Source organism: Delphinus delphis, chromosome 13, assembly GCF_949987515.2.
Source record: "Delphinus delphis chromosome 13, mDelDel1.2, whole genome shotgun sequence".
In the NCBI taxonomy this organism is placed as follows: Eukaryota; Metazoa; Chordata; class Mammalia; order Artiodactyla; family Delphinidae; genus Delphinus; species Delphinus delphis.
In genome coordinates this window covers 77,024,699-77,168,877 of record NC_082695.1, presented here as the reverse complement: position 1 = coordinate 77,168,877, position 144,179 = coordinate 77,024,699, and the positions used below count along the sequence as shown (strand labels likewise).

The window sequence follows — 144,179 nt, the reverse complement described above, 5'->3', positions numbered from 1 at the left end:
TGCACCCCCTGGGAAGAAGAAAACACGATGGTCCAAAACGCAGGAAAGAAGCGTGAGACCCGGCCCATCTGTCTCGCCTTGTACTCTGTGAAGGAAAGTAGTAAGTGTTGTATTTGTTTGTTTTGTTTTGAGTGTGGGGTTTTTTGTTTGTTTGTTTTTAGTGAAACTGTCAATTCTGAGAGTAGCTGTGAGGGAAGCAGAATCTGCTGCTCCAGATGGAAATGCTGGAGCCCGCGCCTGGCAGCCGGGCTGGGGGGTGCATAACACGAGGGAAAAGGACTTGGGGATTGGTGGCAGGGGGAGTGGGGAAGAGGCAGGATGGGCAGAGAGGGCAGGCTGGTGCTGGAAAGCGCTAATGCACATAGAAATCTGGGCGGACCTGGGTGTTCTGGCAAAAGCACTGGGTGAGACCCACGTTTAACTTGCAGTCAAAAGGGGACTGAAGCTGGGACCCCCAAGAGGGAGGGAGTCTTGTCCAGTGATGCAGAGCAATCAGCCTAGACTTGAAATTGGAAGCTGGAAGGTTAGCAGGATGGAGAGTGGCCCCAGACTCCTAAGTCTTAGCTGATGAGAGGTAGAAATTAACATGGGAAAAGGATTCTCTGCGTTTTGCAATTGTGTTAGTTTTCTGTTTTTGAACTTTGACGTCATTTTTTAGCACTATTATAAAACCTTATTAATTACACCTGCACTTATTGGGATTCTGCAAACTATTACTTCAGATATGAAAGGTAGACTTACGTATTCAGACCCCCGACCCCTTCAGTGTGCAACTATAAGAGAAGAGAAAATAAAAGCACAATTTTGCAGATATCTATTAAATTCAAAATATTTACAATTTTTCCGTATTTAAATGCATTTTGGTTGCAAATATTGAAATGGAGATAAAAGTTATAGATGAAAAAAGTTAAAATATGAAAGACTAGAAACTTTCCATCCAGACAAAAACTTGCCTGAGTAACCTTTAAAGAATTAAAATGTAATTATTTACGACCAAATTTTCTGAGGTGAGTGGAGAGAAAGACTTCTAGTGTAGATACTGGGGTAAACCACCTTGGTTTGCTTCATAGTAAAATATGTCTAAAACAAAAGCTGAGTGGGTTATAAGCTTCAGTCGCTAAACCTGTTTAATGCTTTATTTAGCAGGATGTAGATGTAATGTTACTACATAACTTTTAATGAAGAAAAAAATCTTTATTCTCAAAATGCCCAGATTTTAGTTATTATGGATTATGCTAAATACACACAAAGGATTTTTCAGCTGTTTCCAAAGCCAAAGGCAAAATATACTGGAATAATTTAAATCCTGTAATAAACAAAGGATATAAGATATAATAACTCTAAAGTAGCAGGGAAAATTAACTCATTTTAAAATCTGTCTTTAGCAGGTGTAATGAAGAAGATAAATTTCAACAATTAGGAACTAATGAAGACTTTGTAAAAATTGCTATTTACAAAGAATAAGTGAGAAAATGCTTGGGAAACATGACATATATTAAGCAGTAGGTTTGAATGACGAATGCCCTGGGCTATTAAGGAAATTAGTCAAGAAACTTAATTGACTTACAATGATTTTTCAAAACTCATAGTTGGTTGAATACTGGCAACATGGTACCCATTATCTGAAAAAGATTAGAAAGAATGAGCTCAGAAATTCTCAGGTGGTAATTTTTCCACTAATCATATTATTAGTAAAACCGTAAGATTAGAATTCAGTGCATAACAAAAAGATCAGGGCACTAGAATCATAATAACCATGAGCATATTTTTAAAATTAACCACACAAAACTAAACAACCTGTATTATTTTCCACTCAATATCACTGAAATGCAGAGGGAAGGAAAATAAAACTTACATTGACTACTGAGTATGTATTTTTTAATAATTTTGGAATGTGAGAAATCTAACATCCGCTTGCCACATTACTTTTAATTGACTTGTTTAGAAAGTGAGCTCTGGAAATTGAAACTTGTCCTTGGCAAGGGAAGACCCATAGTTATCTTCACACAGAAAAAGTCTCTAAGTGAAGGGTCACAGTAGTTGACCAGAGGGCTAATTTTCCATTAGTCTGTACCCTATGCTAATGAAGTCAATACTGAACATTGTGACATTTGGTTAAGTCTGAATAGTGAAAGTTTAGGATTTAAACTTTCATTGCACAGGGAATTTGTGGTTAGCGTTGGTATGGGAAGGAAAAGTGTATCTAAAACCTCAAAGCTGGGGGCGGGGGGGGAAATAGCTTTAAATGGGAAAATTGGAGACAAGTTGTTGAGAGGAAACAAAGTCTTTAATGAAGATAAATGGGTGGATAAAAGCAAGTAATCAGTGGAAGAAGGATGTTCCCCAGCTGGTGGCAGTCCCAATGAATTATTCACTAGAACCATGGCCAGCGCCTGCTGGGAGCTGTCCTCTCCTTGCTCTTGCAGCTACTGGCAAAACAATGGCTGTGTCCGAACTGAACTTCGTGTACTCTGGGCCTAGCCTGGAGGGGAGTCAGACTGCGGCAGGTTTGGGGGAATTCATAGAGTTGAGATAGATAGTGAACTGTGTCCACATTAGACACAGATGGCACGGAGAGGTAAATTCAGTGCCACCTTCCATGATATTAAATCACATTCTTCTAAGGTTGTTTTCTGTTTTAAAACTGATAGTAACTTTCTTCCCACCTTCAAACAATTAAAAGATTTCTCTACAAAAAAAATCTAACATGATGTTAACTTAGTCTCTAATCTTGGACAAATTTCTTAGTTTCATTGTCTTTGTTTTCTGTTTTTCAGCTGTAAAATAGAAATGATTTTTTGTTTTTGCAGTACGCGGGCCTCTCACTGCTGTGGCCTGTCCCGTTGCGGAGCACAGGCTCCGGATGCGCAGGCTCAGCGGCCATAGCTCACGGGCCCAGGCGTCCGCGGCATGTGGGATCTTCCCGGACCGGGGCACGAACCCGCGTACCCTGCATCGGCAGGCGGACTCTCAACCACTGCGCCACCAGGGAAGCCCCTAGAAATGATTTTTTAAAAGACCCTCTTAACAAGGTGAGCATGAAGCTTAATGAAGTGAGATGTCACATGGGAAAACTATTCACAAATTTTCAGGGGTTATATGCATTAGTTATTATTTTTGCCATTCTGGTTAGATTATATTTGTCCTTGGCAGAGGAGCTGACTTCGAGAGAAGAGATAAGAGTTTGCAATAGAATCACTACTGATTAGTTGGGATGGAAATCAGAAGGTCTTCTGCAGTCTGGATTGCGTTTTATATTGTCTCTGCAACTTATTTAGTACATCAGCATATTTTGCAACTTCCCCTCACCACCACCTCAGTCCCCTCAGTAACATCTTTTGCTTGAATAAGCAGTAAAGAACAAGGAGAACTAGGGAAAATTAACTATTATTGTAGCCCTATGACTAATGAAAATTCGTACATGGCACTTTTGGGGAAAATGCGCTTATTAACATGCCTGTCGGGGTAGGTTAATGTTGCTATTTTAACTTTGCTTGGGAAAAACTGACGTCAAATAACTTACCCAAGGTTATCCAGCCATCTGTGGCAGTGAGAATTACGCAAGCAGAGCTCCTCCCAGCAATGGCCCCAAGCTACCTGCTGAAGGAAGTCCAGGGTCCCTGCAGCATCCTCTAGCCACACCCCAGATTCTAAACACAGGATCCATGTCTGTGTCGTGAGGCTCCTTAGCAAGATAAGTAAAAATGTATGTATTGGGTTTCCCTGGTGGCGCAGCGGTTGAGAGTCCGTCTGCCGATGCAGGGGACACGGGTTCGTGCCCCGGTCCGGGAAGATCCCACATGCTGCGGAGCGGCTGGGCCCGTGAGCCATGGCCGCTGAGCCTGCGCGTCCGGAGCCTGTGCTCCGCAACGGGAGGGGCCACAACAGTGAGAGGCCCGCGTACCGGAAAAAAAAAATAAGTATGTATTAACTAGTAAGTCTTTGTACTATTCCCAACACCTTCCACATGCATTCACACATTCAGTTAATCATTCTTTCTGAGGATTTGTGAACCCAGTAAAAACTTCAGGACCCCAAAAAGAAAGTTTTAATGGTGATGTGACAATTGGAGGGATTGCCATGCAAGTTCATTAGCCACCAAATCACACTGTCACTGATTTCTTCATTGACTGGGTAGTGTGGTGTTGCTGTAGCACAAATCTTAACAGAGGACTGTGTTATTAGACCCTGAGGATTCTCTTTACGACATAAAAGGGAGTATTTCATTGCGTAGTTAATGGTTGGCTACTGGAAAACTCTGAGCAGGGGTGAGACTCGATTAGATTTTCCTGACTGGTTTTGGCAACAGTCTGGCAGAATAGAGGACAAACCGGAACTAGGAAATAGCCCTTTTCCGAGAGTGATGACAGGAACTTGAACTAGATCTTTAGCCATGGGTACAGGGAGATGAAGGCAGACTGAGAGACATCATAGGACAAACAGGAAGACAGGAGTGGCTGGAGGTAGGAGGCAAGAAAAGGGAAGCTTAGGATGACTTCTAGGTTTCTGGTTTGGAGACGGAGTGGACGATGGTACTGTTCAGTGAGACTGGAATCACAGGAGGCAAAGTAGCTGGGGGCTGTGTAGGGAGCAGGGGATACAGAATGGGAAATGTCTTTCCTTTGAGAGATGTTGAGTTTGAAATGCCTGCAGGCATCTGGACAATTTCCAAGAAGCAGTTTGCTATACAGTGTTAGACCTCAAGGAGAAATCCATACTAACATAAAGATTTGACAGTCATGGTATAGCGGACACTCATGCACCTTGGCTGGCCTTGATTCATCACTCAGCCAGTGTTTGATCCTGAAAGAAGGTTATAACCGTAGAAATGAAAAACTGGAGATGGTCGTTTACTTTCTCTTTGCCTTTGTTTTTAATGTTGTTGTTCTTTAAGCCATGAAAGTATCTGATGAGCTTAGCTAGTCCTAGGGAAAATATGCAGTCAAATATCAAGGTGTGTCTAATAAATTCTGATAGACTTTTATAAATCCATTATAATAGGGAGTACAACTCAAAAATGTTTCCCTGTCTTTCTTTTGTTTCTCATGGTTTCCCTGAATATTTTTGACATTCATCCTTGGCCTCATGGGAGTCATTAAGATAAAGTGCTTTGTAAGGTGCAAAACATCAAAACAAAAGTAAAGGATTAAAACAGTCATAATGATGAAGATGGTTAGACTTTATACATGTAAAGCACTTAACACAATGTCTTTACACCATAATTATTCGATCAATATTATTTTACTTACCCACTTCAATGGACCCAGATGCTTACAACATCTTCAGCACAAGAAAACTAGAACGGTACTAATAATCAAATCACTGGTTGTAAGAAGTCAATTCTAAATGTTCCAATTTACTTTGTATTGATTGGCCCTTGGCAACATTTTCAGAGTTTCCTTCAGGTCCTGTTATTTCTGTTCAGTGCACCAAGATGATGGATGCAATAACTGAGGCTTTTTATTTTTAATTAGAGAAGATTTATTTGTTCAGAAGTATGTCTACTGAAATAAACCCAAAGTCGACCACTGTTAATTTTCGAAAAGTAAAATTAAAAAGCAAAAATTTTATTTGAATTCTAATATACCTATCCCAATTTATCCCGAAAGGATTTCTTTAAAATGAACAGGTTATTTGCCTAGAATAAATGAAATCATGGTTGAGGCAACTACATACAGACTAGTAGCGACACCAAGTGGTAGCATATTGGAAATGGTTTTAGTCTGTTTTATAAACGACTAAATAAATTTCTTTAAAAGAGAAATTACAACCCGGGAAAATGGTTATTGTGATCAGCATAATCTGTAATCTGCCTCTAAATGTTTTTAAGTATAATTACAACCAGTGCTTCTGTAATAAAAGTTTTATTTCCAGACCAGAGTCAGAGTCAAATAAGAAATTCCGTACGGACAACCATGATTTGTATATAAATGAGCATAAGTAAATTTTGCTTATCTTTTTGGAAAGAAAGAGGAGTCAGGTGTTGTGCAGAGCGACCGTCAGCCTTCTACAGGGGTAGCTGCTGCCCCCTAATGGTGGGAGGTATTGATAGGAAGGTTCAACCAAGGTTCAAATCCGTCTTTTCTGCTTGTTGGGTATATATCTGTAGACCATTATTTTAAATCTCTCATTAGTAAGTTTTTCCCCCATCTCTAACGTGGGGACAGCTACACTCATTGGTATGAGGGGAGGTTAGTTATAGAAGGATTCGGACCTGACAGTGAGTCTGTTATCAGTTTCAGATAGCTGGGTTCCTCTTGTCTCACCTTTACCTGGGAACAATCTGAGAAGTTCTCTGGGTTGCAAGGTATATGTTGGGCAGATCCAGTGGGCAGATATGGGATGGCAAGAAGCAGGGAAGAAGCATCCAATTTGGGGAAGATATGAACCAACATGGAATATAAATCAAACTACCAAGTTCACTACAGCTGAAGTATTATATGCAAGCAAAAAAAACATGGGAAACAATGAGAATAAGGACTTAGTGAGGGGGCAGATCATAACAGGCGTGTCACTTGAACAAGTTTGGATTTTATCATGAAGGCATTGAAAAATGGAGACTGGTATAAATATATTTACTTTTTCAGAAGTATGACCCTAATAACAGATTAAAGATTAGATTCAGGAGGAAGTGGATAAGACTGGAGCAGAAGAACTAGTGAAGGGTTGTCAGGATGGCAGAAGCATGTGGAGTTAAGAAACAGGCAGGGTTTTTAATGAATCAGATCTTAATTAATTGGGGTACCAGAGACGTAGTAATGAAGAATGACACCTAGGTTTCTCTTGTTTTCCTATAGATGATATTCTATAAATGTAGAAGGGAGAGCACAAACAGCTCTCTAATCACTGCTTCTGGTGGTGAAAGTCTTAGGGCTTAGAACGAGGTTCAGAACAGGCCATGGAAAAGAAGGAATTTCAAAGTCAAGGACTCTTGAGTAGAGGTCTAGTGATTCCCATTCTTCTCCTTCCATGTCCATAATTCAGGACTGTCACCAAGATTCGTGTTACTGGATACTTAATCCAAAAATATTTAATCAGCTTATGTAACGTGTGAGGCAATGTTCTGGGTGATGGACAAGCCATACAAACTCTCTGGGTCTTAGACTCCTTAAAATAAGGGTGGCATTTAGATTATTCCTAAAATCCCTCCCTATTCAAATACTGAATCTCTGTGACTTTCCAGTAAACCCCTTCTTATTCACTTATCACCTTTAGCAATAATAAAACTTATTTATCCCTTCCATTCATCACTGTTAATATTTCTCTCTGATGTCTACCTGAAGGTAAGGAGATCATCCTCACTTCAGCCTCCCTTGAAAACAGAAGTCTTAGAGATTCTGAGTTTTCTAGAACAAATCTGATTTCAGATCAGAAAAAATCTAATGTCAAACCAGAACAAACCTGATTTCAACCAGAAAAAAAAAAAAAACTGTTTTCCAACGTGTTGTCTCTGAAAACAGAAGTCTCAGAGATTCTGGGTTTTCTAGAACAAATCTGATTTCAGATCAGAACAAATCTAATTTCAAACCAGAACAAACCTGATTTCAACCAGAAAAAAAAATCTGATTTCCAACCTGTTGTCTCTGAAAACACATTTGCATTGTGCCTTGATTTAGGATTTATGGGGAAACCGGTCTCAGTAGAGACAACTAGAAAGCTTTGTTTAAGTACCTTCTGTAAAGCTTTGTGACCCATTGGATACACAAGGCCTCTCCCAGCTGAAGGACTTTCTGGCCAGCTTCAGTCACCAGCTGTGCTTCTCAGGAAGGATAACCAGGTCAGCTGGCCCCAAACCCAGGACTCCCAGGCCTTACCTGGAAGAGGCTTAGAGGGTCTGTGAGTATAAATAGTCTTACTTCAAAACAGCAGCCCTAAAGCAACGTGAGCCACTGAGCCCTGCGGCAGCTTTTTCCTCCAAATCTTGGTCCTCTAATCGAATGTCTCTCTCTTTATGAGGAAGAGAAGAGATTGCCTGGAGACCTTGGCTAACCCTTAGCAGGCATGCCTAAAGCCCTGTCTCTGACACAGTCAGCAGCCCTGAAGAACCATTAGCAAAAGCCTTCATTCTGATGAGAGAAACTTCAAAGGCCCCAGATGAGGGAAGAAGTGATGCTGGGAAATGTTGAAATGACAAATAGCAATATTGCCGCTGACAGAAGATGAAGATGAAACAAATGTTAGAACAGAAAACATGGTTTTATTTTGCCGGGCTCTCACTGGAAACTATCATCAAAGTCTTTAACTGAAATGAAAAAAGTGTCGATATAACAAGCCCACTAGAGCCAACTCGGATTTCTAACAACAAAAGTCATCTCTGAAATAACAAAAGCTTACAAATTAATGAAAAATCTCAATGCAGAAAGTCAGGCGTATGGCCCCAAACAGCCTTGTGCTGCACATTCGTTAGACAACATTAGGGCTGGAGGCCACTTAGGGATCAGCTGGGTAAACCCCTTCATGTTACAAAAGAGGAGACTCGGAGCACAAAAGAAGCGAAGTACCTTGTTCGAGGTCTTAGAACTAGTTAGTGACTTCTGAATTGTTAGCAACTGCCTTCTCCCTTCAAATCGCTTCTCCCTTCAAATCCAACTTTGCCCAGTTATTGAGGCAGCCCTAATCAGGGCTGAAGTTCAAGTTCAGCAGCTGCTGGGGCCTAGTATTTGTCCTCCTGTCTTAGGTCCATTCTGTGTTACGCTCAGTAAGCCATAGACTTGCTGGGACCCGCCTCCCTACCACCCCACAGCTGCTGAGCCAGAGGTCCGTGTGCAGACCTATGCCCTCTGCAGTCAGGTCTCTCTGACGTATGACATGGACCACAGGGACCATGACTGTAAATTCCGAAAAAATATTGGGCAAAAAGGATGGAGGGCTGGCGAAGGCATGGTGCATCCTGGAAATTGAAGCCCACAGCGTTAAATATTAGGGATAAGGGAAAAGATAGAAAACCCAAAAGATGAAATAAATGATTTTTTTTCAAACGCTGCTTAGTATGAGAGGTCCTGAGGATCAGTCAATAGGTGAGACATTCAAACAATTCAGTCTTTTAGAATCTGCAAAAGATTTGCAGCTGTGTAGCTTAATCTGCCTTTCAGATATACAGACAGCACATTTTTCAAGAATAAGTAAACTTTTAAAAAGTATATATATAGTAAAAGTCATGGAGCCTATAGAGATGAACCTTCAGATCAAAAGGGAAAAAGCAGCATGGAAAATACTCAGAGAACGACAATCTAAGAACAATCTCTTATAGAATCTAAAGATAATGTATGGAATCTGTTTGACACATGCAATAGAAATCAAGTCAATGTGTTGCTTATGAAATGTGATTCTTCTCTCACTATCCAGGAGAGAAGAGTCTGGTATGAAAAGTGAGAGAGTTGGCATAAGGAAGGATTGCTGAAAGGACTCTCAACCCACACTCTCTGCTCAGGTCCTCTGAGTCCCCAGCCACTTCTCTGACCTTTCATTCATCTGACACTCTCTTCTGAGCTCCACACCCAGCTGTGAAGCTACCTTCTTGAAATAATGTACACTTTGCCCTCTGTATCCATGGGTTCCAAATCCATGGATTCAACCAACCACGGATTGAATTCCAGGAATACGGAGGGCAAACTGTAAGCATATGTTGCAAGAATCTCAGTGCTAACCAGTTCAAAGTGGGACCCTTGGTTCCCATCACACCTAAAACTCCCAACCCCTGCTCCCCCTTCAGCTTTTCCCCATTGCAGGAAAAGCACCTCCTTCCATTCCTTTGTTCATCCCAAACCCTTCAGTAACTTAACTTGCCCTCACCACTCCCACACATACCCTGGTACATTCGGTACATTCTGTTTAACAGTGAGACCCGTGGTTCCTTTTTAAAATGTGTCTCTAACGCATTCCCTTTCCTAAGCATATTCCTCTACTACTGTAATGTCATCAGCCCTCATCGCTTGCCAAGACTATTAAAATAATCCTCGTATTGGACGTCTTGTTTCTACTTTTGCTCTATTTTATTTTTCTCCATACAGCAGTCCAATTAATCTTTGGAAACTGCACATTTAAGTGCTTCCTTCTTCAACTTAAAGCCCTTTAATAGGTGCCAACAGCATTAATAGTTAAATGTAAATTTTTTGTGTGACACACGCACCCTTCATGACTGACCTTGCCTCTCTTCAGCCTCCTTTGCACATCCCCGCCCGGCTCACAACTTCCCTCCCACACTCGTACCGTTTCAGTTCTCCTTCAATAAGCATCTTTTAATATCAGGAGTTTGTATGTGCTGTCTCTTCGTCCTGGTACACCTTCCTCATTAACAGCCTGGTTACTCCCACTCAAAATTTAGATCTTAAATGGTACTTCTTCAAAGAGGTCGTTCCTCATTGCCAATCTAAGTAAGTCTCCCAGGTGACTCCCTCATGGCAGCCTTTATTTTGCTTCTTTTCCTAATACTTAGGATAGTTCATCATTGTATTGTTTTGCATCCTTTTGGTTCACCTTTATGAGCTTCTCCACAAGATGTAATGGCACAAGAAGACTGTCCATAAATAGCAATCTTCTGGCATACGGTAAACATGGAACATGTGTTGCCTGCTTTCCCCCTAAATATCCTATTTTGATGACTGTATAGAAGGGGAAAAAAGAAATATACCACTGAAAATAAGAAGGATGAGAGGGAGTTCAGTGGTGGGCACAAGGTTCTGGTTGATTTCTGGAAGTCATAATGTATGTGGCAGGATATCAATGGATGAATCAAAGTGAAGGAACAAGCAGCTTGGCACACGTAAAGGAGAATGCTCGGGTACTGGTGGGCATCAGAATTCCCAGACAGGCTCGGGATTCTGAGTCAGCAGACCCTGAGGGAGAGAGGGCAGAAGGGAGATGGAACTCCAGTGGCTCCAACTGGCTCCATGCCTCCCATCTATCTCCCTGTTGGCAGAGTGATGGGCAATCCAGAATTGCTCCCTAGGGAAAAATAAAACTGAACTTTTTTGGTAAAGAAAATTTAAAAATCTGGCCAGAGAGAGAAGATGCTTTTAATATGGAGACTAGAACCTGAGAGTAGAATTTATCCTACTCTGAAATTTGAAAGTTAAAGAAGGAGGAAAGGGAGTGGAGGCAGGTGGGGAAAGAGGTAGGCACGCCAGGCTTTTCTACCTGCACGCCCTCTGGTACAGAATGCAGGTTACACACCGCTCCATTAAAAGCAGGCTTCTCAGATAAGCATACTTTTTGACAGAGAGGCCTATTGAATAAAGAGCCCTACCTGTACACATAGACAACAGTAGAGGGAACATAGACGAGCTGCCTACATCAGTCCTCAAAATTATTCATTACTGGATAGGAGTCGACAATCAAAATGCACAAGGAACCTTGAAGAACATCTTTGGTTTACTATAGAGGGAACGATACTGACACTCAGAAGAGCTGATCTGGAAGAAACAATTTAGACAAGAACGTGAACAATTCCCATTTGGTATTTTTAGCTAATTTAGCTTATTACACACGCTCACACAGACACAGACACACAGACCAATACGACAGAAAGGAATAAACAAAAGGCAAGAAAATATGTTTCTGAAATTTAAAACATTATTGCCAAAACAATCAATAGAAGGACTTGGAGAAAAAAAATCGGGAAGTAGCTCAGGATTTGAAAATAGAGAAAAGTTGAGCTGTAGATGATCAATTCAGAGGGTCTAACACTTGATGGCCATACATTTTGGACAGTAAGATAAGAAGGGAAGAAATAATCAAATAAATTGTACCACATGTCATCAATTCTAAAATGACCCCCCCCTCTAAAATGCATTATTATTTCATGTATTGCTAAGGAAATAAAAGCTGTGCCAATTGAATTATGATACAATACTTTGTTTCACTTGAATTTTTATTTATAAATATGTAAAGAGTTCCTTTAGGTGTGTTTAGATATATATTGTCTTCTTCATATGTAAAATGCAGTATTTTCAAAATAAATTGCAAAATAACTTAAAACCATATTCAGAATCTGGTTCTTTTAAATGTTTATGGGGCTTAAAACCATAGATGTTCATTTTTTCGTCACAGTATTCTTTATTCTGCCAGCAAGAACTTTGGTATGTGGGCATTACCAAACGTGAGCAAACATAGCCCTATTGTCTGGGATTTTCTTCCAAGCTACTGACACTCTTTCTGCAAGTTTTGATGTTAGCGTATAATCGGGAACCCTATAACACAGGGTCATAGGGTTGTCCTTTCTTAGGTCCTATAAATTATGGATTATGGTCATTGCTTTGCAAGAAAATTGGGAATTTCACTCATTCTTCCAAATCTAGATATTCACTTCTCTCATATCAAATTCCACATCACCGTTTCACTTCAGTAATTTTTGGCATTTACAGTAATTTTTTAAGGCCAGATAATAATATAATCTTTAAAAATTAATGGCAACTATACTCGACACACATAGCATCAACAATAACTTGAAGTGAAAAAAATAAAGACACCTATGACTAAAAACAAACATATATGGACAATGAAAATTACATCAAGACATATCTTACTTTCAGAGGTGTGAAGATGTACAAAAATGGGTCTTATTATGAAGTACAGTATACTGGTGATATTTTTTATCAGATTTCTGTCATTTTTTCTATGTTCATCTGTCCAGTATTGAAAGAGGCATGTTGGAATTTAAATTTTATCTTCATTATGAATCATACCCTTTCTATATCAAAAGACAGCATTTCTCCATTTTAATTCACTTCCTTAAAGTTCACCTTTTCTGCTATTAATAGTTTGACTCCTGCTGTCCCTTTATTTAAATTTCCCAGATAGATCTTTGCTCACTTGCCGTCACTTTGTTTGAGGTATGCTAATTGAAAACCACATTTGACCAAACACCGTTTTTCATTTTCAATCTAAAAGATTTTTATCTTTTAATAAAGAAGTCACTTTTAGTTCCATTATTAAATTTACAATATTTAGTCTTATTTCTCTTAGCTGGTTTTAGTCCTCATTGCATCACATTATACTATGATTTCTCCATTCTTTTGTTAAATTTTTTTTATTGTGAAATGTATCACTGATACAACACAATGGATATACATATATGTATATTTAAAGATTAATAGTAAGTTGAAGAAGCATCTAATATCCACTATCCAACTTAAGAAACAGAGTATCAGGAATAATTTTGAAGCTTCCTGTTGATCTGATTACATTCTTTCCCTGCCCTGGATTTCGTACTATCCTGTATTTTGTGTTAGCAATTCCTTTGCTTTTTCTCTATAGCTTTACTACATAGATGTAGCTCTAAACAATATAATGGCCAGTTTGCTTATTATTTAACTTTGTGCAAATGCAGTTGACACTTGTTATTTTTACTCTGCATTGTTTTACGCTGATAGCTGTGATTAATTCATTTTCCCTAATATATGGTGTTCTGTACAAATTTGTACAACCTCGTACATTGTGTTCTGTATGAAAGGTGCTGACAGTGTGAAGGGTGCCCCAGAGCTGAGTAAGGTGATAGCCCTGATTCCTTTGTATGAATACAACATAATTTATTCATTTTAATAATTCAGCATTTTTTCCTAGGGTTTCTTTTAGCATTTTTTCTTGCTGTGATGAAATAGTATTGCTATGAGCATTATTTTACATGTCTCTTGAACATACAGTTTCTCTAGGGTTTCTAACTAGGAGTGGAATATCTGGTAACAGTGTATACAAATACATGCATTAATAAACTGTCTTTCTCTTGCTAATCTTTTTGTTAGCCTCAGCTGAAAACCTAAGGTGGTGGCTAGAAGTAAAGTTTCCCTTCCCTACAAAAGCATAAGATGGACTGGACCACCATTGCTGACTTTGAAACTGGAAGAAAGCCACCAAAAAAGGCCCCCAGCTGACAGGCAACAAGAAAGCAGGGACCTCATTCCTACCACCACGTGGAGCTCAGTGCTGCCAGTAACCTGAATGTCTCTGGAAATGGATTCTCCCTCAAAACCCCCAAAGGAGGCAGCCCTGCCGACACCCTGACTTTGACACTATAAGACCGGGGTAAGCCACTGACCTACAGAATTGCGAGACGAAGATCCTTTACCCAAGCCACTGGGACGGTGGTTAAGTGTCAGCAGTAAAAACCAACACAGTGGATGAGCTTGGCTTGTGATGGTTCTGTTGATCCAAATGCTTTTAAATAACCTGATCAATGTTATTTTAAATTAATTGTTTTCTCTAGTTGTGTTAGTCTTTAACTGGCAGGAGGAGGCCATGAACTGAGACGTATCACAGCTCAGTTATGGCCAAAACAGGTTTGGTGGAACGCAGACACGTGATCAGTCTTCCAAGCAACGTATTATAGTAACTGTCCCTAGTTCATCTCTGTGTTTCCTAGCTGCTTCGCCCTTGTTGTTTATTCTAGGATGGACAGCTATGGAACAAAATTTGGCCAACCTAAGACTATGGTTTTGGGGTTGAGGGGTGGAGCTCTGCTTCAAGTGCTGTGGGGAAAGAAGGAAGCTGACACACTGAGAAACAATAAAACCAGAGATGAAGAAAGAGCCTAAGGCACTTGGGTCCATAGTTCTAGTTATTCCTCAAGCACTTTTCTTAACTTGATACTGGATAATAAATTGCTTTTTTCTAAGTTAGAAAGCAATGTGTTTCTGTCATTTGCCAATGGCAAGAATCAGTGTTGAATGCTGTATTCATTTCCTGTTGATGCTGTAACAAACTGTTATAAACTTAGTGACCTAAAACACCACAGATTCACCATCTCAAAGCTCTGCTAGTCAGAAGTCTAACGCAAGTCTCTGGGCTAAAACCAAGGTGCCTGCAGGGCTGCATCCCTCTCTCAGGGCTCTGTGGCAGAATCCAGTTCCATGTCCTTTCCAGCTTCTCCATCCACGTCCCTTGACGGGGGCCCTTTCCTCCATCCTCAAAAGCCAGCAACAGTGAATCTCTCTGTGCTCTCCCTTGATGGTCACATCCCCCTCTGACCTCTCATTTCTATTTTAGTTTGCTTTCTTTTATGAATGGGATTGAGCATCTTGTCATGTGTTTACTGACCTTTTCTGTTTCCTCTTCTGTGAAGTATCCATTTCATGTCAATTTTTCTACTGGATTGTTTGCCATTTTCTTACAGATTCTTTCATGGCAATATTTAACCACTAAAGGATTTATCCTTTAGTGGTTAAATTTGTTAAACTATCATCTCCTGGTTTGTGCTTATATTTTTATAATTTGTATGGTGTATTTTAAACTTAAAGTACCTGTATTTTAATGTAGTTGATTTTGTCCATTGTTTACCTTAACTGTTATGCTTTTTATATATTGATTAAGAAATCCTTCTTTGGGAATTCCCTGGTAGTCCAGTGGTTAGGAATCCGTGCTTTCACTGACAAGGGCGTGGGTTCAATCCCTGGTCGGGGAACTAAGATCCTGCGAGCCTTGCAGCATGGCCAAAGAAAAAACAATCCTTCCTTTCCCTAAAGTCATACAATATTCTGCTATATCTTCTTGTAAAGCATATAAAATTTTCATTTCTCGTTAAGTGTTTACTATCTCAATAATTGTTTTCTTCTTTTAAATAAGGAATTTTTCCCAGCATACTGTATTGGGCTGTCATTTTCCTATTGACCTCTAATACCAATTCTTTTCTGTTTCACATTTCATATATGAATAAGTACGCTTCTGGGCTCTTCTGTACTATTAATCTGTTTGTCTATCCCTGTGTAAACACCACACTGTATTACCAGGGCTTTATGACAAGCTTCAATATCTAGTAGAGCAGAGCTCTGCAACTTGATCTTTTTCTTTAGAAATGTGTTATAAATTTTGGCCTTTTGCTTATTCATATAAATTTTTAAATAAACTTGTCAGGTTCCATAGAAGCATTGCTAGAATTTGGATTAGAATTACATTACATCAATAGGACAAGTGGGGGAGAACTGACAATTTTTTAACTCAAGGTCTATTCGTGATATGAAATATGTCCATTTATTTTGGTCATCGTTAATGACTGTCAATAGCACTTTATAATTTTCAACATAACAGTCTTGCTTATCTTTTGTTAATTATCATTCCTAAGAACATTATATTTTTAGTGCAAAATCAATTACATTTTCTAACTATTGCATTTTAGATGCATAAAAATGCAATTGACTCTTGTCTAATAATGATACTGTGTACAACTATAGCAGGTATTGCTCTAACCTCTTTATCAACCTATTAAATCCTCTCAACAACTCTGTGAGGGGGTCCTGTTATCATAATTACACTTTATTTTGGCATTCAAACCACTGCATCAATTTGGTCACAGGGAATTTGAAGTAAGGCAGGGTAGGCAGAGTGACGTACAAGGACTGCAGCTCTTTATGGAGAAGAGAACTTGCCGCAGAACAAAATGCTGTTGGTTTCATGGTGCCTGATGAAGAAAAGGAAAGGGTGGTCTGCACAAAATCTTGGCTCAGTTCTGCTGCACCGGGAGTTCCTGACCACCGCGGTGGCCGCAGCTGCCTCCGTGCCCTCCTCGTTGACCTCTACAAAGCACTTGTGCACGACCTTGGACATGGGCACGTTCTTCTTGGCTGACATTCCAGAAAAGTCGGCCTTGGCTTCCTCAAAAGCATCAGTCATTCCTAAACTTCGAAGAAAAGCCTCCAAGTCATAACTCTCCTCCAGCTTTAATCTGGGAAGAAAAACTTGAACTTTATCCTTAGTCAGCTTTTCTGGATTTGTCCAGGCTCTGAACTTCTCATATGTAAGTGCCTTTTCCACCTGAAATAATGAAGAGTTAAATCTTAAAAGCTAGATGACAAGAGCCTGGTACTCACCCATCCCCCCACGCATTAACATCTCCACACACACGCATGACCTGCAGTTAGATGGTGAGATCTAGTCCAAGACAATCTAAGGGATATTTCCTCTTATAAACACACCTGGATTTCCCCTCAAATTCTTGCATTTTCCTTGTTTTATGGACACAAGAACAGTTAGAAAACACCTGAGACAAAGATAGGGTTTTATTTTTAACTATCTGTAGCAAATTCATTTCAAGCATTTTTTTAGTTTAGAAAATTCTCATAACCAATGGATTGTATTCATGCGAAACACTTTACCATGAGTTTGAGAACTTGTTCGACAAAAGGGAGACAAAGCATGGCTCAGAACTCTGATGGATGAAAAATGGGGAAATCAGGGATCATCTGAACGGGAAGGAAGATGTGGATTCTGGGGAGGGGAGAGCAGCAATGGGGAATTCCACAGGACGATTGCTTCTGGCATCCTTGTTTGCCCTCTGCCTGCCCTGGAGTTTCAAAACCTACAAGACCCAGAACTCATTCTGTTTATCCACAGGGAAGAAATAAAGGAGGAAGAGGGGGCTTCCACTTGCGTCCCCACTTCCCTTCACCACCTGGAGTCCAGGTGAGTTCTCCTCTCCCGTGACAGCTGGGTTTGGATGTCAGCTCTATTCCTAGACTCTCCTAATTTTCTTCTCAAGTCGCCGTGACAGAGCTCATCCTTGCTTATGCCAGGACCTTCCTGATTCCATGGAGAAGCCAGGGAGATCAGGCAGGCCCTAGCCTCACAGCGGTGTGCTGGTGTGCAGGCGGTGGGCTGGAGCTGGCTTGTATCTCCGGAGAGAGTCAATTGTTAAACCCTCGGGAGCCTAACTTCAGCCATGGTGGGGGTATTTACACCGCAGGAATCACTAAATATCATAATGCTTCCCCTCCACCCCAGAGAGCCAGATAACGAGCATACTATCACTCTTGTGCCTCCCACCCTACAAAGTTACTTTCCCCCATCCTGAACCCCCACTTTCCGTCACGGGAAGATGTCTTCCTCGTGTCTGAGATAAATTCCTCACCTGTACTTTAGACGCTTGCTCCTCAAGTTGGTCTATGACCAACGGCATCTGCATCACTTGGAATCTTGTTAGAAATGCAAAATCTCAGGCCATAACTCCCCCCAAATAAAAGTCTGCATTTTAACAAGATCCCATTAGGTTAATATGCACATTAACGTTTGAGGAACACGGCCCAGATTCTATCCTTTTCCTGTCCTTTTGTTCAGTAATTATTGGGCTCTCAACTAGACCCTCCCTTCAAAATAAATAATAATGTTCTTATAATTTTGGAAGTCTCTCTTCTAAACTTCATCAAAATTTGTCAATACCAGCAATTCCACTCCTAGTTGTACCCTCAACAGGAAATGCATACACATGTTCACCCAAAGACATGCAGTGGTGTTCATTTAGCACTCCTTAAAATAATCCTAAATTGGAAATTCCTCAAATGCTATCTGGTGGATGGACTTTTAAAAATGAGCTTAGCCTGGATCCATGGACACTCAGACTCATTGCCAAGGGCTTACCACAGCGAGATCTGTGTTGTCATCAGGCAGTAAAATGAGCATACTCAGCACCCCCTCCACATAGGGCAGCTCCAGGACCTGGGCGTGCACCTCCTCCACATACCCCATTTTATATTCAGCTTGCTTAAACATCATCTGCACTGTCTTCTTCTCCTAATAAGAATACAACATTAAAATCAAATTACTGAAAAATGAGCGCAGTGCACTAAAAGATATGTCTGATTCGCAGAATCCCTAGGTACATATAATTATTATTTCTATGCACTTATGCTGATTGATGTTAAGTCTTCATTATTACATATTAGTGTTGAGTATAACATTCTGTTGCCCCAGCAGATCAAGTATTATGAGGCAGGAGAGAATCAATTGATGAATATAGAGAGACACAAAACTATATTATTCTCAGAAGAAATTGTGGTTTTTTTTTTCTCTTTTGAGAAGATGGGTAGAGAAGCACTCCCAGGGACCTTTTAATTAAAAGATTATTTCTCGGGCTTCCCTGGTGGCGCAGTGGTTGAGAATCTGCCTGCCAATGCAGGGGACACGGGTTCGAACCCTGGTCTGGGAAAATCCCACATGCCGCGGAACAACTAAGCCCGGGCACCACAGCTACTGAGCCTGCGCGTCTGGAGCCTGTGCTCTGCAACAAGAGAAGGCCGCGACAGTGAGAGGCCCGTGAACCGCGATGAAGAGTGGCCCCACTCACCGCAACTAGAGAAAGCCCTCGCACAGAAACGAAGACCCGACACAGCCAAAAATAAATTCATTAAAAATATATATATATCTCTAAAAAAATAAAATTATTTCTCCAAGTTAAGGGGAAATTTAACTAATATTCAGGTCTTTAGGCAGAAAGATCTGGTTGGAAAAGGTATATAGGCCAGAGGGAGTTATACTTTTTTTTTTCCCCAATTTATTTATTTATTTTTGGCTGCGTTGGGTCTTCGTTGCTGCGCGCGGGCTTTCTCTGGTTGCGGCGAGCGGGGGCTACTACTCTTTGTTGTGGTGCGTGGGCTTCTCGTTGCGGTGGCTTCTCTTGTTGCGGAGCACGGGCTCTGGGCACGCAGGCTCAGTAGTTGTGGCTCACGGGCTTCGTTGCTCTGAGGCATGTGGGATCTTCCTGGACCAGGGCTCGAACCCATGTCCGCTGCATTGGCAGGCGGATTCTTAACCACTGCGCCACCAGGGAAGCCCCGGGAGTTATACTTCTATTCTGAAAACTTGCTCAATTATATAATTGGCTTTATGGCCTTGCTTTTCTTGAAGGGGGAACCTTGATCAGATGTCTAGGGTCCACCATTTTTAAAGCTCGCATCAAATATATTCTAGATTTATAAATTTTTGTGTAATACACTGTTATCAAGCGGATGGAGGTCAAATTCCAAGCTAACAGTTACTGACCCCAGCCGTTATCATATTCAAAAGTGAATGGAGAAAAGTGTTTTTAAAGTTAGGCATGTAATTCTAGAAATCAAATATACAACATGATGCTATAGTTAATAATACCGTATCAAAAACTGGAAATTTGCTAAGAGGGTAGATTTCAGGTGCTGTCATCACAGAAAATATATGGTAACTATGTGAGGGAAAGATATTTTAATTAGCTTGACTGCGGTAATCATTTCACTATGTATATGTTTATCAAATCCTCACTTTGTACACCTTAAATATGTATAATTTTTATTTCTTAAGAAGTTCCAAGAATAAATAAAAACAAAGCTGGCCTGAACATTTGCTAACACTTTTTTTCTTGTATTAGGAATTGTACAGCCATGAATTCTAAGGCAATAAATAGACACAGTTGTCACTGACTGTTGCAAGAAAGTGTCTAAATACAACAGTGACAGTAAAATACAAACATAATTCCAAGGCTTAGAAGACAGTTTCTTTCAATCCAAATAACATGACCAGAGAGAGAAGATCGATTTGACCAAGGATCCAAAAACAAAATGATCTAACCATTATTTTCGTTTTTCTCTTTCCCATTCCAATAAGAGATATATAGGGGGCATGAAATTCCTTCAGAAATAATAAATTAAGAATCAAGAAAGTGTGAAATAAATTATGTTTTTCCATTCACTCACAACCTTTCCCAGAGTATTACTTTAGAAAGTAGCTGTATATCTGCAAAAATATGTCCCTACCTTGTTGGTTTTAAAGGTCATTCCCCTTGTGTGCTTTCTGTCAAATTGCTCATTCCACTTTCCTTTGAAATAGGTTGCATTCACGAGGACCAGCTTGGTCAGAGGACCGATTGCCCCAGCCCCCAGTATCTCTGAAATCTTTCCTGTAAAGAGTATGAGAGAAAGTTATTGCTATTGGGGGAGAATAAACATTCTTTTACAAAAGTTCTCTTGACACTGAAAGCCGAGGCTTGGTGGAGGAAAGGCTGGATCCTGTAGTTCCGGCTGCCTGAGGAACCGGGGTGATGGTGTTTCATTCTGTGCACACGTACAGCGTAGTGCTTGTCCTTAAACAAGAATCTTGAAGCAGGCAGGTCAACGACCATTTTGCCCTCAATTTATACATGTAGAAATTCAGGTTCAGAGTATTTGCCTGACTTTTTGCCAAGGTCACATAGGCGACCAAGTGGTTGAGCTGAGAAAATAACCCAAGAGTCTCGATTCCAACTGTAAGCTTCTCGACCTTGGCACCATCATTTCTCAGCCACGCCACTACTGGCATTTTAGGCCACATAATTCTTTGTTTGGGGGATGGTCCTGTGTGTTTAGGATGTTTAGCCAGTATCACTTCCCCCAACTATGACAACTGAAAATGTCTTCAGTTATGGCCAGATATCCCCTAGAGGTTGATTCTGATTAAGAATCGTTGCTCTGTGCCCACCTTCAAGTCTCATTTAGGTGAGAAGAGGCTTCCAAAGGATGGGGATACAGATTCTGTAAATGGGAGAAGGCAGCTTCCTGGAGGGAGGGAATGGGGCAAAAGAATTAGGGGGATGCAATAAAGGGGCCCAAATTGAGTTGTCCAATGAGAGCGGAGACAAGGTGATCCCCAACCCCCCCTCCAGCTCTGCTATTCCGGGAAATCTTGGGTGGTCAACCTGTTGGAAGGAAGGGTGTGAGCAGCCGTGGAGGGGGAAGTGGGTGGTGGAGGGAGGGTGAGGTGTGGAGAAGCTTCTGGCTTCCCTAGGTGACTCAGTGCTGCTAGATCAACTGGAGAGCCAGAGACCACTACACACGTGACGTACGAAAATATCAACGTGAAAGGCTCTTCCCTTCCGATGGTCGTTGGCTGCCTGCGTGATCACGGGTATTGTGGCTGCCTGACGTGCAGTGGATGCGCCAAAAGATGGAACGGATGGAATAATGAGTGCCAGGTGGGCATGTGAACAAACGAGTGACGTAACCTCCCCGCCTGCTGACGTCTCTAAATTACGTGCTGAGTACTTAGAGTTCTGAAAAGCACGTCCTTTTTCTCTGCACTCTAATTGAGAACTGGCAGAAATGTTTCTGCTGAGACAGAATGTGTCTGGACAGGGCACCCTGTATGCTCCACAGTAGCTGCACTTCCAGAATCTGGAGCAAATTCAGAAAAGCAAACTTAGCCACAGCCAAGTTCAGAGGGCAGGAGAGGGCTGTGGATGAAACTAGAGCGGCTCACATCACCACTGGGAGGTGACATGAAACGTTGTCCCACCTCAGCTATAACCTAAATGGAATGTCCTGCCCTTAGAGCACGGCAGTGTCCTCGCAGGTAGAAGTTAAATGGGGCAACCAAAGAGGAAGCATTTTTCGGGGATGTTCCATTACCTTCCAGAGGGGAGGGCATCTGAGAGACTAACATTAGGTTTAAGCATTTTTCAGAAATCACCACTTCTTAAGCCCAAGAAAAATATCAGAATTGCATCAATGGCCTGAAAGCCCAGCAAACACACATAAATAGGCCACTGGTTACAGGGTCACAGTGGCCATCCGTGGAGGTCACATCCCAGGTTACAGGGTCACAGTGGCCACCCGTGGAGGTCACATCCCAGGTTACAGGGTCTCAGTGGCCACCCGTGGAGGTCACATCCCAGGTTACAGGGTCACAGTGGCCACCCGTGGAGGTCACATCCCAGGTTACAGGGTCACAGTGGCCACCCGTGGAGGTCACATCCCAGGTTACAGGGTCACAGTGGCCACCCGTGGAGGTCACATCCCAGGTTAGGGTCACAGTGGCCACCCGTGGAGGTCACATCCGGCAATCTCAGCTCTGTGTCCCTCATAACACCACATCTCCTGAAATGAAAATCTCTCACCTTCAGTCTTCTCTGTCACCCAGTCATTTACGTGTTTCCTGCATTCTTCAGTGTCTTTAGAAAAGTTCAGTTCCTCCAGGTCTGCCTGATAGAACTTCTGGCAGGATTCCTTAAAAGCCTACAAATGCAAAATACCTAGTTTGGCCACATTCCACTTGTCAAAGTTTCCTAAAAGTGTGAAAACATTTCTTTCTTAACGTGTTTCTAGCACAAATGCTTGCACAGGGCACCCTGTACTTTAAGACTCATTTATGCAATTAATCAAAATGTATAGACTGCTGGCTTTGTGCCTGGTACAGTGCCAGGTGCTGGACACCAGGGTGAAGACATGACCTTGGACCTGAGGTGGCTCACAGTCTGCTGAGGGAGAAACATATACACAGGATAATTACAATTTTATTTATTTATTTTTTTTGCAGTACGTGGGCCTCTCACTGCTGTGGCCTCTCGCGTTGCGGAGCGCAGGCTCCGGATGCGCAGGCTCAGCGGCCATGGCTCACGGGCCCAGCCGCTCCGCGGCATGTGGGATCTTCCCGGACTGGGGCCCGAACCCGTGTCCCCTGCATCAGCAGGTGGACTCTCAGCCACTGCGCCACCAGGGAAGCCCCTACAATATGTTTTGAGAATACAGACGGCGGCAGCCATGCACAAAACAGCCCGTGAACATTCCTGTCAAACGCTTAAACTCCATATTGACTTTCTGTTTGATTTTGTCTCCCCTACTAGGTGGTCTGACCCTGTTTCACTCATTTTTGTATCATCAGCACCAACCACAGTGTCTGAAATATCCTTAGGGAATGATTGGGAGGCTCCACAGTAGAACTAGATTATCAACAAATCTTACAGGTTCAGTGTGTGTGTGTGTGTGTGTGTGTGTGTGTGTGTGTGTGTGTGTGTGTGTGTGTGTGTGTGTGTGTGTGTGTGTGTGTGTGTGTGGTGTGTGTGTGTGGTGTGTGTGTGTGTGTGTGTGTGTAGGGTATTAGGGAAAACAGTGACAAGGGATGAGCCATGGAATATAAGTTGGGATAAAATCAAGAAGGTTGTTATATGCAATACATTAAAACCCAAGGATAACTCACCTCATGAAAACTTGTTTTCTGATATAATGTGCCTGGCAATGGGCTCCCATCCTCCGCCCATCTCCTGTTCTCAAACATTTTAGCTTCTATAGAAGAAAGAAGAGGTAGAGAGAAGAAGGACCCAAGCAACCAAGAGAAGTGGAGAATGGTTCCCTGTGTCCCCAGTATTCCCCAATTACAGTATTCCAAGGTCAGTCTGATATTCAAAAATGAATATCAATTAACCAGGAGATTCCTGGAATCACGAGTGCTCATCCTAGAAAACCTAACTAGCTGAGGGATCCAGAATCATCTCCAATAATATTTAAGCCCAGAGCAGGCAACCTCCACAGGGTAGCACCCAACAGCAGCTAGAACACGATTGTATCTGAGTCTAACAAAATAACCCTTGGAACTGCTGGCCAATAAGATGGCCAGACTTGTCCTGATCATTCATTAATCTTAAGATAGCATCACTCTGCATATTATGTGGCATAATTTTTTGGACTTCACTTATTGAACAATGGCAGGCTTTTACTGGACTAGGGAGCTTTGGAATTATATGTTGCAGTAAATAGGAACTACCCAGGTTCAAAACCTTATTTTTTATGAACAGATTTTAATTTTAGAAAGATTATTCTGTCAGTAGTGTGAAAAGACTAGGCTGAATTTGGAGAGATCCATTAGGAAACAATTAAAGTAACAGTGTAGAAGATGTCAGAGTCTGGACCCAGGCAATGGCGGTGGTGATTCAGAAGACGGGACAAATTTAAGAGACTTTGCGAGGCCAGCTCCACAGAAACAGCCCAACAATCAGAGATGAGATCAGGGGATGGCGAGAGTGATGTGGTCACTGAGAAAGGGATCGAGGGGGAGAGGCAGATCTGGGTGCAGGAAGATGGACAAATTGAAATTGATATCTGGGAAGATATATCAGAGACAATACTTTTTCAAAGGACACTATTCAGAAGGAATCATAAAATTCAAAATTACAATTACAAAATATATTTCTAAGCACATTTTTTTTTTGCGGTACGCGGGCCTCTCACCGTTGTGGCCTCTCCCGTTGCGGAGCAACAGGCTCCGGACGCGCAGGCTCAGCGGCCATGGCTCACGGGCGCAGCCGCTCCGCGGCACGTGGGATCTTCCCGGACCGGGGCACGAACCCGCGTCCCCTGCATCGGCAGGCGGACTCTCAACCACTGCGCCACCAGGGAAGCCCCAAAGCACATTTTTAAGGCAGCAGAGCTACACTTTATCTCTGCTCTTCTGTAGTTTCTGTATTATTTTCAATTTCTTTTTCATCAGTGTGCGAGCAATACTTACTGGCAGGAAATCGCATGTCTTTTCCCCAAAGAGTCTGTTCGCAGTTCTGAGCAAGTACTGAGGGCCAGATTTGTTCAATTCCATGAGAAGTGACTGGAATCCTTGGTGAATATCTCCACCTTTGTTCAAACAAAGTGCCTGGTAATAGAAGACGAGAACGGCAACTTTTGACATGCCATTTCTCCCCCAAAGAGCTATTTCCAAACAAATTTCTACACTGAAAATCACCGCGAATCCTATTTTAAAATGAGTTTTGTTTAACCGTCTAGCACAGGGTTCCTCAACCTGGCAGTACAGACTTTTGGGGCCACATACTTTGTTGGGAGGCTATCCTGCACATCCTAGGATATTTAGCTGCATTTTTGGCCTCTGCTCACTAGATGTCAGTAGCACCTCTTGGTTATGACCACCAACTCTGTCCAGACTTTGTCAGCTGTTCCAGGGAGGAAAAATCGCCCCCAGGTGGAAAGCCCTGCTCTAGCAGATTTATCTATGCCAAGAAGACAGCACGTAATAACTCAGGAGGGAGACAGAACAGAACAAACAGGTAGCGGGAATGACCCACAGAAGACAAGATGAGCAGAAATGTTTCATTAGCAATTCCACAGAAGTCCTCCAGACCAGACTGTGACTTAAATGTCAGGTCAGAGTGAGAATCAAGGCTGTTCCCTTATCTCCCAACAACCCCAGTCCAAAGCCTCATTCCTCCAGGGAGCTGGAAGAAAGAGCCACCAGGGATTCAACTGTGGCCGTGGACACGCTTCTGGGGGGTGTCTGCGCACCCCGCTATTAGTGGGAACATGTGTATATGACAGTTTTCTCGGATACATTCACCAGACAGTCAAAGAAACTAAGACATAAATAGGGGAAGGTCCACTTTCCTAAAGTAATATCCACTACTTCATTGGTAGCTAAGCGCACATATAACCCATTTCAGATCAATCAGATAATATATTCCCTCTAAAAAACTCCAGAAGATGTAAGTCCTCATTTGTGTTGCATTCGTCTTCCACTTATGCATAATTGTACACTAGAAACAACCGACTTAACAAAAAGGTTCATTTACACAGTTGCATTTCAATTTGAAATACAATGTTAGCAAAAGTTTAAAATAGAACAAAGTGGAAATTCTTGGCCTTTTTGTGGAACAGAATTTTAGTTCACCTTTCTTATCAAAAATGCAGAAAATAACGTAGTGACTTGATTTCTCCCACGAAAACTAGCAGGAGATTCCGTCTTACACAATTCACCTTTCCACCCATGTCTGCTTTCTCTCCCTCACCACGGTGCCCCTCCCACCTCCCAGCCTCACTGGCTACCATCAGCTGGAGTGAAGGATGAACAGACCAGCTCTATGAAAGCACAGAGGAAGCCCGCCCTTGGTCTTCCTTTGTGGTGGGCACGCATACCTGGGACATCTGCGCCGCAGTGTTTCCTTTGGCCCCCATTAAGACCATGGTCAGGGCAGAGGAGAGGCTCAGGGGAGAGAAGAACACGTTTCGCAGGTTGTCCTTTTCACCCAGCAGTTTTAATAAGTTGATGGCAAAAGTGCCATTTGCTTCACAGAGATCATCCATCAGTGAAGGTCTGTACCCAAAGCACAGCACAGAAGCACGTTAGCCATGCCCTCCACTCGCCACTGCGCACTAGTCACTAGTCACACCTCCAGCCCTGTCTGTGGACACTGGGTATGGGCAGCAGAATAACTGCATCCCCAGACATCCATGTTGAATCTCCAAAACCTGTGGCGATGTTATCTCACATGTGACTGAACTAAGGACCTTGAGATGGAGTCACCTGCATCATCAGGTGGGTTCAGTGTAATCACAGGCTTCTTATAAGAGGAAGGCAGGAGGGTCAGAGCCAGAGAAGGAGAAGTGAGGATGGACGCAAAGGTCAGGACGGTGTGGAGACACAGAACGCAGGCAGCCTCTGGGAGCTGCAAAAGGCAAGGGAACGGACTCTGCCCTAGAGCCTCCAGACTTACAATGTAGCTCTGCCAATATCTTACGGACTTCTGACCTCCAGAACTGTAAGATAAATCCCCCTATGACTAATAGTTCTTCAGTTTGCTGTCTCTGGCGTAATTTATAAGCAATGTTCTATGAATTATAATATACTATAAATAAAAATGACATTTCTGTCACGATGTCACATGAAAACAGCCGGATGGATTTCAACAGATTTTGGAGGGTTTTTCTGGGATGGTCTGCCCTAAAATGTGGGCTCCTGGGAAGACACGAAATTTACTTTAAATCAGAAGGACTCGAAAACAATACACCATTTTCCACTGGAGCTGTTGAAACTGGTCTGGGAGCTGTAAAGGGAGCCCCTGGGCACGGAGGTAGAACATGAAGCCCAAATCTCCAGTCATCAGACGCACACTTTGAATCAGGCACTAATTCTGGATCCAGGCTTCACTTTCCCCCCCAGCTTGACTAAACTTTAGACAAGCTTCTTCCTGCCTCTGGTGCCTGACCTCTCTTTCCTTAGAGCACTTACTTTAGGCAATTTGTCATCATAATTTCTTCCTCTGCTCCTTTGAGAGGTAAACATTTTGAAAAGCCTCTTTCCTATTTTACAGCCCAAGACAATCCTTCTCAAGTCCCTAGCAGCCATCCCTTTAAAATGTAATTGTCAAGGAAGATCGTCTCCGTGGGATGGTGGGAGCACAATCGCAGCAGGCACCTTGCTGCAAGTTGTGAAAAGCTTTTGCAGCGTATTAATTTTTATACTTTTAGAAAAATTTTATAAATGTTGCATTTATTTCTATTAAACCTTCTAGAAACCTGGGCTGCTAGTCAGTAAATTACTAAAGTTCATCAGCTCATCTTGTTTTCCCTGAATCTCTCTGCTGTTACAGTTGAAGACATTTTGGAACATAAAAGGACAAATCGTCACCCATAATCCCATGATGCTATAAGCTATTTTTTCTATTATGCTATCTTTTTTTCAATTGGTATGTATATTTGTAACTCAAAAATTGTAAAGCTACACAAGAAAAATATGTTCCAATTTGGAAAATTAGCAAACAAGAAAAGTACTGGAAACTCCACCTAGAGATAAGGGTCATCATGCATGCGCTCATTTTTATAAACAGATGGGCCATTCCCTGGTCCTTCTTCTTTCAGTTCCCCAGTGGACTAGAAGGGCCTCCTGCAGCAGTCTTGAAAGTATATTTCATTTCGACTTGGAGGGGGTGGGTCTTCTGGGCCTCAAGGGCAGGAGGGGAAAGTGGGTGGGGAACACAACTGTTTTAACCGGAGCCTCTTCACTGTTGAATGGTTCCTTTGAAGCTTCCTTCTAAGATATTTTTTTCAAGAGGAGATGTCTCTGGTTTAAAAGAAAAAAAAAGGGTGGTGGGGAAAAAAAAAAAAAAAGAAACGGTGTGAAGTTCACACTCTAAATATAAAACAACAGCCCAAACCAGTGCACATTCTTTAAAGTTTGAAAAAAATGTATTAAAACGTCAACCAGGGGCTTCCCTGGTGGCGCAGTGGTTGGGAGTCCGCCTGCCGATGCAGGGGACGCGGGTTCGTGCCCTGGTCCGGGAGGATCCCACATGCCGCGGAGCGGCTGGGCCCGTGAGCCATGGCCGCTGAGCCTGCGCGTCCGGAGCCTGTGCTCCGCAGCGGGAGAGGCCGCAGCGGTAAGAGGCCCGCGTACCAGAAAAAAAAAAAAAGTCAACCAAGAAAATACAACAATGGCACAATTTGAAAACAGTGCTCTATACTTAACAGGTCATTTAATAGAGGACACAGTGTTAAGTTCCTCACTGCCCTCACTTTAGTAAGTCCCTCCAGAGCCGTCAGCTGCAGGGCTTGAACCCGAGGGCTGCAAGGCTGATGTGTCTGCAGTGGGCAAGTCCCATCGCAGAGCAAGCCTTAGCCTGCCTCCAGGCCACTTCTCACCCCACATTTCCTCACCTTACACTTGAGGATGTTTCGGAAAATAAAAACCTAGGAGCCAGGAGGGATATTCAAACTTGATAGCACTGCGCCTACCAGAAGGTGGCACCAAAGAGACTCAAAGAAGGAAAGAATTAGGTAAACTGGAGATGAAAGACAGGAATAAATTTGGATTTGATCTTACATGAGCATAAGAGTTTTGACCTGTGGACTGAAATAAAAAATGCACAACGTGAGATTAAGTCGTGAGCTAAGTTTTATTCGGGGGTCTTACTGAGGACTGTAGGCTGGGAGCCAGCCTCTCAGAGAGCTCTGAGGAGGTAGGGGGAGAAGCATGATCTTAGGGAATGCACGCAGGCAGACATACATATCAGTAAAGGGTTACTGCTAGTCACGAGGACCAGATATCTCAGTTAGTGATTTTAGTGCTTTCCTACGTAGGAGAAGTGCAAGCATCTGGGTTCATTAAAATTTTTTCCTGCGATACCTCTCTCTAAGGAGGCTGTTTTCCCAAAGCACAGAGTGCCTCATCCTGTTTTTCATCCTGAATTCCTTTCAGCGTGCACTGTAGGTCAGTGACTGCAATGGCTAATGACTTGATCCTTGTAGAACTGGATGGCGGGCAACGTTCTTTGTTTTACAGGAACCAAGGTGAAGCAGACATAAGCTTGGGCTGATGAGTGTGTGAGTGTGTGTGTGTGTGTGTGTGTGTGTGTATAGTTGTCCAATCTGAAAAGGCAAAGGAATGAACTGGAATATCACATCAATTTCCTCTTTACATTGTAACTGCTCTTAATTGTAAATGTCTATTTCTGGTTTCTTCCATATTGCCTCTTTCTTCATCTCATTTCCTCACCTCCATTCCTTTCCAACATCCAGGTGCTGGTCAGCAGCAGAGTACTTCCCATCAGCATCTCACCCCCAGCACTGACACACCGTCACACACACACACCAGTGCACCTCTCAGATGTGCCCCAGCTCACACCAGTGAAAAGATTTTATTTCCAGCTAGTAAAATGGATTGGCATTAAACTCGTTTTCCTTTTACAGGTGAAAAACAAGGTCAGAACAATTAAATACTGTCCTCAGGTCTCAGAAGAAACTGACAGATTCAGCCACAAAAGCAAGCCTTCTGCTTCCAAGTAGTTGTCCCTCGGTATCCATGGGGGATTGGTTTCAGGACCCCCGTGGATACCAAAATCCAAGGATGCTCAAGTCCCTTATATAAAATGGTATAGTATTTGCTCGTAACCTACACACATCCTCTTGTATACTTTAAATCAGCTCTAGATTACTTACAATCCCTAATACAATGTAAAGGCTACGTAAATAGTTGCCAGAGGGCGCAAATTCAAGTTTTCCTTTTTGGAACTTTCTAGAATTTTTTTCAAATACTTTCCATCTGCTTTTGGTTGAATGTGCAAGTGCAGAACCAGTGATAGAGGGGAGGGCTGACTGTACTCAGCATCATTCTCTCCTGGGGGCCTTGAATGCCTGTCATCTCCCTGCTCCACTCCCCCATCCCATACTCACATCCCAAAGTGAATCTGTTCAAAGAGCACTTATGTCCAATTGTCCTTATATGATTTTGAAGAAAAAAAATAAAAAACAAATGCCATAATTCCTGACTGGGAGCTCCCACCCTTGGGGAGATACACATGCATGAATGCATGGTTTCAAGCTGGCTGTGCACTCCGTACCAAGAAAACCGACAAAGTGCTAAGGAAGCCCACAGTAAAGCAGAATGAATTCTCTTTAGGAGTTCAGGAGAAGGGAAACAGGACTGGGCAGGAGCTCCTGAAGGTGGTGAAAGAGGGAGGTGAATGTTAGGGCTGTGGCTGCGGGATACGCAGGTACAAAGAACGTAGAGGAAGGCCATGGTTTGTGCGGGGACCCAGGGCCCTGGGTGGGTGTGTCTCCTGTGAGAGAACTGATGCGTGAGGCAGGAGGGGCCCCTCACGCCAGGTTTAAAGGTTTGGACTTGAGCTATGGTCTGGAAAGCCAGGAACGGTTTTCAAACAAATGCTATACCTAAGTTTTAGAAAAATATTGCGTCTCACCATTTGGTGGGTAAAAAGGCTGTGGACCCTGCCGGAAATTTCTGCACTAAAGACTAGAAGATGGAACTGTCAGGCTGGGTGACTGGGAGGGAGGGGAGGGGAGGGAGGGAGGGGAGGGGAGGGGAGGGGAGGGAAGGAGGGAGGGAGAAGAAGAAAAAGAAGAATGAGAAGTTGGAGGAAGTGGAGAACAAGAGGAGGGGAGGGGAGGGGAGGTACGCGCAATAAGCTGGATCGCAGAGAGGACAGGGACTTGTGCTGTAGGTGGCATTGACCCAGCACCTCTGCGAACTTGCCCAAGGCTCCATGCAAACTCCGGGCGAGGAGGCAGTGGGCGCCACAGTCTTCCTGCTGACCCTGCGGTCCTCCCACTCACTCTCTCCAAAGTTCCCGCCCATCCATCTCCGGGAACCGCCGCCCAGGCTCGGGTTCCCGGCCACGCCCTCACTGCCAGCAAATCGCAGCGCAGCGGCGGCAGCAGGCCGCTCGGCCCTTCCACTCCGGAGACCACCCTCTGACCCAGGGCGGGTCTGCGCACCGCGCACCTGCGCTCGGGTCTCGGAGCCCGGTCCTTGGAGACTCACTTTCGAGCCCCAGACCAAGCGGGCCGGGGGCCCAGGGTACGGCGGGGGCCAGGGCGACCCCAGCCCCGCAGCTCTCCTGCCCGGATACCTCCTGCCGTCGTTCCCCTAGTCCTCTCCTCCTCCTTTCCCAACCCCTGCGTCTGCCTCTGGCCTCCCTTCCTCGCCTCCTCGCCCCCTTCCTCCCTTCCTCTCTCCGCAGGAACTCTAGGCTACAGGCGGCCGCCGTGGGAACCTGAGGGCTCGGGAGCCCTCCCAGCCCTGGTACCTGGGAGATTCCAGATGTTGCTGCGGCCGCTGCTATTCCAGCTTGGTGGATGCTTCACGTCCGCTTTGCTTTCGGGCCGGCTTCCGGCGGTGACTCAGAGCACCGGCAGATAGCGCTGCCCTGTGCAATCTCTGACTCCGCACTCCCAGGCTGGACTTCCGGTCGGAGGCTCAGGCTCGCGCGCACCCTCCTGCCGCGGCCTGAGAGCAGACGGCGTGGCGGGGGAGGCAAGTAACCCGTCCCCTGAGGGTGTTTGGGGAAGACTTAGCCAGTTGGGGCATTGGTTTGTTTTCCTGGGTTAGTACGCGTGTATGCAAGAGCAGCTTCAGAATCGGAACTCCGCTTTGAAAATTAACTAAAAGCAAAACCAGAGGTTAAATCTTCCTAAAGCCAGTGGTTTCCAAACTGTTTTGGTAGGACGTCCCATCAAAACAATTTTTAAGCATGCGTCTCCACTATCGAATTTACATGTACTTTATGCTAAATACTAATATATTATGCACGCTATAAAACACGTAAACAAAAAATTTTAAGATAACAAAAACACTTTTATTAGAAGTACATTTTTGTGCTTACCAAAATTATTTTAAAATTTAATGAGATCAATGTAATTGAATATATGTTTGCCTGTTTTAATCTTAGTTTAAAGCTTTGAAATACAGTAATTTGAAGACCTGGTTTAAGTTCAGTTTATTTCTAAACTTGGATTGATAGCTATCATAAGAAAAGGCTTCTCAGGAAATGGGTTGATTTAAAAATGGAATAAAGCCATTATTAGTTGTACTTACTAAACACTGACATTTGATTTTCATCCACATACTAATTATGCAAAGATTTCTGGTTAAAATCTAACTGGTAAAAATCTCTTTATCCTCTTGAAAATCATTTGTTCTTGCAAACCAAAATTTTTAAACTATCATATTTTAAATATTTTTGACAGTTTGAAGCCCACCAAATCTTTTCTCTTTCTAAGATTTTAATGAAGTTTAGAAAATTGTTTCCAAGTTTTTAAGTGCCCAAATATGAAATTGTTAATATCTTTTTAGCAATAAAATCATATAATGGAAAATATCCATATAGATGATCTCAAAATAATCAGTCTACACTCTTTCAAAAGCAGTTGATTTCTCATTCATAGGTAAGATGTACCTTTACCTAAAGGCAATCGACTATTTATTTTGAAGAATACATGCTAGATTTTCTACTACTAATTAGCCACTTAGGATCACAGAAAAGTTCACCACATTTGGAGCACCAGACTTTAAAAAAAATATGTAAGTAATTAACCTCTTTTTTAAAGTACTTTGGTATGAAATAATAAGCAAGCCTCATTGTTTTTCAAAAGCTATCGATGGTTGCTACATTGCTTATTAAAAAATATTGTAAAAGTTCTACTTTTTAATGTTCTAGGTGGTTGTTTTTAATCACAGTAATACCATCTGGTAGCATGCATCCTTTGCAATACCTTGCCCAGGGCAGACACATGAGGACGCAACTCTCAAGCCTCTGCATTATGAAACAGTGGGTCTAGTGCCTGTGCACAGGTTCAAAGAGCCAAGTTGAAGTTCAATTCCAAGTAACTATCCCTGACCCAAAAGTCTGTGCAGTTCAGCTTCTAGAGGGGAACTGAGAAGGCTAATTAGGAGTCAGAGATAAATGGAGACCCTCCAGTCTAGAGCATCACAGAACAATTCTGACGAGTATCCTTGCCATCTCAGGTTTACACTGGGTCAGAGAGTTCCTACTCTGGAAAAGCTTAAAGGAACCACAGCCCTGACACATCATTAACTAAACATGAATGGGATAAAGATCATATAGGGATTAGTTCTCCTGGTCTCTGACAGATAGTGGCAAAGGGAATATCTTTCCTCTTTACTCCCAGTAATGGAGGGGTGGCCCGTGGTCCCCTTCATGGGGCCTACCATATCTCTACCCCTTCTGTTTCAAGGAAAGTAGACTTCTTTCTTCTCTAGGACATGGTTCCATTAGTCATCTCCTGTAACTTTATCTCTTTTACTTCTTTGGAGTCTTCTTATCTCATAAATATACTCAGGCTCTCCCATATTAACACAAACAAATAAACACAACGCCCCACAACTTCCTTACTTCTATACTCTGTAGCTGCTGCCCTGCTTTTCCATCCTTCCATTCACGGTCAAGTTTTTTTTGGTAGTTTTGTTTTTCCTGGCAACAAAGGAGATTAACAGACTGTGATTATTATTTTTTTTTACATCTTTACTGGAGTATAATTGCTTTACAATGGTGTGTTAGTTTCTGCTTTATAACAAAGTGAATCAGTTATACATACACATATGTTCCCATATCTCTTCCCTCTTGTGTCTCCCTCCTACCCTCCCTATCCCACCCCTCCAGGCGGTCACAAAGCACCAAGCTGATCTCCCTGTGCTATGCGGCTGCTTCCCACTAGCTATCTGCCTTACGTTTGGTCGTGTATATATGTCCATGCCTCTCTCTCGCTTTGTCACAGCTTGCCCTTCCGCCTCCCCATATCCTCAAGTCCATTCTCTAGTAGGTCTGTGTCTTTATTCCTGTCTTACCCCTAGGTTCTTCATGACTTTTTTTTTCTTAAATTCCATATATATGTGTTAGCATACGGTATTTGTCTTTCTCTTTCTGACTTACTTCACTCTGTATGACAGACTCTAGGTCTACCCACCTTATTACAAATAGCTCAATTTCGTTTCTTTTTATGGCTGAGTAATATTCCATTGTATATATGTGCCACATCTTTATCCATTCATCTGATGATGGACATTTAGGTTGTTTCCATCTCCGGGCTATTGTAAATAGAGCTGCAATGAACATTTTGGTACATGACACTTTTTGACTTATGGTTTTCTCAGGGTATATGCCCAGTAGTGGGATTGCTGGGTCATATGGTAGTTCTATTTGTAGTTTTTTAAAGAACCTCCATAATGTTCTCCAACAGCGGCTGTATCAATTTACATTCCCACCAACAGTGCAAGAGGATTCCCTTTTCTCCACACCCTCTCCAGCATTTATTGTTTCTAGATTTTTTGATGATGGCCATTCTGACTGGTGTGAGATGATATCTCATTGTAGTTTTGACTTGCATTTCTCTAATGATTAGTGATGTTGAGCATTCTTTCATGTGTTTGTCGGCAGTCTGTATATCTTCTTTGGAGAAATGTCTATTTAGGTCTTCTGCCCATTTCTGGATTGGGTTGTTTGTTTTTTTGTTATTTAGCTGCATGAGCTGCTTGTATATTTTGGAGATTAATCCTTTGTCAGTTGCTTCATTTGCAAATATCTTCTCCCATTCTGAGGGTTGTCTTTTGGTCCTGTTTATGGTTTCCTTTGCTGTTCAAAAGCATTGAAGTTTCATTAGGTCCCATTTGTTTATTTTTGTTTTTATTTCCATTTCTCTAGGAGGTGGGTCAAAAAGGATCTTGCTGTGATTTATGTCACAGAGTGTTCTGCCTATGTTTTCCTCTAAGAGTTTGATAGTTTCTGGCCTTACATTTAGGTCTTTATTCCATTTTGAGCCTATTTTTGTGTATGGTGTTAGGGAGTGATCTAATCTCATACTTTTACATGTACCTGTCCAGTTTTCCCAGCACCATTTATTGAAGAGGCTGTCCTTTCTCCACTGTACATTCCTGCCTCCTTTATCAAAGATAAGGTGACCATATGTGCGTGGGTTTATCTCTGGGCCTTCTATCCTGTTCCATTGATCTATATTTCTGTTTTTGTGCCAGTACCATACTGTCTTGATTACTGTAGCTTTGTAGTATAGTCTGAAGTTAGGGAGCCTGATTCCTCCAGCTCCGTTTTTCATTCTCAATATTGCTTTGGCTATTCGGGGTCTTTTGTGTTTCCATACAAATTGTGAAATTTTTTGTTCTAGTTCTGTGAAAAATGCCAGAGGTAGTTTGATAGGGATTACATTGAATCTGTAGATTGCCTTGGGTAGTAGAGTCATTTTCACAATGTTGATTCTTCCAATCCAAGAACATGGTATATCTCTCCATCTATTTGTATCATCTTTAATTTCTTTCATCAGTGTCTTATAATTTTCTGCATACAGGTCTTTTGTCTCCTTAGGTAGGTTTATTCCTAGATATTTTATTCTTTTTGTTGCAATGGTAAATGGGAGTGTTTCCTTCATTTCACTTTCAGATTTTTCATCATTAGTGTATAGGAATGCCAGAGATTTCTGTGCATTAATTTTGTATCCTGCTACTTTACCAGATTCATTGATTAGCTCTAGTAGTTTTCTGGTAGCATCTTTAGGATTGTCTATGTATAGTATCATGTCATCTGCAAACAGTGACAGCTTTACTTCTTCTTTTCCGATTTGGATTCCTTTTATTTCCTTTTCTTCTCTGATTGCTGTGGCTAAAACTTCCAAAACTATGTTGAATAAGAGTGGTGAGAGTGGGCAACCTTGTCTTGTTCCTGATCTTAGTGGAAATGCTTTCAGTTTTTCACCATTGAGGACGATGTTAGCAGTGGGTTTGTCATATATGGCCTTTATTATATTGAGGAAAGTTCCCTCTATGCCTACTTTCTTCAAGGTTTTTATCATAAATGGGGGTTGAATTTTGTCAAAAGCTTTTTCTGCATCTATTGAGATGATCATATGGCTTTTCTCCTTCAATTTGTTAATATGGTGTATCACGTTGATTGATTTGCGTATATTGAAGAATCCTTGCATTCCTGGAATAAACCCCACTTGATCATGGTGTATGATCCGTTTAATGTGCTGTTGCATTCTGTTTGCTAGTATTTTGTTGAGGATTTTTGCATCTATGTTCATCAGTGATATTGGCCTGTAGTTTTCTTTCTTTGTGACATCCTTGTCTGGTTTTGGTATCAGGGTGATGGTGGCCTCATAGAATGAGTTTGGGAGTGTTCCTCCCTCTGCTATATTTTGGAAGAGTTTTAGAAGGATAGGTGTTAGCTCTTCTCTAAATGTTTGATAGAATTCGCCTGTGAAGCCATCTGGTCCTGGGCTTTTGTTTGTTGGAAGATTTTTAATCACAGTTTCAATTTCAGTGCTTGTGATTGGTCTGTTCATATTTTCTATTTCTTCCTGATTCAGTCTTGGCAGGTTGTGCATATCTAAGAATTTGTCCATTTCTTCCAGGTTGTCCATTTTATTGGCATAGAGTTGCTTGTAGTAATCTTTCATAATCTTTTTTTATTTCTGCAGTGTCAGTTGTTACTTCTTTTTCATTTCTAATTCTATTGAGTCTTCTCCCTTTTTTTCTTGATGAGCTGGCTAATGGTTTATCAGTTTTGTTTATCTCTCAAAGAACCAGCTTTTAGTCTTATTGATTTTTGCTATCGTTTCCTTCATTTCTTTTTCATTTATTTCTCATCTGATCTTTATGATTTCTTTCCTTCTGCTAACTTTGGGGTTTTTTTGTTCTTCCTCTAATTGCTTTAGGTGTAAGGTTAGGTTGTTTATTTGAGATGTTTCCTGTTTGTTAAGGTAGGATTGTATTGCTATAAACTTCCCTCTTAGAACTGCTTTTGCTGCATCCCATAGATTTTGGGTCGTCGTGTCTCCATTGTCATTTGTTTCTAGGTATTTTTTGATTACCTTTTTGATTTCTTCAGTGATCACTTCGTTATTAATTAGTGTGTTGTTTAGCCTCCATGTGTTTGTAGTTTTTACAGATCTTTTCCTGTAATTGATATCTAGTCTCATAGTGTTTTGGTCGGAAAAGATACTTGATACAATTTCAATTTTCTTAAATTTACCAAGGCTTGATTTGTGACCCAAGATATGATCTATCCTGTAGACTGTTCCATGAGCACTTGAGAAGAATGTGTATTCTGTTGTTTTTGGATGGAATGTCCTATAAATATCAATTAAGTCCGTCTTATTTAATGTATCATTTAAAGCTTATGTTTCCTTATTTATTTTCATTTTGGATGATCTGTCCATTGGTGAAAGTGGGGTGTTAAAGTCCCCTACTATGAATGTGTTACTGTCGATTTCCCCTTTTATGGCTGTTAGTATTTGCCTTATGTATTGAGGTGCTCCTGTGTTGGGTGCATAAATATTTGCAATTGTTATATCTTCTTCTTGGATTGATCCCTTGATCATTATGTAGTGTCCTCCTTTGTCTCTTCTAATAGTCTTTATTTTAAAGTCTGTTTTGTCTGTTATGAGAATTGCTACTCCAGCTTTCTTTTGGTTTCCATTTGCATGAAATATCTTTTTCCATCCCCTTACTTTCAGTCTGTATGTGTCTCTAGGTCTGAAGCGGGTCTCTTGTAGATAGCAAATATATGGGTCTTGTTTTTGTATCCATTCAGCCAATCTGTGTCTTTTGGTGGGAGCATTTAGTCCATTTACATTTAAGGTAATTATCGATATGTATGTTCCTATTCCCATTTTCTTAATTGTTTTGGGTTCGTTATTGTAGGTCTTTTCCTTCTCTTGTGTTTCTTGCCTAGAGAAGTTCCTTTAGCAGTTGTTGTAAAGCTGGTTTGGTGGTGCTGAACTCTCTCAGCTTTTGCTTGTCTGTAAAGGTTTTAATTTGTCCATCAAATCTGAATGAGATCCTTGCTGGGTAGAGTAATCTTGGTTGCAGGTTTTTCTCCTTCATCACTTTAAATATGTCCTGCCAGTCCCTTCTGGCTTGCAGAGTTTCTTCTGAAAGATCAGCAGTTAACCTTATGGGGATTCCCTTGTGTGTTATTTGTTGTTTTTCCCTTGCTGCTTTTAATATGCTTTCTTTGTATTTAATTTTTGACAGTTGGATTAATATGTATCTTGGCGTATTTCTCCTTGGATTTATCCTGTATGGGACTCTCTGTGCTTCCTGGACTTGATTAACTATTTCCTTTCCCATATTAGGGAAGTTTTCAACTATAATTGCTTCAAATATTTTCTCAGTCCCTTTCTTTTTCTCTTCTTCTTCTGGAACCCCTATAATTCAAATGTTGGTGCATTTAATGTTGTCCCAGAGGTCTCTGAGACTGTCCTCAGTTCTTTTCATTCTTTTTTCTTTATTCTGCTCTGCAGTAGTTATTTCCACTATTTTATCTTCCAGGTCACTTATCCGTTCTTCTGCCTCAGTTATTCTGCTATTGATCCCATCTAGGGTATTTTTAATTTCATTTATTGTGTTGTTCATCATTGTTTATTTCATCTTTAGTTCTTCTAGGTCCTTGTTAAAAGTTTCTTGCATTTTGTCTATTCTATTTCCAAGATTTTGGATCATCTTTACTATCATTATTCTGAATTCTTTTTAAGGTAGACTGCCTGTTTCCTCTTCATTTGTTAGGTCTGGTGGGTTTTTATCTTGCTCCTTCATCTGCTCTGTGTTTTCCTGTCTTCTCATTTTGCTTATCTTACTGTGTTTGGGGTCTCCTTTTTGCAGTCTGCAGGTTTGTAATTCCCATTGTTTTTGGTGTCTGTCCCCAGTGGCTAAGGTTGGTTCAGTGGGTTGTGTAGGCTTCCTGGTGGAGGGGACTAGTGCCTGTGTTCTGGTGGATGAGGCTGGATCTTGTCTTTCTGGTGGGAAGGTCCACGTCTGGTGGTGTGTTTTGGGGTGTCTGTGGACTTATTATGATTTTAGGCAGCCTCTCTGCTAATGGGTGTGGTTGTGTTCCTGTCTTGCTAGTTGTTTGGCATAGGATGTCCAGCACTGTAGCTTGCTGGTCGTTGAGTGAAGCTGGGTGCTGGTGTTGAGATGGAGATCTCTGGGAGATTTTTGCCGTTTGATATTATGTGGAGCTGGGAGGTCTCTTGTGGACCCGTGTCCTGAAGTTGGCTCTCCCACCTCAGAGGCACAGCACTGACTCCTGGCTGCAACTCCAAGAGCCTTTCATCCACATGGCTCAGAATAAAAGGGAGAAAAAGTAGAAAGAAAGAATTAGTAGAAGTAGAAAGAAAGAAAGAAAGAAGGGAGGGAGGGAGGGAGGAAGGAAGGAAGGAGGGAAGGAAGGAAAAAAGAAAGAAAGAAGATAAAGTAAAATAAAGTAAGATAAAATATAATAAAGTTATTAAAATAAAAAAATAATTATTAAGAGAAAAAGAAAAAAAAACAAACAACGGACTGATAGAACCTTAGGACAAATGGTGGAAGCAAAGCTATACAGACAAAATCTCACACAGAAGCATACACATACACACTCACAAAAAGAGGAAAAGGGGAAAAAATCATAGATCTTGCTCCCAAAGTCCACCTCCTCAATTTGGGATGATTCCTTGTGTATTCACGTATTCCACAGATGCAGGTACATCAAGTTGATTGTGGAGCTTTAATCCGCTGCTCCTGAGGCTGCTGGGAGAGATTTCCCTTTCTCTTCTTTGTTCTCACAGCTCACAGGTGCTCAGCTTTGGATTTGGCCCCGCCTCTGCGTGTAGGTCGCCGGAGGGCGTCTGTTTTTCCGCTCAGAGAGGACGGGGTTAAAGGAGCCGCTGATTCGGGGGCTCTGGCTCACTCAGGCCGGGGGAGGGAGGGGCACGGAGTGCGGGGCGGGCCTGCGGCGGCAGAGGCCGGCGTGACGTTGCACCAGCCTGAGGCATGCCGTGCGTTCTCTCGGGGAAGTTGTCCCTGGACCCCGGGACCCTGGCCGTGGCGGGCTGCACAGGCTCCCCGGAAGGGGGGTGTGGAGAGTGACCTGTGCTCGCACACAGGCTTCTTGGTGGCGGCAGCAGCAGCAGCCTTAGTGTCTCATGCCCGTCTCTGAGGTCTGCGCTTTTAGCCGCGGCTCGCGCCCGTCTCTGGAGCTCCTTTAAGCAGCGTTCTTAATCCCCTCTCCTCGCGCACCAGGAAACAAAGAGGTAAGAAAAGTCTCTTGCCTCTTCGGCAGCTCCAGACTTTTCCCCGGACTCCCTCCCGGCTAGCCGTGGTGCACTAACCCCTTAAGGCTGTGTTCACGCCGCCCGCCCCGGCGGGTGAGCAGACAAGCCTATTGGCCTGGTGAGTGCTGGTCGGCACCGATCCTCTGTGCGGGAATCTCTCCGCTTTGCCCTCCGCACCCCTGTTGTTCTGCTCTCCTCCGCGGCTTCGAAGCTCCCCCCCTCCGCCACCCGCAGTCTCCACCCGCGAAGGGGCTCCTAGTGTGTGGAAACGGCTCCCTCCCACTGGTGCAGGTCCCGTCCCTATCCTTTTGTCTCTGTTTATTCTTTTTTATTTTGCCCTACCCAGGTACGTGGGGGGTTTCTTGCCTTTTGGGAGGTCTGAGGTCTTCTGCCAGCGTTCAGTAGGTGTTCTGTAGGAGTTGTTCCACATGTAGATGTATTTCTGGTGTATCTGTGGGGAGGAAGGTGATCTCCGCGTCTTACTCTTCCGCCATCTTCCCGGAAGCTCTCAACAGACCGTGATTATTATCTATTGTTCTAAGGTCTGTTAATCTTCTAAAAAGATAGGCTATATACATTTGCACTAAGGGAGGAAAACAAATATCATCAGCAAATACTTTAAACCTCATTATTGAAAAAGCCTGATACGCATGTGCACACACAGGTACATGTGTCTCCAAGATGACTGCAGTTTATTTTGCAATCATTCCTTGCACTAACATCCACTTTGAGTCCGTTTCTCCCGCCAGTTTGTAAGCTCCATGACTCCAAGAGACTGGAGACCAGGGTCTGTTTTTGTTCAGAAGTGTAGTCTTCCAGTAACAATAATTCTCACAAAGAAACAAAGAGCACCAGTAAGAGTAGCTACGTAGGTAAATATGTATAAAAGGCAGCATAAGTTTATCCTTGTTAGTAACTTTTCCTTCTATGTGATTTAAAAGATAGCTGCATAAAGCAATAATTATGAAACTGTTCATGGGCTTATAATTCATAAAGGTGTATAGTTGTAGGACAATAATAACATGAGGAAAAGGAGTGATACTGAAATAGAAAAAAAATTGGAGAAAATAAATAAAATACAATAAATCCTTGAAAAAAAAAAAGTGTAGTCTTCATGCCCCGAATATCAACTGATACAGTGTAGATGCTCAGCAAACATTTTTTAAATGAATGACTGCCTGAATGCATCTTACTAACCTGCAGTTTCTAGTATCATCCTTTTTTTCTGTTTTGTTTGTTTGAAAAATACTGTGTTTAATATTTTCTGATTGTCAGCCTCTGACACACAGTTACTCTGGTCTTCCTTTATCTTGGCTTGGTTTCCATGCTCCCCGTTCACTTGTTACCTACTTTTCTTATGAGTCCACATGATACATAACACTTAAGGACTTTTAATTTAGTAGAACACAGACACAGGGGATTTCTTTCATTGTTACTTAATGTGAGGTATTATGGATAGAGGCAAAATGTTTTATAATGATATGATAAATTGTCATATATATTACAATTTCTATCTTTGGAGCTAAAGCATAGCATCATTTTTTTTTATTCTATGATACCAAACCAAGATTTGATGCAGAAAATACATTTTCTTATACTAGTTTATACACCATTTATGTTGGATCCATATCAGATCATATCTTTCACTTAGTAGATTAAAATGGAAAAAGCAGCCTAGAATGATAGACTCAATCTCTAAAATTAGAATAACAGTTGATGAGACTACCAATGAGCCATTGCGTAAGAGCATTTTTAATAGAAATTAGAAAAACACAGCCAATTTTATGGAGATAAAGTTTTACTAAGGATATCTTCTTATAACTGACAATACACATTTATATAAATTGGAAATCTAGTCTTCTAGCTTATGATTTTTAAAAGCAAGGATGTTAATGTGACAACTTTCACACGTAATAATTCTTTCCAATAAAATTTTTATTTTGGAATAATTTTAAATTCACAGGAAAGTTACAAAGATAAAACAGGGAATTCCCATATACTTCTGACACAGTTTCCTGTAATGCTAACTTCTAATATTACAGTGGAACATTTTTTTAAAACTAAGAAGCCAACGTTGGTACATTACTATTAACTAAACTCCAGATTTCATTGGATTTCACTAGTTTTTCCATTAATGTCAACATAAGTATTTTTAAAATAGCAGAAAAGGGGGATTTAATTTTACAGTGGTAATTTATGAACCATCAGAGTAATAGTCTTGAGAAAATTCTTGTTTATCAATATATCACCTCTATAAAGATTTTTTTCTTCACTAAATGATGCATGTGAAAATAAGTGACAATGAAAGTAGTGACCAGGTAGTTCAAGCATTTTAAGGCATTCAATGGAATAACCGAATTTCTGAAATGTAAATAAAAGTCACATTAAGATAAAATGTGTTAAACCTAAATGTCCATAGACAGATGAATGAATAAAGAAGATGTGGCATATGTATACAATGGAATATTACTCAGCCATAAAAAGGAACAAAATTGAATTATTTGTAATGAGGTGGATGGACCTAGTATCTGTCATACAGAGTGAAGTAAGTCGGAAAGAGAAAAATACCATATGCTAACACATATATATGCAATCTAAAAGACGTACAGATGAACCTAGTGACAGGGCAGGAATAAAGACGCAAACGTAGAAAACGGACTTGAGGACACAGGCGGGGAAAGGGAAGCTGGGACGAAGTGAGGGAGTAGCATTTACATACATACACTACCAAATGTAAAATGGATGGCTAGTGGGAAGCAGCCGCATAGCACAGGGAGCTCAGCTCAATGCTTTGTGACAACCTAGAGGGGTGGGAGGGAGACGCAAGAGGGAGGGGATATGGGGTTATATGTATACATATAGCTGATTCACTTTGTTATACAGCAGAAACTAACACAACACTGTAAAGCATTAATACTCCAATAAAGATGTAAAAAATAATAAAACTGAATGTCAGCAAAAAAAAAAAAGTTAAAAAAGTTAAATTTGCCATTCTCTCTAGCTATATAGGCATGATAGGATAACTAGAATATATTATTTCAAGATAATTTTGCTAATATTTATATGTTAAAAAGAGGCTATAAACTGGTTTTTATTATAATTGTGTTTTTCCATCATATGTGTATTTTTCACACTGTAAGATGCTCTTGTTTGATGAGAGAGATGCAGGGTTTAAGGGGAGCAGAATCTCCCGTAAAATAGAATGCTATTGGTTTTGTTGTGCCTGATGAAGAAGAGGAATGGGTGGTCTGCATTGAATTCAACGGAGGGGAGTTTAATTCGAAAACTCACCTCACTCCCAGTACCAGCTGCGGCCTCTGTACCTTGTTCATTTATTTCCACAAAAGACTTATGGAAAACATTGGACAGAAATAGGTTTCTCTCCATAGACATTCCTGAGAAATCTGCTTTGCTCTGGCTAAAGGCATCGCTCATCCCCATACTGCTCAGGGTTGACTTGAGATCATAAGTCTCTTCCAGCTTGAACTTGGGAAGATGCAGCTGCACGTCACACGCCTCCATCATGTCAGCGCTAGTCCACTCACTCAACTTCTCATAGGTGATGGCTTTTTCCAGCTACAGTTTGGAGCCAAGGAAGAAAGAGTCAGTAATTTCAGAGTGGAGTGAGAACTATTCGTTGAGTGAGGCCTTTAGATATTATATAAATGACTTATAGTCACTCCTATTACCAAAGGTAACAAAACACACACATTTGGAAATTCTTTGTTTATAATGAGATCCTCCACACATCCTTGACATAATCATTTTGCAGATAAATAGTTCTCAGGATATAGGTTTTCTAGATTAGACCTTGATCCAAAATGGAAGTACTTCTATGATAATATGCAAGACATCAACTACACATGCAAATACATCAATATAAATATACACTTCGGTGTTGTCAACACAAAAGCATATACTCGAGGACATGTTGCATGCCAGGGCACAAAAGAAACTTTAGTTTTATTAACATAGTAGACAATTCCTTGAAAACAAAATCTGAGGTAAAATGTCTATATAATCACGCCAATATGAAACTAGTAACTATAAACTACGAAAAAATAAGGAAAGAAAAGCAAAGAAAGGAAAATCCTCCAATCTTAAGAGTAATGACTTTTTTTTTTCTTAATCTTTTGGCCACGCTGCTTGGCATGTGGGATCTTAGCTCCCCAATCAGGGATCAAACCCACGCTCTCTGCACTGGAAGTGCAGAGTCTTCACCACTGGACCACCAGGGAAGTCCCAAGAGTAATGATATTTTAAATAGTGGTTTTGAGGGTGCTTTTTCTCTTCTTTATATTTAAAATTTTTTAAACAATAAATATATATTATATACACATATGCGTACATATATATGATAAACAATGTTTGATTTTTTAAATAACATGTTTGTTTCAAAGCACATGCTTTTGCTACTTTAAGAATTTTCTAGATCCAAGTATTGCTATCAGTGACATATTTGTAAATTATGTGCAGTAAGTGACAATATCTTCAGGTCAGGAACCTGCACTTTTAAAAAGAAAGGCTTATCTTTTAAGGGTGTAACTCTAATGGTTTAGTATTCACACTTGGTCTTATTTCTACTATCCTCTCCAGTTTCACAAATTTTATGACACTATTTAGAAATCTTTCTACACACTAGTAGGGTGGTGGAAACCTAAAGAACCTGGCACACAAGCAATTAGGCACAGTGTAAAGAACGACAGAACACTTATTGCATGAGAAGCTAGTGTTCAGTTTAGACATGCAAATTGCTCAGAAATGTGGTCAGACCAAAGTCAGGCTTAAGAGAGGTTTAACAGATGAACAACTTAAATAATACTTGAAGATGCACTGATACAGACTATATCTCCTGAAGAGTGTTAACTTGATAAAAAATGTTTTTTAAAAATGTTTTAGGGGCTTCCCTGGTGGCGCAGTGGTTGAGAGTCCGCCTGCCGATGCAGGGGACACGGGTTCGTGCCCCAGTCCGGGAAGATCCCACATGCCGCGGAGCGGCTGGGCCCGTGAGCCATGGCCGCTGAGCCTGCGCGTCCGGAGCCTGAGCTCCGCAGTGGGAGAGGCCACAACAGTGAGAGGCCCGCGTACCGCAAAAAAAAAAAAAAAAGTAATCCATTTAATGTTTTTAAACATATGTCTAAGGCTAGATTAATGCAAGTGATTAAAAAATTAATTAGGTAAGTCCTATCGGAAGGAGAAGAAAGACCTATATTGACTGAAAGGTTGTTATGATCAATCCACACAGCTTTGTGACTGACAATAAATATCTCTGTCTGTTGTTTGTGTGGTTGTTTGTGTGACTCCCCTATGCTAAAGATGTCTATAGATTACTTAACCTTCCTGAGGGGTAGTAATATCAACCTGGCAAAGTTTTGTAAAGCTTAAATGATGTAAAAATACAGTACCTAGGACTCAAGGTACGTTGGTTGCCTTCCTCTGCAGAAATTAAAGAACTGGGAACTGTCTTTATGTTTTTCCCCGGAGGGATAAACACTAGAACCCTCTTCGTGTCAGACAGACTGATGTCTGTTTTTAAAGTTTTTCTCCATACAAATAAATGTATATGCAAAACAGACACAGACTCACAGATATAGGAAATAAACTTGTTACCAAAGGGGAGAGGAAAGAAGGTAGGGATGAATAGCCTGATCTCTTTACCTGATCCAGCCCACTGATGTCTTCCGGCAGTAGTACGAGTAGGCTGAGGTCACGGTTCTCATAGAAGAGTTGAAGGCCTATGGCTTGTGGCTTTTCTATGTAAAATACTTGAAGTTTTTCTTTCATGGACATCATTTGCACTGGTTTGCTTGTAGTCTGTAGAATATATGTAGCAAAGTCACTGGGGAGGTGTTCCACCAAATCCTTAATTCTTTAGCATCTTTGGTTCCCAGTAGTCTGGGACACTGGCAAAGCTAGTGATCCTCTGCTAAGTGCTGAATAAAATTATTCAAACCTTGTTTTCTGGAAATATGTGTTCTACTGGATAACATCATCGATAAATGATGTGGGAGTTTCTTCCTCTGACATTGTTACGGCATCCTCTATAAATCATGGCAAGCTGGATTCTACCAAACACTTAAAAGAGTCTTGTGCAAACTCTGTAAATGCCAATGATTCCGAAGCTGAGTAAGGTGCATTTCACACACAAACATTTGTGGTTTTTGTTTTTGTGTGAGGGTATTTTAGTATCATAAAACCGAAATTCACTAAGAGAGTGAAAAGACAAGCAATAAACTAGGAGATAAGAGTTTCAAAACACATAACTGATAAATGACTGGTATCCAAAATTTGAAAAGAACTCTTAAAACTCAACAATTATAAGGCAAAGAACCCAATTTTAAAAACAGGCGAAAGATCTGAACTGATAACCTCACCAAAGGCAGACCTACAGCATATGAAAAGATGTTCAATCTTATGTCCTTAGGGAATTGCAAATTAAAACAGTGAAGATACCACTACTACAGATCTAATAGAATGGCTAAAAGTTCAAAACACTGATAACATAAACTTCTAGCGAGGGTGAAACTGACATTCTCTGCCAATGAGAATGCAAAGTGGAAGCCATATTGGATGACAGTACGGTGGTTTCTTACACGGCTAAATACAGTCTTACCATGTGATCCAGCAACCGTGCTCCTGGGTAATTACCAAAATGAGTTAAAAACGTGTCCACACAAAATCTTGCATGCAAATGTTTATAGCAGCTTTAATCATAATTGCTAAAAACTGGAAGCAACCAAAATGCCCGTCAGTAAGGTGAATGGATAAACAAACTGCTACGTCCATACAATGGAACAGTATTCTGCAACAAAGTGAAATGATCTATCAAGCCATAAAAAAGGCACGGAGGAACTTTAAATACGTATCGCTAAGTGGAAGAAGACGGTCTGAAAAGGCTACGTGCTATGCAATTCTGATTCTACCGCATTCTGAAAAGGGCAAAACTCTAGAGACCGTAAAGAGATCCGTGGTTGCCAGGGATTTAGAGGGAGGGATGAATGTTTGGAGCACAGGGCATTTTTAGGACAACGAAAGTATTCTGTATGATACTGTAATGGTAGATACATGACATTATGAATTTTTAGTAAAGCCAATGGTGAAACAAAAGCAAAACCCTGCAATTCAGACATTGTAGACATATGTTATTTATCCACTCTATGTGGAGCTAAATGTCCATCACAAGATCCTACTGTTCTGCTAAGGTAGTGGCCGTGTGAGCAGGGCTGTTCGTTCAGGATACTCTGCGATACAGTGATTGTCTCAACGATAAGCATATGAATGGCACCAGCCGGAGTCCTCTTTGGGAGCAATCTGTCAGAGCCAGCAGCCAGGACTTCGTCTATGTAGTAGGGTTGTGAAGCTAGACTATGGGGCTGTCATATTCCCTGGTCATATGGAAAAATCCCATCTTTAGAATTAGAGAATGAAGGCAAAAAGGAGGGGTCAGGGTGGGGCAGAGAAAATGGATTATGTTTGAGATTCAAAGATCCCACTGCCAGACTTCCCAGTTCCTCTTAGTTGCATAAGCTAATGCTAACACAATGCCCATTTTACTGGAGCTAGTTTGGAATGCTTTTCTATCACTTGCATCTGAAAATTTCTGGTGAATATATTAAGCCAAGTAACTATCCAGCACATTTCTAGTTAGCCTATTGCATTATATGTTCCGTTCCTTCCCCATCTTTACCCCACTGATTATCTGAAAACCGCCTATTGCACATAACCATATGGTTACAGCAGTAGGTCCTCAGCAGCACTGTTTATGTGAGGTGATCCACCCCAGGACCTAAATATGTTAACAATCTTTGGCCAATCTGTTCCTTTCCTAGGAATTTGGAATGAGACCTATCAGACTGGTCTGTAGAGTGGAGGAGATGTGGGTAGCCATGTTCTGCCTTTGTGGACTGGGCCGCAGAGGAAGTTAGACTTCAGTCTGAGAGAAGAATAATGGGAGAAACAGAGTTGGAAAGATAGAGAATGAATCCTGACAACATTTGAATCCTTATTTCCACTCAAGTCCCAAGACCCAGCCACATCCAGCCCTTAGGTGTATCTGTCAGCTTCCATTAGTCTCCCTTGTTGCTGAAGTAATCAAAAACAAGTGTGCTGTGTCCTAACGCAGAAGGAAATGTTAACGAAAGAAATAAGATTTTAAAATTTTATTTCTTTTTCTTATGGAAGGGTAAGAGTTTGGTACACGGTGGTACTGCCTTAATAGAACAAGAATAGAACTAGTAAGCGAAGAGTTTGGGGTTATGGTCCTGGAAGCCTTCAACTTAAGCATGGCTCTAGTCACTTAACCATGCTGCATTTCTAACCTGGGAAATAAATGTAATAACTACCTTACCTACTCTACCATAGTTGCAGCAAGGACTGAGTAATAAAATATGTGAATAGTCTATTTTCAGAGAAAAAATAATGAAAAGGGAATTTCCAGGTAGGATGGAACTGGGGTTTTTAGCACAGTCATCCCTGCCCTAGTAAGAGCCATAGTTTACAGGAGCATATAGTCAGAGAGAATAAATTTAAAATAGAATTCCCTTTGCAATGCCATGTAAAAATTCATACTGGTTATTAACAGGTTCCTACCTTGTTTATTCTGAAAGGCTTTTCTGTGGTATTTTGGACCAAGAATTGATGTTCCCAAATTCTTTTAAAGTAAAGGGCATTTACCAGAACCATTCTGGTTGCAGAATCCACAGCATTATCAGGTAGGAGATTCAGGATTTTTCCTAAAAGAGCCAAAGGACAGATTTCAAATGATGTAGTTACATCCTGGTGAAACGCCATACATAAAAATGATGATTATGAAATACCGTTAAATGATAACATCTTGTATCCACCAATGATCCAAGCCAGGAAGTTAGTATTAATAGAATATTATTAACAGATCCTATTTAAATTTCATCTGTTGTTCCAATAAAGTCCTTTTTTTCCTGGACCAGAAATCAATCCAAGAGCTCAAGTTGCATTTAGTTGTCATTTCCTTTTGGTCCCCTTTAGTCTTTTTCTTTCATTCCTCATTCATTCTTTGTCTTTCATGTTCCTCATTCATTCTTTGTCTTTCATGACCTTGATACTTTTGAAAAATATTTGTAGAATGCTCAATTCTCAGTTCAAGTTTGTCTGATGCTTCCTCAAGATAATATTTAGGTTATACATTTTTGTGAGAATATTACTTTTGTGGGCTGAATTGTGTCATCCAAAAAGATATGTTAAATCCTAACCTCCGGTCCCTGTGAATGTGATCTTATTTTGAAACAGAGTCTTTGCAGATGCAGTCAAGTTCAAATGAAGTCATACTGGATTAGGGTGGGCTCTAATTCAATGACTGGTATTCTTATAAGAGGAGAGAAATTCGGACACACACACACAGAGTGTGAAAACATGGAGACATAGGGGAGACAAAGAAGAAAGTTATGTATCAACAGAGGCAGAGATTGGAGAGATGTGTCTACAAGCCAAGGATTGCCAATAACCATCAGCAACTAGGAGACAGGCGTGGAGCGGTTTCTTCCCTGAAACTTTCCAAGGGAGCAAGGCCCTGCTAACACCTTAACTTCAGACTTGCAGCTTCCAGAACTATGAGAGAATAGATTTCTATTGGTTTAAACCACACAGTTGGTGGTAATTTGTTATGGCAGCCCTAGGATTTATGGCATATTTCTATCATCACAGGAAGATCCAGACAGCTCTGTAATCTAGAGCAGCAGTCCCCAAAGTTTTTGGCACCAAGGACCGGTTTTGTGGAAGACAATTTTTCCACGGACCAGGGCTGGGGGTCGGGGTGTGGGGATGGGCGGGCGGGGACGGCTCAGGCGGTGATGCGAGCGACGGGGAGCGACGGGCAGTGATAGATGAAGCTTCGCTCACCTGCCCGCCGCTCACCTCCTGCTGTGCGTGCCGGTTCCTAACAGGCCCAGGCCCGGGGGTTGGGGACCCGTGATCTAGAGAGATGGATCCTGTCATGCTCCTTGAGTGTGTCAGCCTGTGCGGGGGAAGCACGGCAAGGATCCTTTTGCAAACCGAGCTTACACCGTGTCAGACAATGACTCTCCACTCAGCTCAGAAAGGGGCGAAAGATAGCAGATGAGTTGCTCCCCGCCTTCCTGTCTGTAGGGTCCCCACCTGTCTTCCAGAGAACAGAGTGGGCACTGGGTAGGAATTTGAGAGCTGAGATTTAGTTCAGCTCCAGCACTATTTTTTTTTTTTTTTTTTTTGCGGTATGTGGGCCTCTCACTGTTGTGGCCTCTCCCGTTGTGGAGCACAGGCTCCGGACGCGCAGGCTCCGCGGCATGTGGGATCTTCCAGGACCGGGGCACGAACCCGTATCGCCTGCATCGGCAGGCGGACTCTCAACCACTGCGCCACCAGGGAAGCCCTCCAGCACTATTCTTGCCCCTACTTCTACTACATTGCGTTTGTGTTGTATATTACAATGTGCTTTTGCTTATAGAATCACATTTGGTCCTCATGTGAACTGGAACGGTGCAAGTAATTCCTTTCTGTAAATGCTAGCTAATCTGTAGTTCTCAAAACAAACTGACTTTTAGATGAATCCAAATCAGGAATAAGTTAAGGATAATGGTCACTCTTGCCTCACCATGGCTTCTGAGTCACTAGTCCAGTGAAAAAGGAACTGAGAAGTTAGGGCTGCCAACTTCCTCAATTCACTTCAATAAACATTGCTCTGAATAGCTACCATGAGCAGGGCTGTTATCTGTTAGTGATTCAAAGCAGAAACTCAAATGAGGTAGTATTACTGCCCTTGGTGTTCTTGGGTTTAGTGGGAGAGGCAGGGACTTCAACAGTTAATTTCAATAACAACGTGGTAAGTCAAGGTAAAGTTTCCCACAGGGGGCTTTTGGAGCAATGAAAAAGGCTCTCAGCTCAGCCTGGGAGCCAGGGGAGCACATTATGCCTGAGCGAACCCCTGAGATGTTATCCAGTGGCCATGAAGGGGCTGGGAGTGGCAGGGGAGGGGACCGTGTTTCGAACTGAAGGGACACATGAGCAAATGCATGGGGTCGTGAGGTAGCACAGGGAGTTCCAGGGACTCTGTGCCACTTAGAATTTCTGAGTATCAACTTTGAGTCAGAGAATGACAAGAGTTGAAGTGGAGAGACAGACAAGACTTCACGGTCCTGTTGGACCTTCTGTGTCAGTTTAGGCAGCTTGAATTCATCCTGTAGGATGTGGGGCACCATGATGGATTTTGAGTACATGGTCCACTTGGTCGAATTCACATTTTAGGGAGGTCATTCTGATGGCTGAATGGAGGTTGCATTTGAGGGGAGCAAGATAAGAAACAGATTATTGCATTAACACAGATAAATGATGACAAAGCCGAGAGCAGAGGAGGAAGAGATTGGAAAGGAAAGATGAACTCAGAAACACGCAGGAGGAGGCAAAGGAAAAGGGAGAATTTAGAGTATCTCTCGGACTTATGATCTGGGCAGGTGTGTGGTAGCCACCCATCCGCCGGGATGGAGAATGAGTGCAAGGAGAGGACAAGGTGTGGATAAGCTGTTCTGAACATGACTTCAGTATGTCGAGTTGAAAGTATGTGGGACCCTCTGCAAGCATATCTGGCAGGAATATACAAATGAACTCTGAAGTCTGGGGGGAGGGGGATTACCTAAACATTCCATGTTCGTTGCTGCAAAGCAAAGACTTAATCATTAATATTCATTAGCGATTACACCTTTGGTATTTCTTTGTGAGATATAATGGACCATCAACAGACATATGGATTGAAAAGGAAGCGTGGAATACTGAAATGAGTTCAGACTTCAGAGCTAAACTGACTCAGATTTCAGTCCTATTTCTGAAGCTTTAAACTATCTGATCTTGGTAACAGTTTCTCTAAAGCCTCAGCTTCCTCATTTCTAAAATAAGGATCATAATAAAAAACTGCTAAATCGCCTCTGAGAATCCCTCTACTATTCCCTTTTTAGAAATAGAATGCTTAACTTTTAGGTAGCATGTGGCTACCCAGCTAAAAACTACATTTTAAAGACCTTTATTACAAACTAGGACAAGTTGGTCACCAGAGCATAAAATGGGCCATGTATCCAAATTTGGGATATGAGTGGAACTGGTGTGTGAAAGTTTCAGGTCATCCCCTTAAAAGCAAAGAGGCTTTATTTTCCCTATTTCCTGCTGACTGTAAAACTGACAAATGTAAGAATCACCTTAGACAAATATAAAAGCCATGTCTCGAGGATGGCTGAGCTAACCCACTAGTCTGGGTCTCTGGATGCCTTCATGGAACAGAATGCTTATCTACCTTGTGACTGTTAGGTCAGAGATAAACTTCTATCTTATTAAGATATTGTATTTTGGGCTCTTTGTTGCAAGAGCTCAGCCCATACTCTAAGCTAATATATGACCTATTTTGAAAATTACTTAAGGTTATGTAGTACATTTACTGCCACATTTTCATTGTTCATCAGCAGCTATTTTTCTTTAGAAACCACAAGTGCAGCAGTATTCCAAAATTCCTTTTTTGCATTTTTCTGCCTTTTATCCCTGGAGTCCTCCTTGGAATTAGTGGAATCTGATCATTTTCTTGTCTACTTGGTAAAATGGTTGTCTTATCTGTTTTAGATAAGACTTATTGCAAAAGCTATAAATCAAAAATTATGGGCATGAATAAAACAAATGTTTTGAATATTTAGAATGTGTCCACAGTTCTATTTAAGAAATGCCTATACTTATACATAACACAAATTCAAAATAATAAAGCGATACTTGGAGAAAGTGCACCGCTGAGTACCTTGGAGAAGGCTTACCTTCAGTCTGGCTTTCAACCCAAGAGTTGATCTCCTTTCTGATTTGGTCAGAAGCTTCCATAAAGTTCACAGACTGTGGCTCTGAGCCAAAGTATGTTTTCATGTCTTGTAAATATTTCTGGAAGATATAGGTAAAATCTCCTTTTGTAGAATTTTTCCAGAATCAATAAACAAGTCTATTTAGATTATCCAAAAAAAAAAAAAGAAAAAAAAACCCTAGCTAGATGGACAATTGCAAACTGCCACCCCATTGCCCCCCTCAATCTTTCCACACTCCAGCTTCGGTTAAAAACGAAACACTGCCCTGTGTAAACTTAGCTGGGCACGGACTAGCCCTGCAGAGCCGCGGGTATGGAAGGAAGGCCCGTCTCCCACAGCTCTGGAGCCTCCATATCTTCGTCTGTTTTTATTCGTCCTTGGGAAATGGGGCTGGGATGAAAAGGAGGACCATTCTAGGAATCCCAGGAGCGACTCCAGCCAAGGAGTACTGGGCTTTCTGGGGTAGAGATGGAGCCAGACTGAGAACCCTGGGTCTGGCAGCTGCCATCTATGGGCTCTAAACACCCAAGAGCCTGGGGAGGGCTTCTGAGGGAAGCTGTGGCCCGCCATGGAAACCGACTTCCAAGACGGGTCAAAGGTTTCGTCAGGTATTCTAAGGGAGAAAGCAGGCTTCTTCCTTCGGGCTGTCGATGCTACCCTCAGTGGCCATCATCCTAAGTGGGCTATAACCAAGGTTGCTGCTTAGGGGGGCACCTGCCTTGAAACAGAATTTATTCCCCAGGACAGCTGTGGCATTCCTTCAATTTATTACTTTATAGAGGAATTGTGTGCAGTTAAAAAGTGTTGAGTTAATTCAGCTTCCAGGCAGTGGTTTGGAGATTATGAAGTCTACGTTCTGTACAATTTATAATCCAGTAAAAAGAAAACGTAAACATTCTCGAGGTACCTATTCCTTGTCTTGACTCGTGGGTTCTGATCAACCTCTCTGTGCACAGCTAGGGCTTATGGATATTTTAAAAGACATACCATTTTGTATCTCTGTGTGCTTCTTTTTACCAAGTGCCCACCCAGCTCAGTCATCTCTCCTACTTACGAATCAAACCTGAGTGCATGAGACTACCAGTAATAAAAATGTCTTTAAGACTTCACTTGGCTGCTTTTTTGCCTTTAGTAATGGCAAAGCCCAAGTTCTGAGCTCCCCGGAATTCACTGGGTATGGGCAGGGATAACACTGCTTGAAATCACAAGATAGCTTGACTTTTCCTGTTGCTATCCCTCTCCCTATTCAATTTCCTTACTCCTTACCCACTGGGCACCTGGGTCCTCTGGCTTTCTTCTGAAGTGTGCCAAAGGATGTGATGGACAAACATGAAAGAAGTAAATGCTTGGCTTGGTTTGGAGTTGAGTCCTCTGAGGAGCCCTTGCATCTGAACTGAAGATGAACTCATGGTCTGCACTGTGGGTGTCTCAACCATCAGAGCAGAAGAGAAGTTGATTCAATTCCATGTTAAGAATCTTTCTTAAAGTGTCTGAAGTCAAGATGTGAAGTGACTTACCTGATCGCAAAGTCAACTTTGCTCTTGAGGACACAGTCTCCTGCCACACTCCTATGACCACACCACCCTCTGCTCCTTCAGACTCACCATATTGAGTTATTCTATATCTTTTGCTCTGTTTCCCATGAAACAAATGTTGGCCCAGGGATTATATAAACCACATTTCTACGAGTCTTCATGGGTTGTTCCTGGGGTGTACCCCTTTATTCTGGGCATAAAGATCTGATCACCAGATTTGGTTTGAAATATGTTACTGGTTTCCTTTACAACTTGACACATTGGTCAGGCTAAACGATTGTTTATCAGAAATGCTGACCACATACTCCATATACATTAAGATTGTCCCTGGGATCCCCGGAGAAAAGTACAAAGAGTTTATTGATTGATCTCATGTGACTCTTCCCCATCAGCTTGAAATAAGATGTTTGCACTTACATTGTGAAATGGATACGTTTTCTCCCCATAGATCCTGTTGGCTGTTTTAAGTATGCAAGCATTGCTGGGATTGTTGATTTCTGAGATAAGTGTCTGGAAATTAGAGCATATTTCTTCAGCCTTGCCTACATCGAATTCCTTTAAAAGAAAGTAAATTGGTTAAATAAAAATGTTGAACAAGAACTAAGTGTATATGAACAACTTATAGTAAATGAAATAATTTAAAGTTTACGAACAAAGGCCGAAATCGATTGTATGGTAGATAAAAAAACCTCTTTAGTATTATTAGTGCAGGAATGTAATAGCTGTTGGGACATCATTTTCTTCACACTTAGTTTGCAGAAGTAAGAACAATGTTGAAAGAGTTTGCAGAAGTAAGAACAATGTTGAAAGTAGAGTAGTTTTGAAGGGGAGGGAAACGAAGAGATAAGGGAAAAGAATATTACCCTTCCAAAAAGTGTAGACATTCTGCACTCTAAAAAATTTCCCAGGCTTCCCTGGTGGCGCAGTGGTTGAGAGCCCGCCTGACGATGCAGGGGACACGGGTTCGTGCCCCGGTCCGGGAAGATCCCACATGCCGCGGAGCGGCTGGGCCCGTGAGCTATGGCCGCTGAGCCTGTGCGTCCGGAGCCTGTGCTCCACAACGGAAGAGGCCACAGCGGTGAGAGGCCCGCGTACCACAAAAAAAAAAAAAAAAAATCCCATAATTTTAACATATATTTTAAAGAAAAGTTACCTATTAAAGGTTGCTTAATTTAGCCACTAACGTGCCAAAGTGCTTTCTCCTTAATTATCAAATAGATATTGAAATATAAGACATACCATTTTCCTTTTCTTTTCAAAACTGTCAGGACAAGATTTGCTGTCCTGGTCTCTGCTAAACTGAAGAACCTGTAATTTCAATAAAAAGGCAATATGTGAATGCACTTTGCAGAGATGTAATCATATGAAATACACATCAGCAACTACAAGCCATTTGTTCCTATAGATACAAAACATATAATTAATGAACCAAGGGAGCGCTGATTTGACTTAAATGGTGTGTTACCTGACCTAGTAAGAGTAAGTCAAGAGCTGCTTTTAAATACATTTTTAAGTTGAATTTAAATTGCTAGTCTCTTTATTTTAATACTTTTTATGGGACGTTGAGGATAATGTTGGGAATAGCCTTAGAGGTAAAATTCTCATGTTTTCCGAGTTTCATTTTTATCTATGATTGGTTTGAAAAGAAGCCTAGGTATTCAACTGAGACCATCACTTAGATAATTTAAGCAAATGCCATCATGGCCCCAGTTATCTGGAAAATTCAGGAATTTTAGTTGCTTTTTCTACTTAAGTGCTTCAGTTTTCACTGCCTACCACCATCTGACATACGGAGATAGAGTCTTTGTCTTCACCCCAGCAATTCATGTGACAGGTCACAGGAAGGATGTGGACATTGTGTTTCCCCTGAGAAAACAAAGTGATAATTCCATCTCCTGCATGCATCCTGGACCCAGCTTACAGAAAGGAATAAAGTCTACTTTACCAAAGTTTGTGCTGACACATGGCGACAGACAGGAACCACTTGCCATAGGGAAAAAAAGGGGAGGTGCTTAAGCAACTCATTAGTCTCAATTGCAAACTGAAGCTGTTAATATTTCAGTGACATTGAAATAAAACAAGGGTAAGCAACACCCAGCAATAAATTTATATGGAGTGGAAGCAAATTGACATTTATCTAAGATTAAGTCTATCACATTCATAGTTAAACCTTTTAATAATGAGCCAATTATTAACTAGCTGTGAACCAGGATTTTTCTGTGAACCAAGATTTTGTTGTTGCTATTTTTAAACCACACAATAGCTTGTAAATTATGAGCATAAGGGGGATATCCTAGACCCAAACTGACAGAATATGTATTCTGCCTGTCTCATTCAGAACTGCTGGCTGTGCCCATTTCCATACTTGTCACAGAGGCCAGCTTCTTGGTGGAAATTTTGTCACTTAGCCTTTCAGTCGTTGTATGATTTAGAGCTGAATTTACTCTCTTCTATTTTTATTTTTACTTAAAACACACACATATATTTATATGTTTACACAAGCATAGATGCAGATACACATATATATGGCTATTTGATATGTTTTGCTATGTAAGGCTACACACGTACACATACACTTGCTATGATTTGAGGATGCTTACATCAAATTGATAATTGCTTATACAATAATCCTGTTTTGCTATTTTAATGCCCTTAATGGGCTCTTTAGATTCATCTAGACAACCAGGGACCAAACAAAGTAACAACCAAACAAAGCATGAGGAACAGGATTCACTTGATTTTTCTATTTTTTTCTTCAAGAAAATCCTTCTGAGATTAGAAAGATGATGACTAATTCTATTATTTAAAGTATGAGCCATTACTTTCTTGAAATATTTTAATAATCAAAATAAAATTGTTTTTGGTGTTGAACCAAACTCGATAACCTCTCCATGTACCATTTTGTATCTCTGTGTGCTTCTTTTTACCAAGTGCCCACCCAGCTCAATCATCTCTCCTACTTACGAATCAAACCTGAGTGCATGAGACTACCAGTAATAAAAATGTCTTTAAGACTTCAGTTGGCTACTTTTTTGCCTTTAGTAATGGCAAAGCCCAAGTTCTGAGCTCCCCGGAATTCACTGGGTATGGACAGGGATAACACTGCTTGAAATCACAAGATAGCTTGACTTTTCCTGTTGCTATCCCTCTCCCTATTCAATTTCCTTACTCCTTACCCACTGGGCACCTGGGTAAGGGCACATCATCTCTCCATTTGATTTTACCAGAGAACACTGGTTCTTAAACAGTATTCCTAGAAAGAGTTTTCAAATTGATTCACTTTCTCAGATTTCTTTTTATGGTCTAGTAAATTTATTTAAAGTGTGTCTTTTATTTTGGAGGACGTGGTTGTAAAACGTGGGCTCTTTGGATTTCAGGAGAGAAGTGAACAAAAGACAAGAAAAGCATTTCATTTTAAGGCAACAGAGGATGGTTGACTTTTCTCACTCACCTGGGACATTTGGGCTGCCGTGGTGCCTTTGGTGCCCAAATACACCATGGCCAAGGAGGTTGAGATGCCCCAGGGAGAAAAAAAGATATTTTTACCCTCAGCAGATTCAGCTAGCTTCTTGCTAAGCTCCAGAGCAAATTGGTTGACGGATTTTGCTAGAGAGTCCATTGGGAAAATCTAAGAAAAATAAAGTTAGAGAACATGTTAATAATCTTTTCCATTTATTTAACTTTTGTAAATGGATTTGTTGGCTTACATAATTATCTTTTTTAATTACCCTTCATTGAAATGACAAAAGAATGTATTATCCAATCTGATTATATATATATATGATTTTATATATATATATAATATGTATATATACACTCATAAGAGCTGAATAAACTTTAGAAAAATTCCACTCCAACATGATTTTAAATATTTTAAAAATGAAGTCCAGAGAGTTTAAGAGAATTGGCTCAAATTTCAGAGTTAGTTCACATGAGAGAACATTTGGATTCTGGTCAGTTAGCGGCTCCCTGTTGAAAATGCCAGGATATAAATGGCAGAGGAATCAGCCCAGTGCCTCTTACCAACACACCACATGCCTACTGACTTTACCCAGTAAATGAGGAATAATTATACCCCTTTTCAACTTTGTACTTTTTCTCACTTATCTTTCATCCATATTTTTATACTTTTAACCTTTTTTATTCCTTCACACCCTGATGTATGATATCCTGGTTCCTTTATTCTCTTGAAATCCAACTCTGCTCCGGTTCTTCTTTCCCTCTGGAAGCCTTTTCTGAACTTTGGGGTTCACAGGAGCACGTCTTCCACCAAAGACCCATAAAATAGCTTTTGCTGCCTGCTTGGAGCTTATCATACTGCTAGTTCTGTTTGCATAGATTTATATCTTTTCAACTCTAGGATAATTTCCTTGAGAGCAAAATTTTCTTACTCAGCTTTGCGCATCCAGTAACACCCACCTCAGGACTTTGCACGAAATGAAAACTTACAAGTACTTGTTTATTTCTCCTTTAGTGTGTTTATAGTTTGGGCTCTAGCCACCATTTTTTATCTATTTAAACTTGAAATCTTTCACAGTTTAGTGGAAATGCTCATAGAGAAGTAGAGACCTCAAGACTTGCTTGCCTTTATCCTCACTCACGCGAGACCCTCTGAAACCAATCTTAACAAACAAAGGAACTCAAACTTTCTCATTTTTAAAAATATTATATTCACCTTCTAAATTTCACGTCTAATTACCCTGATATTTTCATTTAAGTCTTTTTAGACTGGGTCTCTATCAAAGAAATAGTGAGTTCAATCTATTGTCATTTTATAGCCAAATAATTTCTCAAGCTGATTAAATGATTAAAAATAAACCAAATTCCCAAGCCTAGAAACTCCCATTAGTGCCAGTGTCGTGTAGAACTTGGTCCTGCACTGATATCACCTGGCCCTCAGAGAAACCTAGAATGAGAACTTTAGAAAGGTCAGAAGATCTCTCTAGTTCAATGGTTGAATGAAGGGAGAGGCATGTGTAGGCAAAGTTTTGGTTTCATCATGACTTGGATTAACAGTGATACTGTTGAAATCCCTCCTAGTCATAGGCTTACACTTAACCAAACAGCTTCCCAGCCTCTAAATCATCCCTAGTCATAGCTCCCACCTATTTCAGAAGCTGATGATAATCCTCGGCTAACATTATCTTATTAAAGAAGAAAAGCAAGAACCTCTACTCTTGTAGCAATTCTACGCCCTCATAAAGCGTTCGAAACTTGTGTATCAGTATTTCCCTTGACAGATCCAATGCTGTCTTGTAAATAACCTCCCTATTTTCTTTACAGCTATATTCATGCAAATGATGCTTTGCTTACTGCCTGTATATGAAGCTTTATCTTTTAAGAACTCGTGAATTCTTTCATATGGAAAATGCTTGGCTCCGTGGCCAAAGCATAATCACTATGAAGGGAGGAGAGGAGAAACTACCATTTTAAGGCTGAGGATTTTTATCTTTCTACTTATTATTTGTGGTTATTCTAAAGTTTAGTTACTTGTAACAAATCCCTGAAAACAATAACTCTGTCTAATGAAAAAGCTAATTTCTTGTGGAAAGTTAATATCCAGGTATCTTCAACTTCATTAATTCTCTCATTAATATCATTAATATATCAGGTGTAGCCCAGACCATACAAGAAAAATAATTCCTGCCTTTAAAAAAAAAGTATAGAAGTGCTAAGCCAGCCAGTGCTGGATAAAATTATCCCGGCAGTGAAAAGTGCTTTCTGAAAGATGCGGAATTTGGGGATGAGATTCTACATGAAATAATTTATCCATACAAGGGTTCGACAGTGATCTTTTCAGAAAAGACTATAAATGTCTAGATCAGAAGCCAACTATGCCCTTTTCAGAATAAATGGCTCTTTTGCAATTTTCGGAAGGTATATGGATATATCAGTTTACATACATATAAATATACACACATATGTAAAATCTCAATCTGTCAAGGGGCTTAACTAAAGAAATAGGAAAATAAGAAAAGGATAGTATCACTCGTCAATATGTCTCATCAGAGATACACATACTCTTCACAAATCAGGGTTGGAAAGAACCTTGGAATCCCTCTAATCAAATTGCTTCATTTTATCTGCTAGGAAACTGAGGCCCAGAGAGGTTAAATGTGCTGACGAACATGCACAGCTAACTAACAGCAGAGCTACCGTTGCAGTCCCATTCTCTGGACTCTAAATACAAATGCTTTTGTCATTATATCTGACTGTCTTTAAGGTTTTACGGTGAAAGGGAGGGATTGGGTGACGAAAGAGGATGAACAGGAGGAGGAAGAAAGAGAGATGATGATGAGCTGGAGGAGGGAGCGGGAAGGACTCTCTTCCCCTTTTCCATTAGAGGACATCCAAGGCCTCCTGACTTTCCGATGGTACTGATGATATTGTCTACTTGGTGGAGTTGTGCATATCAGAAAATGACCCCCCAAATCCGCAGCACTTCAATATTTACCTAAAGCCACTTCTGAGGGAATTAATAGTCTGGGAGACTTTATGATGAGCATGGAGTGTAAGCTTAGGGACTTAGGTTATTCCACGAAAGAGAAGAAAGCTACTGGCCCATGGAATGGTAGCCAAGACATGAAGGTGTGCGTGGGCGGGAGGGTAGAGAGTCAAATCATTAGTTCCCTACATTAGTGACTAAGCTCAAATTCATGTTGCCAAGTTCGCTCTTCTGACGGGTTAGAAGGGTTTTGGTTCAATACTTCTGAGAATACCCTATTTCTTTTTACCTGTGTTGACAGATACAAAGGTAGCAAATCCAAAAATGTGACTGGAGAAAACTCCATTCATAGTTTCACAATTCACGGCAAAACTACCTTCCTGACGTCTTCGGAAGTGAATGCTCTCTCCCGCTTAGCCCGCTTTCTAGTACCAACTTTGAATCAGCTCAGGGTTCAATCTCTCAGACCTGCACAGAATTCCTGGGGGCTGGCCTTCATCTATTATTTCTGTTTTGTGGGAGTCTCGATAAATTGTTCTTCAGCTAGGTACCTCAACAAAGAAAGAAAACATAAACAAACATTTTAAAACAAAGAACTATTTACAATACCTTGTTTTCTTACACGGGAGCAGAATTGGCAACTGGTTCCTTTAGCAAGAGACCGTGGCTGAGTTAAGTGACCTTTAACTGTAGAAATAATTTTTAAAACTTCTAGCACCACCCTTTCCTTAACCCCACCCTCTGATTCACTTTCACAAGCCCATACACTCTTCCTTTCAACTTCATCTTGGCCAGAAGCTCAAATAAAAAGACAGAGAGATAGACAGAGTTTTGCTTGAATTACTTAATTACCCACATTTTCCATGTCTGTCTGCATGTACAGACTGGAAGTCTAACAAATTGTAACTCACACTTTCCTGGCTTATGTCCTCTCGAGTCTGCCAACTGGCAGCAATTCGTGGTTTTCCCCGGTAGATTTATTTTTTCGACAACAGAAAGTTTTAAATTAGTTTAAATTAGTGGAATAACAATGGGCAAGGAAATGGAGAATATTATTGGTGAACTGTTTACTGTTAAAGTTGCTCATAAGGTACTAGATGAGGCATCCAAGAAATGCTTCTGTTCTTCTCATTTGGGTGTTGGTGTAGAACCCTGAGCACAACCCCAACTTGTCCCATGTCCACTGTCCCCACCCCAGGGACATGGGGTCTGGATCGACGTTTTAGACACAGTTACTGGGTGAAATGTTACTTCATCACTTTCTGCTTCTCTTCCGTTTCTCCATGTGAATGTTCCTCCTTATTAAGAAGGGAAAACTGTCTATAACAGGATGCAGGGCATGGAGGAATGGTGAAGGGGGTGAAGAGAGAGAGACGGGAATGGAGCACAGTCCAGAAGGGACTGAGGGAAAGGAGAATAATCTTTGTTAATAGCGTATGTGTGTGTTTTTCCTTCACGCAGTTTCTGTTTTTCTCTTCATGGGGCACACGTGGTAAAGTGGCTCAGAGTTTAATAGTTGAATGTTGATGTGGAACCCAGAGCAGAATGTTGCTTTGAATTTCACTGGGGGATGCAACTTGTGGCTGCAGATTCCGTGGTGCCTGCCTGACATGTGCTGAACAGATGTTATTATCCACAGGATGCCTGCAGACTATTATTAGCTGAAAGTATCATATGGAGGCTCTAGATAGAGGGGCTGTGCATCCTGACTGCCAGTGGTCCAGAGAGTGACTTGGGCTGCATCACCGCACAGCTCTAGTTATTTATGTTACATTTAATGCATCGATATAGATTCTGGGAAACCAGCCAAGAAATTGTTTCATCTTCTCTAAAGACACAGACTAAGTTTTATTCATGCTTTCCCACAAACCTTCTTCAGATTGCTTTCCACTTACCTCTTGTTTAAAATCTTTATATATTGATATATTGTTATGTTGATAAAATTTTGGTTTTGCTTTTTTTTTTTTTTTTTTTTGCGGTACGCGGGCCTCTCACTGCTGTGGCCCCTCCCGTCGCGGAGCACAGGCTCCGGACGCGCAGGCTCAGCGGCCTTGGCTCACGGGTGCAGCCGCTCCACAGCATGTGGGATCTTCCCGGACCGGGGCACGAACCCGTGTCCCCTGCATCGGCAGGCGGACTCTCAACCACTGCACCACCAGGGAAGCCCGGTTCTGCATTATTTTGATGCCTGTTTGGAGGGGGCAGGGAAAGAGAAAGGAGTAATTGTATCCTAAGTTAACAATATAATAATCTCAGCATAATTTTGCTTGTTTGTTGTTAGTTATGGCCTGCCCTATGAATATTTAGCAATATGTACAGATATTACTAATGGGGATGGGGGAGTAGGAACTATATGAATGGGCAACAGGGGTGGGAGGGAGAGTTTTTGCTCTAGTCTTTTCATATTTGATGTTGAGATTGCATGAATTTATTAGGTATTCAAAATCTTTTAGAACCGATAAAAGAACTCTAGGTACATCAATATTATTCAAATAGGAATCCAGAAGAAGAGAGTAGATAGGGTGGGGCTGAGAGAGTTGAGTGGATAATGGTTTTCTTATTCAGTCTGGGTTGACATAACAGAGCACTGCTGACTGGGTGGCTTAAACAGCAAGCATTCATTTTTCACAGTCCTGGAGGCTGCAGGTCTGTGATCGGGTTCTTGCTGAGGGCTGTCTTCCTGGTTCACAGATGGTTGCCTACTTGTCTTTACTTGGTTGAGAGCTTTTGTTTTTTCATTTCCCTATAAGAACACTAATTACATCCCGGGGACTTACCCTCATGACTAATTCTAATACTAATTACCTCCCCAAGGCCCCACCTACAAAGACCATCACATTGGGGATTAGGTGTTCGACATATGTGTTGGGGGAACAAACATTCGGGCCATAGCAACGGCTGAGAGTTTCCCAGCAATGAACCAAGGTACAAGTTTCCAGATGGAAAACATCTCCTGATGAACAAGATAAAATTTTTAAACCATTTAAAAATACTCTTAATGCAATGAAATATCAAGAACATCATCAAAAACAAAAATAAAATAATTAAAACTACAAGAAGCAAGAATTATCTTGACATCAACTTTCCCATCCACAACTTTGGTGCTGGGAGATGATAAAATTGTGCCCTTAAAGTGCTGAAGCATGCTTTGAACCTAGAATTCTATACTCGTGCTCTAATTCAATAATCATGGTGAAATATGAATATCTTAAGACTCACAACAATTCAGAAAGTTACTACTTATCGCATTGCTGAGTGAATTATTAAAGTACATTTAAAATATGAATCTAAAAGTAAGTAGGAGAATGCAAGGAAGAACCCCTAATTTTCAAGAACGTCTGATTTAGAGGAAACAAACCACAATTCAAGCCTTAAAGAATTATAAGAATAATTTTCTGGGACTCTATGTTTGACCAGCTGACAGTGAGACAGTTTTATTACTGACAAAGAAAATAATCGTTATCGCTAGTATGTATTAAGTACTGTACGTGCTAAGCATTCTTTTAATTGCTTGTTCTGTATGAATTCATTTTACCATCACAGCAACCTTATGAGAAAAGCATTGTTTTCCCTAGTTTACACTGAAAGAAAACTGAAGCATGAAGAAGCATCATTTCCCGGCTTGTGGTTAAATAACTCCTAAGTGTTAGAACTGGGATTTGGATGCAGTTAAGTCAATGTCCTGAGGTTACCTTTTTAGCCACCATGCTCCAGTAGGTCACCCATCCCTGGCTTTCATCGTAGGGACGGTGACACCGGAATACATTTCCAGGATCCAGCCACACTTCTGTAGCCAGAATCTGCAGCCAGCTCAGCTCCCTTAAACCTCAGGTCTTCCTTCGTTCTTTTTTTTTTTTTTTTCTGCGGTACACGGGCCTCTCACTGCTGTGGCCCCTCCCGCCGCGGAGCACAGGCTCCGGACGCGCAGGCTCAGCGGCTATGGCTCACGGGCCCAGCCGCTCCGCAGCATGTGGGATCTTCCCAGACCAGGGCACGCACCCGCATCCCCTGCATCGGCAGGCGGACCCTCAACCACTGCGCCACCAGGGAAGCCCTTCCTTTGTTCTTAGGACTTAAATTATGTTCTTCTCTGATCCACTCAAAAGCATTCAGTGCTATTTAAGAAAAACACACTTAGGCAATATTTCCCATTGTATGTTGCCCTTCTGCTCTTGAGCCAAGTTCATCTCTACCCCTCTGAACGCTCACCTCAATCAATGATTATGACCTTGATTCTATGTCTGGACCACTAGACTTGGTGTTTATTCCTGATGTCCTTGAGGTTTGAACACAGGTGTCCCCAAAGGGCTCTGACCCAAGCTATTCTTTTGAATTGCTATACCTTTTGCTGCTGTGAGAAGACAGCTCTAATCCATTTTTCCCACAACTCCATCCCCCCCCGCCAACATTGGAGCTCCTTGCAAGACGGTCGCTTATTCCTTTGGCTCCTTTTATTGTCATTTTTTTTTTATTGGAGTATAATTGCTTTACAATGTTGTGTTAGTTTCTGCTGTAGAACAAAGTGAGTCATCTATATGTGTACATGTATCCCCATATCCCCTCCCTCTCGCGCCTCCCTCCCCGCCACTCCCATCCCACCCCTCTAGGTCATCACAGAGCACTGAGCTGACCTCCCTGTGCTATACAGCAGCCTCTCCTTTGGCTCCTTTATTCTGTTTATTTCTTCTTGGTTCTCACAAATGAGCCATGATACCTGATTCCTGAGAATCAAGGTAAACAGGTCTTATGACCTAAAGACCCAACAGAATGACAACAAACGAATAGTTGTGTGGAAACATGTCTATTTTTAATATATTCACAACCTTCCATAAGTTACAGACACATCTATGTGATACATAATGCTAGAAATGCACACCACTCATATTTTCCTGTTTTTCAGTGCTTGCTTCTAGGTTTTTATCACAGAAGGGCATGGAAGGACACCTGCTCGTCCTTCATTATAAGAACAAATAAGTGCATTTCCTTAGAAAGAAAAATAAGTGATGACATGCTTCTGTAACTGTATCAGCTACACTAGACAGTGAACAATAATAAAAAGCCATTATATAAAATAATAAATAATACAGTAAAAGGTAAGGCAATAAAATAAACTAAGGGTAAGGAAGAACTAAGTGACATATCATCCCATTTTAGGAGACCAAATGATTAATAGGGTGGTAATGTTATGACTGACAGATGTCAAGCTACTTCTGTATTTATATTCACTGTGTAATAGAAGTTGTTCAGAAAAACAAATATGTACAGAAGGTTGCTAAAGTTTCGGCCCTTAGAGCAATTCTGAGGCTTATACCTCACATTACAACATCCTGTGCAGAAACGGAAACTAGGGTGAGGCAAATCTGCCAAAAAAGAGGATACTCTTGGTTATCTTGTGCATGATAAAGAAGAGGAAAGGATGGTCCGCCACAAACCGTGGGCCTCCATGGCCAGTTCTCCCCGACATAATGGCCCCAGTGCCAGCAGCTGCTTTAGTGCCCTGCTCGTTCACGTCCACAGAGGCTTGATGGAACACTTCAGACAGAAACAGGTCATTCTTTTCAGACATGCCTAAGAAATTGGCTTGGCCCTGGCTGAAGGCATCATCCATGCCCATGCTCATGAGAATGGACTTGAGTTCATAATGCTCTTCTAATTTGAACCGGGGGACATACACCTCCACATCATCCTCAACCATGGTGTCTTCGCTGAGCCACTTGTTGAGTTTGTCATAAGTGATTTCACTTTCCAGCTACAAGTCCAAAAGCAAAACCAGTGAGTGCTTAGCAGAGAAGGAAAACAACTTCTGATGTTAACAATCGGTGACTTTAACTTCACTATAGCATGGGTGATATTAAAATTTACTAGTTTGGTAAAAATTTTGCAAGAAAGTAGCATGTATGACATAAGTTTAAGCCTTTGAGTGAAAGTGTGAGACCTGGCACTGTTCCTCTCAACCAATTCACATATTTCCATGAGAAACTGCACACCATTTCCCAAGTTGTAGACATATGCCAAGGTAAGTTTAGCCCCAGAAGTTTAAAACAATGGAAGTTGGAATGCCTTACCAACTCCAAGCCAGTAGAACATTCAGCAATTTCATCTGGAAGCAACAGGAACATACTGACATATCCAGCATAGGGCAGTTCTAGAATCTGGACCTTTAGGTCTTCTATGTGTCCTATGTTCAGCTTTTCATGCAAGAACATCATCTGTACTTCTTTGCGCTGAGTCTAAAATTATTAAAAAGTAAAATATGAAAGTAGATACTAAGATGTCAAAAGATTTACAATCAGACGTAAAAGAGAATGGGTTCTGCTTTCGTTCTGAAGAACTATGTTTCTAAAAATCAACAAAATAAATTATTTGTATACCCTGACAGTGGCTCTGATCTATTTAGCTTTTTCAAAATTATACCCATTAGTAATAAGATGGACAATTATAATAATACTGAAACACTTGTTGAGTACCTACTAGGGGCCAAGAACTCTGCAAAATCTCGTTGAATCCTTACAACAATAATTTGAGTTGGATATTATTATTAATCTAGTTTGACAGGTCAAAAAATGGAATAGAGTCAATCAGCTATCCAATGTGCATAACTTATAACTAGCAAATTATGTGCAAGTATCAGTGAGTGGCCCCTAACTTTTCTTTCTCTATTTTGTCAAAGGCCCTAAAATATACGTTAAGAAAATCTGTCTCATTGTCTCGTACCAAGTTCACACGGAAAGGATAAAGCCTGTTTAATTTCTTCTGAAATGGAGTTTTCCAATTTCCTTTGAAGTAGACAGCATTCACCAGGACCATCTTGGTCTCTGCATCTATAGAACCTTCAGGTAACAAGTTTGGGATTTTGCCTACAGAAAATATGATATATGTTTAGGTTTCATGATTAAGAACTGTAAAGTTATCATGATTTCTTGAATCTTTTGAGTCACCATCAAACTCAGCATCCACATTTATCAAACTCTGCAGAGATGTTGACCTTCAAGCTTAAGTTTTTCTCTCGATTTACCTAAATCATAAGTAAAACTGAGACCAGATTTCTGAGGTTTGCAAAATCCAAGAGAAAATGAAGAAGTAATGCAATTAAGGTTTAGAATTACTATCAGACTTGGAAAAAAATTTTAAGTTCCTTTTATACTCTTTCTCAAAGTTTTGTAGTTGTATGAAGTTAGTTAATTCGGATGGGAGTGAAAAAGAGTCACTTAAGGAACATAATAGTGCCTTTCCACAGTACATATGTCACTAGGGCTCCTTCAAGATCTGGTCTAGACAGTCTATCCCTGTGACCCATTCATTGACCCAAAAACAGTTTTTTGGAAGTTGGGCTAGACCTACACCAGGAGTAGCACAGATTCATGAAGTGAGAAAGGAAGATTTGTCCTGGTGGGACTGAGAATATTGGAAGAGAGATTCTAAATCAGTCAGGAAACAATGTGTGATAAGTTCTATAAGAGAGCTAAATAATGCAGAGAACTATGACATCACAGAGAAGGGAGTAAACAAGTGAGGAGTCAGAGAAGGTTCTCAGAAATGATAACATCTGAACGTGATTTTTTTTTTATAGTTAGTTTAAGAGACAGGCCACTTATAGTGAATACCTGCTCTGCAATATTTCAACCACTAAATACATTATTTTATTTAATCCTCACAACTACTCTAGTAGGTATTACTATTGTCATTTTATACAAATGAACATCATAGTAAGAGAGATTAGCAACCCTCCCAAGGTCGCAATGCTTGTCAGCTGGTCAGAATTCCACCGCCTTCCGTTCCTACTGACAGACATAGGACACGAACAAAAAGGTCACTGTAGTCTGACCAGCTTCAGTATAGTCCTTCAGTATTTCTATTCAATATATCCCTCAGGTAATTAAAATTCTTGGTTACCACAGAAATCTACTAGGACTTTATTTAACTCTGTAATGCATATGGAAAAACTAGGATTTGATCCTAACAAATAAAACAGAAATTGTCTCAAATTATTATAAAATTTTCTAAAACAATGAGCCCAAATGACTACTTGGCATTTTGGCAATTCCACTGATTGATTTACAGCCATTCAACACAAATGCTTAAAGAGAAGAGAAATTCTTGCTGTTCTCAAAAAAGCAAGACTTTCATGAGTCTCTTTAATTTTGCAATACCTTTTTACTTTCACTTCTGTTAATCTTCACTTTCCCTGCTTCATTTTTGTCAGTGGTGTGTCAATATTTTACAGCAGTAATTTAAAAATCTAGAAATGAAGAACTAAAGTAGATCAACTATTTTCAGAGAAACAAAACATTTTTTAAAAATTCTATAGAACTTAGTTCATGTGTTTTTTCCACTGTGGTAACGAAGAAACCAAGACACCACACTGTGGCTTGAAACAATGTTTTAAACACAGCAGGTAAATGAAAATCCGTTTTTTGCATTAAGTTAGCAAACACTTTAAACATCCAATTGAAGAATTCCAGAATTAGACTAAGGCTCAGAAGAAGAGGGAACCCCAGCTTCACTACTAACAGGTAGTGGGATTTTGGATGGGAATCTAAGGGAAAAAAAAAAAGGTCATGAAGAACCTAGGGGCAAGATGGGAATAAAGACACAGACCTACTAGAGAATGGACCTGATGATATGGGGAGGGGGAAGGGTAAGCTGGGACAAAGTGAGAGAGTGGCATGGACATATATACACTACCAAACATAAAATAGATAGCTAGTGGGAAGCAGCTGCATAGCACAGGGAGATCAGCTCGGTGCTTTGTGACCACCTAGAGGGGTGGGATAGGGAGTGTGGGAGGGAGGGAGATGCAAGAGGGAAGAGGTATGGGAACATATGTGTATGTATAACTGATTCACTTTGTTATAAAGCAGAAACTAACACACCATTGTAAAGTAGTTATACTCCAATAAAGATGTTAAAAAAATAAAATAAATTTTTAAAAATTAAAAATAAGAAACAACAAAGAATTAAGGACATGCATTACAAAGGTAGAAGTAGCTTAGACAATCCAGGAGAGATGAAGCAGGGACGAAAAGAACTTGACAACATACTGACTCTGAATGGTGAAACAGAAGAAAGAGTTCAAATTTTATGATCCCTCCTTTTTCCATTGCTAGTATTCTCACACCAATTACTCATTTGAAGGTCACGCCTTTTTTCTTTGTTTTTGTCCACAGTAGACACAGAGTCACAATTATTTCAATACTGGTATGTCCTATGTTAGAAAAGAGCTGTCTCCTCTTATATTCTATTCTAAGGTAATATCCAAAATCAGATTATTTAAGTACTGAATATATGTCTTCTATTAGTAGACCTCAATTATTTTTTTCTCACTTAAAACACCACGTGGCTCAACAAGAATCAGGTTACATTAATCAAAATAACTAAGGTTGGGAGTAAGGGCTAAGGATGGTTTTCTAAAAACTACATAAGTGCTTTCTAAGTGGAAAGAAGAGCAGAAACTACTTCCTTGGTTTTACCTTTGGTTTGAGTCTTGACCCAGGAATTAATCTTTTTTCTGGCATCTTCTGCACGTTCTAGGAAGTCAACTGCCTGGGGTTCTGTAGAGTAATATTTCTTGGAGAGCTGCATGTATCTCTTTAAAGCAAAAAAAAAAAAAAAAAGACAAAGTTTACATAGAATATATACTGAACAAGCCTTGGTGTAATTATAAATTACAGGCTTCCTGTCAAGACTGGGGAGCCTGAGGTAGGGGTAGGGGTGGAGGTTGGCTAGGGGGGCTGATTATATGTGTTCTCTTGACCTCCACCCCCAACTCCAGTCCCAATTCTATTTGCTGTCCTGCACGCTTTGCATTATGACCACTGGGTACAAGGGGAGACGTTGGGTGTGGGGATAGAGGCTCTGGACATCAGCTGTGCTCTTCCTGACTTACGACTCACAGGTGGGAATTTTGCGGCAGGGAGAGAAAGCACCCACAGAGGGAGCATAGGGATAGCTGCGTTGGATAGTGTCCAATGGCCTTAGGGAGTCTAAGGGAACCCATGTGGAATTCTGACTCTCTCAGCATGAATAAGAGAGAACAGCTTTAAAACTGACCTCCTTGTAAGTTTGGGGCCCTGCCATTTAAATGGCACGTTTCACTTACTTCCCTGAATCTTGCAGACTTATCGCCAAACAGCTTATTGGCACTTTCCAATAAATACTCCCCTGTGGACGTTTTCATGGCGGAGCTGAGAGAACGGAAGGATGAATGGATTGTGTCTGCAGCTTGTGCCTTAAACAGAAAGGAGAGACTCTCTTTATGTAACTCAAGACTCCTAAACAAGATATTTCTTAAGCAATGGTATTTTTTCCAGTACATCAATAAAATGCTGTATTAAAGTATACTTTTTTCTGGCGCTTTAGAGGAATCTCTGAGGAAACATTGTTGATATGGATAATATCAGATAATTTTTTTTATTTGTTTCAGATTTTACCGTGCCTACGGATTGGATTGAACCATGAAGTAACAAAGATCCTAGAAGAAAGGCTCCTTTTACAGTCTCCTGAACTACAAAGTCTGTAAGCAATTTTTATTATATTAAAATGTTGCCTTAGAAGTGTTCTTTGAAAAGTTCATAGAACTTCTGCAAGTACCGTTTTATAATTAAGGGGTAGTCTGTGAAGTGGAAAATCTGGGTTTTAGAAAGCAGGAAATTGAGGGAAATTCCAATCCCCAACCTGAAGTTTGTAAGCACGATGACACAAACAGGGCTTAGTCACCGCAGTGCCTGGGTGAAGCAGAGGTCAGAGCCCTGCAGCTGGACTGCTGTCCATTCAGACCTGGCAGCATCTCCATACTGAAGGGGCCTCTTCCCCTCCTAAGTCCATAACTCCCCGGCTGACAGGCAGATGGAGCATCAGGATTCCCAAGGAGAAAGCTATGTGGGGTATCTCCCCATAACCTAACTTAGGAGCGTGATCGTGGAAGTTGTTTACCCATAGGAGCGCAGCTCCTACAATGTAGCTGGATAGCTGGTGTTTAAGGAAATGGAGTATTGGGAAAAGAAATGACTACGTGAGATAGATTAGCTGAAGAGATTAGATAGATAGATAGATAGATAGATAGATGATTAGTAGGTAGATAGATGATAGATAGGTGATAGATAGACAGATCATAGGAGATAGAAGGGGAGGACATAAAGGATATTTGAGGGTCAGTGACCTTTCATGAAGTCACCAAGCGGGGCCTTCTCCATTCCTCAATTACTTGTCACCCCTTACTCTGGAAATCTGCATCTATGCATATGTATTCTAGGAGTCTCCACAATGGCATTAGAATAAATTATACATCCCCAACTAATGGCAGAGTGGGGTGATGGAATTTAGAAATAGTCTTGGCCTGGAAGTCGTGAAGTCTGGATTCTACCCTGGTTCTGCCCTTACTTATCAGAGTAGGATATTTACTCAAGGACTGTGAGCCTTAGTTTTCTTTCTATGAAGGAGGGAAGTTGTACTAGGTTCCTTCCCTGTCTAATACTGCGATTTTAAGACAAGAATATTCTGGAAATAAAATACAAAAGAAATAGAAATGGATGAGTCAGATACCTTCAGAATAGCATCAGGATAAGTGCCCCTCTGGATCTTCTGTGTGAATTCACAACTGGTGAAGATCTCTTGGGTGTCTGGGGCGACTTTGTGGTCTCCACCTTTGTTAAACTGAAGCACCTACAATTGGAATTCCAGAGAATTGGGTACATTTTCCTGCTGCATTACGTAACTTTTAAACCAATGGCTCTCAAGCTCCTCTTAGTGGTCCTACTCTCGTTTCCTGTCTTTGTGTATGGTAACAAGCATAGATGCTCTTCATATGTAACATGTGTCAGCCAGCGGAAGTGTCCTTCACAGGACTCAGCACGAACTATTTTATACTAATTCATATGCTGGCCATTCTGACGGCAAATTGTTATGATGAGATGATTTATAACCTCTAAATTATCTAAATTATAACCCAACCCATAAGTTGCCTTGAAAACATGCCAGTATTCTGAAGGAAGCAATAAGGTTAACTCCCAACCTTGTATCTCTCTATTCAGTGGCCTTATATATTTCACACTTCTAACCTGTCAAAAACTACAAGCCACAGCTAGCTTAAGCATAAAAGCAGGTCACTCAATATTACAGGGATCACCTAAAATATTTGCACATCCCTTATTTACACATAAAGAAATCCCACACGTCTGTCCATGTGGGGGGCAAATGGCAGAGGTAAGATGACAATATGAATCTCTTTATGTTGTCAGTGGCAGATCAGGATAACAGTGAAGCTGGTAGGTGCACACTGGCCCCGGGAGGGCCCTCAGGTCCCCTCCCCCAAACTGGAGCCTTCCCAGCCTGGCTCAGCCAGTCTCAGCACCCCCGAGCCTGGCCCTGCTACCCACCCACTCCCACCTCCAACATCCTTTGGGTCCCATCCCCGTGGGGTCCCAGGTGAGGTAGACGTTCTGCTAAGGAAGGAAAGGCAGGCTTGTCCAGCAGGTGGTGAATCTCTAGGCTGGAAGGAGAGGTGTTAGGATTTGTGGGGTCTCTCTCTGCTCTTCAGATCACACATTATGAGTCTTACCTAATACTCTGAAAAGAAGTGGTCTGACTCTGCCGCCACGTAAGGGAAGACTATTTCATGTAACAGCTTCTCCGGCTGTCCTCCCTTTTAAGGAGATTGATGGGGTCTTGGAGCTAGCACTAAAGGCCTCCCGAGTCACTGCGAGAGTCGCTGCAGGAGGGGGGATGTGAGGTGACCCGGGCCACGCTGAGGGATGCACCCTGCCCAGAGAGGCGGCTCGGCCTGGGCAGGTCCGTGGCCTTACCCTAAAGAGAAGAGCTGGTAACAGTACAACTGCTGATCTCACATCGCTTGTGCTCTGTAAGAGTTCATCCCTTCTACGCATTCCTTTATTCCATTACAACTATGCCACCTTTACCAGCTATATCAATTCCCAACTGTGTGGCCTCTTCTTGCCCTAAATTTCTCATTTCTGTGAAAGGACTATGGTAATCAGAGCACCTACCTCACAGGATTTTGTATTCTGTGGGTAAACTATAAAACGTTCTTAGAAAGGTGCCTGGCCAGGTCACTATAAGTGTCAGCTATGATAACTTTTAGTTCTAACACGTGCTTCTCCTATTCTTTCTAATCTTCACACCCATCTTGCCGGTTATGCATTTTCATTCTCCTTTTAAAAATATGAAAACTGGGCATCCCTGGTGGCGCAGTGGTTGAGAGTCCGCCTGCTGATGCAGGGGACACGGGTTCGTGCCCTGGTCCGGGAAGATCCCACGTGCCGCGGAGCGGCTGGGCCCGTGAGCCATGGCCGCTGAGCCTGCGCGTCCGGAGCCTGTGCTCCGCAACGGGAGAGGCCGCGACAGTGAGAGGCCCGCGTACCACAAGAAAAAAGAAAGAAAACTGAGGCTTAGAGAGTTGAAATGCCTTCCCTCGCACACCTGGTAAATGGCAAAGTTACCACCCAAACACAGGCAGGTCTGTCCCCAAAATCCCTGCTTCCTCCTCCAAGCAAAGAGCTTCTCCTCGTTTTTTAGTAGGGAATTAACCAAATTTGTCTTTGAATTTTAAAATCTGCCCCTACAGCACAGTTACAAGAAAACTATATAAACCCCTTGTCCCATGTGCTGAAAGCACTTGCCAAACACAGAAAAGCTGTGTTGTGTCGAGTGACCAATAAGTTAATTTTCCTTTTGCATCAAAATCACATTTTTTACTTTACGTACCTAGAGCACTTCATTTGGCATTTGTCCTCAAAGAAATATTGCTTCTGATGCCTTTACATCTAAAAAATGAAGACCCTGATGTTCTCTAAAGTTTTTAATAGAGTTCACTGCGCTTATTCTTTTCAAGGCAAAGAAAATAGAGGGAAGGAGTTTTGCAAAATGTTGCTGCTCTCAGATGTGAGCAACTGGATTTTGTTGTAAGTCTTGATGTTTAAACTGCCACAAACGCAGGGAGTGACACTTCCATCCCTTTTCCTGCTGCAGTGAGATAGGCCAACACTCTCTGTGGGCCACTCCAAACAAGACCCATCTTAAATGGGTCACCGTGTACCTGGAAGGAGATATCCATCTATCTGTATGCACACACTCAGGTGCAGTTCTCCTGGGAAAGTCAAAAGTAGCCGGCAGCATTTTGGTGTGGCTGAGAACAGAATCCGTGTTGGTGAGAAACCAGAGCCTGTACTTAAAGCATTCAATTTTAATGTTTGTACATATGGGAATAGGAAAGAATTTTAATTATAGATTACTTTGTCTGGTCACTGACCCGGGAAATACAGGATCATGTGAATTTTAATGGTGCTGTATTCATCCCATAGGACCATTGCCATGTACAGTTGAAGTAGTTCAATATATTTCCATGGCCCCAGACTTAGTGAAAGGGTCCCCTGACTGAGCTGGTGTCAGCTTCCTTCACCAAGGAAGGAAGCCAGTGGCCTTAACAGAAATAGCTCACAATGCTGTCCCACACCCTGTCCTTGACTTTGAGGACTGGCCATCACGTCAGCCCCATTTTGTTGACGTGAACTCATGGGGTTGAGAATGTTGGCTGAGGTCCTCTGAAGTCACACTGCTCTCTGTGCATCTCCCAGAGTGCGGAGATCATGGGTCTGGGATATCTTTTCCCTTGGTGACACTCTCTTAAAACCACTGGAAGGAATTCTTTACATGAATGGAAGGAACCTGAGCTAGGAGGGTGGAAACCAGAAGAAGCCCTGGGAAAAGTGCTTCATTCCCACTGCCACTCTCCCCACTGTGTTAAATGACACTTGTCTTAAAACCAATAGAGATAAAGCTTGCAAATACTTTGAAAAATATAAGCATTTATACTATCAAATATAAGACGTTGTCACTATTAACCCTTTCTAACCTTGCAGGGTAAGAAATTCTGGTACGATTTCTGCTGTCTACCACTGAGGGTGTTTGTGGTTTGGCTGCTTTATAGATTTGAATCTAAGGAACTTGTGTTGTAATGGCTTGTGATGATTGCTGACCTTGTTAGAGTCAAGATGTCTCAGGCATGTAATCAGAGCAATTCTACAATTCAGTTCAGGAATCATTCTGTTCTAATTTGGAACTTTAACAGAAACTTACTTTGGCCATCTGGTCTGCAGTGTTGCCCCTGGCACCCAGGTAGATCATGGCCATGGTGGAGGAGATGCTCCATGGAGAGAAGAAGAGATTCTGGGTGGCAGCACTTGTATTTGCCAGATGGCTGAAGAAACTGAGGGCAAAGATTGTGTTCGCCTTGCAAAGTTCTTCCATTGTTTCAATCTAGAAGGAAAGTGAGGGGAAAAAAATAAACAGCTCTAAAAGATGACTCAACATTTTGAGTGATGTCAGCAGAGCAGTACAGGCTGTACCCTGCACGGGGCAGGGGTTCCCTCTCTGTTCTCCTTTCATCCAAGAGCATGAGGTAGAGCAGGGACAGCATCATCGTGATCCTGGGACCTGTGCAGCCACAAAGGGTCCCACACTCGGTACAATGCACTGCTCCCACAACCTTGCAATTCTTAATAATTTTAAACAAAGGGCCCTGCATTTTCCTTTGCACTGGCTACTGCAAATTATGTAGCCAATCCTGAGATAGAGGGAGCAGTCATGCGATGAGTAGTGACACTCCACATCATAATAGTGATAATAACAGCAATAACAATAAATAGCCTTTATCGAAACCTTACTGTACAGCAGATGCTGTTTTAAACATCTCACCTGTAGTAACCAGTTAATCTTTATGGAAACCCTCTGAGGAAGGCATTGCTATTCCTGTTTTACAAAGGAAGAAACTACTGCCCAGAGAGAAGAAAAGTGACGAGTGTCACTCGACTATAAGGGGAAGGACTGGAAATTGAAGGTGGTAGGTGGGTAGCCAGCCTCCAGGGTCATGTTCTCAGCCTCTGTGTTGTACCCACAGATACACACCACACACACACACACACACACACACACACACACACCCCCCACAGGCAAATACATGCATATTCACATGTATGCCACGTGCATATACACTCTGATTGGCGCCAATGGAGATGGTCAAACTTCTTTCAAATTCCTTGCTTCTAGAAGTGACCTAGACTCACCGTTTGAGAGTGGGCATTTTTACACAGCCCTACCTCGCATACCTGCACCCCTCCACTCACACACACCATAGCCTTTCTACCAAAGCAACCCCTGAGCTGAGCAGTTCATTACTGGGAGAGCTGGAAAGGCCCCCTCCTCCCACCATCCCTAGTAGGGAAGTCAATGCCAGGTCCCATTGCAGGGGTGGTCCTGGGGCTATAGAACACACACACACACACACACACACACACACACACACACACAAACACACACCCCATCCACCATCTGAAGATAAATAACAGACACGCCCTCCATGACCTAAGGCTCTGCATGCAGCCAAACGAACGCTTGGACACACCTGTTGATTCTGGCCGACAAACTGTATCTTATGCTTTCGTAGCGGCTTAAAACACACCCTACAATTACCAAAATCTATAAATACACCAAGCGACGCAGACACTCATCACCTACAGGAAACCTTCTGTGACAGTGGCTGGGGAGCTGCCCCATGCCCCGTGAGGCACGTCCTGCAGCTCTTCAGGCTTGGACTCACTCAGCAGGGCCTCCCAGGCTCACTTCACCCTAACCCATGGGTGTTTTATGTGAACACTTGGTTCACCAACATTTCTTTTGAAGAAAGTGATTGCAATTTGCGTCAAAATTTCTTATGGGAAATACCACTCAATTGTATTTTTTCAAGACAAAATGGTAAATTAGGTAAAACTTGTCCCCAGAACTCTCTCATGTCTTCTTGTCTCCTTTAATATTTAATATTCATGGGATCTGTATGAGGTAGATATTAGGATCTTTACTGTATAGGTTACATCCTGATGCCCAGAGAGGGTAAGCAACTTGTATAAGGTCACAGAGTTTGTATGTAATGGTGCAGGGATTCAAGCCCGGGTCTGCTTCAGAAACCCACTCTGTCCAATGTCGCTCACTGCTTTACCTGCTGGTGTTTAACCTCACCGCTGTGTGTAGGAGTTTAGGCCAGTTACTAGTTAGAGAAATGCTAGAAAGAGGAGATAAAAAGAGGAAGGAAGCAAGTTTGTAATACTCCTAGAAGGCTTATTAAGTTAAAAAACTAACATCGCTATTTTTTTCTCTTGCTTCATCACTGAGATTAGATTACCTTGGGTGGCTCAGAAATTTGTTTTCTCTTCCTTCTACAATTTAAAATCATCTTTATGATGAATTAGTCCTGGGTAGACCTTTTTTTGTAAATTATCTCAGTAACATTTCAGAAACAAACTGAGAATAATATAAATAAATATTTCTCTATTGTGTGAAAAAATAAATAAGGGATCAGAGCCAGAAAAATCAATGGAGGCCTCTCCTATACCTAATTCTTCAAAACGACCTCCATAGTCTGTCACTTTGACACTAACAAACTTTAAGTGTCAAGACAAACTATCAGAGAGGGTTTTAATGCCACGTTAGGATTTCAGTTGACTGTATAAAGAAATAAAAAATGAATTAGGACAGAATTGGATCATCCCAGATGCATGTACTTCTTTTAAAAGTAGTCTAAATTTTATCTTTAAGATCAGGTACAGTTAACTGCATTTATCATAAAAAATAATATGTGTTGTCTATATTGCAGTTACCAAATTCCTTTGGCCTCACTGCCTTATTTAACTTGCATAATTACTTGCCCACTAAACCTAGTAATTCCTATTATAGCAATGAAAATATGAAGATGTTGATTGCACAGCTGGTTTCAAAGCCTAGATTGAATCTCAGCCTTCTGATTCCAACTCTAGTGCTTTTCCTACAGACCTTTCAAATAAGGTTTGAGAAGTTTATATATATATATATATATATATATATATATATATAGTGTCTTCTGATTCTCTAACAAATCCACACCTTACATTTAGGTGAGAGTCTGCCTAAGAAGACCATGTAAAACTGAATCACTGAGTGACATCAGATAGCATAACCTCTTAGGTAGCACCTGTTGTGAATTTCTTAACACCAGAGTTACACAACTTTATCAGCTTCCGGAGGTTATATTCCTAATCAACATTGAATATTCTCTTTAGAAGAACAAACGGATGAAGAGCATATGTGGGGCTGGGCTCCATGATGTCTGTGTCCGTTCCTGTAAAACAAGTTGACAGATGTGCCACTGAAACTTGGCACAGGTGACAAAGAACTTGGGAGGTGCTGCCAGAGCCACTACAACAGTTGCTGTGCTCGTTGGCATCGCAGGTTAGATTTCAGTTTGCTGTAGCATTTTAAATAATTTTTTTTGCAACGACACGGTGCAGATATTCTGGAATTGACCACAAAAATTAATGAGAACACAGAGAAAACGATAACTTCAAGGAAATTTCCCTTTCAAATTACCAAATTCTCCCTCCACAAAAGTAAAGACATTTTCTGATATTTGATGACTTTCATCATGAGTAATTGTTTGTCTATGGGGTATTAAATGATTTATTACTATTACTGAACTATTACTTCAGTCAATCCAGCAACTAATTTGGCTGATTTTTCCCCTCTCACTAGATTGACTGATTATTGAACTAAATTCAATAAAGGTATTTTGGTATTGAACTGACCCAACCCAGCTTCCTGCTTAATTTCTGATTGTTTTAGATTAAAAACTGAGTCATCTTTTTTGCCTTTATTATATGTATACACAATTTATAGATTACTTTCAGTTGCTAAATTAATACATTTTAATTGGTCTAGCTATTCTCATCAAGTTCAGTGCCAAACACTAACTAGTAAAGAATATACACATTCTAAGCTGTTTGGTAAAATTGACATCACAACCTAAATGTACCTTTTGGTCTGATGAATGTTACACAGGCCTTTGCTGGCCTCTGAGATTTAAGATTAGGTCTTGCTATAAATTTAATTCAAATCTAGAACTAAAATATTCTCAAACAAACAACAAAACAAGAAAACACCAGTAAATTTTCACCCATCTTCTAAAAACATCCCACATTTTACTTTTCATTATATTAATAACACCAGTGTGCAAAATAAAACCATATTTCATAGAGATAGACATGGAAATGACTGAAATACCTGGTTATTCTCTGTCTGACAAGAAACGGTCCTCTGAGAGTTGTTAAGAGTTCAGGCATGGCGATGACTGGTTTTATAAAGCTCTGCCCCTCCCACAGAGCATTTTCTTCTCTCTCCTTCTAATCTGTATCCTTCGAGTGAGTCAACATTTTACTCAGAAACACATCGTTAGGATAGAATTGCTTGTTTGCTAAGGCATCATTTAAGAAATTTGTTGGGAGGATGACCTCATTCAGAAACTTAAGAATTTGGCAATATCTACACATGCCTGTAAAAACTAGCTAAAACCTGTCAGCTGCTGTTTGTTCTTGTTCTCATAGTACGAAATTGTTGTTTGGTACTTGTTCTCATAGTACCAAATTCTGCAACATCCCTTCTGTCTTTTGACAAGGGTGGCCTGGGAGCTCTTTGCAATACTTAAAAGCAATGGAATCCTTTCTCTTCTGAATCTAAGCGGCCCCCAAGCAATGCTTTGGGAATGGAAAGAAAAAAAATACCACTTTTCTTCCTTATAAATTCTCTATTTTATACCGTCTTACCTTTTCTCAAGCTATAATTTCCTGTGTAATGCTGGGTTCCACCCTAATATCCTGTCACAAACCACACCCAAAGATCTTCTCATTTGCCCTTCTTTAGAACATAGATCTTATGTTTAAACAATGAAAATCCACTGTGTACTTTAAGTTGATTTTTAACTCTATAAATTATAGGTGTTAAGTGGAATTTGTGATGTCGAAAACATGATTCAGAAAATTCACTAGATTTTTAGATACAACCAAAGGAATTTGAGGAGTAAAAATAGATAAAAGATGGGCATAATGAAATAGAATCTGAGTCTGAAAATGTTCATATTGTTAGAGCTTATTGAAAAGTGTTTGCAACACATTGTAAAGATGGCTTCTCTACACTTTACTTTTTTTTTAATTGAAGTATAGTTGATTTACAATGTTCTGCCAGTCTCTGCTGTACAGCAAAATGACTCAGTTTTACACATACACACAATTCATTTTTTTTTTTTTTTTTTTTTTTTTTGCGGTACGCGGGCCTCTCACTGTTGCAGCCTCTTCCGTTGCGGAGCACAGGCTCCAGACGCGCAGGCTCAGCGGCCACGGCTCACGTGCCCGCAGCATGTGGGATCTTCCCGGACTGGGGCACGAACCCGTGTCCCCTGCATCGGCAGGCGGACTCTCAACCAGTGCGCCACCAGGGAAGCCCACACACATTCCTTTTTTAATATTCTTTGCCATTATGGTTTATCCCAGGAGATTGGATATAGTTCCCTGTGCTATAGAGTAGGACCTTGTTGTTTATCCATTCTCAGTGTAATAGTTTGCATCTACCAACCCCAAATTCCCAGTCCATCCCTCTCCCTCCCCACTTCCCCTTAGCAACCACAAGTCTGTTCTCTTTGTCTGTGAGTCTGTTTCTCTTTCATAGGATAGGTTCATTTGTGCCATATTTTAGGTTCCACCTATAAGTGATATCATATGGTGTTTGTCTTTCTCTTTCGGACTTACTTCACTTAGTATGATAATCTCTAGTTGCACGCTTTACTTTTATGCATAGCAAATCCTCACAGGGATAGGGATGAAAAGAACTAAAGGCACCATGCTTCTTCTCGGCTGGTGTGGCGAGCTCCATGTCTGTGCTTGAAGAGCTGAGTTGACAATCTGGAGTGTCTGCAGAACCAAGCCTGTGGGGCTTCCCTGGTGGCACAGTCGTTGACAGTCCTCCTGCCGAGGTTCGTGCCCCGGTCCGGGAAGATCTCACATGCCGCGGAGCGGCTGGGCCCGTGAGCCATGGCCGCTGAGCCTGCGCGTCCGGAGCCTGTGCTCCGCAACGGGAGAGGCCACAACAGTGAGAGGCCCGCGTACCGCAAAAAAAAAAAACAAACCAAGCCTGTGGGTCTGAGCCCTGTGTGGGCATCTTAGCTTGACCCTGGTCCATGAGCCAGATTTTATCCTTACCTCGTCTTGCTAACGTGTCTCTGGTCAAAAAGGAGTGAGTTGACTTACCCCAAACCCCTCATTATTATTAAAGGGAAAATGAGATAGGTGCATTCTTCAGAACATGTATGTGGCAGTCAAAAGCCAAATTATTCGATTTATTCATTTCTGGAAGGTCTCAGGTCACAAAAAGAACTGGAATTCCACCTCAACAGTGACCTTTCAACTCCCAGCTTCCTCCGTTAGACTGAAGAAACCTTGCAGGGAGCCACTGACCCTTTTATAAGTTTTCACATCCCTTGGCACTCAGCCAGTTCTCTGTCTCAGTGAGTTCAGTAGATGCTATTGCTTTGTGGTCTAGGTCTCTCTCCCTTTTCGGTCTCAGTCCGCTGGAGGGCCCCCTCTGGCCATGTAACCAATTTGTTCAACCATTTTTTAACCACACATAGGCAGCACAGCAGTCTGCTAAGCCAATAGTGAACATACCTAGAACTTTAGCCACCCTTATCCCCACTGATCCAGGTTTGTGAGGTTTGATTCACACCCCACAGCATCCTTGAAATCCAGTCTGACTTCTACAAACCTCAGTGAACTCCTGCTACGTAGAACCGCACCACTTAGACTTGAACTTGCAACGTAATAATGATTATTAATTAGTTAATAAATTGTATGTGTTCTAGCTGTTTCATCCAGGTTGGGCTTCTATCACTAACTAGATGATACTGTACACTTAATTCCCTTTTAGCAGCAAGAACAGTGCTGAGCATCAAGTGGGTACTAAATACTTTTTGATGAATAAGATTCGAAAACTCTCTAGAAAGACTTTAAAGTGCGGTGAGCAAAGATGTGGATTCTGAGAGGCTCAGAAAGATCTGATTTGAAACCTCTTTCTGCCATTTAGTAGTTGCATAATCTTGCACAAATTCCTCGGCTTCTCTGAACTTTAATTTCCTAATACGCTGTGTGGCTGGTACTGTCTGTTGCCTGTGCAAGAGCAATCCATTTTTGCTGTCCTTCTTCCTGATTTTTAGTATTATTCAGAGATTTCTTGATCTTGGGAAGAAGGACCTCGTTGCTGGTCTAGGGGGTGGATAGATAGCCCAGTTCTGGTCAATGAGATGTGGGAGAAGTCTGCCGGGAAATGTTTGGGGAAATTTTTCCTTCCTGATAAGAGGAGATATGCAAAGAGAACTTCCTATCCTACACCCCCTCCTCCTACCCGACTTTGAGCAGGGCTGTGTGAGGATGTGATGCCGGGAAATGCTACAGCCACATCACACCCATGCGGAAAGCCGAAAAGACTTGTGGAGATGCCAAAGCAGAGCCCGGACATCAGAGAGTTGCTAAGCCAACGCTGGAAACCACCTACCTCCAATTTTTGTTCCTGTTGTTATAATTACATTAGATAATAAATAAGTCTGTATTGTTTAGGCATTGTTAGACAGATTGGGTCCTCTGTCATTTGCAGCCAAAAACATTCCTAAACGACACAGACTTTTGTGAAGAATGGATGGGATAATGTCTGCCAAGTACTTAGCATATTATCCTTCATAGGACAAGTGCTCCATAGTGTTAGCTGTTGTAACAGAGCGCCCAGGTGTGGGAGTTGCTGCCCTGCCTCAAATAGAGCAATTTTATGAGCTCAGCATCCGAAGAAAAGACATTCACATATCAAACAATTAGAGAAAGCTGTAAAAGGCAATAAATGATTCAGAGCTGGATTGAATGGCGCCAAAGGTAGGAAGTGTCATAGGGAGGAGGGGAAAGGATTGAAAAGGTGTGTTAGGACCTCAAGGAAAGGGTTGAGATAAATGAAAAATTGACGATTGAAAAGGGAAGGCACTAAAATTACGAAGTGGGAAGCACATTGGCTGGCTGGCTGAGATCTGCCTGGAGCAGTCGGTGTCTAGGGGACGGAGAGAGGAAAGATGATAGCATTTTGCAGAGGGGTCTCTAATTCCAGACTGAGTTGAGAGCTAATCTAAAGGCAGCTTACTGCAAACCCTTGAGAAGGGAAGTGGCTTATAAAAAGTGGTGTTTTAAGAAGAAAAATATGGGAAATCTGGACGAGAAAAAACCCAGAGGATGAGACACCTCCTAGGATACCAATTAGAAAAGCACAGCTCCTACAAAGTGTTCCTAACTATTATAAAATATATAAGATTAGGTCTTATCATAAGACTAGTTACCCTGAAATAGTATATGCGACAGTTGTAGGGCAGATCACTTCTATGGAAGTAAAGAATAATGAAACGGAATGTCTTTCACCTTCTCATTTTCTTATCTTCCAGGAAATGTGTATGAGATAATCTTAAGTGGAAAAAAGAAGGATATAAAATTATATATACAGTATGACATGAACTGTATGCATTAAATATGTGCAGAAATTCGACTTGGAAATATGTTAAAATGTAAACAGTGATATCTCTGGGTCATAACTTTATAGATGTTGGTCATTTTTTCTCTTACTTTAAAAATTTTTTACATGTACTATAATAGGTATGCATTAATTTTAAAATCAGAAATACATTATCAAAGTATCTATATCAAGGTGTTCATTTTCTTTCTTTTTTTTTAGAAGCCATAAAAGAAAACTTTTGACTGTATATCATTTAGAAATGTTTGAAGTATAATGAGTGTTAGAAACAACCTAACAAAATTTTAAGAAAGAAACAGATGCTTACCAAATGTCAACTCCCCAAACAATTTATGAATCTATGAATTTAGGGCTAAATTTTAAATAATATGAATAAGTTAACAAGGGGTGTGATAGTTGATTTGATTAAGGTGCTCATTTTCTTCCCAGTAGCACTGCACTGAATTAGGTATAAAGAAGAAATAATGCCCAAAATAAGAAAACAACCTTATGAATAAAGTTCTAATATTCTACTATGGAGATAACCTCCACTGTACTTTTTTTTGAAACACACATCCAACCGTGATTGAATAGCCCATGCAGTGAACTATTCAGTGTCTATCTCCCTGCTAGATGGTAAACACCGTGAGTGCCACAACCATGATAATCTTTCCCAGTGACTAGGATAGACACTGAGCTGATTGTTTTGCATTATGCTTGCTAAATGACTTATTAACGCTCAGCGCGTTGTAATGTCTTTCTATTCTCCTCTCCACTTTGAATGAGCAAACACTAACACTTCCATAATTACCCTTTCTATGTGATTTGCTGGTAGATGGGAAATATACAAATTAGAAAGATGTATCATATCTACCTCAGTAGTAATGTCATCACTGAAGTTATCCAAAGCATAATGTAATTGTAGTAAAAAAAGAAAGTCCCATTTTGACACAAAACTCCATATAATGGGACTTCCCTGGCGGTCCAGTGGTTAGGACTCCGCACTTCCACTGCAGGGGGCACAGGTTTGATCCCTGGTCGGGGAACTAAAATCCTGCATGCTGTGCGGCGCGGCCAGAAAAAAAAAAAAAAAGGCCCTGAAAGATAAGACATCGTGCAGAGAGAGAAAAGACGTGGAGGAGAACTCCCCAACTTGAACACCTGCTGAACTCAGACACGAGAATGACTCCACCAAATATCACCGGAACAAAAAGCACCCAGACAACCCACACTATCATAAGAAGAATAAATTGTTAAAAAAGAAACAACGCCATATAGTAATCTTATTTTATTAATGACTTTCAGTTAAATATATTGCAACACTGTTTTTATAACAAAAATCATTAATACAAATTAGTCAGTGTTTAGACAGCATGATTCACTCTAGAAACTTGAGTAGTTGTGGGAGCAGGACCAAATGTATGTAAAGGTAGCCACCTCTGCAGTGTGACTTTGGGGTCACCTTGACTAAAACATCCTCCAACATATATTCCTTGAAATATCGTTCTCAGAGAATAAATATCTCCTTTTATAAGTATCAATAAAAATATAGCATGTTAATGCCTCCTGGAGAAATAATACATGTTTTGAAATTCCTGCAGAGAGGCTTATGGTGGAGTGGATGGAGAAGTGGTCAGGGAAGGAGTTTCGGTGTGTGTGAAGAGGATAAGCAAAAGAATGAGGTGTTGAATGAGATTGGGCCTAGGCCACACAGAGGGCCAGTCCCGGTATCCAGGACAACAGAAAGCAAACCTCACCTATTTTAAGATGTTACCCTGGGCCAGCTATGAGTGTGAGAAAGTTTGTATATGAAACAAGCTTTGTTAGGGAGTGTAACACCTCGTCAGAGTATTTATCTTGTTACCAAGTGATAAACCCAACATGGATGCCACGGTTGGTAGAACGTGGGAGCAAATATCCAGCGTTCCATGCTTCAGCTATTTGAGAAGGTCAGTCACCTTCCTAAGACTTGTCATGACAAAAGCATGCAAAGAGAGACTGCATTTTCAGAACAGACTCAGAATGCATCGTGAATCGTGAATTCACTCACCTTGCACACCAGGTGAAACTCTACTCTTACAAAGACGCACTTCCTTCAAGAATCTAATGATATAACATTGCGTGCATGTGGCCACAAGTGCATGCATCATTCAACTCTGTATTATCCTTGTGGATTAGTTATGGATAAATGGATGAGTATATTGCTTAACAAGCCTTAATTTAGTCTCTCTCTTATCTAGCATGTTCCTACTACATCTCGGTCACTGATGTATGCCTAGTAAAAGTAACACGTTTCAGTGTTAACCTTCATAAAACATACATGGAAGATAAATAACCACATCATCATTTAAGGCATTCCAAATCCAGGTGTCAATTACATTTGTTTTACACGTTTATGAATTTCTGTATTTTTTTTCATTGAGTAGATAAAAGACCACAGACTGACTGACACTTACTATTAAAATATGTACATGATACACAGATACTTCAGATTTGGTCTCATATAAAATGACTAGGGGGATCCTTTAATTTCTAGGAAGGAAATGGCAAAGAAAAATTAGATGAATTGTGAGACAGTGATGTGTTTTATCACACGATTGAACCAGAGAATTTACATTGTCTTCGAATTATGATAGCCTTATTTAGACTTATGTAAAATGAGGAGGGAGAGGAAATTATTGCTCAGTTCTTCCCCATTCATTAGTCACAATACATGGAATGTGTGGACAGGAATATGGATGGGGATGTAAATGGGATGTGTGGGTGATTGGAGAGGAGGAGGGAAAGGAGCCAGCAAAGGCTCCTGCAGCTCTGTCTCCAGGCTTGACCTCTCCCAGACCTTGAGACTGCCAAACCCAACCTCCTATGGACATCACCACTTGACTGACCGTGGCCACTCAGGTTTCAGCGTGTCCAAAACTGGACACATCATCTCCCCATCATTCTCCCAGACCTGTTTCTCCTCATCTACTTCCCATCTGTCTACTAGTCAATCAGGCCAAAATCAAAGCAACATCCTTGACTCCTTCCTTTTTATCCATTTTCACATCTATCATTTAACATATCTCACTAATTTTAGTTTTGAGATATTTTTTGTGTTGACACGCTTCTCTTTTTTTCTCTAAACTATTGCCCTGGCTCTGATCTTTATCATCTCTGGCCTGATATCTCTGTCTCTAATGCCTTGTCCTTTAAGCCATAGCTTGATGTATTTACAATGTAAATATGACCCAGCCATGACTCTTAAAATTCTTCAATGAGTCCCCATTAAATACAGGATAAAACCCTAACTGGGTTCACATGTGTCCAAGACCATCTCTTATCTGGTCTCTGCCTTCCTCTCCACCCACATTAAAGACTCTAGACTTTATCATAATAGCCAGACTTTATCATAATATCATAATAGCCATAATTTTGAGTAAGTACTCAAAATTAATGATTACTAGCACTTTTACCCCTACTATGTGCTTAGAAATTGTATTAAAGTGCTATCTTTACATATTTGTTTCCCCAATAAGGTTCTTGGGAGCAGAAATTGGGTATCTCATTTTTTAAACTTGGTATAATATGTGCTCATTGGCGATGCCTACTTAATGTTTTTTCAACTAAACTGAAAATAAACTTTTCAGTTTAATGTTTCAGTTTAATGTTTAAGTAGGCGATGCCTACTTAATGTTTTTTTAACTAAACTGAAAATAAACTTTTGTATCACAATTGTAGCACCACTGAACGACTCAAAGTGTGGGTTTCCTTCTCTTCCCTTTCCCTATGATAATAGAAAACTTTATCTTCCAGGACAGAGAGTAGTTAAGAGTGAGTCCCATGAACTGGATAGGAGGTGAATGTTGGGATCCTGGGTCTAGGAGCTCAGGGAACTTCAGGGGCAGGTAGGCGAAGGAACAGACACCTTGATCTTGTGCAATAGGCATGGAGGGGATCAGGCCTGTGGCAGGGGAAATATCTCCTCTACTCCAGAATTTGAGTGAATCTGGGACCCCAAGAGTTCTAAGCAGTGACGAAGTATCAAGTGCAAAGGAAGGAGGCAAAGAGCTAAAAGAAGATGATATGGGTCAAGGCCACAGAAAGTGGACTTACGAGGGAAAAAGGCCACTCCATCTGCCTCAGTTTTCCAAGTTTTATATTGGGCACTTGACTCCAAACAGAAATGAGTAAAACTTTTAATGGAAAAAAGAATTTTTGAAGATGCTGCTAAACACCACAATTCAGGTTACAGATTCCATGGGATTGGCAAGACTATTGGCTTCATGGAAAGAAATAAATGATTGATGTATTTGACACTGAAGAGAATAAGCTAGTGAGCTCATACAAAGATCGGACATCTCAGACTTCCATCAGGTCTGGACTTGTGATGACTTTTTTTTTTTTTTTTCCTGACATTTGGTTCTAGTTACTTAATCTATCCCTTTGGAGCACTTGCTTATCTGAAGTCAAAGGAATGAATATCTCCCAAAGGATACTATGTCTCAGTGATTTTTAAAAACTTTTTTTCTTATCACACTTCCAACACTATTTTAATCATATTTCTTGGTAATTTCAAAGCTTGCACCCACACGCTTGCTGCCTTAATGTGAAAGTTCTGCTTTGTCTTTTCACACACTAACAGGACATGCCATTGAGTAGAATAATTTAACTTTTCTATAGTAGTTATAAACTCTTATTTCATAACCAATTCCTGTTTGCCTCGACACAGGCACATAAGGCCCATTACAAAAATTTTTTGGAGAACTCCAAGATCAAGGAAGAATGTTTGCTCATCACACTTTCCTGATAAGGAGTCATGACATCTTAGCCTGTATCTGTGACTCATATTGAAAGTATGTTTCATGACTTTCTAATATGGCGTCATAATCTTGAAGTAGGATCCTCTTCCTTTTTATCACATCATTGTGGAAAGTTGCACACATATCCTGCATTTCCAATGTCTGATACAGGCAATTAAAATATAATAATACTCATGAGTTTCAACAGCTCTGAAATTCCACGATGATTTGCCTTGGGGTGGGCTTACTTTTATCCATTTTCCTGGTATTCAGTAGGCCCTTGGAACCTGGAAGCTTATGTCATTCGATCCTGAGAAATTCTCTTGGATTACTTCTTTTTGTCTTTTTCATTTGCTATATTTCTAATATAATATTTAATACATAGATGGGAATATTGCCATTAGCTTTCATTCACTATGGCTTCCTCCCCCTCCCATTCTTTGCCTTTCCATCCTCCCTGAAGAAAACACTATTCTGAATTTATAGTCATCACTCCCTTGTTTTAGTTTTATGCCTTTATCACATAAAAGTCCAACCAAATAATAGGGTGTGGGGTTTAGCTTATGTGTGAGCTTTATACAAATTTGGCATTATCTTGTATATACTCTAGAGTGGGGGTCTGTTACCGAGTCCAAGCTCGCTCTGCCCACCGCACAACAGGCCAATAAATCAGAGATGAGGTGTTGAGGCAGGGAATACAACTTTGAAACCAGCAGACTGAGAAGATGGGAGACTAATGTCTCCAAAAAACCATCTTATGGGGTTTGGATGCCAGTTTCTTTTATAGAACAGAGAGGGGGAGGAGATGAGGAAGTACAGTAGGAAGGCCATAAGATTTGCCAGTGTCCCCAGAAATGGCCATTAATTTCTTCTTTCTTGCAGCCATCCACAGGTGGGCAGGGTCAGAATGTACAAAGGCACCTTGGTTTAACATTCAGGCAGAGGGGCAGTGTTCCCCGAGGCAAGCCATTGTGTATAGACAGTAAGTATGTTTTTAGTGAACAAAAGCAGCAGAAAGCAGCGGTTAAAGTAAAAGAAACAGACCCAACATGTAGTCAGATTTGGCTCTTCCCTGTTACAGGTCAGCAAACTCATGAAAGAGCTGGAGAGTCTCTAAATATTTTAGTCTCTGTGAGCCTGTGGTCTCTGTCACCACTACTCTGCTGTTGTGGTGGGAGAGCAGAGATAAACAAGTGGGCTCACCCATGTTCAAATACGATTTAACTTAAAAAACAGGCGATGGGGCTCCCCTGGTGGCGCAGCGGTTGAGAGTCTGCCTGCCAATGCAGGGGACACGGGTTCGTGCCCCGGTCTGGGAAGATCCCACATGCCGCGGAGCAGCTGGGCCCGTGAGCCATGGCCGCTGAGCCTGCGTGTCTGGAGCCTGTGCTCCACAGCGGGAGAGGCCACAACAGTGAGAGGCCCGCGTACCACAAAAAAAAAAAAAAACAGGTGATGAGCCATGTACTATAGTTTGCTGACTCCTGCTCTAGAGAAACTCTTCACATGTACACGGGAAATGCAAGAGTTTCTCTATGGTGTGTACAAAACAACACCAAATAAGTTACAAAAATGTTACATATTCTATCCAGTCTTCTGGATCTTGGTTGTTGCATTTTATATTATTCATCCAGGTTGTTTCTCACAGGGGTTGTCCACTTTTTCATTGCTACTCCACTGAGTGAATTAAAGTATCACAAATTATCCATTCTCCTGTCAAAACATATTTAATTTGTTTCTAGTGTTTGTTTTCTGGTGTGATTTTCTAAGATATATTCTCACCAACACTATACAAAGACATCTCTAAGACATACCTCCCCAGCACTTGATATTGTCAGATTTCTCAATTTTTGAATATCTAGCTTATTAAAAAATGGTAGGTCATAACTTGCATTTCCCTGATGGCCGAAGAGGTTGAACATTTTTTCATAATATTATGATGATGTAGATTTCCTGTCCTGTGAAATGCTTATATGAAAATTTTTTGTGGGGCAGAATTTAGGGTGGCACTTTTTTCTGTTTTTATTTGTCTTTCTTTTATTGACTTATCGGAGTTCTTTATACATATTTTCAGTTCTATATGTTGCAAAAATGTTCTAATTTGCCTTTTAAAGAAATTTTGTTTAAGATGTCTTAGCACTATTAAATCTATCTCTACTTTCTTACATACTTAGTGTTTTGTGTGTTTTTAAGGAAAACTTTCTATCTCAAAGTCAGAAAGATATTCTCCTGTAGTAACTTCTAAAAATTTTGCCTCTAAAGAGGACTAGGGCTACTTAAAAAAATAATTAATTCCATATCTGGGGCAGGAAATATACAAGATGAATCTGGAACGTAATTGTCATACCAGAAAGCAGAGGCCATTAAAGACTACTAGGGTCATGTGAAAAGGACCAAGAAGCCAGCGTGAAAAAGCTCCCACTGGCCAAAAATAAGGCAATCTGAGTATGAAAAAAAAGTAATAATGGCATTTCAAATACATTAAAATCCATGAGTTAAAAGGATGCTTAAAGGAAGTAGCACGAACGAATGCAATCAGCAAAACTATTGAATTTCATGGGGGAATATGTGTACAAATCACTAATTTCCTTCAAAAAGTATATTTCAAGGACAAAAGCAGAGAAATCTAGATTGAAAGGGAGAAGAGATATATCTTAATGCAATTCGTGGGCCGTATTTGAATTCCGATTTAAATTATCTAACTACAAAAGGAGAAAAGTAGGAGTCAATTAGAGAAATTTAAGCAAAACTGGTTTTTTGGATGCTATGAAGAAATGATTATTTTTCATTATGATAAAGGATCTTATGTTATGAATCTAGAGCCCTTACCTTTAGTGAGAGGTACTGAAATATTTGTGGATAGAACAACATGATGCCTAGAATTTGCTTCAAAGTAATCAAAGTTGAGGGAGAAAGTGGAGGTTTCAGGGAAACAAGAGAGGCCATAGGGTGATAATAATTGAAGCTAGTTGATGAGTATACAGAGGTTCATTAAACTGTTATCTCTACTTTTGTATATATTTGAATTTTTTCATAATAGAAATAAAATAAAATTCAATACCCAAATCCAATAATAATTTTTTCAACTACTCCATCGTCCCATGTGAATCAGTGGGTAGAGGGTGAATGGTCTGCTCTTTGCAGTCATTCCCAGACCCAGATGTAATGTCTTGTGTTACCTAGAAAAGAGCCTAAGGCAAAGCTTACAGATTAAGGGTTATCACAAGATGCAATTCCAGGGCATCAAGAAGGAATGAGGAAGGACTGAGATACATAGAAAGATGGAAAGCTATTACCAAATGGCTCATTACCTGGTTGGCCACAGCTTGAAAACCCAGCCAGGTAGTCATTCATACAGGACATCTCAGGAAGCTGTATGGAAATAACACACCTTGGAACAGTCTTTCAAAATGAAAGAGAGAGGGATTTATCAATACGCTTATTCTAGTCTCCTGTCTCTCTCTGATCTAGGTTTGTTCCATGGAACATTAACTCTTTCAGCTTCTGGGTTGTGTTTCCCAGCCCCTCAGGACAGGTGCCGGGAGAAGCGTCTCTAACATGGAAGACACTTTGCCATTTGACATTGTTCTCTTAGTTTAAATGCTTTCCTGAAATCTTTGTGGATCCTTGCCAGTCTACTCCTATTTTAGAATGGGGCATCAAAAAGCTAACTGCAAGCTCTGCTTAGAAGGGAACCTGGGAAAAAGGGAGAAAAGTGTAGAAAGTGGGATCATCTACCTGGGCTATTCTTTGGGATATCCCCAATACTATCTCTGGATGCCTGCAGGATAATGGCTACCAGATTTCTGGTGCTCGGGGGAGTCTGAATAATTCAGAATTTAAACTTTCACTTGCTTGCCCTTTTTCATTATGTCAACCCTGATCTTATCTATGTCTGTTGCACCGCAATCTGGCGGTCACCCTCTGTTTCACTGTCTCTAGAGAATCAAGTCCGGGTCACCTACCTTCCTACCGGGTTGGGGAGCGGCAGTGTGCGGGCTGTGTAGAGTGTGGGAGAGGATTTGAATTTCAAACTGCTCTTCAACAGACTACCAGTCTTTCTGTTTGTCTGTTTTTCGCTCAACCCTCAATTTCTAAGGTACCTGGTGCTGCCAATTCCTGAGAGACATTCTGTGGGTACCAGCTTTCCCCATCGCTCACTTTCTAGGATTCAACTTTTTGGGTTCTGCTAAGTCAATTATCACTCATAATAACCCGTCTACTTTTTAATCTCAAAAAAGTTATTGCTGCTATACTCCCTTTAATTCTCTTTATCTCCCTAGCTTAATGCTTTAAAACAACAACAGCAACAATAAGAAAACTTTATGATTTTCTTGTGTGATTTTAGGAAAGACCTGAGATTAAATAAGCATGTATAATCTTTACCATCTTTAACCAAATATCTCCCAAAATTTCCTCCCTCACCGTGTCTGTGTTAGTTGACTGACTCCATCGTGACTCTCATGGCAGACATTTTCAATGCTGAGGAAAAGATATTTTTGTACTGTTGGGGGCCTTTTGGTGATCACTGTATTTCACCCCAGAGGTTTCTCCTCATGCACGAGTTGTGCTGTGACTCCTTAATAATGCAAAGCTGAGTCAAGTGATTTACCTGAAAATTTTTAAACGCCTTTAAAATTTTAAAAGCTTAAATTGTGGGGTCAGCTCTAAATCTTGCCTTATTTTATATTGTGCTCTTTCCTATGTCTTCACCCAAGCCCTTCCTCCTCAGCCTTTCTCCTTACCCCTCCATCCCTTGATGTCCAAAAAGATATGGGTTCCAGGTAAAGCAATGGAGACTGCAGAGTCTGGAAATTTGGAACCAGCAAGCCTGGCATGATCGAGTACAGAGTAGGGAAGTGGACGCTGCCCTGCTTTCAACAAGGACTGCATTCTCTTTCCTGTGATTTCAGCTGCCAGGCCAGGGGATCTTCAGACTGAGAACTTTCCAAGTCCACCATGTTGCAGCTCTGGTCTCGGTGCTTATTCCTGCCAGTTTAGGAGGTCGGTAAATCATTTTTTTGAACACTCTGGGGTCGAGTCAGAAATTAATACGAATACAAATTTCCTGGAACTCTTCTAATATTCAGATTCTGTTTAGCTAGGTCTTCCATGAGACCTGAGATTCCACATTTCCAACAAACTCCTTGGTGATGGATCCCCCATAGACCAGATGCTGCCGTTCTGAGGACCACACCGTGAGTAACAAGACTCTGGGTGCTCTTTCCTTCTTTATGTCCTGTCTACAACCTCCGGCACTGGTGGGGTGTAGTGCGCACTGTTGGTGCCTTGCCTACATACTAGCCCGCAGCTCTGTCTGCTCTGCTGCTAATGGCTTACATCTGCAACATTCAGAGAATTTCCATTGGGTTCTTGAGCCATGTCTCTAGTACTGAGAGCTGGGAGTAGTGAGAGTTTTACACCTCCCACAGAAGGCCCATAGCCAATAGCTGCCTGACGTGAGCATACAAAAGCCCAACTCCTTTCCTTTGTTCTGATGTGGTACAAACTCTGAAGTCTTACCCCCCAGAGCTCCTCAGGTAATCAGACTGAGTCTGGGACTTCACCCGAAATCCCAGACTTATTTGGCTTGCTCTCCTCCCTCCCCTGTACCCTTTCTGGTTTCCTCTGGGGGCCCTTCCTTAAATAATTCACTTCTACAAAAATCCTAGGCTTAAAGTCCGCTTCTGAGAGAACCCAACCTAAAACAAGTGGCCTTCGCCAAAATAGCTCTTAGGTTCTAACGGAATCTAAGAAGAGGGGGATTATAGCAGGAAAATCCCACATTAAGAGACAGTGCAGGGCTTCCCTGGTGGCGCAGTGGTTGAGAGTCCGCCTGCCGAGGCAGGGGACACGGGTTCGTGCCCCGGTCCGGGAGGATCCCACATGCCGCGGAGCGGCTGGGCCCGTGAGCCATGGCCGCCGAGCCTGCGCGTCCGGAGCCTGTGCTCCGCAACCGGAGAGGCCACAACAGTGAGAGGCCCGCGTACCGCAAAAAAAAAGAGACAGTGCACTGCTATTTCCTAGCACAGCGCCTGACACATAGTAAGTGCTTCATCAGTTTGAGCTCAATAAAGTTTATTCCTATATCAGGACCCACAAAATGGAGGCTGACCCAGTGCCCAGCCCACATCACTAACCTAAACCTAAGTCAGCCTGCACTTAGGGGCGATACCTATCAGGGAAAATTACCATACACCAGGCAGCATCCTTCAGCTCAGCCTTAGCTGGGTCATCTTACCCTGGGAAATAGGACCAGCTGCCTTATAAGGAAACCCCCGACCTCCTCACCAGTAATGCCCTGTTTTCACGTTGCCTCTTCGATTTACTGGATGATTGAATCAAATTTCTTGATAGTGTTGATGGAAAAACCTTATCTGATTTTTTGATCATGTGGTCAGGGCCCTCATCATACCTGAACACCTGCCTAGGCAGGGCTAGTCCCCTCGCTACTCACTTCTAAACCACCCAAATGCTGTTTGGGGGTCTCTGGGAGGTACAGAGGCTCAGCACCATATGTCCCCAGACCACTCCTTTAACATAGATCTGAAGTGCTGAAGTCTTAGTTGTTGGTACTCGCATGCCTTTGCTTCCACTCTCCACCCCTGCTCCAGGAAAGAGCACCAGAGCATCTAGTCATTGCCACATCGACCCCAAGCTGCTGACCCAGCACTCCTCCCTAATGATACATTTCTAATCATGAGGAAAGGCAGGAAGACTGTCCTACACGCAAAGCCCACTTCCTGCCTATTTGTAATGGCAGCACATCACGCAGCTGCTGTGTCGTGGGCAACCCAGCTGTGCACGTATTCTTGCAACATTTTTGGAATGCAGGCCCAGCAGATGCACACGTGGTATGAAGCATCCTCACTCTAAGGACGGTTAAGTGACGTGGAGCATTTTTGTTTTTGAGTTTTATTTATTTTTTTATACAGCAGGCTCTTATTAGTCATCCATTTATCCACATCAATGTATACATGTCAATCCCAATCTCCCAGTTCATCCCACCTCCCACCCCCACCACCCCGCCACTTTCCCCCTTGGTGTCCATACATTTGTTCTCTACATGTGTGTCTCTATTTCTGCCTTGCAAATCGGTTCGTCTGTACCATTTTTCTAGGTTCCACATATATGCGTTAATACACGATATTTGTTTTTCTCTTTCTGACTTACTTCACTCTGTATGACAGTCTCTATGACGTGGAGCATTTTGAAGAAAATGTCCACACAATCTTGTTTTTTATGCTTTCAATGACTGCATAGCATAACAAGAACTGGAAGTGAAGGTGAATGGTATCATAGCCCACGTGGACACAGTATAATGGAATTATAGATGCAGCTGACAATAGAAACACACAAACATCAAAAAGTAAAACAAATGTTTGGCTTAGGTAACAATTTGCATCCCTGAGGAGAGGTTTGTGAAGGACAAAGCTAGTTACAGACACTACAGATTAGTAACAGTTAAAATAAAACTAGGATTGATTAACTCTTTCAGTCCAGTTTGTTTCTTCTCCAGCCCATTCATTGTTCCCTTTATTTTCCTTGTTATCAGGAGAGGAAAAAACCTCATTTCTATTTATGTTGTAACAAATTCCCCACTGCTAGTTCATTCCCTCTATATCAATGGAGGAAGGGAAATGGACATCATTCTTGTCTGGCTGAGGACAAAACTTCCGTTTTGCTCCACTTGACAAACACCAGCTGTGCAGCCCAGGGGACCATCTACCTTCTACTTCAGTTTCTGGTTTCATATCCCAGTCTTCATAATTATTTTTGGCCTTCTTTGGCTTTGGCAATTCTTACGTTTCCCTTTTTGCTTTTTTTTTGGATAAAGACTTTCCCACATAACATCTAGTTCTTCCTGCTCCTTGTTTTTTTTTTGTTGTTGTTGTTGTTTTGCAGTACACGGGCCTCTCACTGTTGTGGCCTGTCCCGTTGCGGAGCACAGGCTCCGGACACACAGGCTCCGGACGTGCAGGCTCAGCGGCCATGGCTCACGGGCCCAGCCGCTCCGCCGCATGTGGGATCTTCCTGGACCGGGGCACGAACTCGCATCCCCTGCATCAGCAGGTGGACTCTCAACCACTGTGCCACCAGGGAAGCCCCTGCTCCTTGTTTTTGATGTTACCATTTCCTGGGATGAGAAAGTCCCTTAACCCCTACCACACACACCTAGATTCTTCACCCCAAATTCAAATAGGTAGTGGTTTACATGTCTGTCTTGTTCTCGAGGCAATGACCTTATACAGTAAATCAGATTTATCTTTGCTTTGAGTAAAGCAGACATTCAGTGAATGTTGAGTGAATTCAATTCCATTGAGTTATTTTTCAATATACTGAATCAAACCCTCCAACTACCCAATGCTATCCTCCATATCTTTTTTTTTTTGAGTTAATTAACTTGAAAGTTTATTTTATTTTTAAATTTTTATTTTATTTATTTTTAATACAGCAATTTCTTATTAGTTATCTATTATATACATATTAGTGTATATATGCCAATCCTAATCTCCAAATTCATTCCACCACCACCACCCCACCCCCGCTTTCCCACCTTGGTGTCCATTGTTTGTTCTCTACATCTGTGTCTCTATTTCTGCTGTGCAAACCTGTTCATCTGTACCATTTTTCTAGATTCCACATATATGCATTAATATACGATATTCATTTTTCTCTTTCTGACTTACTTCACTCTGTATGACAGTCTCTGGGTCCATCCACATCTCTACAAATGACCCAATTTCTTTTTATTTCTTTTTATGGCTAAGTAATATTCCTTTGTATATATGTACCACATCTTCTTTATCCATTCATCTGTCGATGGGCATTTAGGTTGCTTCCATGACCTGGCTATTGTAAATAGTGCTGCAATGAACATTGAAATGCATGTGTCTTTTTGAATTATGGTTTTCTCTGGGTATATGCCTAGTAGTGGGATTGCTGGGTCATATGATAATTCTATGTTTGTTTTTTAAGGAACCTCCATACTGTTCTCTATAGTGGCTGTATCACTTTACATTCCCACCAATAGTGCAAGAGGGTTCCCTTTTCTCCACACCCTCTCCAGCATTTGTTTTTTCTAGATTTTCTGATGGATACCCATTCTAACCGGTGTGAGGTGATACCTCATTGTAGTTTTGATTTATATTTCTCTAATAATTAGTGATATTGATCAGCTTACATGTGCATCTTGGCCATCTGTATGTCTTCTTTGGAGAAATGTCTATTTGGGTCTTCTGCCCATTTCTTAATTGGGTTGTTTGTTTTTTTAATATTGAGCTGCATGAACTGTTTATATATTTTGGAGATTAATCCGTTGTCTGTTGACTCATTTGCAAATATTTTCTCCCATTCTGAGGGTTGTCTTTATGTCTTGTTTATAGTTTCCTTTGCTGTGCAGAAGATTTAAGTTTCGTTAGGTCCCATTTGTTTATTTTTGTTTTTATTTCCATTACTCTAGGAGGTGGGTCAAAAAGATCTTGCTGTGATTTATGTCAAAGAGTGTTCTTCCTATGTTTTCCTCTAATAGTTTTATAGTGTCCAGTTTTACATTTAGGGCTTTAATCCATTTTGAGTTTATTTTTGTGTATGGTGTTAGGGAGTGTTCTAATTTCATTCTTTTGCATCTAGCTGTCCAGTTTTCCCAGCACCACTTATTGAAGAGACTGTCTTTTCTCCACTGTATATCCTTGCCTCCTTTGTCATAGATTAGTTGACCATAGGTGCGTGGGTTTATCTCTGGGCTTTCTATCCTGTTCCATTGATCTATCTTTCTGTTTTTGTGCCAGTACCATATTGTCTTGATTACTGTAGCTTTGTAGTTTAGTCTGAAGTCAGGGAGTCTGATTCCTCCAGCTCCATTTTTTTCCCTCAAGATTGCTTTGGCTATTCAGGGTCTTTTGTGTCTCCATACAAATTTTAAGATTTTTTGTTCTAGTTCTGTAAAACATGCCATTGGTAATTTGATAGAGATTGCATTGAATCTGTAGATTGCTTTGGGTAGTATAGTCATTTTCACAATATTGATTCTTCCAATCCAAGAAAATGGTGTATCTCTCCATCTGTTTGTGTCATCTGTGATTTCTTTCATCAGTGTCTTATAGTTTTCTGAGTACAGGTCTTTTGCATCCTTAGGTAGGTTTATTCCTAGGTAATTTATTCTTTTTGTTACAGTGGTAAATGGGATTGTCTCCTTAATTTCTCTTTCTGATCTTTTGTTGTTAGTGTATAGGAATGCCAGAGATTTCTGTGCATTAATTTTGTATCCAGCAACTTTACCAAATTCATTCATTAGTTCTAGTAGTTTTCCGGTGGCATCTTTTGGATTATCTATGTATAGTATCATGTCATCTGCAAACAGTGACAGTCTTACTTCTTCTTTTCCAATTTGTATTCCTTTCTTCTCTGATTGCCTTGGCTAAGACTTCCAAAACTCTGTTGAATAATAGTGACGAGAGTGGACATCTTGTCTTGTTCCTGATCTTAGACGAAATGCTTTCAGTTTTTCACCATTGAGAATGATGTTTGTTGTGGGTTTGTTATATATGGCCTTTATTATGTTGAGGTAGGTTCCCTTTATGCCCACTTTCTGGAGAGTTTTAATCATAAATGGGTGTTGAATTTTGTTGAAAGCTTTTTCTGCATCTATTGAGATGATCATATGGTTTTTCTTCTTTAATTTGTTAATATGGTGTATCACATGGATTGATTTGCGTATATTGAAGAATCCTTGCATCCCTAGGATAAATCCCACTTGATCACAGTGTATGATCCTTTTATTGTGTTGTTGGATTCCGTTTGCTAGTATTTTGTTGAGGATTTTTGCATCTATATTCATCAGTGATATTAGTCTGTAATTTTCTTTTTTTGTAGTATCTTTGTCTGGTTTTGGTATGAGGGTGATGGTGGCCTCGTAGAATGAGTTTGGGAGTGTTCCTTCCTCTGCAATTTTTTGGAAGAGTTTGAGAAGGATAAGTGTTAACTCTTCTCCAAATATTTGATAGAATTCACCTGGAATGTCCTATAAATATCAATTAAATCTATCTGGTCTATTGTGTCATTTAAAACTTCTGTTTCCTTATTAATTTTCTGTCTGAATGATCTGTCCATTGGTGTAAGGAGGTGTTAAAGTCCCCCACTATTATTGTGTTACTGTCGATTTCCTTTTTTATAGCTGTTAGCAGTTGCCTTATGTATTGAGGTGCTCCTATGTTGGGTGCATATACATTTATAATTGTTATATCTTCTTCTTGTATTGATCCCTTGATCATTATGTAGTGTCTTTCCTTGCCTCTTGTAACAGTCTTTATTTTAAAGTCTATTTTATCTGATGTGAGTATTGCTACTCAGCTTTCTTTTGATTTCCATTTGCTTGGAATATTGCTTTCCATCCCCTCACTTTCAGTCTGTATGTGTCTCTAGGTCTGAAGCGGGTCTCTGGTAGACAGCATATATTGGTCTTGTTTTTGTATCCATTCAGCGAGCCTGTGTCTTTTGGTTGGAGCATTTAATCCATTCACATTCAAGGTAAATATCTATATGTATGTTCCTATTACCATTTTCTTAATTGTTTTGGCTTTGTTTTTTGTAGGTTCTTTTCTTCTCTTGTGTTTCCCACTTAGAGAACTTCCTTTAGCATTTATTATAGAGCTGGTTTGGTGGTGCTGAATTCTCTTAGCTTTTTCTTGTCTGTAAAGCTTTTGATTTCTCCATTGAATTTGAATGAGATCCTTGCTGGGTAGAGTAATCTTGAATGTAGGTTCTTCCCTTTCATCACTTTAAATATATCGTGTCAATCCCTTCTGGCTTATAGAGTTTCTGGTGAGAAATCAGCTGTTAACCTTATGGGAGTTCCCTTGTGTGTTATTTTGTCATTTTTCCCTTGTTGCTTTTAATAATTTTTCTTTGTCTTTAATTTTTGTCAGTTTGATTACTATGTGTCTCAGCATGTTTCTCCTTGGGTTTATCCTGCCTGGGACTCTGCACTTCCTGGACTTGGGTGGCTATTTCCTTTCCCATGTTAGGGAATTTTTCAACTCTAATCCCTTCAAATATTTTCTCTGTTCCTTTCTCTCCCTCTTCTCCTGCTGGGACCCCTATATTGCAAATGTTGGTACATTTAATGTTGTCCCAGGGGTCTCTTAGGCTATCTTCATTTCTTTTCATTCTTTTTTCTTTATTCTGTTCCATGGCAGTGAATTCCACCATTCTGTCTTCCAGGTCACTTATCCGTTCTTCTGCCTCAGTTATTCTGCTACTGATTCCTTCTAGTGTATTTTTCATTTCAGTTACTGTATTGTTCATCTCTGTTTGTTCTTTAATTCTTCTAGGTCTTTGTTAAACATTTCTTGCATCTTCTCAATCTTTGCCTCCATTCTTTATCTGAGGTCCTGGATCATCTCCACAATCATTATTCTGAATTCCTTTTCTGGAAGGTTTATCCCTCACATCTTTTGTACCTCCATTCCAGCACCTTCTCTGTGAACCCTCCATTTCATTTCTTCCTTTCTCCTCCCCATACCCCACTCCCTCTTCCATCAATGCTGGGCCAACATAACCACCTCATATGTGCTCCCCTAATTTTGTACTTATATACAGACAGTAATTTTTTTCTACTGAAAAGAGCACAAGCTTTGATTCAATTAACTACAATAAACCATAGTGATGAATAACAGTTTTTGAGTATCTACCATGTGTGTTCACTGTACAAAGCAACTTGCATGTACTATCTAATTTAATGTATACAGTAACCTTATGCATTAGTACTGCTATTAGTCCATTTCATAGAAGAGAAACCTGAAGCTTAAAGACATTAACGCATTTGCTCAGTGCTACACACTTAGCCAGGGTCAGAACTGGGCCCAGAGTTAAAGATATTTAGGTCCCCGGCTTTGTGCTTCAGAGTAGCAGGTATTAAGAGACACCCCCACTGGGGCGGAGGGGCCGAGATCGGCATGGGATGTGCCTCCATGCCCCGAGAGCAAGCACATTGTGCAACACATCACCTAGGTTCATGGTGCTCTGTTTTGCTGACTCCACCACCTTTATTTAAGTCTCCTTAAGCAATTTCAACCTTTTCCTGGCTGTGTCTCAGAGTATTAAAAGGTATAGGATGTTTGGCAACCAAGAATTGTCTTTTCTCCCCAATCATGGAGAAACCAAGTTTCATTTTCATAAGGAAGGAGGATATTTTCATATTTGATCCTCATAGAGCATTTCTTGGTTTTCTCAACTGGATTATCTAGTTCTACTCCCCTTGTCTGAAGCCTTAAAATATTCTATTATTTCTCTTGAGACATTTATTATACTGTTCTTAGCATTAGTTTTTGGGGTGGTGTTTTCTTTATTTCCCTCACTGGATTTTATTCTATGCAAGAACTGGGACCACAATATTTTTCCTCTTTTAGTTTCCTGCAGCCTCTCACTATTCTCAGCTGAGGTCAATAAAGAAAATCCTGCATATTTGTACAGAGCAGGATTTCCCAACCTCGGCACTGTTGGCATCTGGGAGGGAGAATTCTTTGCTGTGGAGACTGTCCTGTCCACTGTAGGCTGGTAAGCAACATTTCCGGCCTCTACTCCCTAGCAGTCCTCCCCCCAAATCTGAAAATAATGTCCCCAGACGTTGCCAAGTATCACCTATGAGGCAAAGTCACTCCTAGTTGAGGACCACTGGTAAAGAATATTAGCATTCAAAGGATTTCACATAAAAGATTAAAAGTTAAGTGAAAAAGATGAACAAAGGAGTGAGAAATAAAATATGGCTTAAATTAGTTGAATGGTGAAATTTTCAATATTTATTTGGGAAATTTAAAACAAGTCTCAAAATAAATGGAAGAAAGGGAACTAACATTTATATATTATATCTACTAGTATTAGGCACTTAACTCCTAGTGACTCATTTAACGACCCACAAAATGTAATGAAGTAAGTTATTAGTAGGACTCAGGGAAGATCCTGTTTTCTCAGATGTTCTCCACTGAAGACTCACCATCAATGTAAAAATAAAAGAACAGCAGAATAGTTAAACCCATGGGCTATAGAGGTAGATAGTGGATTCCAAGCCTGGTTTTGCCACTTACTAGCTATGTGACTTGGAGCAGTAACTTAAACTCTCTGGGCTGCAATTTACTCACCCATGAAGATGGGTTTAATTAGAGCAACTGTTTCAAAGGGTTTTGTGAGGATTAAATGAAACAATGGCTGCAAAGTGCTTAGAACACTGCAAAAACTTGGTACTCAAGAAATATTAGCTTCTAAAAGTACTAACAGTACATATAAAGGCGCACATGAGTTGCTAGCTCATCAATTATAAGATATAATCCAATTTCTGAAGCATTACTATATATATTTATCATGTCCCTGAGAACTATTGATGTTCATCATCTTTTCCTGTCCTTATTGGCCATTTGAATCTTTTCTTTTGTGAAGTGTCTACTGTTTTTTAAAAATTGAGTGTTTGCAAATGAACTTTTATGAAACAGAAACAAACTCACAGACACAGAGAACAGACTCGTGGTTGCCAAGGGGTAGCGGGTAGGGAGGGATGGAGTGCGAGTTAAGGATTAGCAGATGCAAACTATTATATACAGAATGGATAAACAACAAGGTCATACTGTATAGCACAGGGAACAATATTCAGTATTCTGTGATAAACGATAATGGAAAAGAATATTTTAAAAAACACACATATATATGTATAACTGAATCACTTCGCTGTATAACAGAAATTAACACAACATTGTAAATCAACTATATCTCAATTTTAAAACATTGAGTGTTTGTCTTTGAGTTAATTGTCATTTCATATACAAGTCCTTTACGTAATATATGTGTACAAATATTTTCTCCCCATTTGTGACTTGCCTTTTTGTTTTCCTAGCGGCTTCTTTCAAAGAGCAAATGTTTTTAATGCTGATCAAGTCCAATTATATTTTTTTAATTTATCATCTGTTCAGTTGGTATTCTAAGAAAGTTTTGCCTACCCTAAGATAACAAAAATTTTCTCCCACATTTTCCTCTGGATGTTTTAACTTTCACACGGAGGTCTACGATCTACCTCAAGTTAAACAAAATGTGGTAAATCTGTGCAGTGGACTAGTACTCAGCATTGAAAGGGACAAGTCACTGACACACACAACTTTAGATGAATCTCAAAATCATTAGTTTGAGTAAAAGAACGCAGATACAAAAGAGTGGAGATTATCTCATCGCATTTATAAAACATATTCTAGAAAATGCAAACTCATTTATAGTGACAAGCCAGTGGTTGTCTGACAAGAGGAACAGAGGCAGGGTGGACTGCAAAACGGAATGAGGAAACTTAGAGAGTGAAGGAAATCTTTAGTATCTGGGATATGCTGGTGTATGCACAACTGTCAAACTGATCAAATGACTCATTTTAAATATGTGCAGCTTATTATAATTATGTCAATAGAGTCAAAAAATATACATTTGAAATCAAGGAGATATGGAATTTTGTTCAAGCTACTTGGTGCAGAATTAAGATTTTATATTCACACCATGCCAACCCCAGCATTTGTCTGACCCCTTATATCACCTGAGCACTCCATAACTAACTCTCTAGTATTGAGAGTTGGCATTGGCTCTTGATTGCTTGGTTTACATGCAACACCTGTCCTCTAGGGGTCAGGCTTGTCCCAGAAAAATAATTCAAGCTGGTAAATTCACTGGCTCACCCTCACTCTGGAAGGTAGCCTTAAGATGTATTGGAGGGAATCTGTGCATGTACGTATGTGCGTGTGTGCGTGTGTGTATTTAATTTGCATCAAAACAAAAACTGGTGTGCTTTAATATGAGAGGCCGCTGCCCAGCCACTCTCAAAAAATAGCGTTCCCCTAGAGTAAGGATGGTGACAGCCAACATTTGATGGGAGACCCTTTTAGAAATGTCTCAAAGTGATCTTAAATCAGTAACCCCGGTTCCGTGCAGATTTTAAGCCACCAGTACTTTGGAAAAAGCAGGCACACCTAGCGATTCAGATTATTTTCTGCCAGAATGGAATGTTGGAACAATTTAGTGAAGAGCAATCCTTTACTGAGGGTGTGTTATGTGCCTGGAACTGTACTACATGCATAATATGTGCTATCCCGTTAACCCTTGCGGCAATTCCCCGACTAGCTGGTGCTATAGTCTTCCTATTTTTACTGGAGAAGAAGCAGAGGGCTGGAGAGGCAAACTAAGTTTCCAAATTCCCATGGCATTTTCCCTTTCACAAAGTTTCTCAGGCCTTAACCCAGAATTACAGTTCATTAATAGAAGCAATTTTTGGCCATGGCTGAAGTTTTTGACCAGAGAGGTTTTCATAGCTACTCCTGTCACACTGAAGGACAAACAGAGGCACTGGATATGTCATCTAATGACTTCATCGAAGGCATTGATGACAAGCTATTTAAATTTGTAGATAACAAGAATCTAAGAGGAAAAGTTTGGATAATACATTCAGGAAATATCACATCCAAAAATATAAAATTTAATAGGGATAGATTTTTTATTATTTTTAAATTTTATTTTATTTATTTTTGGCTGTGCCCCATGGCATATGGGATCTTAGTTCCCCGACCAGGGATCAAACCCATGCCCCCTGCAGTGGGAGCTCGGAGTCTTAACCACTGGACCGCCAGGGAAGCCCCAGGATAGATTTTTAAAAAACCTTGCAGAGCTTTGCAAGAGTGATTTAGAGAGAGGATTCAAACATCTGAAAATGGGGTGATATTCTTAAGAGTATGAGTCTGTGACTCCTGCAACGTAAAGGAGACTGCTGGCCCGGACTGGAAAGGGGTTACCCATCGCTCCCATTCAGGCTTTTTGGAGGAAGCAGGGTAAGGGGTAATTCAAAGCAAAAATTCTCTGTGATTCCCATCCTAAAGAGATTAGAACAGCCAGAAGAAGGATGGAATTTGGAACCAATCGAGACCCCTGATATGATCCAGATCTTTGAAGGGGACATGCCTATCGGGAGTGACATCCCAACCAAGCCTCTAAAATCCTGATTCCTGAATTGAGGGCCTTGCTCTCAATGATATCCATCTCTTTTTTCTCTTTTTAAAAAAATCCCCAAACTTGGTAGTACTTCCATTCCTTCTTCTGTGAAGCAAAGATGGTATTGTGGTTAACTAAAAATTTAGGAACAAAGGTCAAGGATTCTGATTATCTTAAGGCTGGCCCAATACATGGTTTAGGATTTAGGGGCTAACACTTATATTCCAAGGCACCTAGGAAATGTCCACCAAAAAGTTTGAAATTCAAATTTAGGAGTTTCTATAGCAAAGACTAATATGCAGTTGGGCATGACCCCATTTTCTCTACGCCACAGTCCCTCAGTGTGTGTTGAGACTATCTGATGCATTGTGGCATAAAAAACGTTTAAAACAGCTATTTTAGATTTTCAGTGACTTGCCAAGCTTAATTCTGGTTTGAAGTTAGCGGGCAAAGTGTCTATTGAGAGTTTAAAATAAGTGATCGAATGAAACAAAAAGAGGTGAAGAGAGGGGATATCCAACCTGATTAATTAAATTGTTTAATGGCTTTTGCCATCGGGCATCAACCCATCAGAATGACTGTGGATGTAGAGTTGGGGCAGGATCCCAGAGGCCCGCCTGCTGTAAGAGACAGTAGAGTTGCTGGATGACTAAGTGACTGGGAGTCACTCATTTCACGTGTACGCTGATGGGGATTAGCCAAACTGATGCCCACTGGGAAGGTAATTAATGTAGATCAAATGTAAGGCACAGCAGCAAACAGCCGGACCTGGCTCACTGGCTATCTTGATGATGAAATGATATTTTCAGGGCATACTCATTCTACAGTTGTTTTTTTATTTTAATATTATTGTATTTGAAAACTGCATAGCAATTGATGAGACTGCACAGTAACAAATTAAACAGTCCTGGGCACTTTGGAAAACACCATTAAATAAACCCAACTGAAAAATTCTAGTAATGACTCAGTTTTTTAATCAGAAAATTAGACATTTATACTTAGAAAGTATTTGTAAGAATTCCTTTCTACTGCACATATAGGTAGACCGGTGGTTCTCAGCCAGGGGTGATTTTGCCCCCAGGGGTGTTAGCAATGACATTTTGGACAGTCACATCTTGTGAGGAAGTACTGCCATTCATATCTAGCAGGTAAGTGGCAATAGATACTGCTATATAGCTTTACATCTTTCAGTGCACTGCAGAGCTCACCATAGCAAAGAATCATCTGGCACACGGCGTGGGCAGTGTTGAGGCAGAGAAAACCTGAGCCTTGAGCAGCAACCCCTTTATGAGTAACCATTTGGAAGCTACAGAAGCATCAAAGAAAACACCAGGCGTCAGTAAGAACTCATGAAATGTCGCCTCCTAAGTTAAAAAGAGTTCCAAATTGATTCTCAAGCATTTTTTTGTACGTATTGTAGGAAGCAAATACATATATTGACGTTTTTGAGAAACAGATCTTTTCACTGTGGGAGAAGGGATTTACAAATAGGAAATGGGGCAAGGTGAGGAAAACACCCGCGGGGCTGGATTTCACTTGTTAATATCTGTGTGAATACATGAAGATATCATATTTATTATATTATATATCATATCATATTAATTTTCTATGTCTACTTACTGAAAAGTCTTAGAAATGAAGATATCCATAAAGGCAGGAGCACTCCCAAATCTTGTTTTCTAAATACATTCTCTGCTAAAAGGAACTAGAGCTTCTCTAAGAACTGGCCGATTCCAGGAATGGGACAAGGAAAGCACAGGAAAGCCTGGGATATCTTGTGGGGCGTCGGAGCATGATGAGGCCATGTGCAAAGGACATGGGATCTGGCTTGAGGGAGCTTCCAGTGGCCAGATTTCGAGCAATTTGTACATGATAAAGAATAACAAGCTGAGCTTCCCTGGTGGCGCAGTGGTTGAGAGTCCGCCTGCCGATGCAGGGGATACGGGTTCGTGCCCCGGTCCAGGAAGATCCCACATGCCGCGGAGCGGCTGGGCCCGTGAGCCATGGCCGCTGAGCCTGCGCGTCTGGAGCCTGTGCTCTGCAACGGGAGAGGCCACGACAGGGAGAGGCCCGCGTACCGCAAAAAAAAAAAAAAAAAAAGAATAACAAGCTAATGGATGTAATATCTTGAACTAATTTTAAAAAGATATAAATTAATGAGAGAGAAAATACTGTTTTTAGAAGAATGCTAGCTAAATAAACATAGAAGGAAGGGTGGAATTTTAATATATGGTTTTATGATCTTTAATCCCAAATGAAGTTGTTGTTTCCAGGAAGGATCTTCAACGAATGTTAAAACCACTAGCTGTTGGGGAAGAGTGTACTCACTGTCTCAAAGTATTGCCCCGTGGGTTATTTATAAAATACAGTAGAGAGATCTGTCAATCCCTCCTTCACGTGGTGATCAAATTAGCTCCACAGAGCAGACAACCAGACATCACGTGCCCCCAGTGTTACACATCACCCGTGTAATAATCTTACCAAAATGTTTACCCTGAATCTACCATGAGGAAACAATTTAAAAAACCAAGATGTGGGACTTTATACAAGACCTCTGCTCTAGACCCTTCAAAAAAAAGTCAAGGTCACGAAAAAACCAACAAAACAAAACAAAACATCAGGAACAGATCCAGATTAAAGAGATTAATGAGACACCACCAAATACAATGTGAAAACCTTGAGAAAATGGAAACATTACCATATATTATGTAATACATTTCATTAAAACTAATTTTCTCAGTGTGTTAATGCTGTTCTGGTCTGAAAGGAAATGTCCTTATTCTCAGGCATATTAAAGGATTTAGAGAAAAGTGTCATGGTGTCTGCAACTTACAATCAAATAGTTCAGGAAACATGTAGATACATAGATAGATGATAGGTAGATAGATAGATAGATAGATAGGTGGATAGATATAAAGGATATGCAACAAAATGTTAACTTTGGTGAATATGGACAAAGAATGTGCAGATGTTCATTATACAGTTTTGAAACTTATCAAAAATAAAAAAAGGAAGATTTTACTACAGTCAATGGCAGTTGGAAAAAAAAAATGGAAGTTTTTACCTTTTGTTACAACCATTACTGGTAAAATATTTTTTCTTCAGCTCTATATGTTTTGAAGGACTCCAATGTACAGACAAATGCCTTTTTAACATAGAGGATAGTGCTTTGGATGTCCTTTCTGCTATAGATGGTTTGTCTTAAGTTTCAAAATATAAAATGAGATGTTCAAACCCCTGACTAAGAAGCAACTTTCGAGGGCTCCATTTGAGACACACAGCTTTCCCAGTCACATTGGTTGGGCTGCAGTGACTTACCCAAAGGAAGGGTAATGGACATGATATGATATCATTTACGGTATATATACACACACACACACACACACACACACACATATAATACAGTCATATACATAGATATGTGTATATATATGCATATATGTATACACACACGTATATAAATATAAGATTTTTTTCTAGATTGTATGATGTATTAAAAATAGGTGATGTTCCACAAAGATTATCATAACGTTCAGGTGCTCTACCACTTTGATAGGCTGGAGAACCACCAATACAAAAGTATATCGACGTGTATATCAGCGCTTCTCAGCCTGGGATCTATGAACAATTTAAAGAAGCCTGGGAAATTGCATGTAGAGTTTTGTGTGGATGTGCATGTGTGTCGTTTTTTATGGAAAAGTTTGATAGCTTTCATCAGATTCTAAAAGGAATATATGACTTTAAAAAGCCCACTAAAATAGAAGGCATCCCACTAACATACAGTATATTTATCGTAGATTTATGCTAAGCGTGTGTTCTCTCAAGCACTCTGCTTCGTCACTGTATGGCATGCCATGCTTAACTCATGCACGCTCTTGAAACAAACACACTGCTTTTCATTAAAATTAAATCATTGTGTCAACCAAAAAGGAATAAATTTGAATTTTATCTTGTTTTCATATTTCCGCCCACCATCCTACAGTTGGGTGTTTTCTAATGATCTGATAACTTTGAAGAATCCTCAGGTTCAAGTTCACTGAAGAATTCCCTCAGGAGGACATTTTTGTTGTCCAGGGTTTCCGCCTACTTATTCTTTGAGCCTAACTCTATTTTTAAAAAACTTTTTAAACTTCTACATCTTTGCATCTAGCAGTTTCCAGCTATGAAGTAGAGAAAACTCAGTTTTTATTCAATAGAATTGCTGTGATTAACAGAAGCAAAGTAGTAACACAGTATGAAGAATTTTTGTTTTATTTTTTACACATAAAATGAAAGTATGTGCACCTTCTGTCTTAAATCAGCAAGATTCCTTTTGATACCCTTTCAATTCTGTATGTCGGGGTGGAATGAGCAACGAGGAAGAGGGGGCTCCCTGACAAGATACTTTACCCAGAAGCACTTTTCTCTTATTCTTACCCAGAGGCTATGACAATGCTTCATTAAAGTGAAATCCAGTCTTTATGCAGCGGTGTCATCCATTGTTCCTAATCCTCCCTAATCTTGTCTGATTCTATATTTTGTCAATGGGTAGCCGTGCCCACTTTATGCTACTGGATGATAGGTATTTAAAAAGTATGATTAAAAATAGGACATTTAGGGCCTGAATAAATCATGTACTTGAAAATTCTCTTTCCCATCCCAATCCCTATATTCTATAAAAGTACCGTATAAATTGTAACTGAAATGAACTTTTACCCTGAAAAATGATACGGCCTCAACTAAAGTGGACGTGATCGTCAGTATTACTAGGGAATAAACTGCCTTAGTACAGTCTTGATGAAAAAGTGCTTTGAGAAAAAAATTTGACTGAGTTTTCCCACCGCTTCTTCTTGTCTATACGCCTAAGTAGTCCTACCCAGTTCCCTAGCTTGGCAAAGTATATGACAATAATAATATAATACACATAATAAATAGTGACCTTGTAATATATTATAACAATATATAATAATATAACAAGACTGAGTATATAGATTCTTATTTACAGATTCTAGTAGAGCCTGTTGCAAAAAAAAGAACTATGTGAAAAACAGATTCTCCGAATTATCTCTACAATCTGTATGCTAAAGGAGAAACTTATATAGTTTCAAACATCCTTCCTCACTTTAACTAGTACTTTATTAACTCACATACAGTGATAATATAACAAAACGAACATTATAACTGAAGTAGGGATCGCTGGAAATCAAATTCATATGCTGTCACTGTTTGTTTAAAATGGTCAGAGACAGACAGAGACTCAGAGAGAGACAGATAGAGATAGAGAGACAGACCATGAAATGAAGGCTGAGGTCAGGGCAGGAAGTGTTCTCAACTCCTCAGAGGAGCTGCATAAATCCAAGGTATTTGCCTCATTTTGTCCTTCTTCTTTTATTTCTTCTGTGTTTCTTCATAGATCGGAAGTCCTAACCAATTTTAGAAATACCAGTGTCAGCTTCTGACCTAAGCACTCATGACCGAGATAAAATTATTAATTAAAATTGGAAGCAAATAAATGTCATGTCTCTTACTTGTGTCTTAATCATTGTTCTCCTTATTGCTTACTCTTGTAGTTTCATTGCCTATACAGGTATATACCTCAGAGATATTTCGGGTTCAGTTCCAGACCACCGCAATAAATCAAATGTCACGACAAAACGGGTCACAGGAATGTTTGGGTTTCCCAGTGCATATGAGTTATGTTAATGCTACACAGCAGTCTATTAAGTGTGAAATAGCATTATGTCTAAAAAAACCAAAATATACGTATCATAATTAAAAAATACTTTATTGCTAAAAAATGCTAACCATCATCTGAGTCTTCGGTCAGTCGTAATCCTTTATCTGGTGGACGGTCTTGCCTCCTTGTTGACGGCTGCTGACTGGTCAGGGTGTTGGATGCTGAAGGCTGGGGTGGCCGTGGCAACTTCTTAAAATACGGCAACAGTGAAGCTTGCCACAGCGTTTGACCCTTCCTTTCATGAACAACTTCTCTGTAGAACGCACTGCTGTTTGATAGCATTTTACCCACAGTAGAATTTCTTTCAAAACTGGATTCAGTCCTCTCAAACTCTGCTGATGCTTTATCAACTAAGCTGACATCATATTCTAAATCCTTTGTTGTCATTTCAACAGTCTTCACAGCATCTTTTCCAGGAGTTGTTGTGCTTTCACCACATTTGGTGCGTCCACTCCCCAGTGACAGACACCCAATGGCCTCCCTGTCCACACCATCACAAACACTGCTAAGGGGCGTAGTCTCATACACACTCCCTTACCCACCTGTGTGGAAATTTCTTTGTAAAGGAAATGACTGTATCACAGGGCTCGCATCTATGCCAATCACCATACATACATTACTCAGAATCTGCCTTGCGGAATGGCTGACGTTACCCTAGTTTTGCAGATGAGGCAATGAGGGCTTGGGAATGCATACAATACAATTGGGGGAGCCATGATGTAAATATGGGTCCATCTCTTCTGCAGCCTAGGCTCTTCCCACGTGCCACCATACACTATTCATATAAGCTTTTATTTGAGAGAAAATGATCTTATTTTTATTGTACTATGATTATTATCCCTATTTTATAATGATAGCATCTTAGCAGAATAATTAAGAAAGTTGTCCAAAATATAAAGCATTAATAGGCATAATCAGATATTTGGCAGTTAATAAATACAGTATTATTTGCCTCACTTCACAGTTAGATCTTATAGCTTTTCAAGCATTTAGATCACAGAACCAAGAAGGAAAACTCTAGGCTCAGGTTTTTCTTTAAAAAATATTAGAAATACATAATTAGAATCAATTCATGAACTTTGTTATTTGACACGTTTATTTGCAAGACAGTTTCAACTATCATTAACCTAGCACTTGAGAACTCTACTTTCTTCATTTATTTTCCAAATTTCCACCTTCCTGTTAGAGGAGTTTTTCCACAACAGTCTCTGTATTATTCTTATATTCAACTGATTTTATGCAGTAACCTTAATTGACAATTTCCTCAACCTGGGTGACTGTCTGTGTGTACACAGGTGTGTGTAGATGAATGTACAGAATTCTTGTTTGTTGACTATTCTAGTTTTCATTACTAGATTTAACATTCCTTGGGAGCAAGGAAAATTTACCTGTGAAATTATCAGTGTTTGCAAAATCACCCAGGAATCAATATGTATTAGCAACAGTGACATTCTAAATATTTCACTATTTCTGGTCTAATTAATATTATCCAGTCAGTTTCAGGAAAGAGGAACCCATAGAACACAGAAGCCCCAAGGCACATGGGATCCCACCAAAGATGCTTGGAGCCCAGGGAAGCCTTCACCCAGTCAGTGGGGGCAAGTTAGAAGTGTCCTTAGACATAGAAGGACTTCACATTGAGTCTCAAAGAGAAAGAATTGCAGAAATGTTCCTTTAATGTACCTTTCCGCCTGCTTTTAAGGTAGAAAAATCCCTCCCAAGCAAAAGAGATGTGTCATCTGGAAGCTGTCATGGGAGAAAAAAAAGAGGAAAAAAAGGATGCCCAAGGCTCCAACTCTTCTAGGTTGAGAAGGGGGATTTTTGTTCAGGAAACAGGAGGAGAGAACATGTCTTAGAAGGGGATATTGACAACTAAAGGACTGCAAGAAGACACAGGGCCTGGGTCTGTCCTTTTGGGAGAAGTACATCTCCAAGGGTGGCTAAGACACCAGGTTCTTACAACCTGGCACAGAGCCTGTGTAGGTTCTTAACCATTTCACAAGAATTAACTTTTCTAGTGCCTCCTTCCCCTTCCCTAAACCAGGGCTAATCTTTTACTCTCATGCTCCGTCGTTCAAACTTCATTTCATAATATGCTCATTGATCCTAGAAGTAGTAGGAACTTCAGAACGGTCACCCCATCACACAAACATAAACCACGAGACTTTACATGCATTTACAGAATTCACCCATTCTTAAGAGACTAATTTTAAAGCCATAAGAAGAAGCTGAGACCCAGGAAAGTAAAGGAATTCTTCCCAACACATAAAGTTATTAATAAGGCCAGTCCAGTGGAGTGAAGGTCCTCTAAGAAGTGCTTCGTCACACAGAGGCTTCAACCCTACGTGACCAGCTCTGTTTTGAATGAGTTACTAGGGAGTAAGTAGAAAATAGCAACAGAGTTCTGTTTTGCTAAACAAATCAGGGATTTGAAGTCAATTTAGCCTGCCTCAAGGATTTTAAAATGCACACTATCAGTGATATTCAGATAATGTTAATGTAAGTATATATTAACAAAAAGCCCCCCTCAGTTCAAGAATAAGCTGCCCCCTCGTTTTGGCTCATTGCAAACCTGTCCCAATGCCATATTTTACCGCTTTTATCTGTTCCCCTTTGACAAGAAACGAGCTGCAATTATAAAGCACAGCTACTTCTCTTTACCTTTGTTGCTTTTCGGTGGTGAGGAGGACAGTCTGGCAGGAGAGATGGCAGCCGCGTCTCTGAAGAGGAAATATAAAGCCTTTGCTTTCTGCCTCTCCCTTTCCATTTGCGTCCTTAGTGATTCAAGTCTACACCTGCTGGGCAGAAAGTACAGCTCTGAGGAGGAAGTCCTTTAAAAGCCACCCAGAGCTGCGTTCAGGAGGCTCTCAGGATGGCCAGTGCTTTGTGGAGAAGCACTGAGTCCCTAACCTTCAGCTTTGCTAGGGGAAGCATTGTCGAGCCTATCCTCTGTTCAAGAAAATAAGCTGTGTTTCTCAAAAGAATCACTTGAACTCATGCAAGCTGTCAGTGCCACGCTCAGCGTTCGAAGGGTCGCCTGGGTCACGTGCATGGCACAGAGCTACTCGGCAGGAACGACTCCCGCATGACCCACGCTGCCTGGTCCGAGGCGCTTCATCCCGAGATCTTCCGAGCTCTCTTGCGGAAGCTTCAGCACTGCGGAGCTTCAGCCGTCTGCTGGCAGGTGATTCCTGTCCCATAGAAAGAACCCAGGAGTGAGCTCAAGCAGGAGTTATTCTGTGGTTTTCGTTTAAAAGCTTGCTAAGAACCACAAGCCACCCCATCTCAAGTGAGTTAGGAGGTATGATTCAGTACCAGGTAAGAGAGGCTAGAGATGGGGGGCGGGGGTAGGGATGAAAGCTAGAGACAAAAAAATGTTTGGGGTTCCCAGTAGCCAGAATCAGCTCTGTGAATCAAGCGCAGCTCCCCAGGGCTCCTCCTGTCTGTGTAACACACAGCCCACTTGGCCGTGTAACATCCCAGGTTGATACCACTGTCCAAACTTAAACAGTAAAGGCAGACTGCACTGCACTTAACGACATGAGAAAGCCCTTCACAGCCAGGGATTTTTCTCTTCATCCTCGGCCTGCGACATGTCCTCTCTTAGTCAAAATTAAACCGATCTGCAAGACACAGACTAGAAAAATTAGGTTTAAAATTATGGCCCTGCTATCCACTGTGCCCATAAGATTCTCATAAAAATACTTGTATTCAACCAACAGCACAGAACTAAAAAGAGTCCCAAATCTGCCCCGTCTCTCTCTGCTCAGAGCAAGTGTTTTCTGATGTGAATCCATTCCAGTTGGGGGTTTCTGTCATTTGGAATCATCCTATCCCTGGTTAGGGCTGATTCTCCACCTCTTCATCTTGTTCTCAACTCTTTTTTTGTTGTTGAAGTATAGTTGATTTACAATGTTGTGGTAGTTTCAGGTGTACAGCATAGTGACTCAGGTATAAATATGTGTATATAGATATATACACATATATGTGTATATGTAGACATTCTTTTTCAGATTATTTTCCATTATAGGTTATTACAAGATATTGAGTAAAGTTCCCTGTGCTATACAGTAGGTCCCTATTCTCTTCTATTTTGAGATCCGAGAAGAAAATGATGGTTTTCTTAGCTTTCTTGCTATCTGAGAATTGGGCTGATCAGAGAAGGTCTTCTTCATCCTTGGTCTAGATTGTCCCTCTGTCATTTTCCCAATTGGAGGGGCCGTTCTTTCACTCCTTTTGAGCTTTCCTTCCAGATGGAAGGACGTCCATTAGCATAACCCTCTATGCTTCTCTTTACTCTTTCCCTCACTTCTCCAAGTCTTGCATGCATGTAGTCTATTTGGGAAATTATCTCAGGGAATAGAAGCAGAAGAGAAGGGGGAGTGAAGCAGGGAAAGAGGAAGCTAATACAACGGTTGTTATAAGCAGGCCACTGGTACATGACCCCATGGACCTTTGGAGGAATCTTATAACATGTATCTCAGAACTGTCCACCCAGAGGAAAAATGAAGGAAGCACTTATCTACTGGCTTTCCTCCCCATTGGTCAAGGATGGTCCCATGGGAGTTCCCTCAGGTTGCTCTTGAGTGTGCAGCAAGCATGCACATCCCACACCAAAGCATCGGAAAAGCCCTGGAGCTAGAAGCAAAGGGAGAGGAGGTGCTGTCAGGGTGCCATGCACAAAGTTACTTAAAGCCTGTGCAGAACTGGTAGCTCACTAGCGTCTAGATTCAGAGGTGGGGAGACAGAATTTGAAGTAGCTCACAAGAGGGGTCCAACACGTCTAACCCATGACACAGCCTGCTGGTGGGTTTGGGAGAAGAGCTGCCCTCCAGTTTCCTTACGTGGGCACTAGCTGTTCGAATGAAGCCCATATTCTAGTGTATTCCTCCTGGCCTAGGTTTTCCTGGGGCAGCACCCCACACTGAGAGTGCAGCAACCCTTGTGATTAGGTTGTACATCTCTGTCTCATTCTCAGGACCAGGATCGGAAAACCCATTGTTGGCTCATACTTAATCCTGGCTTTCATCCAATCTTTATCTGCCATACATATTTGGTTCTCCATCTGCCTGAATCCTTCTACTTTCTCTCAATATTTTTTGGGCCTCGGGTGAGGTGAGAGGGTGGGCCTCCTAGCCTTGGACACGGAGCATGGGCTGGAGAGCAGAGCACAGGCGGGATTTCTACCTCTCCCTCTCCCTCACCTTGGGCAGGTACCCACTAGTGTCCCCCGTACCTGATAGCCTTCTTCAGAAGTTCAAGGAGGAGAATTTCAAGAAGGAACCTGGAGGTAATTAGGAGGGCATAAGTGATCTTAGTAAAGTGTGCTTGAATGGTGTTCCAAGCGAAGGATCTAGGATGCAAGGCACTGCAGAACAAATTCAACAAGAACCCTCCCTTGACGTAAAGTTGTGACATTTGACAACGCTGGAGGAAGCAAAGCTGAAGAGGTTTTATATCTGCAACTTTAGCCGATTCAGACAGGGGAAAAAACACAATGAATGGTATGTATCCACAGCCTTCCTGCCCCCCTGTCTTCCCAGAGGAAGGAGATCAGAAGAGCAGTTGAGACAGGACCACCTCTGTGGCTTCAACAGGGACAATGGGTACGAAACAGAGAAGCAAAAGAGTTACTGTGGAACTGAGAGCCTCTGGTGGGATGAAACCAAAAGCAGAATGGATTTGGACAAACAGGAGCCTACTTAGACTGACTTAGTTTTTCCTGGACACTTAGATGGGAGCACCTGCTCTACGTGCGGGCAATGGCAAGGGGCCAAGAAGGTTGATTTGGAGGAGTTTTCATTTGCCTTGTGAATGTCATCCCCATTTTTAGGCTTGTAAACTTTAACAATTAAAAATACAGGATGCCCGGTTAAATTTGAAATTCAGGTAAACAGTGAATAATTTTCTAGTATAAATATATCCTAAATATTGTATGGGAAATATTTATACTATGTCGAATTCATATTTACACTAAAAAATGTTTTCATTGTTTATCTGAAATTCAAATTTAACTGGGTGTTCTGTGTTTTATCTGGCAACCCCACCTCTCTGACTTTTTCTTGAGAGACTGTAGTAAACAGATAAACTTACTGACATTTATTTGAACTAGACACAGAATTAAGAAAGGTCCGCAAAGCAGCCTGATGTGACTCCGGGTACTAAATTTATGTACTAAAGGGAAGAAAAAAATGGACAAGTGGCTAGCCGCCCCTGCCCCAACACAAGAGTGGAGTAGAGAGGATGGTTACGTATTTAAATAAATTTGCACATAGAAGGATTAAAAGTTTTGTCGAGATTGTTCATGCCTCGTGGTCAGGGACTATGTCTTTTGCTAAATGCCTGACATTTAGTAAGCATGCAATAACCATTTGAGAAACTAAACTGTTCATCTTTTTATTGAGTGGAGGGGAAAGGGATGCACTTTAGATTGGGATGAGGCAAGAGATGAAGGTTTACAAGGGCTAGTTTGGAAAACTGAAGAAAATCCTGACCAAGAACATACACAAGGCTTCTTCACCAGCCGTCAGTTGAGGTTGGAACCCCACGTGATTCGTAACATAAAGGGAGAATAATATTGCAACAAGTACATTTTGCTGTGATTCATAATTTCCCACCTCCCAGGCTTCCCAAATCCTTCGAATGTAATCCCCACAACCAACCTCCATTTTTTGCCAAAGTTTCAGTCTTCTTTCGGGACATTTTTAAAAAGACAGGACTCTTTCAATGAAACACTAAACACTTACTTTCCCATCCATAAAGCAACTCTTTCAAAAGAATCCACATCGCTTGACAATCAAGAGCTTTCAAACAACACCTACAGCGCTTTCCACTTAGTCAGAATAGCTCTTGACAAAGACCCGGTGGCAACAAAATGGGAAGAGTGTGAAGCACAGACCCAAGAAAAATAATTGAGAATGCTTCTGTCTTATATTCCAGGATGCACAGAAAGAGCCTCTCAACAACAAGAAGCAACTCTCAGTACCAGAAGGTGGATATTTCAAGTCTTGGATAGGCCTCGATACTTTAGTCTGTACACTTACAATAAGTCAAGAGGAATTCACTACTTGAAACGTAAACTAAGAGAGAATAGGTTTCTTTTTAAATTGTTTTTAAAAATTGTATGTCTCATCAAAAGCACTATTAAGAAACTGGGCAAACCACAGGTTGGAGGGAAATATTCACAAGGCACATACCTGGAAAGGTGTTTGTATATAGAATACACAAAGAACTACAACCCAAAAAGTTAAGGATGAATCAAATGGACAAAGTATTTGTACAAGCACTTCACTGAAGGATACGTATGAATGGCCAAAAAGTATATAACAAAGTGTTCAGCATCATTAATCATCAGAGAAATGCAAATTAAAACACAAAGACATACCACTTCACAGCCATTAGAATGAGTAAATAAAAAAGAGTGACTACACGAAATATCGAAGAGGCTGTCTCCTAGGCTGCTGGCGGGAATGTCAAGTGGCACAAGCACTCTGGGAAAAGTGCTGGATTCTTAAAAAGTTAAACAGGTATCTCGGCTAGGATCTAACAATTCCTCTCCAAGGTATTTATCCAAGGGAAATGAAAACATATGTCCACAATAAGCCTTGTACCGGAATGTTGATGGCAGCTTTAAACATAAGAGCTAAGCACTCGAAGTCCATCGAGAGGAGAAAGTATAAACAAACTATGGTGCATCTATACACTGGAACACGACACAGCATTCAAAAGGAACAAACTACTGGTGGTACACACATCGCTGGATCAATCTGAAAAGGATTATGCTCAGTGAAAGAAGCCAAAACAGAAAACAAAAACTAATATATAGGCAAGAGCATATGGTAACAAAAAACAGTGGTTGTACCTCTAGGGGGAGGTTGACTGGGAAGGGGCGTGAAGAAGCTTTTTGGAGCCATAGAAATGCTTCATTTCTTGATATGGGTATCGGTTGCATATGTGCATGCACTGATCAAAACTGATTAAACTGACTGATTTGAGCATTTCACTATACATCAGTAATAGTGTTGTATATTTTAAATTAATTTTTATTGGAGTATAGTTCCTCTATAATGTTGTGTTAGTTTCTGCTGTACAGCAAAGTGAATCAGTTATACATATACATATATCCACTCTTTTTTAGATTCTGTTCCCATATAGATCGTTACAGAGTATTGAGTAGAGTTCCCTGTGCTATACAGTAGGTTCTTAGTCGTTATCTATTTTATATACAGTTGTGTGTATATGTCAATCCCAATCTCCCAATTAACCGTTTTTATTTTGAGATAATTGTAGGTTCACTCACATGCCGTGGTAAGAAATAACATAGATTCTGTGTATCCTTTACCCAGTTTCTTGAAATGATAACATCCTGCAAAACTCTAGTACAATGTCACAACCAGGATGTTAACCTTAACAAAGTGAAGGTACAGAATATTTCCACCACCACAAGGATTCCTCATGCTGCCCTTTTAAAATCATACTCACTCCACCCCAGTCTCATCCGTAAACGCTGGTAACCACTAATCTGTTCTCCACTTCTGTAGTTCTGTCATTTCAATCATGTCATATAAATGGGATCATACAGCATATAAATCTTTGGGAATTGCCATTTTTCACTGGAGTTTCATCCAGGTTGTTGCATTTATCAATAGTTCAGTCCCTTTTATTCCTGAGTAATACCCATCATATGGGTGTACCACAGTATGTTTAACCACTCACTGGTTGAAGGACATATGGGTTGCTTACCGTTGGTAGATATTACGAATAAAGCTGCTATAAATATTTATGCACGAGTTTTTAGGCGAACATAAGTTTTCATTTCTCTGGGATAAATGCCAATTTCTGGGTCACATGGCAAGTTCATGTTTAGTTTAGGGTTTTTTTTTTTTTCTAAGAGACTGCCAAACTGGTTTTCAAGAGTGGCTGTACCGTTTTGCATTCCACCGGCAATGTATAAATGATCTAGCTCTCCACATCCTTACCAGTATTTGGTGTTGTTGCTACTTTTATTTCAGGCGTCCTGATAGGTGTGTAGTGATATCTGTTTGCAGTCTTTGTTTACATTTCCCTAACTGTTAATGATATGGAACATCATTTCATGTGCTTATTTGCTCTTTGCATATGCTTTTCCTTGAAATGTCCTTTCATGTCTTTGCCCATTTTCTAATTGGGTTGTTTTTGAATGTTGAGCTTTGAGAGGTGTTAATATATTCTAGAAACTACTGAATTGGATACCTGGTCTTTTCATCTCCTTCATATGGACTTTCACAGAGCAAAAGTTTTAAATTCTGATGAGGTTCAGTTTTTTTCCTTTTATGGATTATGCTTTTGATGTCAAGTCTGAGAAATTTTTGCCTAGCCCTACATCCCAAATGTTTTCTTTTTTCTAAAAGTTCTATAGTTTTATATCTACATTTAAGACTATAATCCATTTTCAGTTAATTTTTATATGAGGTTTAAGTCAAGATTCTTTCCTTTATTTTTGAGAGGTGTGTCCTACGGATGTCCAATTTCCCCATCATCATTTGTTGAAAACACTATCCTTTTTCCATGGAATTGCTTTTAAACCTTTGTCGAAAATCTACTTTGTCAGAAATACCACATGGTCATGATTACTCTACCTATACAATGTCTTACAATAGAGTAGACTGGTCTTTCATATTTTATTCTTCCTCTTCAAAATACTTAGTTTAAAATACATCTCCAAAGGGTGTTAGGCTTAAGTTTAATTTTTTAAAAAATAATACTCTTTCAGGCAGAATTTACAAACCTGGAAAAAGTTGCTAAATCTTAGTGGCCCTGACACAGTCAAGAAGCACCTGGAAAATATATTGCAAATCCTAGTTTCTTGCACCCGGAGAGGATTTGGGCATTGGCATTAGGACCTCAACCACAAAGCTTCCCTCTGCCCACGGTAGAAATTGACTTGAAATATTTCTTGTAGGGCTTCACCAGTTCCATGCAAGTTAGGGCATGAAGGGAAGAAGGCTCTTGTGGTTCCCTAGTAGTTCATGTGTATAAATTACTTCTCCAATGTTGTGATTTCTTACCCTGGTGGCCCCCAGTAAACCTCCTGATATTCATACCTTCTGTAGTCTCTTCCCCTGTGGCTTGCTTTAAACGTTAGAATGTATCAAGAATGATGTTTTGTACTATATATATACTGAAGTCAATTCTTTCTTTCCTATATATTAGCAAGGAACAATTGGAATGAACCCTAATGCAAACTATGGAGTTTATTTGATAATATGTCAATACTGATTCGTTGAATGTCACAAACATACCACAATAATACCAGATGTTAATAATAGGGGAAACTGTGTGAGGAGGAGACAAGGGTATATGGGAACCCTCTGCTAATTATCCTTTATCCTAGGAAATAACTCTTTTGCCATCTACAGCCCCTAACTTTCATTCAGCTGCCTTTCACTAGAGTGGTGGGAGATTGGGTCTGAAATGAAATGGGACATCCGTGGTGCTAAAACTACATATATTTGATGCATCTGTGGAACCACATTAAACCCTCCTCTGATAACCTCCAGCCCTGAATTTTAGAACATACCTGTTGGTTTGACTTACCAGGGCTGATCTGCTTCCTGAGTTTCTCGGTCTCTCAACAAATCCCCTCCACCCTAGCCTGGCACCGCCCTCTCCATTTCCATATTCCTTAGAGACTGCAGTCCACAGTGTTTGTGTCAGTGGGGTTGGGAGGCAAAGTTCAGCTTCTCAAAGAAAGTCTTCCCCAGGAAATACACAACTAGACACGTGGGAGTTATGTACAGGTGCGCTGTTAGTTTTAGGTTTTCAACCTGTGTACTGAGTGATGCTGAGAGCAGGAAATAGTGAACATGGTGTGCTCCTATTATCAGAGGTTTGTGTATACAATAGAGTCTTATTTGGAGAGTTTAAAAGTAAAGGAACATTTCCAGGGCTAAGATCCAAAAGGGAGCGTCTGGGGCAGGAAGGGAAAAAGGTTCTCTTTAGGGGATGTGATGGGTGGAGGTTGGTATTCAGATCACAGAGGAAATGCACGGTCACTAAGCAGTTTAATTACTGTACTCTTTTTTAGAGAGATAAATATAAAATGTTTAACATATCCACTTGTAAAATGAAAAAAGATTCAGAACAGAATACTTGATTTAATAAGCATAAGGAAACTAAAAATTTCTACAGTACAACCAGGCAATAAAAAAAAGGGTAGAAGGAGCAGGAAGTCAATGTGGAGGGATTTAAACAGAGAGATAAGGGGGAGGGGAGAGAAGGGAGAAGATGCGAGAGCTGGAGGAATAGAGGAAAGGAACAGTGGAGCTACAGGCTCCGGAAAGGTTTGGGGAAGAAGGGACCACGTCCCTGGTGTCCCTCTGATTGAGGTCACGTGACTAGTCCCATTTCCTGGGCAATCTTGAGAAAATCCTCTGGGCCTCACTTCTTGGGTTGCAAATCAGACAGTTGGAGCAAATGATTTTCTTGAGTGCCTTCCCCATGCTGCTGTCGTCCCATCTCTGAGACCTGAAGCTGGCCCCATGCAGTGGCCACAGCGCAGCAGACCTACTAAAGAACTGGTGCCGTTTGTTTTGCTGAATGTTTAATTTGCTTGTAGACTTTTCAGCCTTTAAGTATATTCTGTAATTTATTTTATTCTTGCTGCTGATTTAGCTTCTAAGGGCCTTTTCAGTTCCAAGACTCTATGATTCTGGAGCCAGTGGTTATCTGAGTACCTGCTTCTCTGAGGTTATGGTACCAGCTATTTTTAATGCTATGAACCAGGCAAGAAGATCTGTATATTGTTGAATCCTGAAATCCTCTAACTATCCCAGGTAAGAATGTCAGAAGATTGCTCTGTTGCCTAACTGGTTGCTTCACAGGATGAGGCAAACTAGGGTTCCACTCAAATGTGGAATCTAATTTTTAAAAAATGGTACAAATGTACTTATTTACAAAACAGAAACAGACTTACAGACATCGAAGACAAACTTATGGTTACCAAAGGGGATACCTGGCAGAGGGGGAGAGATAAATCGGGAGCTTGGGATAAACATACACACACTACTATATATAAGATAGATAACCAACGAGGACCTACTGTAGAGCACAGGGAACTCTACTCAATATTCTGTGATAACCTATATGAGAAAAGAATCTAAAAAAGAATGAATATTTAAATAAATTAATAAGTTAAAATATTAGGAAAAAATGTCCCTGCTTCTAGCACTCTGTTAGAGACCCATTACTTAACCCACTACTAAGTCATAGAAAGTGACTAAGAACCCACTGCAGGGAGAATGGGTCACTGAAAAAGCCTACAGATATGATGGTCAAACATACTATGTAAACATCCCTTAATTCAAATTGAATCTTCAAGAAGCATTCATCCAAATATAAGCAGCCCACAACCCATTATTCCTGTTTACTGCTAGCCTTGGTGCACAGGGACAAATCTCTCTGTGTTCCAAAGATACACTTATTCTACTGAAGCGTTAAGAGAGCCCCATAACAGAAGAGATAGGAGGAAATGTCATTTTACTGATAAGATGGGAAGTTACAGAGTAAAATTTTAACTAAGGAATTTAATAAGACCTTTGTTAATATAAAATATCAATCAACCCAAATGTTAAGTATCAATTACAATTAATTGGAGGGAAGATCTGTATGAATGGCACTAGAGCTGGGAGATGGGAGAGAGGATGGCACACAGAGCTGGGTGGGAAGGAAGGGACAGGTCATAAGCTGAGAGAAATGCACTAGGGATCTCCCAGACTGAAGTTACTGCTGTGGATGGATGAGAGTGTCTGTGGTCGATCCCTAGGAAAAGCTAAAGCCTGCCCTTAAGGGTGGCCATGTTACCCAGAAAGTCAGAGCTGGGGAGGAGAGCTGAAGATAGGATTTCAAGGAAGAGGAGTCAACAACTGACAAATCATTCAGCAAATTCACTGTAAAGACTGAAAAGGGGGCCATCAGGAAGCTCTTAGGAAATCACTGTTGGGCTTTAGCAGGAAACTTTAAGAAGTGTAACGGGGTTAGACTAGAGTGGATACGGAAACAGATGAAGAATCTGCCCTCATCTGGGTAAACCTCAGCCTGAAAGACCAACCACAGACATTGTCAGTGTGTCGCAGGGTTTCTATAGACAAACGACACATGAAGCAGATGGCTCTCGAAGCTAATCATCAATCACAAATAGGTGTTATATAACACCCAGCAACATTTCTACATTTCTCCAGCACGCATGTCCCCTGCATTCCCAGGATAGCATTTCAATGATCAGTCTCCCATCTTTCCCATCCACAATGCACAAATGTTAACTAGTCTTCCTTTGCCAAAGTACGTTTTTCTCCTCCAGATATTATGTTTGAGGACCTACCCTTTCTGATACTTGAATATCTGGCTCATTTATGTTCACTGCTGTAGGATAGTTCATTGTACAAAATTAGGGTATTTATTTCCCTTATTATTCTATTAATAAATGTCTAAGTTGTTTCTACTTCTTGCCCCTGCCAACAGTACTGCAATTAACCCACAATACATGTTTCCTTGAGCACAGCATGTGAGTATATACAGGGTATATGTTTAAATAGAGAATTGCTGAATCTTAACCACATTCTGCCTAGTATTACCAAGTTACTTGTACTAAGAAATATTTGCATCAGCATTTTATCAGTAATTCTCTTCTACATCACGCCAATCCTTAGTTTTTAAGAACTGTCAGCATTTCTGCTGTTAATCTCACTGTGTTGTATTAATTGCATTTTCCTGACCTAGAAAGATTAAGCATCTTACTACCGTAAACATATACATGTCTTTTAGGACTTATTTGTCAAGATCCATGGAAACTGTTTCTCAGATTTCTGCCGAATGACTTCCCCACGCCCATCATAACAAAGCAGCTGATCCCACAACTTGTCACAATAGCTACTAAGCACCACAGCCTCCGACGTCCCAACACCCGTCTTACACCTGCACTCCACGTCTTGCCTCCATCCCTGATAATTTGGTGCTACATGTGCCTACACCAGTGCCCCATGTCCTCTCAGCACACTTCTTCTCAATATGGGACCAACCTGATCCCAAAAATTCCATCCCAAGATGTTTTTCCCAAAGCCATTTACTTACCGTGATAGTCAAGGCTCTAGCAGAAAACAAATGACACAGTCCAATTGGGTAATTCAGGAAAGTTTCACAAAGGGACTATCCAAAGTATGGTCAGGGCTAAGAGAAACCAAGAAAGGATGGTGAAGCACCCCAGGGCTAGCAAGAGTGGGGGGACATTGCCACCCCTAGACGCGCATGGCAAGGGCAGGAATGGTGACCAAAACCCAGAGAAGGTAGCCGTAGCTGCAGAAAAGCCGCCCGATAAGATCTGCGGCCTTTGGTAAAGAAATGCAGCCTCCTTTTGGCAACCTCGCTGAGAGGAAGCCGGGTGACCGAGCGCCCTGCGCTCACCCAGCTGCGGGTCTGCTCCTGCTTCCTCCCACAGGCCACGTGCAAGGTTCCCTAGAGGAGAAGGACCTGGATTATGTCTCCCTACATCTCTGCCTCCTAGGGCCAGGGGAGGTTGAGCCAGTGAGGGGTGAAACTGGAGAAGCAAAATAAAATCCCCAGCACACCATATCCCATGTAATCAAATTCCTTCTTCCCTCTAGAACTTTCTGTCTCCACTGGTACTCTAGAGACAGGCATCAGCCACAATTAGTATTGCTTTATATATAGAACATCTTCAAATAGAAATTAAACATCATGGATCTAATTTTTTTAAGGGTCAAAAAAGTTTTTGTTTTTTTTTCCACAAAGGAGGAGATTCAACTAGAAGAGAGATGTAAAATGAAACAAGAATAAATTCAATTGTTGCCAATAAAATGAAAGTTTTCCAGTCGCCCAACACTGGGAGCAGTTGGGATGAAGTGGAAAACCTAAAAGGTGGAGAGACAACAGATTACTTAGTGGATATTAAGGGGTAACATACAAGTTGGTAGGTGGGCACAAGGTGAAATACCTGGAGGGCCAGGAACTTAAACTAAGGCTTTGGGACAGGGAAAGGACGACGGCTAGTAAAGGCCGTGGGAATCAAAGAAAGAGAAGACCATGTTTCCTGGCATCATGGTATGGAGATAGGGTAGTAAGGAGCTGTCCCTGAGAAAAGGTCACGGAACAGGAAGTCATGGGGAAAATTCATATTTCAGGTAAAGCAAGAAGGAACAGGGACAGTCCTACAAAAAAGGAGTGCCTGAACTCGTTTTTCTGGGTAGCAGAACAGGAGTGCCAAGATGAAACAGGGTGACGATTTGTAAGAGATCAACAAGGAACAGCCTTGGATTTGATCGAAAGCATGGATTAGGATGACTGTCTTGGATGGAACTGGAAACGTGGGAATGGGGGGGAGGGGGGAGGTTTTATGAATTTGTCTCCGTCTTCCTTGATAAACCCACGTATGAGACCAATTCCCTAACTAACATCTTGTTATATCTCACTGCAGTTGGTTCTCCTCTGAGAAAATTAAAGCCAAGTTTATTAACCCTATTCAGATGTTATTCAATGTGTACATATCTATGTCCGTATCTGTAGAGAATACAGTAATTGGCAGATATGCTATTGTTGGATGCTTGAAGGATCCTCTCACCTAATCAGTTTGCCTGCAGACAGGCACATACTTGGTAAGGAAGAAGAAATAAGATGCTCCCTAGGATTTGCAACTTAATAATGCTGACAAGTCTTCACGCCCTTCACAAGGAAGTAAGGTTTAGGAAAACAGAGAAACTAGTTCTTAATGAACAGATAAAGGTATTAGAAATAGCAAGATGTTTTCTGAAGGTGTGCTTGCCTCTTGAATTTTAATAGGTTCCTGGATTCCTGGAACCAATGATGTTGGTGTATATTTAGAAAATTCCCAAAGACATAAGTTAGAAATTACTGACCTGCAAAATCTTCTGATAATTGCTGAGGCTTCTGCGACACTGAATGACATCAGGGTGTCATAACCGTGTCTATTACATGCCAGGAGCACTTTTCAAAGACGGGGGAAAGAGTATGATATGGTTTCTATTTGAACCAGCCCAAGATCTCTGTAAATTTAACCAAACTCCTGGCCCTTGGCAGTTAGTGTCTCTTCCTCAAAGCCAAACTCTACATGAAAAATCTTGAAAGTTTATTCTCGGAATTTAGTCCTAGTTGAAAGTTCCCTTGAAGACCAATTTATCCTACTTTGTCTCCCTATTTCTTCCTCCAGGCCCAGGCTGAGCTTCTTGCTTCTGTCTATGGGGGTCAGATCCCTTTCTCTTTTAGCCCAAAGAAACCCATCCTGTTCCTGCTCCAGGGACCTCCACTCTCTCTGGGACAGTGGTCTGTGATGCAACCTTGACTAGAAGTTCCTATTCCTCGTGTTTGTCATTTTTCATCCTGGATCTTTTCTCTTCCCGTTTCCTTCTATTTCTGGACTTCACTCCTATGTCCTCACTCAGCCCCACCCGGTCTCAGCTCAGGGATCTTTGACCTACAGTATCACTCAGGGGTCACTGCACACATATCGACAGCGGAGCCCTAAGAGCAGCAGTGCTGGGGGCTGGGGGATCAGGCAGAATCATCTTTCAGGTTGAGAAACACAGATCTCCTCTTCCCTTCACCTCGCGTCTCCATCTACTGTGCTTCTGGGACCTTGTTGCAGGTGAATCTTCCTGTGAATGAGCGACGTGCTGAGACTACAGACCCTGTTCCTGGCAGGTGTTAAAAAGGACCAAGGACAGTAACAAGTGCTGGAGACGTGCAGAGAATCAGAACTGCATACACACGTGCTGCCAACATAGTCTGGTGGGAATATAAATGGTGCAGCTTCTGGGGAAGGCAGTCTGGCAGTTCTTCTAAATCAAACATAGACTTGCCATTGACCCAGGGTCTCACTCGTAGGTAAATGCCTGATAAATTAAAACACACGTCCACACTGAAATTTCTGCATGAGAGTTCACGTCGGCATTATTCACAATAGTACACCAAACCCAAATGTACATCCACCCATGAATGGATTTTTTTAAAAGTGATATTTCATACAATGGTGCATAATATAGTCATATAAAGAAATGCGCCATTTTATACTACAACATGGATGAACCTTGAGAGTATTATACTGAGAGGAGCCTGACAGAAAAGGCCACATTCTGTGCAATCCCATTTATATGAAATACACAGAATAAACAAATCCATAGAAACAAGAAGTAGATTTTAGTGGTTTCCAAACACCGGGGGGAAGAAAGAACTATGTAGGGAGCTTCCCTGGGGAGAAATGAAATTATTCTGGAAAAGATCATGGTGATGGTTGCGCAACTTTGTCACTGGCCTAAAAACCAATGACTTATACATTTTTAAAAGATGAAACTTACACTACAGACATTTCTTGGGATCTACGGGGGACTGATTCAAGGACACCCCAAGGATTCCCACATACAGGAGTGCTCAAGTACCTTATATAAAATGGCACGTAACCTACATACATTCTCTCTACACTTTAAATCATCTCTCGGTTTCTTATAATACCTAGTTCAATGTTGAGGCTACGTAAAGAGTCGTAGATACAAAGTAAAATAGTTGCTGGTGTGGGGCAAATTTAAGGAGTGTTTTTTGGAACTTTCTGGAATCTTTTCCAAATATTTTCCATCTGGTTGACTGACTCTGTGGGTGCAGAACCCATGGATGTGGAGGGCTGACTGTATGTGAGTGATATCTCTGTCGGAACGTTGGTCCACAGTACAAACATCCCACACCAGTGGTAGGGGAGATATTGGGCTAGATACCCTGGAAATGCATCTCCCCCCTGACAGCCATGCCACAGGGAACAGTGTCCTCTGGAGAAAAACACTTTCTTTTCTCCATCTTCTTTTCCCCTCTCAAAGTGATTCATTTCTACTAAATTCCAGCTGGATAGAGCAGTGTGAGGGAATGGAAGGTGAGCACAATTTGACACTCTCTCAGTCACACCCACAGAGGAAAACACCCCAATCCATTCCCCACTCAAAGCTCCTGGTGGTCTCTGGATGGAGCCCTAAAAGAGTGTCTGAACCCTAGCCTTCCCTCCTAGTGACTGAGGGGCCCACACAGGAGCATTTGGGGGACCCATTCCCACCACCTCACATTTTGTGGGAGGACATTATCTCTTTTGAAAGTTCAGAAGAAACAGGTTCTTTTCATTTAAACACAAGGAGTTATGTCACTAAAAGAACAGAGTCTGTCCACAGACTACCCTGTGGGGAGTGGATACACACACAGCTTCCTGAACCAGCTACCTGCCTGGATACCTCACCTGTGCAGTTCACTAACTTAGAAACCTGGGCTTCTGTTCAGCCACTCTGTGCCCCATTTCTGTCATCGGTGAAATGGGGAAAACAAAGGGATCTGCCTGAATAAGGTGTTAAAGAGGGAAATGAGTGAATACATACCCCCCTCAGTAAAAGTCAACAGTTTTTAATATTATTCTATGAGAATGCCATGCCCCTGAAGAGAGTACAGCTCCAGTGATAAGAGACTTAACCATGGCATTCAAAAGAACTCTTTTTCCTGCTTTTTTCTCACAGGCATTTGACACTGTTTTCAAGACCACGAATTTGAGGATGGCATAACGAATAGCAGGCTAACCAAGAAATGTCATAATTCTAGAGTTCAAACAGTTTATTTTTCTGATACATCTTTGTACAAAAAATTGGAATACTGCCACCAAAATGGCCCCTGTTTGGATCCATTGTCCTTCTCACTGAGAGCTGATTACACTGCAGGGAAATGAGCTTCCCACTGACCTTAGAAGTCATTGGCCATCTGGGATTGGCTGCAAGGGGCATGGGGGTCACAGGGGGGACCACAGCCAAGGTCCAGCCTTTAAGGGAAGGCAAATGATGCCTGTTCTGCACCTACTGCTAAGACACTTCACCAGTATCTCTTAAGCTGAGAATTGGAACTATTTTCCTGCTTATACAGAATAATTCTTAAGGAAATGGTCGGGTTGGAGAAGCCCTTTCAGAACATAAACTAGAAAATGTCAGCTTTTTAATTGTTGGTGTTAGAAGTGGTCTTAAAGACAATTCAACATGTAAGACAAGAAAGATATTTTAAGGGTTATTTCTGGTGGGGCGCAGTAGCTCAGGGCACGTGAAGAAGTTAGAATTTAACTTTATTCTCCTTGGCGCTAGAAAGGCACCTACATGCATTTCATATGAGCCAGTGATCGCAGATCACAATTTCTTCTGCAGGTGAAAAGGACGCATGAGAATAAAACAATAATCTTACGTTTACTCATAGAGGCTTCGTGCTCATGAAGCTGATGAGTAGCCTGGTGAAGAAATGAGAAGCTGCTTTACTTGAAATACCAGCTGCTGTGAAGGATGGGAGGCAGCAAGAGAGAGGTATATAGTCCAGACCTGACGATTCGCGGCACATCAGCTCACAGTCTGTCTGCCCACCTCTGCTTCCTTCAGGCTCACAGGTAAGTGCTTCCAGCAGCTCTGCTTTTCACTACGTGAATGCTTCCTGAAAATAATAACAATTATGTGTGTTACATTATTTATCTAATTTGTTTTGTCTGATTGTATTTTATTCTTTAGCCAGGACAAAGTAAAACAATTTTTCATTTCCTTTAATCTTTAGGTAATTTATTTATTTCCAAAAACCAAATGCTCCCTTAGGAGGAAGTGTGTTTGGGAGGGTAGGATCCCTCAAGAAAAAGGCATAGAGGTGCCTCATGAGAGATGGTGGGATGTTACACATCAATCTTTGTCTTTGATCTGTTATAATGCATTTTCTACCCAGTCTTAGTACAGCCAGTAAGGAAGAAAAGATAAAGATATTCTATTAGTTTTCACAAAAGTTTTCTTTTCCTATTTTTTTTTTTTTTGCCACACCACACGGCATGTGGGATCTTAGTTCCTTGACCAGGGATCGAACCTGCGCCATCCTGCATGGGAAGTGCACAGTCTTAACCACACTGCCAGGGAAGTCCCCACAAAAGTTTTCTTTAAATACTATTTCGATAGTCTTCTAATTATGAAGTGTATACATGTACATTGAAAAAAGCTTTAAAAGTAAAAGGAAGGAAGCTATAGTTTTCAGAATCCCACAACCCACATATAAGGCATTTTTTATGAAAATTTTATTACAGACTAACCTCCCTTTCAGTAAACTCATTATAAAATAAATTTGATGCTTCTGCAGGAGTTCCAGACTACATCAAGCCACCATGAGTTCACTCGAGGAAGGAATCATCCACTTTGCAGTCGACCTGTTCCAACAGATCAGACAATTAGAGAAGGGAAATATCTTCTATTCCCCTTTGAGTATCATGTCTGCCTTAGCCATGACTTCCTTGGGGGCCCGAGGAGACACCGCATCAGAAATCCAGAAGGTAGGTTTACATTTACATTTACCAGTTTGTCCTGGTTTCCCTGTTGGCTTCTGTGCAGATGATCACAGACCTGGCTGTCCCCAGGGGTAGCACAGGAAGCTGCAAACCTCCCCAGGACTGGGCGGGCACAGAGCTGTGGGAGCATATGCTCTCCCCCAGCTCTCCGCCCCATCTCTTCCCTGTGCCTAGACTTCCTTTGGGAGCTGGGATGAACCCTACAACTGCCCAGTGACCACAGGTGAGGCTTTAAATGGTAGAGTTCAGGTAGAAGTGGTGCGTTGACTAAAATCCATGGGAGACATCTTTACATGTTTGCTCAGCAATGAACGAAAAATGAATCAGGATTCTTTGAACTGGCTGGTGATCAACCAGCTTTGTGTTTTTCACACGCAGGTTGTGTTTTTCAAGGAGCCGGTGCTTGCACGGAACATTTCTTTGTTCTTTTTCTTTCTTTCTTTTTGGGTTTTTCTTTTTTTTGATTTGGCATTTTGTTTTGATTCTGTCTTTCCTTCCTTCTTTCTTTCTTTCTTCCTTCCTTCTTTTCTTTCTTTTCTATTTACTCTGGGGTACATAGATCTCTAAAGTCTCCTTGTCTCACTCCCCGTCTCCTCCAGGTCCTGCACGCGAATGCAATCGCAGAGAACACAGAAGGAGGAGGAGCTGCAAGAGATCCCGTGAGTCACAGAGCATTGGATCTAGGACATCACATATCCAAGAGGGTCGGAGTTTAAACTGGGACTTTCAGATAAACAGGGAAAAGCCAGTTTTTAGGGGACATCTTAAGCAAAATAGATTGGACAGAGTTGTTTCTCATATCATCTTATGTACTTATTTATTTTATATATTTGTTTTCTTGAAAGAAGAGTAGCATGTTCTTAAGAGCAGGGGTTCTGAAACCCAAAGGAGCTTCAAGCTGAAGAATGTTTTTTTTGCCATGCCATGCAGCTGGCAGGATCTCACTTCCCCAGCCAGGGCTTGAACACAGGCCACGGGAATGAAAGCCTGGAATCCTAACCACTAGGCCACCAGGGAACTCAGGAGCTTCAAATTGTGCTCTTCTGTTCAGGAATGGAGAACGTGGCAAAATACAACTGCTCTGAGCCACAATTTGACGTCATACAAATTAACTAGGAGCAATAAAACGTCTGCTACAAGACATGCAACTACATGTAAAACAGGACAAGAGTGCCTGGATGACAGAAACCCCCATAAACGTTATGTATTATTATTATTATAGAATAATAATAACTATAGTAATCACAATATGTTCCTAAAATTATATGATTTTAATTAACCCCTAAATTAGATTAAGAGCAATAAGCATATGATCAACTATATTTTGGAAAATGATGGAGTGAGAATTATGGTTGGTAGCCTAAATAGTCCAAAACTCTTAGTTAGCAAGTGGAAGGTTCTGGTTGAGATAAGCGTGAGTTGAAAAATTGGCTCTGTCTCCTTGGAGAAGTTTCTTAGTTCTCTGAACTCTCTTGTTTTCGTGTCAGTTGAACTAAAGACTTAGAGATGCTGATGTGCAGCTGTTGGCAGCGTACCAGAGAGACACTGCTCCTACTTCAGAGTGACTGGCATAGCGAACAGCCAAAGAGCACAGTCAAGGGGTCTTAGAAAGTAATCCCTCCAAGGAGTAAAACAGGGCTCCATGTCATAACATAGGGCAATATACAAATTTCATGTTCTCATACAGTCGATGACTGTTAGAGATGCACTATGGCTCTGGCTCTCAAGGAATTTAAGTTTTAGCTGGTCCCTAAACATTTGAGACAATTAAAACACAATCCAATAGTGGAATGGTGCTGCATCTCTAGTTCGAAAGAGAAAAGGCTGGAGTGTGTTAGAGCAGGAGGAAGAATTACCTGGAAGATTGAATGTAAGGATTATGAAGGGTATTTCTGGTAAAATACACCATATATGGGGAGATAGCAACAAATGTCATCCCTGGGGATACCAAACTCTAGGAACAGAGCTCACAGACCTATGGGGGTGTAGTGTTTACATACAATGAGAGTCTAATGAGCTCACTTTCTGGTGTTTGAAGGTTGAAAGGCCAGGAAATATTCATCATCAATTTCAAAAGCTTCTGACTGAGTTTAAGAAACCCACTGCCTATGAGCTGAACGTAGCCAACAGGCTCTATGGAGAAAAGACTGTTCTGTTTCTTCAGGTAAGTTTCATGACCTGTCACACCTTTGGTCTGCATCCTGGGTCCACTGATCCCATCTCCTAATGGGGGAGGGGGAGGCAGAGGAGCCTGGCTGACCCACATGGGGAGCATTTGCCCTGGGGGCATTCAGCTCCTGCCCCGCGACGCCCCCCACTAGAGTGTCCCAGAGCCTGACAACCCACCGGGGAAGTGGGCGTAAGGATTGTTTCAGGTACTCTGTTTGGTCATTACTGAACACAGTTTAATCTGGGAATACCTACATAGTTACTGACAAATTACTCTTAATCCCTCCTTTCTTCCTGCCCATGTCATAGGCATACATGGATAATGTTGAGAAATTTTACCTAGCCAGTGTGGAATCTGCTGATTTTGTCAATGCTGCAGAAGAAAGTCGGAAGATGATTAATTCCTGGGTGGAAAGCCAAACTAATAGTAGGTTATGGGAGAGTCACTCCTTCAAAATCACTGTAGATTCTCCGCTGTGTGTGAGCGCTGTGCTGGACACTGCATGGGGTGCCAGGAGCCGGGGTGAGATGAGATTGCAGGGGATGGAGGCGGGCACTGCAGAGGGTGGAATGGTCCACGTCAGTGTGGAGAGAAACAAGGGGAGCCCGGGAGGGATCCCAGGACCAGCTACCTGGAAACTCAGCTGAGTCTGTGGATGACAGTATCTCTATGGATCCCAACTCTCTGCTCAAACTTCAGGTTGATTCGCATTTTTTCTTTAAATTAGAGGCTTAACGTCTGGATTATGATCCCTAAGAGATAATATTAATAGGGTTCCCTTATCCTTTGTTAACTGGGAGACGAGCCACTCTCCTGCCAACCACCCTTCTTGCCACCTGCAGCAGGAGCTGCCTGACCACTTCCCCATCCCCGCATCCTGCAGGGATGGCCACAGTCGTCCTCCCCAACCACGGAAGGCGGCTGGATGATGTCTCCATTCTATGAATAATATCCTACCTCCCGTCCTAAATACAGGCCAAACCTACAGCAACTCAACATGGCAAATGAAGACAAAGACACCCCGGGACATGGTGTCTGAGTCCATGTTTTCGATTCTAGCGTTCATGTCATTTGTCCTAAAGAACATTCAGGCCCATTCCCTCTGAGTGGTGAGTTCAAGTTTCAAAAAATAGAAAGCAAAGAAGAAAGTGAAGAAGAAAAGAAGAATAGAAGGAAGGATGGAGGTAACAGGGGAGGGTGGTAGTAATTGAGGGGACAGAGAGGGTGGTAGGAAGGGAGGGAGAAAACTGACCAGTGGAAAGATCAGCTGAAATCAGTCCATCAGAATTCAGTGTGAGATGACTGATGTCACCCCAGAGACCAAACACGTTCCCAGTCAGAAGAAGGGGTGTCTGCATGAGGGCGACTCCATCAGGCTGGCGCCGTGAGGAAAGCTTCACCTTGTGAACAATCGGGCACAGAGTCCCTAATGTGGTGATTTGTGTGAATATTTAATCGTCACTTGTAACTTTCAAAGCATCTTCCAGACAAACCACTTGTGCCTTTCATGACAAACCTTTGGTTTTCTTTCTTTGCAGAAAAAATCAAGGATTTCTTTCCCAAAGGCTCTCTTAATAGATGGACCGTTCTTGTTCTGGTGAACGCAGTCTATTTCAAAGGGAAGTGGCAGAAGGAATTTGAGAAAGAAAAAACTGGGGAGGAAAAATTTTGGCTGAGCAAGGTATTGTCTATAAATTATGTATATCACATAACATAGCTACACATTCAGTGTGAAATGTAAATATCTAGTGATTAATATAGAGCTGCTGTGGGTAGAAGATAGAATTTGTCAAGGCTTATTTTCTTGTCTTTTTTTTTTTTAACTTTATTTAGTTGGGATTCCTTGAAGAAACTCTTGTCTCTAATTCACAGATTTCCGAGATCATCTCTTAGAAGGAGGATGTATTTGGTATTACGATAATATTACCTTTCTTTTTGACTTATGCTCACTTCGCATTTTCTTGCCACATGACTTTATTGCAGGATACAAGCAAACCTGTGCAGATGATGAAACAAACCGACCTTTTCAATTTCACGTCACTGGAGGACATGCAAGTCAAGATCCTGGAAATACCGTACAAAGGCCGAGAGCTAAGCATGTTTCTGCTGCTGCCCAATGACGTGGATGGTCTGCAGCAGGTAAAAGCTGGCACCCCCAATGCTGCCTACTCTTGCTTAAATTCCTAGTGAGACACTGCTCTGTGGGCTGCTCACAGACTGGTGCTAGTGGCTGGCAGAGCTCAAGCACACAACAAAACAATAAAACCGATACCTTAGGTGTCACGGTATGACACGAATAGTGTTTCTGTACATCACAGGTCACGTTAATATTCTGATGAAACTATGGAATGTCAGTTCACAAAAAATATATACCTAGATACACACATAACTATTTTGCAACCATACGAACCTCTGATATATTCCAGTCCACCCATTTGAAGACAAGGAGATTAACACGCATACATAGGGGACACATAGAAATATTTGCAAGTTCACTCACAAGTAAAATAAGGAAATTAAAAAAAAAAGCGGTTACATATTGCCCACTAATTCACAGTGCTTTTGTAGACGGTGGACAAATAGCTTTATCTTGATGCCCACTTTTAAATTTTGAAGTATTTTGTCCCTAAGTGCTCAGAATGGACCAAAGGCTCATTCAGAGCCTCGTTGCTAAGATTTCAAAAAAGGGGGGGATTAGAGAATTTTCCTGTTAGCATAGTTATAATAAAGTTAACATGTAAAAATATCAATAACAATATTTGGCATAAAAGGGCATTCCATAAAAGGCCATAAGCCGTTACTATAATAGTCGATGATGATGCGGAAGCGGCAGTAAACTCGCCACACTCAAAATACATATCTCGTAACACTGGAAACTGGAAATCCTTAGGGAAAGCAATACGGCAATAAATGTGAAGAGTCATCAGAATATTTCTGCTTCAGCTCGAAATTCCCCATTATCAATGACATTGGGAATCTCAGTCCTAGGATTTTATCCTATAACAACAAGTCTAAACAAGGGAAAAGCTTTTGGACAGAAGTGGCTCAAAATAATGAAAAATTTTAAATGAGGAAAAATACATGTTAGTATTACCTTAGATTAGGTTAGGGACTGACATGCAGTGAATGCTTAAAAGATATTAAGTAAAGATATATATACTGAATATCAATTTAATGGTAGTATTATGTAACAATGTAAACTTGATTAGAGAAACATATATCTATACAGGAAAAGTTTACAAATAAATGAAGCAAGAAAAAGGAATAAAAGTAGGCTATACGCTGTAAATGCACTATGTAAAAATTTATGGACGAAAGAACATTGACAAGAGGTTATTTGAAAGTGAAGCACGAAATAGAGAACGAGCCTAAGAAGTAGATAGCTCATCTTCTACAAATAATTTTATTTAACTATTCTGTTTCATATATGTGTGCATATATATATATCCATTTGTATAGATATTTATATATATGCATATATTATTAATGTGTACATATATACATAAAAATAGCAAAGCCACGAAAATATAAGAACATTTATTTGATTATATAATATATATTCAGGACTCTGTTAGTTTTACCTCCTCAGATAAAACCCTATCAACTGAATCTCCTGTATTTATGTTTTTACTGTTAAAGGATTTCCACGTTTCAATCCAACGTTAAGGGGGGGCTCCGTGCCCTCTGACAATCTTGCCAGTTGTTCCCTTTTTCATTGTTATAGCTTGAAGATCAGCTCACTGCTGAGAAGTTAATAGAGTGGACGAGCCCACAGAATATGAAAGAGCGTGCAATGGAGTTATACCTACCTCGGTTCAAAGTGGAGGAGACCTATGACCTCAAGCCCATGCTGAAAGCCCTGGGGATGGTGGACGCCTTCACTGAGGGGAAAGCCGACTTCTCAGGCATGAGCAGTGAACGAGAGCTGGTGGTGTCGGAAGTCTTCCACAAGTCCTTTGTGGAGGTGAATGAGGAGGGTACAGAGGCTGCAGGTGTGACTGGATCAGTAATCAGTGTAACATCAGTAGTACCTTCAGACAGTTTCCACTGTGACCACCCTTTCCTGTTCCTCATCAAGCACAACAAGACCAACAGCCTCCTCTTCTATGGCAGAGTCTCTTCCCCTGAGATGTGATTAGCCAGCGGCTACACTCGGGGCACATTCACAGAACTGTTCCTGAGCCTTGATTGCTGGAAGTAACAGGTTGTCTTTGATTCATTTTCCTTTCCAAACTCATAATCATCACTAAGCATGTACACTAAACCTACTGTATCTCCCCATGGTAACTCCCATGTGGACAAAATGTTCAAGATATAATAAAAGGATATTTCAACACTCTATCTTCACCTGAATTTGAAATAACATAGCTGCTGTTTCGAACATCGTATCTACTATTCAAACCTACTCACCTAGACACCCACATTTATTTGAATTTAAGTGATCTGTGGAACGCTTACATGCCAAAAAGTTTTCCTCTTATAAAACACATTATCAATAATACAGTACTTATTCATACTACTTGTTGCTTTTCCTTTTTTGCTTTCTTTCTTTTCAACAAAGTGCAAGTGGCCTGCCACACATAGGAGAGATAATTCGGAAATATAATAATTTATAAAAAGAAAAATTCAAAACAAGTGTAGAGCATGATGAGGCTGAAGAGGTAGACTGGTACCAGAGCATGAAAGGCTTTGAGTCCATGTTAGGAACTTTGTGTTTTATCTCTAAAGAAATGAAAAGACATTGTAGGTTTGTAACGAAAGTGGGGCCCGGCTGCTCACTGCTCAAAATCCAATAAAGAGGCCAGGTTGGTGGAAAGGAAAGTTTGCTTCAATTTGGACGCTGGCAACCAGGGGGGGAGGGCAGACCCCTGTCCAAAGGCCGACTCCCGCCCTGACAATCAGGGGGCAAGAGCTTTTATACCCAGAGGGAGGGGCTCCATGCAGAAACAGCTCTGATGACAGGCAGCTCTGACAGTCACCGTGAAACTGGTCATGAGGTGGTCTGACCTGTGTCATCTTGATTGTTTTAAGTACAGTTAGTCTTCAGTTCCAGGGTTGGTTTTTTCCCATTTCCTTGAGGTTCTCAGAATTGTGGCAGCTCATGTCACGGCTACAGTCCGGTCACCATGTAGTTAACTTCTTCCACCCGGTGTGGGTTTCAGTATCTATAATACAGCTCACAGGATACGGCTCAGAATATTATCTACAGCCCTTGAGAAGGAAATAAAAGTCCTTGACTTTGCTTAATGACTAAATTACTATCATTGGATCTCCTTTGTTTTCCTTTGTTTCTGCATGTTCTCACTTCTCTAATTAAACTTATTCTTTGGCTAAAGTTATTTCCACAGACAAAAAGCAGGCTGAGGACATGGGGGGAAGGACCATAGGGTCCTGCTTCATTTCAGGTTTTGTTTGTTTTCCAAAGGGGGATAGAGATCATATCTGCCACTTTAAAATATGTATCTGGTTATTATGATGTAAATGGGTGAGAGGAAAGAACAGCATGGATATAGTGAAATTACTAGTAAACCATTAGAATGTCAAGAGTGGAACTGAGATAAATATTTGCGGAGTAAAATTTGCCACTCCAAAATGTATCCTTTTGGCGTGAGGATTAATTTAGGCTAATAATTTTTAAGAAACAGAGGACCCAGGAAGACCCAGGAAGTCTTTCTTTTTATCTCCCACTTAGCTGCCTAAAGAGTTTAGATTAAGGGCCTGTTCCCACAACAGAGCTATCACCAGAGATACCTGCAGAGAATATGGGCGAGAGGTAGTGGGGAAGCTCGGCAGGGCCTGGAGATCAGTCCCCTCTGTGCCCATAGTCTCCGCCTGGCCCAGCAAACATGTTACCAAACATTTGCTTTTCCATCTCCATGTCAGCTGCATTTTTGAAGTCCCAAACCACTACACCCAACATCCTCTTTTGTCTTCTCTGAAGATGGTCTTTAAGGTGAGGTTTGGGGCCATTTTGTCAAGTTTCTCAGTCTTCCTGGGTCTCTCCCGTGTGCGGTGGAATAAAGTTTCTTCCTCCCTCACAGATAGTTAAGTGTGATAATTGTTTAGGAACTAAAATTCGTAGAATTTTGGTAACACATTATATATGGCAGAAATGAGAGATAGAACCCGAGACCTATGATGAAGTTTCTGGCCTAACCAACTGGTTGGATGGAAGAAGATTTCGTTTTGAGAGAAGAGATGATCCTCGGCTTGAGTTTGCACTTTGTAAACTTCCTTTTGAGACATCCAAATGGAGTTGTCTAGTAAGCACTTGAACCCATGAGTCTTGAGCTCATCTGCAGGACACGATCTGGAGCTTGAAATTTGTTATGCTTGTTGGGGAAGGAAAATACTTTCCTCTACACTCTATGTTCTTCTGACTGTTCTAAGAATTAAGTTGACAGAGACAGCTTAGCAGGAGAAAATCCAATATAATTACATACTTATGGGGACCCCATAGGAAAAATGAGACTCGAGGACAAATTAGTCAATTGAGGCTTATATGGCATCTGAGAGAAGGAAAAGCATGTAGGGGGCTGGGACTTCAAAGGGGAGGGAAAGATTTACAGGAAGATAGGGAAAAACAAATGCTTGGTAAACAAAAGTTTGCCATGCTATGCACAGACAATGGGACACAGAGAAGGCTTTGATCAAAAGGGCCTTGCTAAAAGGGAACCCTCTTGCACTGTTGGTGGGAATGTAAATTGATACAGCCACTGTGGAGAACAGTATGGAGGTTCCTTAAAAAACTACAAATAGAACTACCATATGACCCAGCAATCCCACTACTGGGCATATACCCTGAGAAAACCATAATTCAAAAAGAGTCATGTACCAAAATGTTCATTGCAGCTCTATTTACAATAACCAGGAGATGGAAACAACCTAAGTGTTCATCATCGGATGAATGGATAAAGAAGATGTGAACATATATACAATGGAATATTACTCAGCCATAAAAAGAAACGAAATTGAGCTATTTGTAATGAGGTGGATAGACCTAGAGTCTGTCAAACAGAGTGAAGTAAGTCAGAAAGAGAAAGACAAATACCGTATGCTAACACATATATATGGAATTTAAGAAAAAAAAATGTCATGAAGAACCTAGGGGTAAGACAGGAATAAAAAGACACAGACCTACTAGAGAATGGATTTGAGGATATGGGGAGGGGAAAGGGTAAACTGGGACGAAGTGAGAGAGTGGCATGGACATATATACACTACCAATTGTCAAATAGATAGCTAGTGGGAAGCAGCCGCATAGCACAGGGAGATCAGCTCGGTGCTTTGTGACCACCTAGAGGGGTGGGATAGGGAGGGTGGGAGGGCGGGGACATGGGGATATATGTATACATATAGCTGATTCACTTTGTTATACAGCAGAAACTAACCCACCATTGTAAAGCAATTATACTCCAATAAAGATGTAAAAAAAAAAAAAAAAGGGCCTTCTTTCCCCTCACGTCCCACCCCTGTCTACCATACCTGACTCATATTCATTGTACTTGACTCTCACTATAGCTCTCTTCCTGGGATTGGCCCCCTATCTAAATGCTTTTGGCAGTTAAGGGGGAGGATGTAAAAGCTCTTCCTGAGACTTTTGTTGCTTAAAAAAAAAAATTGTAAAATAATTTGTTTTTCCCTACATGCTCAACAGAAAATTTCCCAGTCCCAGGGGGACTTCCCTGGTGGTCCAGTGGTTAGGACTCCGTGCTTCCACTGCAGGGGGAATGGGTTTGATCCCTAGTCAGGGAAATAAGACCCTGCATGCCACACAGCCACAAATAAAAAATGAAAAAAAGAAAACAAAAGTTTACTATATTTATTCAGTAACCCTAAAATTCTGTTTTGTTTTTTTTTAAACGGGTAGCTAAAGGCAGGAATGAGACCCTAGAGAGAGGGTGTCAAGTGATAAGAAAGGAGGGCCAAGAACTGACCTTGAAGTACATCAATATATAAAGGTCAGGTATGGACAATTTTTATTTTCTAAACATTGCTTTTCTTAGGGGACTGTACTCATTCCAAATCCTTCCCAGTCAGTACTTCATCCCAGCTGATTTCATAAACCATGAATTTTGGAGGATGTGAGCAAAGTTAAAATTTTCCTCAGCCAAACTTAGCAACCCAGGAACACAGAAGAGGAAGTAGATGTTTCACCATTAAGTGTGAGACGTGGTCAAGGGAATTGACAGACTGGCCAGAGAGTGGGTCACATGAGTAAGCGGTGCAGTGAACGGGTGGGAAGGGAAGGCAGGGCAGGGGGCCGTTGCCTTGATGAACAGGGAAGCATTGGGGCACTTAATGAGGTTGAAGCAAAGGAATGATGGGAATGAGTTTCTGAGAAATATGAGAGGATCAAAATTTGGCCCAGGACCTGGGATTTTTCCTGTACATTAAAATGGAAAATTGTAGGTAATAAATAAGATCAGAGTGCCATCACATGTCTGAATTAATTTCTAATGATTCAATGAACTTGAAACTGGTATAGAGTTGTTTGGATTTTTTTGGAGGGGGGGCGTTTGAAGAATTGTTGGTTAGAATGCCTTTAGACCACACCTTTCAACTACTTGTAATTTTAGTTGGGTTTTCCAAAGGAACTTTATAAATGCAAGCAAGTAAGACAAAGGCTCATAGGCATTTGAATCATATCAGGTAGAGGGCATGGTAGACATCTATCTATGAGATCTGAAAAGCTTTGCCTATATTCTAGGCCAACTAGAAGGCAGAGAACCTACTGCCTTGCCTAGTGGCCACATGTAAGAGAAATTGAAGGGAAATTCAACACCTGTATCTTTCTTTCTTTCTTTCTTTCTTGCGGTACGCGGGCCTCTCACTGTTGTGGCCTCTCCCGTTGCGGAGCACAGGCTCCGCACGCGCAGGCTCAGTGGCCATGGCTCACGGGCCCAGCCGCTCCGCGGCATGTGGGATCCTCCCGGACCGGGGCACGAACCCGCGTCCCCTGCATCGGCAGGCGGACCCTCAACCACTGCGCCACCAGGGAAGCCCCTGTATCTTTATTTTTAAAGTAATAGATTATAGTGCATTGAATTAAACAGAATACAACGAGGCCATACTGATACAAAATAAATAGATGACTAAATTAAAAGTTTTATACTGAATGGATGTTTACCTGCTATCAAAGTTCCTCCCCACAGGGTACCATTTCACATCTATTAAAGTAGAGAACTGGCCATATCAAATTTTGGAGAGAATGTGAAGCAACGAAAACTCTCATACACTGCTGGTGAGAATACAAGAAGGTGTAACCACTTCTGAAATCAGTTTGGTAATTTCTTATAAAAATTAAA

At 41.1% G+C, this 144,179-nt stretch overlaps 4 protein-coding genes and 1 long non-coding RNA gene across 8 annotated transcripts; 2 read left to right on the top strand and 3 right to left on the bottom strand.

Moving 5' to 3' along the window:
• Window positions 1-15,854: 15,854 nt before the first annotated feature.
• LOC132436335 (serpin B8) lies at window positions 15,855-31,894 on the bottom strand. Of its 3 annotated transcripts, XM_060029188.1 has the most exons (8): window positions 31,796-31,873; window positions 28,038-28,314; window positions 26,391-26,568; window positions 24,982-25,119; window positions 22,598-22,715; window positions 20,484-20,626; window positions 18,340-18,492; window positions 15,858-16,740 (listed from the first exon to the last, which is right to left on the bottom strand). In XM_060029188.1, exons 2-8 carry the CDS (start codon window positions 28,088-28,090, stop codon window positions 16,336-16,338), a joined length of 1,188 nt encoding a protein of 395 aa, XP_059885171.1. In that variant the 5' UTR covers window positions 28,091-28,314; window positions 31,796-31,873; the 3' UTR covers window positions 15,858-16,335. The 3 variants fall into 3 exon arrangements, with proteins under 3 accessions (XP_059885173.1, XP_059885171.1, XP_059885172.1); XM_060029189.1 differs by lacking the exon at window positions 28,038-28,314 and having other exon boundaries at window positions 31,796-31,894; XM_060029190.1 differs by lacking the exons at window positions 26,391-26,568; window positions 28,038-28,314 and having other exon boundaries at window positions 15,855-16,740; window positions 31,796-31,887.
• Window positions 31,895-42,524: 10,630 nt separating this feature from the next.
• Window positions 42,525-62,102, bottom strand: LOC132436332 (serpin B10). Of its 2 annotated transcripts, none has more exons than XM_060029184.1 (8): window positions 62,030-62,102; window positions 58,427-58,603; window positions 56,215-56,283; window positions 55,393-55,530; window positions 53,402-53,519; window positions 49,197-49,339; window positions 46,266-46,421; window positions 42,525-44,183 (listed from the first exon to the last, which is right to left on the bottom strand). In XM_060029184.1, the coding sequence occupies exons 2-8, from the start codon at window positions 58,592-58,594 to the stop codon at window positions 43,779-43,781; spliced, it is 1,197 nt and encodes a 398-aa protein (XP_059885167.1). In that variant the 5' UTR covers window positions 58,595-58,603; window positions 62,030-62,102; the 3' UTR covers window positions 42,525-43,778. The 2 variants fall into 2 exon arrangements, with proteins under 2 accessions (XP_059885167.1, XP_059885168.1); XM_060029185.1 differs by having other exon boundaries at window positions 58,522-58,603; window positions 62,030-62,082.
• A 4,110-nt stretch (window positions 62,103-66,212) lies between these two features.
• Window positions 66,213-80,560, bottom strand: LOC132436331 (plasminogen activator inhibitor 2-like). The gene is made up of 8 exons (XM_060029183.1): window positions 80,519-80,560; window positions 76,511-76,690; window positions 72,962-73,081; window positions 71,520-71,648; window positions 70,891-71,008; window positions 68,135-68,277; window positions 67,486-67,650; window positions 66,213-67,169 (listed from the first exon to the last, which is right to left on the bottom strand). Exons 2-8 carry the CDS (start codon window positions 76,679-76,681, stop codon window positions 66,765-66,767), a joined length of 1,251 nt encoding a protein of 416 aa, XP_059885166.1. The 5' UTR covers window positions 76,682-76,690; window positions 80,519-80,560; the 3' UTR covers window positions 66,213-66,764.
• LOC132436334 (uncharacterized) lies at window positions 68,120-107,751 on the top strand. The gene is made up of 5 exons (XR_009521785.1): window positions 68,120-68,256; window positions 71,844-71,935; window positions 94,515-94,605; window positions 94,707-94,799; window positions 107,646-107,751. It is a non-coding gene; the product is annotated as an uncharacterized lncRNA (long non-coding RNA).
• Window positions 107,752-131,624: 23,873 nt separating this feature from the next.
• Window positions 131,625-139,207, top strand: LOC132436330 (serpin B3-like). The gene is made up of 8 exons (XM_060029182.1): window positions 131,625-131,771; window positions 132,497-132,686; window positions 133,301-133,360; window positions 134,740-134,865; window positions 135,180-135,297; window positions 136,410-136,552; window positions 136,855-137,010; window positions 138,596-139,207. The coding sequence occupies exons 1-8, from the start codon at window positions 131,671-131,673 to the stop codon at window positions 139,004-139,006; spliced, it is 1,305 nt and encodes a 434-aa protein (XP_059885165.1). The 5' UTR covers window positions 131,625-131,670; the 3' UTR covers window positions 139,007-139,207.
• The last annotated feature ends 4,972 nt before the right edge of the window (window positions 139,208-144,179 follow it).

Coding starts and splice junctions, on each gene's coding strand:
- LOC132436335 (XM_060029188.1), bottom strand. CDS start 28,090: ATGGCCCATCTGTTTATAAAAATGAGCGCATGCATGATGACCCTTATC. Junction 26,569..28,037: donor ATGATGACCCTTATCTCTAG/GTGGAGTTTCCA, acceptor CTTTGGGTACAG/ACCTTCACTGATGGATGATC. Junction 20,627..22,597: donor GGTGACAGAGAAGACTGAAG/GTGAGAGATTTT, acceptor TACTCTTTACAG/GAAAGATTTCAGAGATACTG.
- LOC132436332 (XM_060029184.1), bottom strand. CDS start 58,594: ATGGACTCTCTAGCAAAATCCGTCAACCAATTTGCTCTGGAGCTTAGC. Junction 56,284..58,426: donor CGGCAGCCCAAATGTCCCAG/GTGAGTGAGAAA, acceptor TTGAAATTACAG/GTTCTTCAGTTTAGCAGAGA. Junction 49,340..53,401: donor GGTTGAAAGCCAGACTGAAG/GTAAGCCTTCTC, acceptor TGGCTCTTTTAG/GAAAAATCCTGAATCTCCTA.
- LOC132436331 (XM_060029183.1), bottom strand. CDS start 76,681: ATGGAAGAACTTTGCAAGGCGAACACAATCTTTGCCCTCAGTTTCTTC. Junction 71,649..72,961: donor ATCCTGATGCTATTCTGAAG/GTATCTGACTCA, acceptor TTTCTGTTTAAG/GCACAAGCTGCAGACACAAT. Junction 71,009..71,519: donor AGTCTGCAAGATTCAGGGAA/GTAAGTGAAACG, acceptor TTTGCTTTAAAG/AGATACATGCAGCTCTCCAA.
- LOC132436330 (XM_060029182.1), top strand. CDS start 131,671: ATGGGAGGCAGCAAGAGAGAGGTATATAGTCCAGACCTGACGATTCGC. Junction 131,772..132,496: donor TGCTTCCTTCAGGCTCACAG/GTAAGTGCTTCC, acceptor ATGCTTCTGCAG/GAGTTCCAGACTACATCAAG. Junction 132,687..133,300: donor CCGCATCAGAAATCCAGAAG/GTAGGTTTACAT, acceptor CGTCTCCTCCAG/GTCCTGCACGCGAATGCAAT.